The sequence below is a fragment of the Notolepis coatsorum genome, assembly GCF_963971535.1.
Source record: "Notolepis coatsorum genome assembly, chromosome: 14".
In the NCBI taxonomy this organism is placed as follows: domain Eukaryota; kingdom Metazoa; phylum Chordata; class Actinopteri; order Aulopiformes; family Paralepididae; genus Notolepis; species Notolepis coatsorum.
In genome coordinates, this window is record NC_140178.1 from 98,438,368 (window position 1) to 98,568,583 (window position 130,216).

At 44.3% G+C, this 130,216-nt stretch overlaps 3 protein-coding genes across 3 annotated transcripts in view; 2 read left to right on the forward strand and 1 right to left on the reverse strand.

Moving 5' to 3' along the window:
- The window catches only part of LOC311241118 (uncharacterized protein), a 20,221-nt gene extending 4,049 nt beyond the window's left edge, over positions 1–16,172 (reverse strand). Inside the window, exons 1-8 of the mRNA XM_084329820.1 lie at positions 16,136–16,172; positions 15,755–15,848; positions 14,879–15,002; positions 13,793–13,950; positions 6,097–6,239; positions 5,352–5,526; positions 4,993–5,132; positions 4,467–4,629 (exon numbers count right to left, since the gene is read on the reverse strand). Of these exons, the coding sequence (XP_084185946.1) occupies positions 4,467–4,629; positions 4,993–5,132; positions 5,352–5,526; positions 6,097–6,239; positions 13,793–13,950; positions 14,879–15,002; positions 15,755–15,848; positions 16,136–16,152 (1,014 nt within the window). The 5' untranslated portion in view covers positions 16,153–16,172. The remainder of the gene's footprint in view (positions 1–4,466; positions 4,630–4,992; positions 5,133–5,351; positions 5,527–6,096; positions 6,240–13,792; positions 13,951–14,878; positions 15,003–15,754; positions 15,849–16,135) is intronic.
- A 5,647-nt stretch (positions 16,173–21,819) lies between these two features.
- Positions 21,820–61,968, forward strand: LOC311240329 (WAS/WASL-interacting protein family member 2-like). The gene is made up of 8 exons (XM_084328908.1): positions 21,820–21,954; positions 23,281–23,396; positions 43,447–43,579; positions 50,218–50,343; positions 51,384–52,052; positions 54,236–54,448; positions 60,445–60,546; positions 61,543–61,968. Exons 2-8 carry the CDS (start codon positions 23,337–23,339, stop codon positions 61,581–61,583), a joined length of 1,344 nt encoding a protein of 447 aa, XP_084185034.1. The 5' UTR covers positions 21,820–21,954; positions 23,281–23,336; the 3' UTR covers positions 61,584–61,968.
- Positions 61,969–69,951: 7,983 nt separating this feature from the next.
- utp18 (UTP18 small subunit processome component) lies at positions 69,952–106,324 on the forward strand. The gene is made up of 13 exons (XM_084329407.1): positions 69,952–70,292; positions 73,874–74,016; positions 74,198–74,293; positions 76,476–76,546; positions 76,641–76,750; positions 81,654–81,779; positions 85,003–85,177; positions 92,802–92,902; positions 93,019–93,109; positions 94,009–94,132; positions 98,024–98,198; positions 103,847–103,989; positions 105,461–106,324. The coding sequence occupies exons 1-13, from the start codon at positions 70,068–70,070 to the stop codon at positions 105,483–105,485; spliced, it is 1,605 nt and encodes a 534-aa protein (XP_084185533.1). The 5' UTR covers positions 69,952–70,067; the 3' UTR covers positions 105,486–106,324.
- Positions 106,325–130,216: the final 23,892 nt, after the last annotated feature.

The window sequence follows — 130,216 nt, forward strand, 5'->3', positions numbered from 1 at the left end:
TCATTTTATTAGCCCCCCCCCCCCCCCCCCCACTGACAAATATCGTTTTATTAGCGATCTGAAATCATATTTCATCAACAAAGTCTCCCGTTGGTACAGCAGCCCCTACAGGAGCTCAGAATGGAAAAAAGCACCCCCCATCGTCTATCCCTGTGTAACTGCAGGTCAGTCGCTTAGACTGACCTGGGATCTGTAGGGGCGGAGCCAGCTGGTTCCTTGTGCTGGCAAGAAGTCTGATCAACATGGAAGTCATCACGGGACGGGAATCAGCCTGGAATATATATTTACAGCAGCCAATACTCAATCAATAAGCGTGATCGATATTTGGAATGGCGATCAGGAATTGGAATGATCTTTTTGGAGAACATCTGATCTGAGGTAAGGAATCTATTTTACCAGTCTTGGGAGAATCAGAGTTGTATTCGCTGAGATCTCAGCGTTTGCCCTATGTGTGATGCGTCTCTGTGTGCGCGATCGCTGATGAGGAAATAAGATAATCGATTTTTCAGATCGCCTCTATAGCGTGCATACGTACACATATACTATCGATAATCTAGCGTTTATTTGAAAACTATTCATAAATAGGCCGAAAAATGACAGTTTGTGTATTCTAGAATATTCCAGTAAATGTCATTTATCATGGAATCTTTATATTTTCCTTGAAAATGAGGACTTTTCAAAATGCTATAAAACGAAAATGAACCGATAAAAAACAATCCGCTTCGACAATGTTGACTGGAAAACGAGTCATTGATAAGCGACGGGCAGATTAGACACAGCCATAATTTAAAACATAGATTAGGCGTTTTTAACACTAACATTGAAGTGGATGGTGGGCATTAAACGGGATACATCTAGGTTAAGCAAGGGCTCTGAAAGTGTTAAAACAGAACAAAAAAAATATTTCTTGATTTCAGAACAATTTTATCATGGATGAACAAAACATTCAATGCGAATGGTTGATTTGAATTTCAATGACTTTAAGCACATTGTTAAAAAAATTGATCGTTTAACACTTCTGAGTGCCAGCCACAAGAAATCTTGTTAGTTCATGCCATGTGTTGAGTGCCAAGAACGAGAAATCTCGTTATTTAATAGTTATTTTTTTTATTATCGATTTCACCACATACATGAGTGCATGCTTACCAACTGTCCGTCTGCAACACTACTATCACCAACATCTAAGAAGGGAGATCCCCCCTTGAATGGCCCTTCTAAGGTTTCTCTCCTCCACACCGCCTGTGGAGCTTTTTTCCCTATCGTTAGGTTTTAGTGAGTTTTTCCTTACCTTCGCGTGGGGTATGTCTGGGAGTGCTTGCATTCTTTCATTTATTTGCATTCATCTAAAAAATGTTTGGACCCTATTGTGTTCTTGTTCTGTTCTTGACTTATTGTTATGTTGTCTTCTTGACTTGTTTAAAGAAGACCTGTTGTGAAGGATCAGATTAAACCGAATATATATATTTATTTATGGATATATATTTAATAGTATTTGTATATCGTTTGATATCCCTTGTATATTCGTTGTACATATACACTGAATATCCCTTTAGTCTACTAACAGCCCATAATAGTTTCATTCTCTCATTGGACAAGAACTTGGCGCCAGCAGCCAAGCCCCTTGGTTCAAGTTCAATCGTGCCGACGAACATGTCGTTGCTAGCCCGGTTCCGCGTAGGAATACGTCTGGCGAAATACGAATGGTACTATTTGTTCACAGCGCATATATATATGGCGCAAGTAAAGTAGAACTTTCTTTTAGTCCCTTAGCCCTTAGTTCTTTACCCTCCAACCTAGTGGCAAGACGTTAAGCCTCACCCACGATACACGTGTGGTGCAGTATGGTCAACTTGGCCTCAGAATGGCATTGAGACATTGTGTGGATTAATAGCTGAATTGTCATAGTTTGGCACTATACTGTCGAGTGGGACGTATTTCTATTAAGTTAATAATAGTCTATTATGTATGGTGCATCGTTCGGTTAGAGTTATACAGTGAGTAGTACCTAGAGCTGCCGCGATAACCGCATTACCGCGGTATCGCTGTTGCATCACGCTCACCGCAGAGTTAGGTTGAATACCGCGTCACCGCTGTTTTTTATCATAATAATAAAGTTGGCTTGCGGCTCTGCAGATATACCCTACTCGGTTCCAAGCGACCCTATTGGTCCAGCCTGGCTCTGCGGCTCTGCAGATACCCCCTACTCGACGCGTCACACTTTGTAGCCTCTGAACGAAAACAGAACGCCGCGCCGCCATCTTTACTGCCTCGCTAAGGATGCATTTCATTCAGGATTTGTTTGCGACAGAACCAAGTGCAATAAACAAAAAGGAATGGATTCACTGTGTATTCTACCTTATTTATTGATGAAACAAAACCGACATCAACCCAATTTACCACCGAGCGGAGAGTTTAGTGTCACAACAAGATCGCTGATGTGTTAAGTTTGTTGTTGTTAATACTAACGTCAGCCGATATGTACACGAGAGGTAACGTTAAACCCGGGTTTGCTTGGTAGAATACACAATGAGAGGTAACGTTAGCTTTGGCAGAATAGACGCAACGAGAGTCTGGTTAATGTTGTTATTGATTGATTGATTGAAACTGTGTTAAACTCTGGCTTGCTGCAAGCCCTCGGACATCTATGCCCACGGAGCTTTCAGTGTACACAAGCGGCGCCGCCTGCGTCCCCACACGGAGACAAACGGAGTAGTATCTGGCTGCAGTGGAAAAGGAACGAAGTACCAGGTGCCTAAAGCGGGTCGAGTCGAGTAGGTACTATGCAGTGGAAAAGCGCCATTAGACTAGAGGCAGGCTATAAGAGTAGACTACTAAAAAAAAAAAAATGCATTCAAACTTTTTTTTTTTTTGTGCGCACTGTGCGGTAATACCGCGGCGGTAGAAAATATTTCGCAAATTCGTGCGGTAAGGAAAATATCAATACCGCGGCAGCTCTAGTAGTACCCCCATCGTTTCCTCGCGTTATCTAGAGTCTTAACCAGGCTGGGCAGACCACGTGTGGTGCTTTCATCCGAGGAGTTCTGGGCTAGGACGAGTGGACCTGCACATTGGATTACCTTACCCGGACGACGGCGAGCCCTACACGGCTTGGATTATCTACTTGCTTTGGGTGCTTTGATTTATGCCATGGATAACAGCCAACACTGGTGAGTGTTGGAACTACCCCCCGAGAGGAGTCCAGGTGAGACGGCGCTCTACCCCGAGTGAGGTCGCCTCACGTCTCTTCGTTGTGGACCGGCAGCTACAGTCTACAAGAGGGCCCAACTGTATTCATCTGTGGACCAAGGTTCTGTGGGCACCGTGTTCAGCACTCTGAATTCTCCCAAGAAATCGTTGGCCAGATGGGATATCGCCGGCGGCTCTCCTAACCCCCCCCCCCCTACTGACTTACAACCAGCAGGACCCCCCTTTAGTATATCCAGCTATAATCATTAAGTACCATCGCTATAGTTCCCTAAAGAACCAGGTTGTATACTTGCTTCCTGCGTAACCAGAGATTGGACATTCAATGTTGATTTGCCTACGAATACTCATTTGCCTTACAAGTGCATTCAAATCATGAATGTCATTAAGTGAACGTTGTATATACCCTTTGCTATATATTAAATATTCGACTTATACATTTGTGTGGACTTGGTTTCATGGTGGGAAAGTGTTCATCATATCTATATCATGTACTGTGTGGCCAGTAGTTAAAGTACATAAAGCGGTAGTGGTTTAATGATACCATACTTATCAATACAGTCAGGGAATTGTACCCCTCAGTTACACTATCGATAATCTAGCGTTTATTTGAAAACGATTCATAAATAGGCCGAAAAATGACAGTGTTTTGTGTATTCCTGTAAAGCGTGATTCCTGCAGAATCTTTTTTCTTTTCCTTCTGGAAGTTTAAAAAAAAAACGAGCGTTTTTCTAAATGGTATCAAACAGAAATTAACCGATTAAAAAACAATCCGTTTCGACAATGTTGACTGCAAACAAGTCATTGATAAGCGACGGGCGTATTAGACACATAATTTAAGATAAGTTTATGCGTTTGCAAATGTGATCACCCTCCCATCGACTACAGCTCTGGCGCTCAAGCGCTATTTCTGGCGCCCCCTGCTGGCACTCAAAGTGTTAAGGAATTCCAGGCCTGGACTTTGTTTTGTAAAAAATCAAGCACTTCAAGGACCTTGTGCGAACCCTGAGACATGGTTCATTTTTGGTTATTAATGATACTTTGTATAACACCCAGTTTAAACTAATTTGGTCGCCAATGTCCCGATTTGGTACAAAGTTGCCCTCTTGGGCAGAGCTGTTTCAGAGGCTGTGACGTACAGGTGTAGAGGGGAGAGCTCTGCGTGGGAGTGTGGAAATGACCTGGGACTAAAGCTGTTTATCAGATAAACTCAATCAATAAATCAATCAATCAAATCCCTGTCCCATCACACACAGTGTTACCTGTAGCAGAGCCACGTCCACAGGCTGGGAGTCCTTGCGGATGGTGAGGAGCTTAGCCTGCCCTGTGACAGGATAGCCTTCCTCCACAGACAGGAAACACACCACATCGGCCGACTTCAAATACAACAGCAACCTCTGGGTGGGACGCCAGTCTATGGCAAACCTGGAGAGAGAGAGAGGTAGAGGGAAGAGAGGAGAGATAGCGATAAGAGAGGTATATATATAGAGGGAGAAGGAGAAAGAGAGACACTGTACGTTGGAGGCAGAGGTGCTACACTGAGGTTAAAAAACCATTGAATGTTTTATTGTAATGTAAAAACATAGCTGATGTTTTAGTCTAGTACAGATAATAGAGGAAGCCTCAGAATTATCAATTTCATGGTCATTATCTTCACGAGCATATCGCTCATCAATGACGCTGCTCTTTGTGTGTGTATATTGTATAATGTTTGTGTGTACTGTATATATATATGTATGCATGTGTGTATTGTATAGGTTGTGTGTGTGTAGACAGTGTGTGTTTTACCTAGAGTGCATACTCTGTATTTCTGCCAGCATCTCTCCCTGACTGGTGTAACGGTGCATCACCTCCACCAGGGCGGCGCTCAACTCAGACGGACGACCATCAAAACACTCTTCAGTCATACCCGTTGTACCCTGGTTTACCTAGAGAGAAAAAAAGGGGGGCTCCATTGAAATCCATAGATTTCAGTGACCAGCAGAATTCTAGAATCATGAACTCTATAGATTTCATTGACCAGTAGAATTCTCAGTTCTAAATCACACCAGTCGCTGTGCTCAAAATATCTGAAAGGATTAACCAAGGATGGTCAGTGCGATTGCTCACCTCAGATGGTTAAACAGGGGTCGTAGGGATTTATTTACCTGCAGCCGGAAGCGGTCGTGCTCATTCCAGGTGGTTGACAGCTGCAGTGGCTTCAGTTGGTTGGAGGAGGCGCTTTCACAGAGACGGGGGCGGGGCCTCAGCTCAATGGACATATCTGAAGACAGCAGCTTGCACTGCATCACTTCCTGTGTGGCAGACGCATGGCCCTGTAGCCTGGTGGGAAGGATGTCACAAGACTGGTTAATGACAGATACACACACACACAGACACACACCGTGTAAGCATTAGGGGTGGGGGGGGGGGTTAGGGTTAGGGTTAGGGTGAATCTATACATAGTAGTATCGCGATACTTTGCGTGGCGATACTGTATCGATACAGGGACGCAGAGTATCGATATTTAATTATTCATTTTTTTTTTAATGTATAAGGAAGTTGCATTGTTCATTTCAATACCTGTAATAGTACAGTAGTCCACACACACATGTGCATTCAGTTAAGTTGGAATATGACTAATACAAACAGTTCAGTTTGTAAGGTACATGCAACACAGATTACAGTGTTTACATCTGTCTGCTTGAGAAAATACCATGTTCTGCAATAAAAATGATTGAAGTGAGATGAACAGACTGAACTTTATTTTATTAGAAACATGGACAGTTTTACTTTGCAGTTGAAAAAAGGTAATAAATGAAATTTGATCGTATCGTGACGCAAGTATCGCGATAGTATCATATCGTGAGGTCTCTGGCGATTCCCACCCCTAGTAAGCATTCAGTCACTCACTCATCTTTGAGGAGCTGCCAGTTGCCTAGGTGACCAAGGACTGCTTCAGACTTGACCATCAGCTGGGTCAGCTGGCCCTCACACACATGCAATGCATTTTGGGCCTTCTGCAGGGACTTCTCCAGCTGCTCACTCTTTTCTTTCTGTGGAGGAGGAGAGGATAGGAGGAGAGGAGAGGGGAAAGGAGAGAAGAGAAGAACCAAGAGTTTGTTGATGTGATCTCATACATGAGTGTGTTGAGTTCCATATCTTCCAACATATATATATTATATATATATTAGGGGTGTAACGATGCATTGATTCTAATGTGACGATTCTTGAAAATGTTAGAATGTTGTGTATTGTTTTTATTGACCTATAGTCCATTCATGCTGAGTGAATCAGTTCCCCCAGCCACATTTGTGTATTCAAAATTTTTTGGAGAATAAACTGATATTGAATCGTGGTCAAATGAAGAGATTTCATGATGCATTGAATCATTGAGTCAAGAATCGTAATCGAGGACTTCCGGTATGAGAGCGGAAGGGTAGCACGCATGCGGTGAGGCTCCTGGTCAAAAGAGTGAAAAACGGAGAAATAAAGACCCGAAAAGTGATTAAAAATGAAGATGCAAACGAGAAGGAAGGAGGAGAAAACAATTATGAAGGAAAGAGAAATCGAGGACTCACAGGAAGAGGAGAGTTCGATGGAGCAGAACCCCCGAGGAGAGACCGAGAAGGGGCAGGCGGAGGAAGGGGGAGTTTCGGCTGAGACGGACAAGGGAATGCCAGGATGGGCCGTGCTCATGCAGGCCGGGATATTGGCGACCATAAAATTGAACTCTGACACGATGCAGGCAACCATAAAACTTAACTCGGACACGATAAGAAATTATATTGGGAAGTTACGGGAGGAATTGAGGAAGGAACAGGAGGACTTCAGAGGTGAAATGAATACAGAACTCAAAAGGGTGGATGAGAAGATGGCGGAACAGGACAGAAACGTAACAGAGGTACAGACTAGAACGGCGCAAACGGAGGAATGGAACACAGAGATACACGAGGTGTTAACGTGTGCGATTCAAAAACAAGAACAGATGGAGACAAAGATATCAGACATGGAGGAGAGGTCACGGAGAAATAACATCAGAATATGGGGATTGAGTCGAAGGGGAATCGGTGACCCAATATGTGGAAAAGCTTATCAAGGAACAACTGGAGGAGACGGGACTGGAAAAAATGGAGATACAGAGGGCCCACAGGGCGTTGGCTCCAAGACCGAAACCGGACAGACCTCCGAGGGCGGTGATTATTAACTTTCTGAGATTTGAGATTAAGGAATTGATACTCAGAACCGCGTGGACCAAGAAGATAGAAATCGAGGGGAAAAGACTGTCGTTTGATCACGATTACTCGACAGCGGTAGCAATAACACGCAGGTCCTACGCGGGACTGTAGAGAATTCTGAAAGAAAACGGAATGAAATTCCAATCACCCATGACCTCGCTAAGGATTCACTGGAAGGAAGGGACGGTGACGTACGCAACGGCGCGGCGGAGGAGATGAGGCGACGGGGGATGCAGATGGCGGAGGACGGAGAAGGAAGGGGACAGGAGGGCCAGACGCTGAGCCTGCGGCAGAGATTGGAGAAAGCACGCAGATGGACCAGAGTAGGAGATCGAAACCCGGGAGAGGAGGTAGGAGAGAGGAGAAGGCCGAGGTGAGACGTGACAGACCGAAGGCGGAGACGGACGAGGAGGCCAGAGACGGAGAAGGAGGGGAGAGGAGGCGGGAGGAGACAAACGGATGAGTACACGCACAAGAGATTGAAAAAACTATCCAAATAGAGACAAAATATAGAAACTGAAATAACATATACATAAACACACATTCCCAGGTAGAGGCAGGATATAGGAACGAACATAACGTATACATGGACACATAATACACATGCTGATGGAGGAAATAAATGGAAATATAATTAGGTATGATAGACGGAACACAGAACATATTGAAACAAATACATAGACACACGCTGCGAGTAACACAGTTGGAAGGGATTAAGGGGATAAATGGACATCACATGAAAATAGAGGGGAGGAAAAGAAAGTAAGAAGGGGTACACAGAAGACACCACACACGGGTTTGGGAGGAAGGAGGGACATTGGAACATATGAGCCACATTGAGAGGGACCTAGGAAATGGGGGTCTTTGATCAGAATGAAGGACAGAGCGCTTTTGACCAGGAGCTCGACAGCAATAAAAACAGTAAGAAGGCTGGACAAATATGACGAGCGGTTGGGGGTAAAGGTTTCAAACCACCAAGCCGTCAGGAGGAGGCCTCTCACTAGGAGAGCAATTTGCAATTACTCCTCACCCACCAGCAGGGGACAGGGGGGGGGGGACAGGGACCCCCCCGAACGCCTTGGGAGCACTTTATGTAAAGTTTATGTTTTTTATTTATGTTAATCATTATATGTATTCGGTGAAGAGAGCGGAGGCTACAACCGGAGCAGGGAATGAATGTGACATGGGGGGGACTGACAGACGAAAGAAGAAGAAAGATGACAATGGTTAAAGGTATAAAAATGATATCGTTAAACGTTAATGGAATGAATAATGCGATAAAGAGGGGCAAAGTGATGTTGAAATGTAAAAAAAGTGAGATGGAAGTGATTTTTCTGCAGGAGACACATTTGGTAGCACAGGATCATGAGAAACTGAAGAGATTTGGATATGAAAATGCATACTATAGTTCCTTTAAACGGAACCTGAGGAGAGGAGTAATCATGTTAATCAAAAACAGTCAAATTTGAATTGATCAAGGAAGTAAGAGACAAGGAGGGAAGGTTTGTTCTGGTGAAGGGAAAAATGGAGGGTCAAATGATTACGTTAGTGAATGTTTATGCACCCCCAGAGAGTGAGAGGGATTTATATGAGACAATTTTTTATATGATAGTGATGGAACTAGAAGGGATATTGATATGCGCGGGAGATTTTAATGTAGTACTGAATCACGACCTAGACACCACGAGTACTAGAAAAGGACGGGCACCAATCAGTAGATATATGAATATTCAGATGACGGAAATGGGAATTACAGATGTTTGGAGGGGGATGCACGCCATGGACAGGGAATACACACATTACTCACACCCGCACGTGACATATGCGAGAATAGACTACTTTTTGATGACGACGGGGGACAGTTACAGGGTACGGGAGAGCAGAATAGGAGTAGCGGACATATCGGATCACAGTGCCATATATCTGACAGTAGATCTAGAAGGGAGACGGAGGAACACGATCTGGAGACTAAATGTAGGAATATTAAATAACAAGGGGGTGGTGAGTCAGATCAAGGAGGAGATAGCCAGGTATAAGGAAGAAAATGACAACGGGGCGGTAGATCCGAACATTCTATGGGACACACTGAAGGTGGTGATAAGGGGGAAATTGATGGAGAAGACAGCAATGCTGAAGAAGGCCAGAACGGAGACATATCACAATCTGATAGGGAAGCTGAAGAAGCTAGAGGGGAGACACCAGATATCAAAAGAACAGGAAACGCTCGGAGAAATCAAAGAAGTAAAGGCCAGGATAAATAGGGAATTATTGATGGAAATAGAAAAGAAAGCGAGGTTCATGAAACAAACGTACTATGAAGGGGGACCAAAAGCGACCAGACTGTTGGCTAGGAGAATTAGGACGCAACAGAAGTTGAACACAATACGGGATACAAAGACTAATGAAATATTGAGAGACCCAGCTGAAATAGAGAGGGCATTTAGAGAATACTATGAGAAACTATACACACAGCCAAAAGCAGCGGGAGAAGAGGAAATAGAAGCATATCTGGAGAAGCTAGAGTTACCATCGATAGGGAAAGAACAGAATGAAGAATTAAATAAAATAATTACGGAACGAGAACTGGAAGAGGCAATTAGTAGAGCTAAAAACAACAAATCTCCGGGGAGCGACGGATTCCCATCGGAATTCTACAAGACATTTAGAACGGAATTAGCACCCATGTTAGGGGCGGCGTTCAGACACACGATGGAAGAGGGCAAAATGCCCCCCTCGTGGAAGGAAGCCATAATCACCACGATACCGAAGGAAGGGATAGAGAATTATGTAGTAGTTTCAGACCTGTGTCCACACTCAACGTGGATTACAAGCTGTATACATCGATAATATCAAAGAGATTTGAGACGTTTATGCCAGACATTATAGATGAAGATCAAACTGGATTTATTAAAGGGAGAACGACACAGGACAACGTGAGAAAGACATTACACATAGTAGAGGAGATACAAAAACAAGGTGGTAGTGCGGTACTGATTAGCCTAGATGCAGAAAAAGCATTAGACAGTGTGAGCTGGACATTTTTATATAAAACATTGATGAGGTTCGGACTGAACGGGAGGGCGATGAAGATGATCAAGGCGCTATATCAAGAACCGACAGCGAGGGTTAAGGTGAATGGCAGCCTGACGGATAGAATCAGATTAGAGAGGGCTACCAGACAGGGATGTTGTCTCTCACCAACGCTCTTCGCCGTTTTCATAGAACCACTGGCACAACTGATCAGACAGACCGAGGACATTAAGGGAGTAAGGATAAAGGGAACGGAATATAAACTAGGCCTATTTGCGGACGACGTGATAGTATACATGAGGCAACCAGACAAGAGCTTCCCGGCACTGATGGATCTACTGAAGGAATATGGCCACTACTCAGGATACAAACTAAACGTGACAAAGACACAGACCTTAGCATGGAACTATACCCCAACGACGGAAATTAGGGAACAGTACGGGATAAGATGGGACATGGACAAGATTAAATACTTAGGGGTGAACATCACGAGAGGGGTGGGGAAACTGTTTGAGGCGAACTATACACAGATAAATCAGAACATCAAGAGAGACTTAGAGAGATGGACAGTAATGCCCTTGGACTTCAATTCAAGAATAGAGGTCATTAAAATGAACATACTGTCAAGGTTACTGTACCTATTCCAGTCACTACCGATACAAATACCACAGAATCAATTCAGGGAGTGGGACAGACTGATATCGAGGTTCATATGGGCGGGGAGAAGACCACGGGGTCAGATATAAAACACTACAACTACCAAAGGAAGAGGGAGGGATGGCAGTACCCAGCCTACAAGATTATTACTATGCAGCACAACTGAGAGCAGTGACGTGCTGGTGTAACGACAGATATGAGGCAAGATGGAAAGACATTGAAAAAGAAGGGGAGGGATACAAGGTACAAGCTCTGGTGGGAGATAGGCAACTATTCAAAGAAAAAGAGGGACTATTAGATCCAATCACCAAATGCACCTTGACCATATGGAACAGAGTAGTAAAAACACACAAATTGGAGAAGCAGTCAGGGGTTCTGAGATGGGTAGCACATGACAAGAGATTCAAACCAGGGAGGTTAGACCATGGATTCAGAAGGTGGGAGAGGGGGGGGCAACAGCGATATGCAAAATGATAAAGTGGGAAATGCAGACACTACAAAAATTAAAGGAGAAATTTGGACTAGAAAACAGGGACCACTTCAGATATCTACAGGTTAGAGACTACTACAACAAAGAAATAAGGGGGGCCAAAGACGAAGAACAGAATGGAATAATCAAGATGATAGTATGGGCATACGAAGGGGGGCAAGGAAGAGTAATATCAGCAATATACCGGGCTATAATGAACAGCAAGGGACACACGACCGATTACATAAGGGAGAAATGGGAGAGAGAACTAGAGATAGAAATAACAGGGAAGGAATGGGGGAACATATGCGAGGTGCAACATTCAACAACAGGATCGAGGATATGGAAAGAGTTTGGATGGAAAAACATAATCAGATTCTTTATAACCCCAGAGCTGAAGGGAAAATATGCACCAACACAAAGAGCATGCTGGAGGATGTGTGGGAAGGAGGGGGCAAATTACACGCACATATTCTGGGGATGTCAGAAGCTGAAGGGGTATTGGGAGGAGATAGGGGAGGCAATGATCAGAATATTAGGATACGGGTTACCACAAACAGGACTGGTGCTTTACTTAGGAGACCTGACACACGAGGGAATACAAGGGGAGGGACAAATATTTAATAAAGATAATGTTGATAGCGGCCAGAAAAGCAATAACAAGACTGTGGTACAAAGAAGACCCACCGACAATAGCACAATGGGTAGGAATAGTGGAAGAGATACAGGATATGGAGAGGATAACACACATGCTGAGGTTACAGGAAGAGAAATTTGGAGAAAGATGGGGAAAGTGGGAGGATTACAAGGGGAACGAAAACGACATCACAGAGGAGGGACCAAATGCAACACAAGAGGGTGAAGGGTAAAGGAGGAAAGAGGTTCAAGGAGGGTCTCTGATAGAGCCATATGGAATCCGCGATCACGGAATCGAGCAATAAAAATGGAATCCACTATAAAATTTTTTTTTTTTTTTTTTTTTTATGTTGTGGGACTTGTACAGCACTTTGTTCAACTTTGTCAGTGCTGTAAAGTTTAAACCTTTTAAAATCTTAGACAAACAAAACACTTTGCTTTCATGAAATATTGTAAGCCGTCATTTGAGGCTTTATAAAAGCAGCACAATGAACACAAATCTGTCAGTGCCGAGTCCGACCTTATCTTAAATAACAAACAGCATTGCTTGTTGTAGTTAACAAAGAGAGGCAGAGTTGATTTTGCAAAAATATATATATATTTTTTTAATAATCAAATTTTATTTTCATATTCGAATCCCATGCCCATCGAACGAAGCTTCGAAGCTTCAAAGTATTTAAGACAGCCCTATTAAATGGACTGTTATATCTTATTAAATTGTGGACATTTATTCATTCCCACTTATTAGACACTATTTCTGATGGTAAAATGAGCGTACAAAGCAAAATACAGAATTCTGAAATATTAAAATGGAAAAAACGGAATTTGGGAAAAAATAAAATGGAATTTGGAAAAAAATAAAACGGATTTCATATGGCTCTAGTCTCTGAACCCATGTCACACACCTTTGCTTTAGTTAGTTTTTTCTATTTTTATTTCTGTTGGGTATGACAATTGTTTTATGTACTTTATTATTTAGGTCTGTTTAACAGTGTTGTTTTATGATGTGTTTAGTTTTAATTTCATGAATGTACCCATATATGTATGTCGTTATGTTATGGATGTCAATATAAATGTTATGTTGTATGTCCATAAATGTTGAATACAAATTTAAGTTAAAAAAAAAAAGAATCGCAATCGAATTAAATCGTTGCGAGGTCGCATCGTTACACCCCTAATATATATTTTAGACACCGAACACACTTTATATTTATTGGTAAAGAATTTGCACTACAACTCATACCTCATCACACCTTACTGTAAATTGTACCTCATCCCATTTCTGCATTGTACTGTATATTGTAACTCAGTTACTTTTCTACTCTGCATTGTATATTGTATATATGTACATTGAACACTTTTGTCTACGTACTGACTTCTATTTTATACGTATCTATTTTTATCTAGCACAATCTCTGGAGCAAAACAGAAAGAAGCATTTTTATATAAAAGTACTCTGTATTTTTGTATGACAACTAATAAAAGAAACTTGAACTATATATATATATAAATATCTTCTACAGGTCCTGGACCAGCGTTTTGAATGTGTGAAGTTGGCGTGTGTGTGCATTTCTCCTACCGTATTCTGCAGTTTGTGGACGAGCTGAGTGAGGGTGTGTCGTTTGGTTTTTATCTGCTCGATGCGACTCTGCAGTGTATTGACTAGAGTCTCCATCACCTCCGTGCTCTGCCTGGTCTGCTCCTTCAGAGCCTTCCACCTGCTACAAGCCTTGCCATCTACACACACACACACTTACTTCTTTACATGGTAAAGCACATGGACCCATGAAGTCACTTTGTGGATAAAAACAACAATACCCATAATCGATAAATAAATACAACACAGAAAAATAATGTGTGTTCATTACCAGGGTTGTGAGGGCAGGATTGAATCAGAAGTTGAATCACTTTATATTTATTGGTAAAGAGATTTGCACTACAACTCATACCTCATTGCACATTACCTCATCCCATTTCTGCATTGTACTGTATATTGTAACTCAGTTACTCATTTGTTCTACTCTGTATTGTATATTGAACACTTTTGTTGACTTGTTTACGTACTTTTGACTTTCTATTTTATACGCATCTATTTTTATCTAGCACACTCTCAGGAGCAAAACAGGAAAAGGCATTTCATATAAAAGTATTCTGTATTTTTGTATGACAACTAAGTCATAGTTGTGGTGTGCGTGTGTGTGTATGCATGTATTACCAGGGTTGTGAGTGCAGGATTGAGTCAGTAGTTGTTGTGGGGTGTGCGTGTGTGTGTTAAGAGGGTTGTGAGTGCAGGATGGAGTCAGTAGTTGTTGTGGTGTGTGTGTGTGTTAAGAGGGTTGTGAGTGCAGGATGGAGTCAGTAGTTGTTGTGGTGTGTGTGTGTGTTAAGAGGGTTGTGAGTGCAGGATGGAGTCAGTAGTTGTTGTGGTGTGTGTGTGTGTTAAGAGGGTTGTGAGTGCAGGATGGAGTCAGTAGTTCTTGTGGTGTGTATGTATTAAGAGGGTTGTGAGTGCAGGATGGAGTCAGTAGTTCTTGTGGTGTGTATGTATTAAGAGGGTTGTGAGTGCAGGATGGAGTCAGTAGTTCTTGTGGTGTGTATGTATTAAGAGGGTTGTGAGTGCAGGATGGAGTCAGTAGTTCTTGTGGTGTGTGTGTGTGTGTATTACCAGGGTTGCGAGTGCAGGATGGAGTCAGTAGTTGTTGTGGAGCCTCCAGACCTTCTAACAGACTTATCATAGCATCCAGAACAGACAGCTGACGGTACTCCACCTTCTGGATATGACGCTTGTCCTACACACACACACTTAGTTATGTACATATCAATATACATATAAATCACTATATAAAACCTAATTCAGTTTGGAAGACTGGGTGGCTGCCGTCATCCTACAACTATAGACGGTGAGCGTTGTCATAGAAATGTTAAAAACATTTCTTCCCTCATAACCAGTAACCACTGGGAGATTAATTGTATTTTAAGAAGTAGTGTTGTCTCAGACTCCAGTCCTTCATACCAGCGGCCATCAGGCTCCACAACAGTGGGCAGGGACTGCTGCCAGACATCCAACTACAACTAGGAACGAACCTAAAAAAGGAGAATAACACTACCTTATGTATACTGCACCCGAGCACCGTATGTGAATACTGTATATTTCAGTGAGTTAGTTAGTTAATTAATTATATTGACTTGTTGTTTACACCGCTTGTTTTTACTACCTGTACCTCCCCTCACCCATGCTGCCATGATGCCTGAATTTCCCCAAGGGGACCAATAAAGGAATATCTTATATTCAATGAGAACGTTGGGGCAGTGAACCGTCCAATTATTATTTCTAGCATCCAAATGTTGGCATGTTCTACTGTATCTGTATGTGGCTGGAGTTTGTCTACTCTACTACTAGATACAGTACTTCAGACAGAGATTGTTATTAGCCAGAGAGAGACAAACAAGAGACACACAAACAGTAAGAAAGAGAGACCGACATACAGAGATATGGGCCATTCTGGCGGTGAGAGAGAGCGAGAGAGAGAGAGAGACATACTATGAGGTAGGGACCCATTCTGGCAGCCTCCACACGTTCCGTCCTGTCGGTCTCGCCATACACGTCGAGAGCTGGGTTGCATTTCTCCAACGCCCTTACAAACAAAACAACACCCGTTACATACATACACATTACAGCGACATTTAAAGTTACACCCGGCAGGACGGGTAGGGCTGAACATACATTTAGATAACTAGCTTCTGCTATGCCTATCATCAGATGTTGCGGCTAACAACTCCATCCAAGAGGAATCATCTGACGTTCGCAAGCCAAAGAAACAATAATCAGCACCAAAAATAGAAAACACGGTACGTCATATATTATCACATTACAATATTTGATGTATGAAATTGAAAATAGCTAACGTTTAAAGAGACTTACGCTTGAACCGCAGCCATTTTGACTCGGGTCCTCCTGGTTCTCCTTCTGTTTTCAAATATAGGCGGTATGACGTGCATTCTGATTGGACGGTTCGTGGCGACGTGCCGTATGCGTCAAGGCATAAAACCAATGACGCCCTCTGCTGGCCGTTTGGCCAAATCACAGATAATGACATCTTGTGAAAAACATTTACATCTCTAAACATTGTTCACGTAGTTACGCGGAAGAGCTGTTTTTGCAAGGTTGATAATATGATATATGTATTCCCCCCGTAGATGATGATTTTTTTTAATGAATTTTGAGATTGTGGTGATGCAATGCCCGGTGCATTTTGTTCTCATACACACACAGACACCCTCCTGCTTCGTTCGGTCGGTCCTCGTAAAGTTGGACATTTCTGAGTTTACCACCATGAAGTTGCATTCGAACGGCCGACCAAATGGTAAATAAATACCAGTGGTAAACGCGGGCAGCTTCCATGATACCCGAGTTTACGAGTTGTGACGTTTCGCTGACCCTTCACCTTCAATGTGAATGAGAATGTGAATCCCTACCCACATTCAAAACCGCTCTTAAAGAGCACCTACGGGAGGCTGCAATTCGAAATTGGCCACCGTAAAATGCCCAAACCCCCACCACCTCCTAATAGACAGTCTACTCCCCACCGCATGTATATATTCTCTCCCCGCCGTATGTATATTTCTCTCCCACCCACCCACCCCCTCAAAAAGTACAGTCTCCTCCCCACCGTATGTATATTTCTTTCCCACCCCCTCCTAATGTACAGTCCCCTCCCCATCATATCTATGGGTAACAGTGCTGTTTATTTGAATACCGTTTATGTCACAAATGTATCAGACATCAGTACTAAATACCTGTATGTCCCTATGCCATAATTGTCATGTATGTTGTGTATGTCATAAATGTTGATATGTTCACAGCTCCGGCGTTGTCACCAGCTTGGCTGGCCGTTCACACTAATACAATTGGCAGTATTAGAGGGTGGGAAAGCTGGCGGGGTGGGTCCGGGTTGTTGTAAACAGCGACTCCTACAGTTCGGTCGGGGCGCCTGCTCAGCGCGGATAGGATCTAAGGTGGGTAGTGTGATCCTTCCACACGTTACACCCTCTCAGTGAGAGTCCGCGCTGCCAGGTGAAAAGAAGCGGTTGATTGGCTAGACGTGTGTCAGAGGAAGCACGTGATAGCCTCCACTCTCCCAGACCGACTGTGGGGGGTAAATGCGCAGCGACCAGGAAGGGGATTGGGAATTGGCATAACGACTAACATTGGGATGGGAGAAAATCGGAGGAAAAAGGAGGGGGAAAAAGATTAAAAAAAAATTAAAATTAAAAATGTCGATATGAATTGAAAATGGGGGACCCTGATATAAACAAGACAAACGTCTTTCTCTGGTCTGCATCCCCTTAACAATTGTGTGTATTGAGCCGTACTGTATTGTACCCATTCTGCATCAGTCAGGCAGCCATGTCCCGCCTCAAAATGGTCCAGCATTCTGCAGCTAGGTTCCTTACCGGCACCAGAAAGAACCCACCTCACCCCTGCCCACTTTGACAACCTAGGATGGCTTAGAGTAGACGACAGAGTACAGCAACTTGCAATGGGTCTGGTCTACAAGATACCTAAAATGTATATACTCTCTTTTTAGACTATTTTTGTACTTATAAACAGTACTGTATATTTGTAGATCTGGTATGTCATAAATGTCTAGATGTAACAGTACTGTCTATCTGTATGTCATGTATGTCATATTTGTTATGATGAATTTATGCAAATGACATGTCGTCAGCTTGTGACTGTCAACATAGGGGCCCCCCAGGGCTGTGTTCTGAGTCCCCTCCTCTACTCCCTGTACACACATGACTGTGTGGCTCAGCGGAACAACAACACAATCATCAAATTTGCTGACGACACAGTAGTGGTGGGCCTGATCTCTGCAAACGACGAGAGGGCCTACCTGGAAGAGGTCAAGGTCCTGGCGGGATGGTGCCAGGAGAACAGCCTCTCACTGAACGTCAGCAAAACAAAGGAGATGATTGTGGACTTTAGGAGGTCGGGGGTCAGGGACTACAGCCCCCTCAGCATCGACGGGGCACCGGTTGAGAGAGTGAACAGTTTTAAGTACCTCGGAGCCCACATATCCGAGGACCTGACATGGACCACACACATTGACAGTGTTGTGAAGAAGGCACGACAACGCCTCTACTTCCTCAGGCGCCTAAGGAAGTTCCAAGTCAGTCAGAAGATCCTTAAGAACTTCTACTCATGTACAATAGAGAGCATCCTGACTGGCAATATCACCTCCTGGTTTGGGAATAGCACAGCACAAGACCGAAGCAGACTACAGAGAGTGGCACGTTCAGCTGAACGCACAATTGGAGGGGGGCTTCCCACTCTCCAGAACATTTACAAGCGGTGCAGGGGTAAGGCTAAGATAATTATTAAGGACTCCAGCCACCCAAACAACTGCCTCTTTGAACTGCTGCGGTCAGGCAAGCGATACCGGAGTCTCATGGCAAGCACAGAAAGACTCAGAAGAAGCTTCTATCCCCAGGCCATCAGGTTGCTCAACGAACAATAACACTATGCAACAACCATCAAATGCACTCACAACACACACTCACTTTAAACAAACAACACACTGCAGCACCCACTCTCCACACTTTAGAACACCTAAACACACTTTATATTTATTGGTAAAGGATTTGCACTACAACCCATACCTCAGTACACCTTACTGTAAATTGTACCTAAATTGTACCTCATCCCATTTCTGCTTTGCACTATATAGTATTCTATATTAGTATATTGCATAGTATATTGTATATTGTATGGTAACTCAGTTACACTATTCTGCATCGAACATTGTACATATGTATATACTGAAAACTGTGTCTACGTATGTGACTTCTATTTTCACATGCTATACTATTTTATTTTATTTCATACTTATCTTGTCTAGCACAGTCTGGAGCGTAACAGAAAGAAGCATTTTGTATAAAAGTATTCTGTACTTCTGTATGACAACTATTAAAGAAACTTGAAACTTGTTCCTGTTTGCGGACGACTCAGCCCTGCTGGTCTCTGACAAGAACAAGTTACAGGTTGAAAAAACCCTCAGCTCGGAACTAGGCAAAATCTGTATAATATACAGATTTTGCCTAGTTCCGAGCTGAGGGTTTTTTCAACCTGGCTCGCGGATAACAAACTATCATTACACATGGGCAAAACAGAGTCCATTCTCTTTGGTTCAAATAACAAACTCAGCAAGACCGACGGCTTCTCAGTTACCTACCTGGGTTCCATCCTAGAGGCTAATCTTTCCTGTGACAAAATGGCATCCAATGTAATAAAAAAAAGTCAACCAACGAACTCAATTCTTGTACCGGATCTCCTCTCTGGTAAACAAGAATACCCTGAAGACTCTGGCAGGAGCACTCATTCAAGGGTACTACGACTATGCTTGCACCTCATGGTACCAAAGCACTTAAAGTTGTGCATGACTGGGCAGTATGTAATAGACTTGTCCTTAATATCTCCAAGACTAAATGTATTGTGCTGGGAACAAGGCACAGGTTATCTACAAATCCAAAGCTTAATTTAAACTTGTGTAATTCGGCAGTTCAACAAGTTGAAAGTACTAAACTCCTTGGAGTGATGCTGGATTGCACTCTGTCTTGGTCTCAGCATATTAATTATATTGTTTTAAAAATGGGAAGAGCAATTGGTATTTCCAGGAAATGTGCTTCTTTTGTTGCCCGTCCCCTTTTATGTCTGATAGTGCAAAGTTTAGTTTTATGTCATCTTGACTATTGCTCTGCGATGTGGTCATCTGCTGCCAGTGGTGACCTCAGGAAGCTCCAGGTGGTCCAGAACAGGGCAGCACGGTTGGTACTGGGCTGCTCACTAAGGTCTAATGTGAGCCGGATGCATGCCCGCCTCTCTTGGCTTAACGTTGAAAATAGATTGTCTTTTAATATACTTGTGCTGTTCAAGTTGGTCATGAGCAGTAAAACTCCTGTTTTTATACATAATCAGATTGTTTTTAGTAATACTGTGCACGAGCATTACACTAGAGTTTCCAGTAGTGGGCAGCTTGAATTGCCAGGTCCTAGAACCAGCGCTTTGGGGAGATCTTTTATTTTTAGAGCATTAACTCTGTGGAATGGCCTGCCTCGGAACCTCTGCTGCATTTACAGTAGATTCACTTTTAAAAAGAATCTTAAATTGTTTTTAAATTGTTTTTAACACTGTAAAGTAATTTTTTGTTTTTGTTTTACACTAATGTAATTTTAGCTATATTAATTGTTACAGTAGGTTCATTATGCATTGTGTGTACTGACTTTTAATAATTTAGTTTTTTGCAATAGTGATTGTTTTTGTATGTTTTTTTGTGTGTGGACCCCAGGAAGACTAGCTGGTTGCAAACCTCAAAGGCTCTAAAAACTAAATTACAAACATCTCAAAACAAACTGGTCAGACTACTGCTTGACCTTACTCCTAGAACCCACCTCACCCCTGCCCACTTTGACAACCTAGGATGGCTTAGAGTAGACGACAGAGTACAGCAACTTGCAATGGGCCTGGTCTACAAGATACACTACACGACCAAGGTACCCATGTACATGTCAAAATACTTCCCAAAGGTCAGTGAATACCACGATCACAACACCAGAGGGAGCTCCACAAATCATGTTAAACCCAGATTCGGCTCAAACAAGGGACTAAACACATTTTGCAATTATGCCACATCAATGTGGAACGCCCTACCTAAAGCTGTAAAGGAATGTGAATCACTACCCACTTTCAAAACCACTCTCAAAGAACACCTACGGGAGACTGCAATTCGAAACTGGCCCCTGTAAATGTCATAACCAGTAAATTACCTAGTATGGTTTTGTCAATATTCCAATGTACAGTTTTGCTTGTTTGTACAGTGTTCCCCCCCCCCAACCCCCTCCAATGTACAGTAAATTACCTAGTATGGTTGTCAATATTCCAATGTACAGTTTTGCTTGTACAGTTATACAGTGTTCCCCCCCCCCCAACCCCTCCTACCCAACCTCCTCCAATGTACAGTTTTTACGTCAAATGTATATACTCTCTTTTCTGGACTATTTTTGTATCACAAACAGTACTGTATTTGCAAATCTGGTATGTCATAAATGTATAGATGTAGCAGTACTGTCTATCTGTATGTCATGTATGTCATATATGTCCTGATGAATTGAAAATGGGAGACCCTGATGTAAACAAGACGAAAGTCTTTCTCTGGTCTGCATCCCCTTAACAATTGTGTGTATTGAGCTGTATTGTATTGTACCCATTCTGCAATCTGTTAATAACGTTTTCAATCAATCAATTCAATCATAATCAATCAATCAATCAATCAATCAATCAATCAATCAATTGAAAATGGGGGACCCTGATGTAAACTAGACGAAAGTCTTTCTCTGGTCTGCAACCCCTTAACAGTTGTGTGTATTGATGAGCCGTACTGTATTGTACCCATTCTGCAATCTGTTAATAACATTTTCAATCAATCAATCAAACCATTTTGTCACACGAATCACGATACATTTCCGATTGGACGAGGATCGCCTGAACGCATCGTCACGTCGGTTGGACACAATCACAGCGACGACACGAATCAGTGCAGAATAATAAGCACAACACAGACAGAATGTAAGCGAACGGCCCACAGTCATTATTATGAAGTAAACACGAGAGAGAGAGCGAAGAGAAGCAAATATGAGTTGAATCTACCAAAAAAGGTTGAACTAATGGCCCGCTAACATCAGGTAAATGACGTGTTTCTGATGTGCAGACTCTGTATGTTTTGATGATGTCTTCGCTTTGCCAGCCCGCTGCTGCTGCCAACGTTAGCTGCACGGGCTGCTAATGCTGTTAGCAACTAGCTACCTTAGCTAGTTATTCCAAATGTTGACAGTTTTCAGTCACATTAACGTGCATCGAGATAACATATATTTTGTCATGTTGACTCTTAACTTAACTGCCCGGTTAACTAGGACCTGGACCGGGTACGACTAGACTAGAGAGACTGCGTTTATAGGTACCGTTATGTTGTTCAACATCCATAACGTTCTGCAGGAAGTAACGGTAATTGAAAGGCCACCGTCGGCAGTGTGTAGCATTATAGGCAGAGATTATTAGTGATAATCTTGGTTTCCTTTTTTGAACGCATGTTAATAACGTCATTAGACAACATTTAGGATAATTTACTAGCAGCCATGATGTGGTAACTGTCATGAGGAGGAATACTGTTCTCCAAACTACTTTGTTACTATTACAGCAGTGTTGGCTTTGTTTTGGTTTATTTGTTATTGCTGCTTAATTACATGGTTATTAGATCTGACTAAATAAAAGGTAGCCTACTGCCTTTTAGTGTTAACTGTCAGAACAACCAATGAACCAAGTCTGTTTTCAGTGTGTACGTTTTGTGTTTCAGTATAAGGCCATGCCAGCTAAGGGCTACGCAGGGAATAGGGATTGAACATATATTACTGTTTACATACCTGTATGATAGCCATATGTGTATATATAATATATATATACAGTATATAATTAATATATTTACTGTTGGATATATCTGCATATATCCCTGTCCACATACATGTATACATACCTGTGTATATTGTATATATATATATATCTATATCTATCCAATACCAACTATTACATATGTACCACTACCCTGGAGGGCTTACTACCATAATATATTTACTGTATCATTCACTATACATTAGACTGTACATATATCAGTTTAGCGTATATTACTCAGTAGCTTGTTATATACATCACATTTAATCACTTGTATTGTTAATGCACTTTACTGTTATATTTTCACTCTGGCTAGATGACTACTGTAGACCTCAGTATATCTTTACTGTATTTATTTACTGTATATTTTATTCCATTTTTATTCTATTCTTATCTTAGGCAATTTGTTTTGTTATTCTTATTCGTGACCTGTTCTGTCTAAATGTTTAATGTTGAGCGATTTTCAGTGTCAAATTTCCCTCTGCATAATAAAAGTATTTCTATTATATGACAACTTATTTTTGTTGTACTGTAAATGTGTGTGTGTGTGTGTGTGTGTGTTGTAGGGTCACCCAGGTGTGTATCGAAGCCAACAGACTTGGCAGATAGTTAAAGCAGTAGGATGCCCATTCCTCCCCCTCCTCCCCCGGGGGGGCCCCCTCCTCCCCCAACCTTCAGCCAGGTAAACACACGACGCACGCAACCCATTTTATTATGTCTCACTCCGTGGACATAGCAATGCACAGCAAGGCCTAACAAAATTAATAGTTGGTTTCAGGTTGGTTGTCAGTTTGGCCATGGGTAGGTAGGGAATTTATTTTATTTTATTTTTTTATTTTATTCTTTCCCACGGCGACTATGGATAGGGAATTTCTTTATTTAATTAAAATGTTCACAACAACATGGATGCATGTACTCTGCCAGCATGTTTAATATCCATAATACTAAATGTTTGACTAAGATTTCTATGAAACTGTATTCTTAAAAAAAAAAAAAAAAAAAAAATTGGATTTTTTTTTTTTTTTTATTTTTTTTTTTAAAACTCATAAAATATATCTGGTCGCACATAAATCGGCAGGGTCGGTCGGCAACCTGAAACCAACAATTATTTTTGTTAGGCCCAATGTTTATACTCGATGCTTAATGCTATTGTCATTCAAAACAGTCCGTTACCATTTGTAATAATTACATTACCTCCACTCTGTCTGCATAATGCTAAGCTAGCTTCCTCTTTTCATTCATCTCCTCCTTCCCCCATCTCCCCCCTACCTCTTCCTCCTCACTGTATCCTTTTCTGTCTCTTCCTCCTCCCGCTCCGCTTCACCCCCTCCTCCTCTCTCTTCTCTCCGTGTATTCTTCCTAGATGGTCTTGACAGCTTACTGGAGCCTCAGGGCAAATGTCATGGCTCTGCAGTATCAAAGACTTGTATTAACCCCTGTGTGGTTGTGGTGTTAGTTACTCACCCAGTGGTCACAGGTCTGGTGGACCCACACCATTATTGGGGTTTTAAAACAATAAAGCCATAACAATTATCAATTATCTCAATTACAAGCAATCTAGATGCCAGGGCCCTGTTCCCCGTACCTGGCTAACTGAGTTAGCCGGATAATTTTCAGCATAGCTTGACTTAAGCCAGACATTTCCGTTCCCCGACGTCGGATTTTCTAAATCGCCATGGTAACAGATCAGAAAGTTTGAACCTGGTCGAGGGCAGAGTTTAGTTCAGTTAGCTGGATAACCTGCATGGCCACACCCTCGCAAAGAAATCCCAGCTTGCTTCCTGAAATAATTCTCACAGTCTAGATCCCATTATACCATTCTGAATTATGTTTTTGTGCTTCGTTTGAAATGTAAAATAATAGGTCTACCTAAAATGCTGATAATAAATCATTCAGCCTATGAATTTACTTTGTCCTATATAATGCACGTCATATTTATACGGATACGGCGATCGCGACACACAGTTATTTTAATAACGGACTAAACGGATCATTGCAAATGTGAATCCCGCAGGGATATTTTTAATGAATGAAACCTATCGGGCGATTTGGCTCTGATTAGTTTAATATTCTTCGCTGTGTATTTGCTTAACGGAGCGCCCGGATTGTGTTTCATTCAAGCTGAAGCGTCTATGCGTGGATTGTGGATATGAATTATGAGGAATCTGAATCTGTGGATTGTTTAATTGTATCACTGTCACTGTGACAGTGTCACATGTTATTGTGATATTGTAACTAGAGCTGCCGCGGTTACTGCATTACCGCGGTATCGCTGTTACGTCACGCCCACCGCAGAGTTAAACTGAATACCGCATCACCGCTGTTTTTTTTTTTTTTTTTTATGTTTATAATAATTATTATTATTATATAATTATTATTATAATTATTATTATAATATATTATTATAATTGTGTATAGCCTATTTTCTTCACGCCATGTGGTCGGAAGTTTCCACTCGCAGTTGCGCAGTTAACATTCTGATCGAACCCCATGTGCGTTGCTGCTATACTGAAATCGACTCAAAAGTAAACATGGATCTTGTAGCTAAACCGAATGTAACTTCACCTGTTTGGGAACACTTTGGCTTTGAGCCTGATGAAGAGGGAAAGCCTAAGAATGTAGATGAGGCAGTGTGCCGCATTTGCAGCAAGAAAATAAATGTGATGCGAGGAAACACGACAAATCTGGCATCGCATCTCAGGACCACTCATCGCCCTGTACACGATGAAATGAAAGGCACCGCATCTACCTCGGGAGGTACCGGCTCGGCACTGCGCCAGTTAGGAGTTGCCGACGCATTTGCCAGAGTAACAAAATATAATCGAGACAGCAACAAGTGGCGAGCCCTTACAAAAACTGTAACAGAGTATTTGGTTGCGGAGATGGTGCCCTTCCGGACTGTAGATAAGCCGTCATTCAGAGCTATGCTTCAGTCCTTCGACAAACAGTATGAACTGCCAGGCAGAACATATTTTTCGGAAACAGCCATACCAGAAATGTACTTTAAAGTAAGAAACGAAGTCGAAGCACAGATAAAAGAAGCGGACCATTTCTCTGTCACAATGGACATGTGGTCCAGTGTAAATATGATGCCCTACATGAGCCTCACGGTGCACTACCTCACTTCCAACTGGGAACTGAAAGCCCAGTGCTTGGAGACCGTTTTCACACCAGAAAGCCATACAAAAGAATATCTGGCCGAAACCCTTCGCTGCTCATTCCGAGAGTGGTCTCTGGATGAGAGCAAACTGACTTGTATTACTACAGATAATGGGGCAAATATTATTGCAGCAGTGGGGGAATTGGGCTGGCAATGGCTAAACTGTCTTGGCCACAATCTTCACCTGGCTGTCACCAATGCGATGACATCAGAGAAGGAGCGCACTGCACGAGCCATGGGTCTGTGCCGAACATTGGTCACCACGTTTTCTCAGAGCTGGCAGAAGAAAAGAAAACTACGGAGAGAACAGGATGAACTCAAAATGCCCCGAAAAAGCTTAGTTCTGGTGAGTTAAATAGCCTATATAGCCATTTAAATTTCTATATTAAATGCTTCAGTTTAATTAAATATATATTTGTACGTTAATAATAATATTTACATTTATATATTTATAATTACCGCATAAATCCTCATCTTGCACCATGACCTTTTTACATACACTGAGGCATCAAGAGGCAATACTTGCCCAGATGCTTAACAAAATAAATAGTTACTGTATGAATTTTCATCTCAAAGAACGTATTTGAAATAAGTGGCATTGTCTGCGGCTATAACGTTTACAGCGTATTTTACGTCTATTGGCAATAATTATTATTAGAGGCTCCATCCAGTCTATAGATATCAATTAATTGTCATCTCAGAATAAATATAAATGGCGTTATCTGTGTTTTTAGCTTATCTTTTACAGCTCTTTTACACCTTGGGCAATAATATTACTCGTTTTACGACAACATCCTTAGCCTACTCTTGTGTTTTTTTTCTTCTATTAAACAGGATTGCCCTACCAGGTGGGGTACGAAGCAAAAGATGGTAGAGCGAGTTTTGGAGCAAGCTCCTGCCATTCGTAGAGTGTTAGTGGATGACCGACGCAGCCAACATTTGATACCAACTTGGCAGGACATAGCGGTCCTTGAATCTGTCAATGCGGCACTCAAACCGGTGCAAGACTTCACAGATGCACTGTCAGCAGAGAAAACGGTCACTGCGTCTGCTGTCAAACCGGTCTTGGACCTTTTAACAACAGATCTGCTGCTGCCAGCCCAGGAAGACACGGAACTGACTTGCCTTATTAAACGGAAAATGGCCGAGATCTTAAAGAAGAAATACAGTCTACCCGCAACACAGAAGCTACTGGAAAAGGCCTCGTTTCTTGATCCCCGGTACAAGAACAGCACACCCAGTGAGGAACTGACCGATGCGCTCTTGGAGGAGATGATGGAAATCCCCGAACAGGATGATGCGGCTGCGCAGCCAAGACCCAGTACGCCAACAGGCGGAGGAGACAGAAAAAGGAAACTGGCAGACCTCCTCGGCAAAAAAATAAACCAGACGCACTCAACGCCTATTCCCAAGAGACTGCGTGCTGACACAGAGTTGACCAAGTATGTACAAGAGGAAGCCATGGACTCTCATTCAGATCCTCTTGCATGGTGGCGCGACAACCAGTCCAGATACCCACTACTTGCAAAGATTGCCAGAAAATACATGGCAGTATGCGCCACCAGCACTGCATCTGAGCGGGTGTTCAGTGCAGCGGGGAATATTGTCACTCCATTGAGAGCATCTCTCAAACCCGACAATGTTAATATGTTGGTTTTTCTTGCGAGGAATTCCAAGTCGCAATAGGATGAGTCACTTCAAAGGCCTTTGGAGAGAGCTGGGGAGAGAGTAGGCTAAACTAAAGCGGAAACATGGCCTTTAATTTATTATGCCTTTTATTATTTCATTATTGTTTTGTTTTATTGTCCAAGCAATTGCCGAAATAACGTGCGCTTTAGAATTTTTTATTTATTTCTTAACTTTGCAATGCAAATAAGTGGCCTTATGTTCATTTAAAAGCTACCGGTATGTTCAAGGCATTGTTTATTCCATATATAGCGGCTAAAATTGAGACAATAAATGCGAAAATGGCTTTTCATTTAATTTATTAGACCTTGTATTATTTCATTATTGTTTTTTGTTTTTTAAACGAGTGGGCCGGCCTTTACAATGAATGTGCACTTTATGTTTTATTTGTATTTTATAACTGTTTCTGTTATATGCACATTTAGTTTCAAGAACAATTTGTTCTGTGTTCTTGCCAGTTGCAAGTGTCAATAAACAGTGTTCAGTAGCCTATGTTGTCTGTGTTTCACTTTCAATAACGAATGCGTGCTTGCCGAATCCCAAACAATATTCATGCTGCAAAGTCATCCTCTAAAGATAGACATTTAGCCTAGAGGCAGGCTATATGCTATAAAGAGTAGACTACTACTACTACTACTACAAAAAAAGAAAAAATGCATTCAAACTTTTTTTTGTGGTTACCGCGGCGGTTGGAAATATTTCGCAAATTTGTGTGGTAAGGAAAAAATCAATACTGCGGCAGCTCTAATTGTAACTGGGTTTAAAATATATGAGGAGATGCGCTGTTTGATGGATTTGATGACGTGACGTGACTTGATCAATTGAATGAGCCTTTGACGTTTTGATTAATGAATTTGAGAAAATGCATTTATCTTTTCAAGCACTGTTATCTGATGATGAACATGAGGTGTCACTGGTATAAACCAAAGGTTAATCAATTCAATGCATGTATGGATGAACAGATTAAAACCTGATTAATAGTGTAACTGCAAGCCTCCCTCCAAGCCTCTCTTTGGGAACCATGTATTTATATAGTACATAATACCTAAGCACATACAGTACAGATATCCTCATAATATAATTATTATCAATTAGATATACTATTTGGGCTTGTTTTTATCCTTATTCTGAAAGAGTTGAACAAATTATTTTTGCTAGCAAGATCTCATTTGATTATTCATTCCATTAAGCCTACATGCCAGCAGTCACATTTAAAGAAATATAATCTGATTTATTGGGGTAATGAGGGACTTAAAATTTGCCTATAGATATGCATTTAACTTGTCGGCGAGGCTATTGAGCCGTACTATATTGTACCCATTCTGCAATCTGTTAATAAAGTTTTAAATCAATCAATCAATGCCGTTAGAAAATCAGGATTTCTGCGATCGACACCTGTTGTCTTTTCAACTGAGGCGGCCGGGCGCAATTATCCTGAGTATCAAGTCTGGTTTGAATTAACGAGACTGAATCAGCGTTCGAGGAACAGGGAAAGCGCGGATTCAAACATCGGGTTAATTGAATCTGGATAATGGGACTTTTGATCGACTTAGTTGAACCAGGTACGGGGAATAGGGCCCTGATAGTATATTTTTGCCATTGACCTCTGCTAGATCACATTTATCATTAAAAGTGCTATTTGTTATTTTTGTGATAATATGTGATATGTGTTTGTAAAGAGAAAAAACATAATCAAGACATGAATGGAATAAATAATGTTTAACTTGAACAATATAAATGAAACAAGGTGGAGGCAGACAGTGGACGGACACAGTGAACCCTTTTGTTGAATTTTTACCATATTTACTTGTTTTCACCTACAATTTCCACACTTTCTGGTCCAGTGGACCTGAACACCATGTGTGTATGTATGTAATATGAATGTGTAGGGGGGGCGCACAGTGTGCACTCAATGAAAATGTGTTCTTTTATATGGTCTTCACATAAAATGAACCAAGGCCATTGAGTCTCAGGTTAAAAAATAATTGTATCATTTCTCTGTTAGTAAACATTGAACACGGGTTCCACAGACCTGGGCCCTCATTCATCAACGTGTCTTACGCACAGATTTGTGCTTAACCTGTGCGTACGACCATTTCTAAGCAAAGAGTGGGATTCATCAATTTCAACTTGAACTTGACTTCGTGCTTATGTGTACGCACAGCTCGGAGCACACTTAGCTGACGCCCAGTGGTAGAATATATTATTACAACAAGGAAATGAGCTTCTGTGCATTAGTTTCAACACTGGCATGTTCTGTATGAACCGTAATTCATTATAGTTCATTGTAAAATAGCAACAGTAGTGTAATTATGGTCAAAACCCTATAAATAGCATTTGGAATAATAGATATTTCTCTCAGAATGAATGCAGCATGGTTTATATAGCGTTATCGGAATATACGGGGCGTAGCTCAACTCGTTATTATTTTGCGCACAGACCGCAGAAACACGGGAACGTTTTGATTATATTTAAAAGGCTTTACGTTAAACGAAACAAGTGGAATTTCGAAGCTGTAAGCAGAATACAAGTCATATGAACACCCACGATATAGTGTTCTTCCCCCTTTTTACTGTATAAGAAAGAATAAAAAACGCATTGCAATGACACCAGATAGTGGACAGACTATGTAAATATGATGATGGGATTCAAGTTCGCGTTTTTGTTGATCATAGGCATGCTGTCAGAGTATGATATCTTAATCAAACATTCTAGAACATTTGTCTCACAGATCATGTCATAATAGAACATAGGCTATGGCATGGTCCATCGTGATATTGTGTAGACTGTTATTACTGTACCGGTACCACCCATTGTGACAACAGCCTTGTGAGTCCCGCACACAAACATGATGGAATTCAAGTTCATGTATTGAAAGGCAGGCTACATCATACATGCAGTGAGATTCATTGTTCTTGTATATGCTCTCGTATTATTGTTTATATAGGCTACCCAATACTGACATCAAAATAGATTGTAGTATGCCTCTAGAAATCATATGCAGCAGGTAGAAAATTGACGGAAGATCCATCGCGATTTGGAATAAAATTGAGGAGAACTTTAATCCCTGGGTATTAATCAAACAACATGGGAAAAGGCAGTCATATTCCAGCACGGTCTTTATTAGTGTTTGCGCTGCCCAGGCAGCAATGGTTAATAGATATCATATCCGACATCACCGTTCTCATAACACGCTTCCCTCGGCTTAGTCCATTTTTCCACATTTCATGGGGGTATTCCATTACCGTATATGGTTAATCGGGGCGGTTCTGGTATGCAAATACTTAAAACAGTGCACGAGCTCAAACGTAGGATCAAAGTCATATTTATCAAGACAGGTGTGCGTAGAACCTGTGTACGCACGTGTGATGAATCCCGTTTTTTTCGTGCGTGCACTGATTCTAGATTCTGTGCTTACGTGTGGAAATAGAACATATTCTACGCCACGTTGATGAATGAGGGCCCAGGACCCTATTCCCCGTACCTGGTTCAACTAAGTCGATCAAAAGTCCCATTATCCAGATTCAATTAACCCGATGTTTGAATCCAGGCTTTCCCTGCTCCTCGAACGCTGCCTGATTCAGTCTCGTTAATTCGAACCAGACTTGTTACTCAGGATAATTGCTTGCGGCCGCCTCACCTGAAAAGACAGCAGGTGTCGATCGCAGAAATCCTGATTTTCTAACGGCATTGATTGATTGATTGAAAACTTTATTAACAGATTGCAGAATGGGTACAATACAGTAGGGCTGGGCGATATGGCCAAAAATGATATCGCGATAACGATATCGATAACAATAAAAAAAAAATCGATAAAAGAAAAATCGAATATATAACATATATATATATTTTTTTTTAAACAACAGATGTATGTTTATTTTGCAGCAATTATTTGTCGTTGCCGCCATCTTTAGTGTTACATCCCCTCACACTCCAGTTCTCAGGCTGCAGCTTGTTTGAAAGCGAAAGTAAACCGGCTTTTCTGCTGGCTGTAGCTCCAGGGGAGTTGAACAGTTCTGGCTCTGCTAGTTTCTTTTCTATCTTTTGGCGCTTTTTTGGTGGACAAACCACCGCACATGTGCACCGTGACTCATGACTGGAGACTAGCTCTGCTAGCACACATAGCCTACTGTGTACAGACGGTTTCAAACTGTATTTTAAATTAGAAAGCAAACAAAATAAAAGAGAAAAATAAATCTCAATTTGGTCAGTATTGTCATTTGGACAAGCAAAGCCATTACTTTAAGTTGCAGGCAAGAAAGACAAGTCTGTCCACTGTCTCTGGTTTTAAAACTGCCCTGTTGCAGGTCCAAAAAAAATTATCGTTATATCGCCCAGCCCTACAATACAGTACGGCTCAATAGCCTCGCCGACAAGTTAAATGCATAATCTATAGGCTAATGTTAAGTCCCTCATTACACCAATCAATCAGATTATATTTCTTTAAATGTGCCTGCTGGCAGTAGGCTTAATGTAATGAATAATCGAATGAGATCTTGCTAGCAAAAATAATTAGTTCAACTCTTTCAGAATAAGTAGATACAAACAAGCCCAAAGAGTATCGAATTGATACGAATGAATAGATACTTATGAGGATATCTGTACTGTATGTGCTCGACTTAGGTATCATGTACTTTATATATAAACAACGTTTTCAAGGCGCGACCCCCGAAATAACGGTGTCAGAGAGGCTTGGAGGGAGGCTATACAGTTTCACTATTAATAATTTTTTTTTTTTTTTGATCCACTTTTTCTACCATTTACCTTTTTTTCTCCCATCCCAATTTCGTATCATCCAATTCAACCCTCCCCTGTCACGAACGCTGTTTCTTGCCTCCCACAAGCCGGCTGCAATGTGGACTAAGTCATACATAGCACAAGTCCCCTCCGGTACTTGAGGTAACAGCAGTCGCATCTTTTCACCTGCGCAGCTCGATCTCTCAGTGTCGAGGAGTAACGCGTGGGAGGCTCACGCTGCCCCCGACACTTCCTGATTCTACTGCGCAGGCGCACCAACCGACTTGTAGGAGTCGCTTGTTCACAACGTTCGATCACTCATTCAATTTCTCAAATCCGTCAAACAGCGCATCTCATCAGACATTTTAATCCCAGTTACAATATCACAATAACGTGTGAGTGACAGTGATACAATTCAACAATCCACAGATTCAGATTCCTCGTAATTAATATCCACAGTCCACGCATAAAGACGCTTCAATTTATGCTTGAATGAAACACAATCCGGGCGCTCCGTTAAGCAAATACATCCACAGCGGAGAATATGAAACTAATCAGAGCCAAACGCCCTTGTGGCGCGTACCATAGTGCCACGCGCATCTACGCGGCCGACCCGGGTTCGATCCCAGCACCCGACGTTATTTGTCGCATGTCCTCCCCACCTCTCCTCCCGTTCGCCCTCTCCTCTGTCGGTCCTGCGTGACCATGAAAAAGCTGTAAAAATGCTAAAATATATATATAAAAAAAAGAAAAAAAATCCCAGCGGGATTCACATTTACAATGCTCCGCGTTATTAAAATAACCACATAGTGTGTGTATCGCACCTCGCGAGCGCCGTATATATGACGTGCATTATTTAGGACAAAGTAAATTTATTATCAGCATTTTAGGTCTATTATTTTACATTTCAAAAGCCCCCTCTAGAAGAACGAAGCACAAAAACATAATTCAGAATGGTATAATGGGATCTAGACTGTGAGGATTATTTCAGGAAGCGAGCTGCATTTCTTTGCGAGGGTGTGGCCATGGTTTATCCAGCTAACTGAACTAAACCTTGCCCTCGACCAGGTTCAAACTTTTTGATCTGTTGCCATAGCGATTTAGACAATCCGACGTCAGGGAACGGAAAGTTCTGGCTTAAGTCAAGCTATCCTGAAAATTATCCGGCTAACTCAGTTAGCCAGGTATGAGGAACAGGGGAACACAAAGCAAGGGGTTAATAGAACTGTCTATAAAACTGTCTCAGTCAGGGCCCACTCTGCGCTCTCTATCATGGATGATGCTCTCTCTCATGGATGATGCACTCTGCTCTCTCTCATGGATGATGATGCACTCTGCTCTCTCTCATGGATGATGCACTCTGCTCTCTCTCATGGATGATGCACTCTGCTCTCTCTCATGGATGATGCACTCTGCTCTCTCTCATGGATGATGCACTCTGCTCTCTCTCATGGATAATGCACTCTGCTCTCTCTCATGGATGATGCACTCTGCTCTCTAACAGGGATGATGCACTCAAGTTTCAAGTTTCTTTATTATTTGTCATACAGAAATACAGAATACTTTGCATGAAATGTTCTGTTTCACTCCTGAGAGTGTGCTAGATAATAATAAGATAGTATAAATAAGTAAAAAATAGAAAGTCAAGAAGTCAAGTAAACACAAGTGTAAACAACAATTGTTCAGTATACCTCTATATACAGTATGTACATCTGGTACAAAAATGGTGAGGTATAGCTTAGCTTGTGGTGCCACCGTTGTGGTGGTGAGGTGCAATAAGGAATGAGATATGTGCAATCCCCTTACCAATAATATAAATATAAAGTGTAATGTGTGATAAAGTGGGTGCTACAGTGTGTTGTTTATTTAAAGTGAGTGTGTGTGCTGTGGGTGTGTTGCTGGCCTGTTATTGTTCAATCATTGTTCATTGAGCAGTCATTGTTCATTGAGCATCCTGATGGCCTGGGGATAGAATCTCCTTCTCAGTCTCTCTGTGCTTGCCATGAGACTCCGGTATCGCTTGCCTGTCCACAGCAGTTCAAAGAGGCAGTTGTTTGGGTGGCTGGAGTCTTTGATTATTCTCTTAGCCTTGCCCATGCACCGCTTGTTGTAAATGCCTTGGAGAGTGGGAAGCCCCCCTCCAATTGTGCGTTCGACTGAACGGGCCACTCTCTGTAGTCTGCTGCGGTCTTGTGCAGTGCTATTCCCAAACCAGGAGGTAATATTGCCAGTCAGGATGCTCTCTATTGTGCATGAGTAGAAGTTCTTGAGGATCTACTGACTCACGTTGAACTTCCTTAAGCGCCTAAGGAAGTAGAGGCGTTGTCGTGCCTTCTTGATAACACTGTCAATGTGTGTGGTCCATGTCAAGTCCTCGGATATGTGGACTCCGAGGTACTTAAAACTGTTCACTCTCTCAACCGGTGCCCCGTCGATGCTGAGGGGGCTGTAGTCCCTGACCCCCGACCACCTAAAGTCCACAATCATCTCCTTTGTTTTGCTGACGTTCAGGGAGAGGCAGTTCTCTTGACACCATCCCGCTAGAACCTTAACCTCCTCCAGGTAGGCCCTCTCGTCGTTTGCAGAGATCAGGCCCACCACTACTGTGTCGTCAGCTAATTTGATGATTGTGTTGTTGTTCCGCTGTGCCACACAGTCATGTGTGTACAGACACAGCCCTGGGGGGCCCCTATGTTGAGAGTGATGGATGAGGAGGTGCAGTTGCCTGCTCTCACCACCTGGGGTCTGCCCGTCAGGAAGTCCAAGACCCACTGGCAGAGGTCATAGTTCAAGCCCAGGTCCCTGAGCTTGGCTATGAGTTTGGAGGGGACTATGGTATTGAATGCTGAGCTGTAGTCGATGAATAGCATTCTCACATAGTTCCCCTGCCTCTTGTCAATGTCCAGGTGTGATGCTGCTGTGTGCAGCACATGGGCTATGGCATCCTCCGTGGACCTGTTGGGGCGGTATGCAAATTGCAGGGGGTCCAGGTTGATGGGGAGGGAGGAGCAGATGTAGCCCTTCTCTAGCGTCTCAAAGCACTTCATGGCTATGGAGGTGAGAGCTACAGGGCGGTAGTCGTTGAGGGAAGCAGGCTTGGATTTTTTGGGTACAGGGATAATGGTGGACTTCTTCAGACAGGTGGGGAAATATGTCAGTGAATACAGGGGCCAGTTGGTTGGCACAGACTTTTAGGACGCGGCCGGGGATACCGTCCGGTCCTGCTGCCTTACTGATATTCACTTTCTTAACACATCCACCACCATCCACGCTGTAAAGCGTTATTGCCCGCCATGCTTTGACCGCCAGATCTCGCTGTACAGCGTTATTGAGATCAATATTTAATTTTTTCGCCATGGCATTCATAATTCATATATACACCTCCGATGCTGCAGCTGGACCCTACGGCTCAATACAACGACGGCTCAATACCGCCGCCTGGTAGATGGTCGGGCGAGTTACACTCGAACAACAGGAAGTGGGAGGTGTGCGTCGATTAAATTCATCCGGCCGTCAGACATTGTTGCAAGGCTCCCGACAGACACTATAGTACATATCGATCGCTTTATAAACTTAATAATCAATATGATTTCGGCGTTTATTGCGACATACAAACCGGAAATGGACCTAGGCGATCGACGTCCTATACTTGGGATATTTCACCGCCAGTCTCTTTGACGCACGGTAAGAGGATGCTAACGTTATTTTCAGCCCAATTGTTTATTAATTTCACTGCAAACCATCTGATCAATATACTACATACTACATAAAGCATTTACTGACTATCACGGAATTATAAACGACCCCCCCCTCCCCTTTCCTCCGCGCATGATGACGGATAACGTATACGATCATATACAGTTGAATTTTTTAATATAGCGTGTCTAGGGAATAAACGGCAATCGATAATCTATATATGCGTTTAGGCCTATAACTCACGTTCTAGGAATTACTGCAGAAAACGATAAAAACATACTTATATTCTAGACGGTATTAACACAACAATGTATGAATGAAAAAGTATAACGTTCCTACATCCTGAACGATAGATAATCGATGTTGAATGGGCCATAGTAATGTAAATTTAGCAATACAATTTAAAAAGTTATAGCCCTGCAAAGAAGGTAAACATCTCCATAGGCTTAGAGTGGTGGCAGACTGGCTATATTGATGGATATAACCAATGGCAGGGAATGTGTTAATGGTCCTCCTCACCTCATGTTCTGTTATCCTGAACACTGAGTCTCCATCAGCAGCGCCCCCCCCCCCCCCCCCCCCCCCCCCTCTATTGCAGTGGTTTGTAGGCTGGTGTTGTTATTCCCAGCCTCAAACCTCGCATAGAAGGTATTGAGATCATTTGCTAAGGAGATGTCACTGTTCAGTTTGAGGGAGGTGCCTTTGTAATCTGTCATCGTTCTGAGGCCCTGCCACATAGCTCTAGAGTCAGCCTGTTCATATTGAAGTTCAATTTTATCCCTGTAGCGCCTTTTTGCTTCTATTACTGCCCTCCTAACGTTGTATCTCGCCACCTTGTGGTCATTCATGTTACCTGCCACAAGCCCGGCGTTGTAGGCTGAGGTGCGCGCCTTCAGAGCTTCGCGGACGGACACTCTGCTCTCTATCAGAAATGATGCTCTCTGCTCTCTATCATGGATGATGCACTCTGCTCTCTATCAAGGATGATGCACTCTGCTCTCTATCAGGGATGATGCACTCTGCTCTATCATGGATGATGCACTCTGCTCTCTATCAGGGATGATGCACTCTGCTTAGGGCTGGGGGCGATATGGAAAAAAATCATATCGCGATAACGATATGATAATTTTATTTTATTTCTCGATATCGATAATTATCGAATTGTTATAAGTATAAAAAAAAAACATTTTATTTTTTTTATTTTTTTTTTAACAACAGATGTATGTTTATTTTGCAGCAATTCTTTGTCATTGCCGCCATCTTTAGTGTTACATCCCCTCACACTCCAGTTCTCAGGCTGCAGCTGGTTTAAAAGCTAAAGTAAACCGGCTTCTCTGCTGGCTGTGGTTCCAGAGGAGTTGAACAGTTCTGGCTCTGCTAGTTTATTTTCGATCTTTTGGCGCTTTTTTGGTGGACAAACCACCGCACATGTGCACTGTGACTCGTGACTGGAGTCTAGTTCTGCTAGCACACATAGCCTACTGTGTACAGACGGTTTCAAAATGTATTTTAAATTAGAAAAATAGGCGGTTAGGTGGTCGAGCGGAGATTGCGTTCGTCACCAGCCCCGGAGCTGTGAGCTTGGTTCGCCTGTTCGAATCCAGCTCACAGCTCCGGGGTTGTCACCAGCTTGGCTGGCCGTCTGCACTGATACAATTGGCTGTATCAGAGGGTGGGAGAAGCTGGCGGGGTGGGTCCGGGTCGTTGTAAACAGCGACTCCTACAGTTCGGTCGGGGCGCCTGCTAAGCGCGGATTGGACGTGAGGGGGATAGTGTGGTCCTCCCACACGCTACGCCCTCTCAATGAGAATCCGCGCTGCCAGGTGAAAAGAAGCGGTGATTGGCTGGACGTGTGTCGGAGGAAGCACGTGGTAGCCTCCACTCTCCCAAATGATCTGACTGTGGGGGGTAAAGCGCAGCGACCAGGAAGGGACTGGGAATTGGCATACGACTAACATTGGGATGGGAGAAAATCGGAGGAAAATGGAGGGGGAAAAAGACCAAAAAAAAAGAAAGCAAACAAAATAAATGGACAAGAGAAAAAGAAATCTGAATTTGGTCAGTATTGTCATTTGGACAAGCAAAGCCATTACTTTAAGTTGCAGGCAAGAAAGACAAGTCTGTCCACTGTCTCTGGTTTTAAAACTGCCCTGTTGCAGGTAAAAAAAAAATATATATAAAAAAAAGAAAACGATTCGATATCGATTATTAAAATATATCGCGATATTTATCGTTATATCGCCCAGCCCTAACTCTGCTCTATCATGGATGATGCACTCTGCTCTCTCTCATGGATGATGCTCTCTGCTCTCTATCAGGGATGATGCACTCTGCTCTATCATGGATGATGCTCTCTGCTCTCTATCAGAGATGATGCACTCTGCTCTATCAGGGATGATGCTCTCTGCTCTCTATCAGAGATGATGCTCTCTGCTCTCTATCAGGGATGATGCTCTGCTCTCTATCAGAGATGATGCTCTCTGCTCTATCATGGATGATGCTCTCTGCTCTCTATCAGAGATGATGCTCTGCTCTCTATCATGGATGATGCACTCTGCTCTATCATGGATGATGCACTCTGCTCTATCATGGATGATGCTCTCTGCTCTCTCTCATGGATGATGCACTCTGCTCTATCATGGATGATGATGCACTCTGCTCTATCATGGATGATGCTCTCTGCTCTCTCTCATGGATGATGCACTCTGCTCTCTCTCATGGATGATGCACTCTGCTCTCTCTCATGGATGATGCACTCTGCTCTATCATGGATGATGATGCACTCTGCTCTCTCTCATGGATGATGCACTCTGCTCTCTATCGGGGATGATGCACTCTGCTTAGGGCTGGGTGATTAATCCCTGATCTCGATTCATAGACCTATGCAATCTCATTTCTAAATTATGACTTCTTTTTATTAAAAACCTTTATTTATTTCTTTTACTTTTTTCTTTTACTTTATTTTGTATGTTACAACTAGAGACTTTTAAGTTTAAGTCAAGCACTTTCATATATGTTATGTTTAAGTTTAAGTCAAGCACTTTGATATTATGTTATGTTGTCTGTTTAACACATTGACGGCCACGGGTATTAGACGGACCCACTCTATAAGGCCAGCATATCATAATAAGGTTTCATTGTGCGTGAGGCTGTTTGTAGAGCTAAATCTATACTTTATATTATTGCTATCTGTCCATTCTCTTTTTTTTTGATCCACTTTTTCTCCCATTTTCTATATTTTCTCCCATCCCAATTTCGTATCATCCAATTCAACCCTCCCCTGTCACGAACGCTGTTTCTTGCCTCCCACAAGCCGGCTGCAATGTGGACTAAGTCATACATAGCACAAGTCCCCTCCGGTACTTGAGGTAACAGCAGTTGCATCTTTTCACCTGCGCAGCTCGATCTCTCAGTGGCGAGGAGTAACGCGTGGGAGGCTCACGCTGCCCCCGACACTTCCTGATTCTACTGCGCAGGCGCACCAACCGACCTGTAGGAGTCGCTGTCCACAACGCCCGATCCCCACCCATCAGTTTTCCACCCCCTAATACGGCCAATGTGTATTAGTATGAACGACCAGCTAAACTGAAAGCAATGTGGAGCGCTGGGCTCGAACAGGCGAGCCCAGCGTCTCCGCATTCGTGGCGAGCGCCTTGCCCACTACGCCACGTAGCCGCCCCTCTATCTGTCCATTCTCATTGTCAATTGACACTATAAACCGTCCCTTCAAAATGGCTTAAAGAAATAATTTTGTCATCAATATGTTCCCATTTTATAGCGTCTTGAATATGAACGTTATATGGGATTGGTCTGGTATATTTCCTGCAAAACGAGATACAGGGCTAATAGCTAATAACGTTAAATCGAATTCGTTTCGGCCCTACAGAAGCTAGAGCTAAAACGCAAAATGCACATTGTCTGTATTTATGGTCCACCATGAATGCATGAAGGGGGGCGGGGGACGTCGTTTCTGATTATTGATTACCAATAACCGCGTTGGCCTCAGTAGCCACATTCGCTGACCGGGTGGTTGGCTATGATAACAAGGCCTGATCAGCGTGTAATTTATGTGAAAAAGATCTTACCGGTTGGATCCCCAAAAGGATTTCCCAGTTATCGATCGCCATCTGGTAGATCGATATGTCCATTGGCTGATCATATATTCCTTTACTGCATACTGAAATCCGCGTCCCAAAACGTATTCCGTGCTACATGCTACAGGCATAGCTTCAGGTTAGCAGAAAACTACATTGGAGATCCAGAAAAAATAAGACAACTTCTGCCACAGGGAACAGCGCCCCTACGAGGATCTGGCCGGTAATGCACTTTTTCGAATTCAAAGAGTAGGGTACTTCTGCAGTGCCACTCGGTGACATTGAGTAGGTTATTAAAATGGAATAAAAGCCAAAACAACCTTGCCACGGACATGTCCCTGGCTGGCCCTTTAACACAATCGGGACGGGCCACGTATATATCCGTGTTTCGAATCCATGCTTTAAGGACCGAAGGATGGATATATCCGTGGCAAGTTGTTTTGGCTTTTATTCCATTTTAATAACCTATTCAAGGTCGCCGAGCTGCACTGCAGATGTACCCTACTCTTTGAATTCGACAAAGTGCATTACCGGCCAGATCCTCTTAGGGGCGCTGTCGCGATAATGCAGTGTGCCCTGTGGCTGAACGGTGCATTATTTTTTTTTACTTTCAATGGAGTTTTCAGTTAGCTGGATTCTGGATGTGCAGTCTGTAGCTTGGAATACGTTTTGGATCGCGGATTTCACTATGCAATAAGGGGATTTATCATCAGCCAATGGACATATCGATCTACCAGATGGCGATCGATAACGGGGAAATGCTCGGGGGGATCCAACCGGCTCATGGTAAGATCTTTTTCACGTCAATTACAGCCCGATCGGGCCTTGTTATGATACTCAACCAGGCGACCAGCGTATGTGGCTACTTAGACGAACACGGTTATTGGTAATCAATAATAAGAAACGACGTCCCCCGCCCCCCCCCCCCCCCCCCTTCATGCATACATGCTTGAGGATTGTGCCGATCATATGCAGTTTGAGTTTTAACTGTAGCTTATGTATAACGGAAATGCCATTGGATATAACGTTAGTAGCTATTAGCCCTTTATCTCGCCTTCCAGGAAATATCCTAGCCGGAATCCTGTATAACGCTTATATTCACGGCGCTATAAAATGAGAACGTATTGATGATTTTTTTTTCTTTAAGCCATTTTGAAGGGATGGTTTATGGTCTCAATTGACAATGAGAATGGACAGATAGCAATACTATAAAGTATAGATTTGTTTCTACAAACAGCCCCAAGTCTGTTTACATATGCTGGTCGTCTAGAGTGATATTAGACGCATCCCAGTGGCCGCCAATGTGTTAAGCATGGCGCCGAAATACAGACATGTCCGTGGTTGGCCGGGAGTGTGTTAAGAAAAAGTGCAATAAATGATTTTATTGAAAAAATAAGAATTGCGTGAGAGAATCGTGATCTAAATTCTTAGAGAGAAAAATCGTGATTCACATTTTAGCAAGAATCGCCCAGCCCTAACTCTGCTCTCTATCAGGGATGATGCACCAATGCTACTTTTAGCTCATTCTGAATTGTAAACATTAGGTATTTGCTTATGTTTCATCCAATCTTTTTTTTTTTATCCACTTTTTCTCCCATTTTCTATATTTTCTCCCATCCCAATTTCGTATCATCCAATTCAACCCTCCCCTGTCACGAACGCTGTTTCTTGCCTCCCACAAGCCGGCTGCAATGTGGACTAAGTCATACATAGCACAAGTCCCCTCCGGTACTTGAGGTAACAGCAGTCGCATCTTTTCACCTGCGCAGCTCGATCTCTCAGGGGGACCCTGATGTAAACAAGTCGAAAGTCTTTCTCTGGTCTGCATCCCCTTAACAATTGTATGTATTGAGCTGTACTGTACTGTACCCATTCTGCAATCTGTTAATAAACTTTTCAATCAATCAATCAATCAATCAGTGTCGAGGAGTAACGCGTGGGAGGCTCACGCTGCCCCCGACACTTCCTGATTCTACTGCGCAGGCGCACCAACCGACCTGTAGGAGTCGCTGTCCACAACGCCCGATCCCCACCCATCAGTTTCCCACCCCCTAATACGGCCAATGTGTATTAGTATGAACGACCAGCTAAACTGAAAGCAATGTGGAGCGCTGGGCTCGAACAGGCGAGCCCAGCGTCTCCGCATTCGTGGCGAGCGCCTTGCCCACTACGCTACGTAGCCGCCCCATGTTTCATCCAATCTATTGATTTTACTGATATAGTAGCTACGGTCGGTCACTGTTTAGAATGACTAGATGACTAATTTACAAGGTTAAAACAAACAATAAAATAGGGCTGTCTGTCCCGATTACCAATTTTCTGGGCTTCAAAGCTTCTTCTGTATTAACACTTTGACTGCCAGGGGGCGTCTTTAGACGTCTTTGCTGGCCATGCTAAAGTTGCCGGGGGACGCTGTACGTCGTCTTTATATCAATATTTCAAAAATCTGCGATCGGATTCATAATGTCCCTCCGCTGGCCTGAGATTCACCAGCAGGACCCACTGAGCTCTCTGGCGGTTCAGGAGCGCCATCTGGTGGCCGATCGGCGCAATCGCTTAACAGGAAGCGCAGTAGAGGTTGTGCTAGATGTCCGTATTGCTTCCGGCCACTCGGGATAGGTTCCGGCACTCTAGCTCGTCACTCTACATAGCGATCGATTGCCAATAACTCGATAAACAACATGATTTGGACGTATATACCATTATACAAGCTGGAGATGGACCGGGTAATAATATATCCCATAATGATAAAATTTCTACTCGACGATGATCGCCCAACGGCGCGCGGAGACTGGGGTGAGTTTCAGCGTGTAACGTTACCGTCTTCGATAATAACTGATATTATCAACATTTGACCCACATTAGATGATTGGTATAACGCTGCCCACGGAATTATAAACGCCCCCTCGCCCATCCGGTCAACATCAGATGACGTGTAGTAACTTCTAGAAGTACGTCTAGTTGGAATTTTTTATATCGCGCTGATTGCCATCAAACTGTATTTCATCATCAATATAATGCATTTGGGGCTATATATCACGTTCTGGAGAAAGCTGCAGAAAGAGATGAAAACATACTTATACATTAGACCATACTTTACTATGAATATGTGAATGAAAAAGTTTAACGTTGCTACACAATGAACAATACATATAGGACTTTGAATGGGCCCTAATAATGGCAATGTAGCAATAGAATTTAAAAAGTTATAGCCCTGCAAAGAAGGGGACTTTCTCCATAGACAAATAGCGCTGGCAATCTATGGTATATCATTAATTTAACCTTAGGCAACCAAAGTGTTAATGATCAGACAGTAATCAACCCTATGTCTCTCTCTCTCCTCTACCCCCACCCCTCAGGCCAACACCACCCCCCCCAAGCTGAACCGAGAGGAGGCCAAAGGGCGTGGTTCCCTGCTGTCTGACATCAGTAAAGGTGCCCAGCTGCGCAAAGTGGCGCTAGTCAACGACCGCAGCGCCCCGCTGCTAGAGAGTAAGACCCAAACACCAAAGCCCCAAACACCATCAACAGATCACCCATACATTCGGTTATACCAATACTTAAGTCAACAACAACAACAGCAACAACAACAACAACAGCCATTTGAAGAGCAGAAGAAGGTGGCAGCCAGCAGTAGGAGCGCTCCTTTTTCACTAGAGAGTAAGACTAAACATCCTCTTACCTCAACCTGTACGCTGTATGCAGAGATGCCACGTTTAGCCAACTCTCCCCTTCTGTCCAAATTTCACACGAGGTATTTAAATGTTGTGATTTTGTAATCGCCAGTAGTCAAATCACTCATATTTGAGTTAACCTCTTGAGCCCTAGCCCTATTTTCTGAAAATCCGCCTAAAATACATACCTAAGTAAATGGAAGATTGCTCCACTTCTACAAGGTCCATTAGCATGTTCTTGGTATCGAGGGACATCTATGGATCTCGGGGAATATATTCCCAGTGTCAGAAATATTGTGTCTGTTACTAGGCTTGAGTAAATTGTAATGAACCAAAGGAGAATATACATTTAAAAGTTTTATTTAAATTTTTATAAAATCTTTGACAGTGAATAACACTGAGCTCATTCAGCACCTTCAAAATCTAAGCAAATGAATAAAGGGAAGATGATTAAACAGAAGGTTTTGTAGATACAGTACTGAATTCTGCCATCCGGACACATGCAATTTGAAATATGATTATAGACTATAGAATATATATAATAAATTACCTTATTATAGCCAAGTCGCACATCTATGGATCACGACTTCCCTTTCCAATGGCAGAGTTCAATCTGGATTTAGTATCGCCAGGCATGCAGCAAAAAACCGTGAATGAAATCTACTGTAAGTACAGTTACTTGTTTAATAATCGACGTTTCTCCGCCATTTTTCAGAGAGAAAACGAACTGCGTTCTAATTTATGCCAATAACGTTCAGGTTTGTGGGAGATAATCGCGAAAAATGTGATAAATAAAAAGGTTAATCCACAAGTCAGATGATTGACAGGAGCTGGCTTGAGCTGGGTAGTGTCGTTTTTCGAAATTCCAAAGGCCATCGAAAGCCCTGGGTCTCCTCTCCTCATATGACTACAAACAAAATGGCGGCCCGCATTTCCTGGCGTCAATAATCGCCTGTATCCGACTAGATTTCTAATAACACTTTAACCTATTGATAAACAAATGTATTGCTGAAAATATACACTTTGACTGCTGTTTTGACAGGGTTAGGGTCTTTACTCTTGGCTACATAAAAAACAAACAAAAAAACATTAATTCATATTCTGTAGATGGATTTATGGCGTGATGTCATTTGCGGTCCACCACCAGACCGCTCGGGCTTAAGAGGTTAATACTGGTGCCTCATATGCCCGTGTGGACTAAGCATTTTTTAATGCACTGTACTGAGGGATAGCATTAAATTAAATATATAATCAAGGCAATTGGACATAGTTTGAATACGGTTCTAATGCAGAAGCTAGCTAAAGAAAATAACTTAAATCCGTGTTTTCTAATTAATGATGGTGAATGAGCTAACATGCTAACTAACTGACGGAAGACAGGAATTAAGTTGAGGGAAATCTTATGGTCATGCTATACTATGAGAACATAATTGTATAAAAAAAAGACTGCACGTATCATTACATTTGTATTTATTTATTATTATTATTATTATTATTATATTTTTTAAACCTCCCAAAGCACCCCCTCACAGCACCCTCTAATTGATCACATATGATAGTTTTCACAATTATATAAGACAAGCAAACACTTATTTATATGTCAAGCACTACAACTGAAATTACCACACAATCTTGCATCTCTTTTAACAATACAACAGCACCACTTTTCCCGCTTTTCCAAAGCATACGTAGGCTAGTCCTAGATAGGTCAACCACAGGACACTATCTAGGGGAAATTGTGGCACGTTTCTTTTTTATGCATGAATACAAATCAAACAACAGTAACATTAGATGTGTTTAGATCATTGGTTCATATCATGTTCAGCAGGTCATTGGTCCTGTTTGGTCAGTGTTTTGTTTTTTGTAATGCTTCAAATGTCTGTCTGTCACTGAGCTTTCTGCTGTCCTTTATATCCACAGTGCTCTGCTCTTCTTGTCCTTAATATTATTATTATTAAATACTTCACCCACAAACATAATACTGTTCTGACGGCACAATATTTACGTAATTAAGAGATTTGCTGAACATAAAAAAAAATATGCATAGCATGGGCCATGTTTTGTTAACAAAGAAAATTAATGATGGAATAACAACAGACTGGTGGCGTAGGGTTGTTTGAGTCTGACACCATGACTCAATGATACCTTCTGATAGCAGGGTTGTTTGAGTCTGACACCATGACTCAATGATACCTTCTGATAGCAGGGTTGTTTGAGTCTGACACCATGACTCAATGAGACCTTCTGATAGCAGGGAAGTTTGAGTAGGACACCATGACTCAATGAGACCTTCTGATAGCAGGGAAGTTTGAGTAGGACACCATAACCTTCTGATGGTCATAAAACGTTTTGAAAATGTAAAGAATACTGTCAAAAAATATAAAAAAAATATATAAAAGTTATTGCAGCTTTAAAATGAATGAATATGGAATTAATTAATTAATGGCCAAGTAATGAATGAATTAATAGAGTATTAATCAATAAGTATGCCTGAATAGGTATGACTGAATGAATAGGTAATGAATGAATTAATAGGTGTGACTGAATTAATAGATTATGAATGAATAAATGAATAGGCAATTAATTAATTCATCAGTGAATAGGGAATGAATGAATGGGCAATGAATGAATAAATAAATGAATTGGTAATTGATGTTAAGTGAATAGGTCTGGGCTAATATTGGTTAACTACAACTGATGAATTTCCATCCAAAATGCGGATTTAAGTGCTTTCATTTTCTAATCTAGTTGGTGCACTATGACACTATTCAAACTGTGAGTATTATTTGATCAGATCTTAACAATTTAACAGGAGGAATAAAATGTTTTCTGCTGTAGTGTCCAGAACTACAGTATGAGGCCACTGAACCAAACTGTAGAACTGTGAGCATCCTGCATAGAAGCTATTTCTGTTGTTCTGACTGTGCTTGTGCCTGTATGTGTTGATTGTGCTTGTGGATAAGATGAATGATAAGGGGAATGCACAATGGACCTGGTGCTTAGAAATGTCTGCCACTGTGATTGACATCGCCGTCCACACTAGTTCCGTAGTGGAATATGAATGAGGCGCAGAACTAACCAGGCTCCAAGCCTGTCAAAGCAAAGCCAGTGATGGAAGTGAAACACTGTCATAACAATAGCAACAAACTAGTCAAGCTAGCTCTGAGCTTACAGTATGAGGCCACTGAGCTAGCTACATGATGAAGCCATTGAGCTAGCTACAGGTTGAGACCACTGAGCTAGCTACAGGTTGAGACTAGGGATGTCCCGATCACGTTTTTTTTGCTCCCGATCCGATCCCGATCATGTGATTTTGAGTATCTACCGATACCGATATTTCCCGATCCGATAAATCTTTTATTTTTTTATTTTTATTTTTTTTTAACTTTATTTTTTTATTCAACAAACATGACCATGTTCACGTCTTAAACTCATACTGAGGCCTTAGTTTTGGTTTTAAATTGCATATCATCATTCATTTATTTATTGTCACACAGAGCAGAAGAATTTTGCCAAAACAAACCAATAGTATCCAGCTGCAGAACGGCAGACCAGCCACACTCTCAGACTCAAACGCATTTCCTTTGATTTAATTATACATCAAATTATTTATGTCACGGATTGCAATGCCTCGCTTGAATGAAGTTAACTTTTCACCTGGATAACGTCAACATTCAGGGTGAATGTAATGTGAGAAATTGGGATTAAAAAAATAAAAAAATATTTATTTGGGTCTGAGAGTGTGGCTGGTCTGCCGTTCTGCAGCTGGATACTATTGGTTTGTTTTGGCAAAATTAAGGCCTCAGTATGAGTTTAAGACGTGAACATGGTCATGTTTGTTGAAAAAATATATATAATAATAATAATAAAAAAGAAATCCTGATATATATATATTTTTTTTGCCGATCCCGATCTTCGGAAAATCACATGATCGGCCCTGATCACGTGATCGGATCGGGACATCCCTAGTTGAGACCACTGAGCTAGCTACAGTATGAGGCCACTGAGCTAGTTATAGTATGAAGCCACTGAGCTAGCTACAGTATGAGGCCACTGAGCTAGCTACAGTATGAAGCCACTGAGCTAGCTCAGTGGAGTATGAGACCACTGAGCTAGCTACAGTATGAGACCACTGAGCTAGCTACAGTATGAGACCACTGAGCTAGCTACAGTATGAGGCCACTGAGCTAGCTACAGTATGAGGCCACTGAGCTAGCTACAGTATGAGGCCACTGAGCTAGCTACAGTATGAGACCACTGAGCTAGCTACAGTATGAGACCACTGAGCTAGCTACAGTATGAGACCACTGAGCTAGCTACAGTACGAGACCACTGAGCTAGCTACAGTATGAGACCACTGAGCTAGCTACAGTACGAGACCACTGAGCTAGCTACAGTATGAGACCACTGAGCTAGCTATAGTATGAAGCCACTGAGCTAGCTACAGTACGAGACCACTGAGCTAGCTACAGTATGAGGCCACTGAGCTAGCTACAGTATGAGGCCACTGAGCTAGCTATAGTATGAAGCCACTGAGCTAGCTACAGTATGAGGCCACTGAGCTAGCTACAGTATGAGGCCACTGAGCTAGCTACAGTATGAGGCCACTGAGCTAGCTACAGTATGAGACCACTGAGCTAGCTACAGTATGAAGCCACTGAGCTTGCTTGTTTGCTAGCACGCTTTCTTCAGAGTTCTGATTCTCCTTGTTCCACTCCGGAACTGGCATGGGGTATCGTGTGATTTCAAATCAGGTGGCAGATATTTTTATAATTATTGGTCCATTATGGGGACTGTATATCTTTTAGGGAATATATATACAGTATAGGGCTGGGTATCGTTCAAAGATGTTCAATACTGATACCCTGACTTCGATAACAGTTCCTGAATGATTCAATACCATTTTTATTAAATCCATTTTAACAAAAATAAAACTGCATCACACATTACAGTCAGGGTTTATGCTAGCTGGTATTTACCAGCCATTAGCCAACTACAATTTAAATTGGCCGGTAAATACAAATACAAAAACATACACATGGCTGAGACATGACATTAGGCTTGTTTGAGATGAGCTAGGCCTGCACCGCTTTGACTACCGCCTTGCCAAGCGCGTTGCATGACAGTTATAATGTCGTCCGACTTGCTCTGGATATCTGACTGCGCGAGCCGCGGAAATCTCACGGGAGCAAGGCGCTTGCAGTTTTCAGGGCTAGGCGACGCAGTTGCTCTCCACTGACTGCGCAACCTCATGCATGATGGGAAACGACTTGCTCTGGTTTGCGCAAAGCGCCAATTGGCTCAGAAAAGTTGTCACCACCTACAAGGAATTATGAGACGTCTATCTTATCCATCATTATTCCAGGATAAACTTCATGAACTGTCTCATAAATGCTGTCTTAATAAACATCTCTGCAATGGAGTTTATATCGAAATAACAGTATCAACCCCCCTGAACAAAATATAATGAGAAGAAAGTTATTTGAAGAAGCTCTTGGTACACAAACTGTATCCAATAATAATAATAATAATAATAAATAAAGACTTGATTCACATCAAATTGTGTGAATGAGTGAGTGTTATAGTATTTCTACCTGTTCTCATTATACCCCCACATAAAATCCAAAGGATAATTACCTGGCCAAACATTATCAGTGCTCTCGAAATTATAATTAGCTGAAATTATAATATATAGGCCTATATCTCGTTGCACACATCTTGCATGATAAAGCGTCTGCTGAATAATTCTGTTTTGCCTCAATATATATATATATATCACCAGCATTATTAGACCTTGGTACAAGCATGCTGCATGCTCATTGGCTCACTGACGCTGATGAGATTTACTCCTTAGGTATCGAAATTTGGTACCGAATGATATTTTTCAATACTCGATAGTATCGAAGCAATTTGCTCAGTATGGACGTTCGGTACCCAGCTCTATATATATATTAGAGCTGCACAATTTTGATAAAGACAAACAAAAAATCGTTGATTGCACTAGAAAAATGTTGATTATTTTGGTAAAACAATCCTCCTAACACTTTTGTCTGTCTTTTCCATAATTTTACATTTTGTCATTGATTGTGCAGCCCTAATCTTCTTGCAATGTTATTGATGTTAATCGCTGTGTTTTTCTATAACTGTTTGTCTATTGCATATCATTCTGCTACCCTTTTGAAATGGAGCAGCTTGGAACCGTAAAGAACTCATTCAATTTTACAGTTTTGTCTAATTGCACCTTATCTCATCTCATCACATTTCACCAAACGTACAAAAATATCCCTGTTGCCATAGAAACCTACTACCACGCTAACATCCCATCAACCCTGTTCAAAAACATTAACCCAGTAGTGAGAAAACAGTGATAGCATTAGTATAGCATAGCAGTAGTATACCCACCTGACACAGCACCTTGACTGACGTGTCCAATTGTCCAATGGTTGTGGTTCTCAGAGCCTAAAGGAGGTGGGTCTGGTGCAGCAGGAGTCAATGGCAGTGGAGCAGGAAGCCCTTCGGGGTCTGTTCCACCAATCGGAGGACTGTTCCAGGCGGGTGTTCCCAAACTGCGGCCAGTAGGGGGTGAGTAGTATTTTCATTGGTGAACGTGAGGAAGGCGGGTGTTATTACACTATTGGTGCGTTTGGTTGGAACTCTTAAAGTCATAAATCTTGTCATGTGACCAAGTCGTATACAAGGAGATGGTGTTTGGGCGCACTAGTTAGATCAGAAAGTCGGGACCAATTGGATCCTTTCTTTCTTGATGCAGGTGGTTTGATACATTTTCAATCCTAGTATGTCAACATCATATTTTTGATGTTGTCTCATGATACTCCCATGTTCATAATAAAGTATCATTGTAGCACAAAAGGTGAAAGGTCACTGATGCGTCACAACTCATAAAATTCTGTGTCATGGGACTTGAGTTTTAACACTGGTATTTACCACTTGGTCAACCATTCGAGTGCAACATCCTGGTGAAAGATCTGACTTTACGAGGACCGGACAAACTACTACTTGCATGCTATATGGAGGTAGGGACAACCTGGGCTGGACTCTCTGAGTAACACTTTTATACTTGAGAATTGCACTTTCTCTCTGGATAAGGGCATCTGCTAAATTCCTAGAATGTAAATGTTATATACTGTATAAATGTTGGCGCCAAACTTAGAATACCAGACTTTCTTTCAGTGGTTCTATTAGTTCTATTGTTCTACCATTGTGTTGCTAGGCAATATTCATTAATTGTTCTACTATTGTGTTGCTGTGCAATATTAGTTATATTGTTCTACCATTGTGTTGCTAGGCAATATTACTTATATTCTTCTACCATTGTGTTGCTAGGCAATATTACTTATATTCTTCTACTATTGTGTTGCTAGGCAATATTAGCTCTATTCTTCTACTATTGTGTTGCTAGGCAATATTAGTTATATTCTTCTACCATTGTGTTGCTAGGCAATATTAGTTATATTAATCTACTATTGTGTTGCTAGGCAATATTATATTATATTATAATGTCATTTAGCGTACTGAACATTCTATGGGGAAGCATTGGTCACATATTGGTACCTTGCAGATAGAAAGTTGTGGTTATTGGTTGTATTGTATGTTTGTTCCAGATGGTTCTGTGGGTCGCTCCCCATGCACCCGTGCCGCTGCGCCACGCCCCCCCAGTCATCGTCATGACGATATAGACAGCCCCTCCCCTCAGGCCTCTTCACCCACAGAGACGGCCCGTTGCCAGCGTCCATCTCTCCCCAACCTGACCTCTTCATCCACCTCCTCGCCCTCCTCCGCAGCCACCTCCCCCTCCTCTGGCATGAAGCACTCCTCCTCAGCCCCCCCTCCCCCGCCCCCGCTCTCTCGCCGTGGCAACGCCCCCTCCCCTCCCTCCTCCTCATCCTATAACAGAGAGAAACCGCTCCCACCCACCCCCCCCAACAACACCCCGCCCCTCCCTGCCAAACCTCCCCCGTCGCCCAACAACAGCAGACGACCTCCGACCTCTGGAGGAAACCCCTCCTCTACGTCCTCTTCCTCCTCTTTGGCCCCTCCCCCTCCTCCCTACCGCGTGGCTAACGGTCCGTCTAGCCCCGTCGGCACCGAGCTGGCGCCGGATTTACCACAAAGACACAACTCCCTTAGCAACAAGAGGCCAGCCCCCTCACCAGGAGGCCACACCCCCACCAGAGGCCCCGCCCCTCCTCCACCTCCCGCCTCCCCAACCCCATCCCAAGGAGGTATCAGACCCCCTCCGCCTGTTAGAGAGCCACCGGGCAGAGGAGCAGGTAAGACAACACACGCACATGGAGAACATTTCATTGTTAAAGGAGAATTCTTGTTATTTTTAAAGGGGACATGCATTATAAATATCTTTTTTCAGTGTCTAGCATTGTATTATAGTAATAGGCGTCAGTATCAATGTGTCTGTGTCTCTAAATACCATATTGGCGGATTGCCGTCATTCAGTTCCGACCATTTCCTGCTCGATTTAATTAGGTCATTCTGATTTGACTCGCATCGTGACGTCACGTGGCGAGGATGGAGCGGATAATGATCCGATTGGCTCTGTGGTTGTAGCGCACCAAACGGGGTTTGACAGAGAGCGAGCGAGAGAGAGAGGGAGAAACAGATAGACCCTCGCGACAGAGCACACATACACACACGCGCGTCGCGCTCTCGTCTCTCGGTCTGTCTCTCTCTCTCCCCCTCTCTATCTCTCTCTCTCTCTCGATTCGGGAGCATAACTAACGCCCCGTCTATAGCTGTAGTGCACAGTGGAAGACTTCCTCAAACGGGAGAGGGAGAGAGAGAAAGAGAAGGGGACCTGCGTATCTCACACAGGCAGCTGTGTTTACACAGTGCTCCGTGTCTCTCTCTCTCTCTCTCTCTCTCTCTCTGTCTGCCACTCGCAGACTGTGTGGATGACTGTCACTGAAAGCGCTTATGGGCGGAGCCCAGCCAATAACAGGCTGAATTCCTGAGGCTGGAAAATGATGCTTTTGAGTACTCCATTAGAAATATAAAACAATGATTTAAAAAAAATAAAATAAACCTTACAGATGTCTTCCATAGACTCACAGGAATTGTGTAAAGTTGCCCAAATAGTGCTAGGAATAGCAATGCATGTCCCCTTTAATATTGACCTTTTATTCTATCATCTGATATCATGTGGATTGATTGTCAATTGGATAACCTTTGAGCAAGTTGTATTTTTTTGGGCTCTCTGGTTGGCTGTAGCTCTCTGGTTGGCTGTAGCTCTCGTGGCTGTAGCTCTCTGGTTGGCTGTAGCTCTCCTGGCTGTAGCTTAGGGCTGCACGATTTTGGGAAATAACAGACGGATATTGCGATTGCGATTATAATTTAGAAAAAATTAAGCAGCCCCACAGAGGTTTATTGTAAAATGCGGCTTGCATCTGGCCTACACGGTGGGTCTGTTTGGGACACCGACCCTGACATTTTTTCTTTTTACCTGGGAATCGATACCGGTACCCAACGGTACCTTTTTTTTCTGTACTTTACTCTCCCTCTCTGAAGTCTAAACTTCACAACACACAATCTAAAACCCCTTACCTCCCTCTCCCAAACCGTTCCTACAACAACTTGCAAAGGCGGCTGAGTGGCGCAGTGGGCTAGGCGCTCGCCACTAACACAGGAGATGCTGGTATCGAGCCCAGCTCTCAGCGTTGCTACCGGCTTGGCCGGCCGTCATACTAACACAATTGGCAGTGTTGGAGGGTGGGAAAGCCGGTGGGTGGGGATTGGACGTTGTGGACAGCGACTCCTACAGGTCGGTTGGGTGACGCCGCTGTGGCGGAATCAGGAAGCATCGGGGGCAGCGTGAGCCTCCCACGCGTTACTCCTCGCCACTGAGAGTTCGAGCTGCTGCGGTGAAAAGATGCGACAGGCTGCCTCCTCGTGTACCGGAGGGGACACGTGATGCAAGGCTTCTATCCTCACTACAGCTGACCAGTGGGAGGCAACGTTCAAGACAGGGGAGGGAAGAATTGGAAATACGAAATTGGGACGGGAGAAAAATAGAAAATAAGGAGAAAAAGTGGATACAAATAAAAAAAAAAATTGCAAAGGAGATCTTGTATCTCAATGGGACTTCCTGGTTAAATAAATTGTAAAAAAGAAAAAGAAAGTAATAATAATTTGCGATATTTTTTTTTGTGCAATTTGATAATTGCATCATTTCAAATTTCGATTTAAAATCGATTAATCGTTCAGCCCTACTGTAGCTCTCTGGTTGGCTGTAGCTCTCTGGTTGGCTGTAGCTCTCTGGTTGGCTGTAGCTCTCCTGGCTGGAGCTCTCTGGTTGGCTGGTTAGACACCACACACACAGACGGAGAGAGAGAGAGAGAGCACTCTTTTTTCTCTCTAATTCATTAACTGAGACAACCAGCCAACACAGACATCACATCTACAAAATCATGTACTAACATCTCTCCCCCCCCCCCCCCCCAAGCCCCTCCAGTTCCAGGACAGCAGTCATCGAGGTCGGCTGGCCGAGAAGCCCCGCCCCCCCCTCCATATAGGACACACGGTAGCCCCTCCCTCTCTGACCCGCCCACCCGGGGCAAACCCCCCCCCCCACCTACCCGTACCCCTGCCGGACCTCCCCCACCTCCCCCTCCGCTCCGCAACGGACACTCCTCCTCCATCCCTCGTTCCTTCGTGGGTGAGTTTGTCTGTCACTCCATCTCTCCGTCTCTCTTTCTCTGAACGGGAACTGTATAAGATAAGACATGTCATGACGACCTCATCATCTCTGGGATGTTACTGTGTGGGATGTAGGACTGACCTTCGAATTTCATTTTGGAATTCGAAGCTTCGGGGCCGAGATTTGATTTTAATTCGAAGCTTTGAGATAAATTTATTTTTTTATTTTTTATTAAAAATAAATTTATGTTGTGGGACTTGTACAGCACTTTGTTCAACTTTGTCAGTGCTGTAAAGTTTAAACCTTTTAAAATCTTAGACAAACGAAACACTTTGCTTTCATGAAATATTGTAAGCCGTCATTTGAGGCTTTATAAAAGCAGCACAATGAACACAAATCTGTCAGTGCCGAGTCCGACCTCATCTTAAATAACAAACGGCATTGCTTGTTGTAGTTAACAAAGAGAGGCAGAGTTGATTTAGATTTTTTTTTTTAAATACATTTACATTTTTTCTTTTTTTTAATATATTCGAATTTTATTTTCATGCCCATCGAACGAAGCTTCGAAGTATTTAAGACAGCCCTAGAGACGACCTCATCATCCCTGCTTACTGTGGTTTATCATCCAAACAGTAAAGTGGGGTCCAGACCATGTCCTTGATCTTGTTTGAAGGAGAACTTGGGACACTATCACTTCATTCTCTCTCCTAGCCTGCTGTCCTCTCTTCTCCGTCCTCTCTTCTCCATCCTCTTCTCCGTCCTCTCTTCTCCGTCCTCTCTTCTCTGTCCTCTCTTCTCCATCCTCTTCTCCGTCCTCTCTTCTCCATCCTCTTCTCCGTCCTCTCTTCTCCGTCCTCTCTTCTCTGTCCTCTCTTCTCACTCCTCTTCTCCATCCTCTCTTCTCTGTCCTCTCTTCTCCGTCCTCTCTTCTCCGTCCTCTTCTCCATCCTCTCTTCTCCATCCTCTTCTCCGTCCTCTCTTCTCCGTCCTCTCTTCTCCGTCCTCTCTTCTCCGTCCTCTCTTCTCCGTCCTCTCTTCTCTGTCCTCTCTTCTCACTCCTCACTTCTCACTCCTCTCTTCGCCATCCTCTCTTCTCCGTCCTCTCTTCTCACTCCTCTCTTCTCCATCCTCTCTTCTTTGTCCTCTCTTCTCCGTCCTCTCTTCTCTGTCCTCTCTTCTCCGTCCTCTCTTCTCCCATCCTCTCTTCTCCATCCTCTCTTCTCTGTCCTCTCTTCTCTGTCCTCTCTTCTCCGTCCTCTCTTCTCTGTCCTCTCTTCTCCATCCTCTCTTCTCTCTCCTCTCTTCTCCGTCCTCTCTTCTCTGTCCTCTCTTCTCCATCCTCTCTTCTCCGTCCTCTTCTCCATCCTCTCTTCTCCGTCCTCTTCTCCATCCTCTCTTCTCCATCCTCTCTTCTCTGTCCTCTCTTCTCCGTCCTCTCTTCTCCATCCTCTCTTCTCCGTCCTCTCTTCTCTCTCCTCTCTTCTCCATCCTCTCTTCTCCATCCTCTCTTCTCCGTCCTCTCTTCTCCATCCTCTCTTCTCCATCCTCTCTTCTCCGTCCTCTCTTCTCCCTCTTCTCCATCCTCTCTTCTCCATCCACTCTTCTCTGTCCTCTCTTCTCCATCCTCTCTTCTCCATCCTCTCTTCTCTGTCCTCTCTTCTCCATCCTCTCTTCTCCATCCTCTCTTCTCCGTCCTCTCTTCTCCGTCCTCTCTTCTCCGTCCTCTCTTCTCCATCCTCTCTTCTCTGTCCTCTCTTCTCTCTCCTCTCTTCTCCATCCTCTCTTCTCCGTCCTCTCTTCTCCATCCTCTCTTCTCCGTCCTCTCTTCTCTGTCCTCTCTTCTCCATCCTCTCTTCTCCATCCTCTCTTCTCCCATCCTCTCTTCTCCATCCTCTCTTCTCCGTCCTCTCTTCTCCATCCTCTTCTCCATCCTCTCTTCTCTGTCCTCTCTTCTCCATCCTCTCTTCTCCATCCTCTCTTCTCCGTCCTCTCTTCTCTGTCCTCTCTTCTCCATCCTCTCTTCTCCATCCTCTCTTCTCCATCCTCTCTTCTCCATCCTCTCTTCTCCATCCTCTCTTCTCCATCCTCTCTTCTCCATCCTCTCTTCTCCATCCTCTCTTCTCCGTCCTCTCTTCTCCATCCTCTCTTCTCCATCCTCTCTTCTCCGTCCTCTCTTCTCCATCCTCTCTTCTCCGTCCTCTCTTCTCCGTCCTCTCTTCTCTGTCCTCTCTTCTCCATCCTCTCTTCTCCATCCTCTCTTCTCCATCCTCTCTTCTCTGTCCTCTCTTCTCCATCCTCTCTTCTCCATCCTCTCTTCTCCATCCTCTCTTCTCCGTCCTCTCTTCTCCATCCTCTCTTCTCCATCCTCTCTTCTCCATCCTCTCTTCTCCATCCTCTCTTCTCCATCCTCTCTTCTCCGTCCTCTCTTCTCCATCCTCTCTTCTCCATCCTCTCTTCTCCGTCCTCTCTTCTCCATCCTCTCTTCTCCATCCTCTCTTCTCCATCCTCTCTTCTCCGTCCTCTCTTCTCCATCCTCTCTTCTCCATCCTCTCTTCTCCATCCTCTCTTCTCCGTCCTCTCTTCTCTGTCCTCTCTTCTCCATCCTCTCTTCTCCATCCTCTCTTCTCCGTCCTCTCTTCTCTGTCCTCTCTTCTCCATCCTCTCTTCTCCATCCTCTCTTCTCCGTCCTCTCTTCTCCATCCTCTCTTCTCCGTCCTCTCTTCTCTGTCCTCTCTTCTCCATCCTCTCTTCTCTCTCCTCTCTTCTCCATCCTCTCTTCTCCATCCTCTCTTCTCCATCCTCTCTTCTCCGTCCTCTCTTCTCCGTCCTCTCTTCTCTGTCCTCTCTTCTCCATCCTCTCTTCTCCATCCTCTCTTCTCCATCCTCTCTTCTCCGTCCTCTCTTCTCCATCCTCTCTTCTCCATCCTCTCTTCTCCATCCTCTTCTCCATCCTCTCTTCTCCATCCTCTCTTCTCCGTCCTCTCTTCTCTGTCCTCTCTTCTCCATCCTCTCTTCTCCATCCTCTCTTCTCTGTCCTCTCTTCTCCATCCTCTCTTCTCCGTCCACTCTTCTCTGTCCTCTCTTCTCCATCCTCTCTTCTCCATCCTCTCTTCTCTGTCCTCTCTTCTCCATCCTCTCTTCTCCGTCCTCTCTTCTCCGTCCTCTCTTCTCCATCCTCTCTTCTCCGTCCTCTCTTCTCCATCCTCTCTTCTCCATCCTCTCTTCTCCGTCCTCTCTTCTCCGTCCTCTCTTCTCTGTCCTCTCTTCTCCATCCTCTCTTCTCCATCCTCTCTTCTCCATCCTCTCTTCTCCGTCCTCTCTTCTCCATCCTCTCTTCTCCATCCTCTCTTCTCCATCCTCTTCTCCATCCTCTCTTCTCCATCCTCTCTTCTCCGTCCTCTCTTCTCTGTCCTCTCTTCTCCATCCTCTCTTCTCCATCCTCTCTTCTCTGTCCTCTCTTCTCCATCCTCTCTTCTCCGTCCACTCTTCTCTGTCCTCTCTTCTCCATCCTCTCTTCTCCATCCTCTCTTCTCTGTCCTCTCTTCTCCATCCTCTCTTCTCCGTCCTCTCTTCTCCGTCCTCTCTTCTCCATCCTCTCTTCTCCGTCCTCTCTTCTCCGTCCTCTCTTCTCCATCCTCTCTTCTCCGTCCTCTCTTCTCCATCCTCTCTTCTCTGTCCTCTCTTCTCCATCCTCTCTTCTCCATCCTCTCTTCTCTGTCCTCTCTTCTCCGTCCTCTCTTCTCCATCCTCTCTTCTCTGTCCTCTCTTCTCCATCCTCTCTTCTCCGTCCTCTCTTCTCTGTCCTCTCTTCTCCATCCTCTCTTCTCCATCCTCTCTTCTCCGTCCTCTCTTCTCCGTCCTCTCTTCTCCGTCCTCTCTTCTCTGTCCTCTCTTCTCCATCCTCTCTTCTCCATCCTCTCTTCTCCATCCTCTCTTCTCCGTCCTCTCTTCTCCATCCTCTCTTCTCCATCCTCTCTTCTCCGTCCTCTCTTCTCCGTCCTCTCTTCTCTGTCCTCTCTTCTCCGTCCTCTCTTCTCTGTCCTCTCTTCTCCATCCTCTCTTCTCCATCCTCTCTTCTCCATCCTCTCTTCTCCGTCCTCTCTTCTCCATCCTCTCTTCTCCGTCCTCTCTTCTCCATCCTCTCTTCTCTGTCCTCTCTTCTCCATCCTCTCTTCTCCATCCTCTCTTCTCCATCCTCTCTTCTCCGTCCTCTCTTCTCCATCCTCTCTTCTCCATCCTCTCTTCTCCGTCCTCTCTTCTCCATCCTCTCTTCTCCGTCCTCTCTTCTCCATCCTCTCTTCTCTGTCCTCTCTTCTCCATCCTCTCTTCTCCATCCTCTCTTCTCCATCCTCTCTTCTCCGTCCTCTCTTCTCCATCCTCTCTTCTCCATCCTCTTCTCCATCCTCTCTTCTCCATCCTCTCTTCTCCATCCTCTCTTCTCCGTCCTCTCTTCTCCATCCTCTCTTCTCCATCCTCTCTTCTCTGTCCTCTCTTCTCTGTCCTCTTCTCCATCCTCTCTTCTCTCTCCTCTCTTCTCCATCCTCTCTTCTCTCTCCTCTCTTCTCCATCCTCTCTTCTCCATCCTCTCTTCTCCGTCCTCTCTTCTCCATCCTCTCTTCTCCATCCTCTCTTCTCCGTCCTCTCTTCTCCCTTCTCTCTTCTCCGTCCTCTCTTCAAGTTCAAGTTCTTTAATAGTTGTCATACAGAAGTACAGAATACTTTCATACAAAATGCTTCTTACTGTTACGCTCCAGAGACTGTGCTAGACAAGATAGTATCAAATAACATAGTATAGCATGTAAATTAGAAGAAGAAAATGAGGTCACAGTGTTCGGTATAGACATATGTACAATGTTCTGAGTTACCATATAATATACAATACTATGCAGTGTACTAATGTACAGTACTATATAGTGCAAAGCAGATATAGTACTCTCTTCTCTGTCCTCTCTTCTCTGTCCTCTCTTCTCCGTCCTCTCTTCTCCGTCCTCTCTTCTCCGTCCTCTCTTCTCCGTCCTCTCTTCTCCGTCCTCTCTTCTCCATCCTCTCTTCTCCGTCCTCTCTTTCCTTATCTTGTCCTTCTTTGCTCTGTTATAGAAATGTACCCCACTGTACAGCGAGTCTCGCACTAACCAAGCATCATGAATTACAGTCGCACCATTATTATTTTTTCAGCTGCAACCAAGAAGATAGTGCGTGTGTCGTTCTGTTGTGAGGAGGACATTTGACGATCAGACAATAATGAACCTTGCCAACGTGTTCTGTGTCTCGAGAGCTCAGCTGGATGACGCCACCTGGTGGAGAGAGCAGACCTCTAGTGAACTGCAGAAGCTATTTCCTCAATTATCAATCCTCAAACTGTAGTAGGTCCAACGGTACTTTCGGTACTAATATGCTGTGCTTGACCAGGTGTTTCCTCAAGTTACTTGTGTTACCCTGCCCAGCTTTGCATTTTGCGCTACAAATATTGCAGCGAGCGTTGTCTGCATCTAGCTTTGTAAAGTGTAACCACACTTGCGACCGTTTTTTCGGCTTGCCATTGCCCCGACTGCTTAAAGCTTTGTTGTTGTTGAATCAAGTCAAATCCTAGATAAGTGTGTATTGTGCGCTGTAAACGAAACGTTGATGTCATCGGATGAAAAAATTTATAATAATAATAATATACGTTTATAAAAAAAAAGAAAAAAAAAGAAAAACGGATTCGGTACCCATCCCTAGGTCCAACCCAAGGACAGCTGAAGAAATAGTTGAGCAAATAGTGTCTGCAGTTCACGAGAGGTCTGCTCTCTCCACCAGGTGGCGCTCGCTGCTGTGGGCGTCGTCATCCGGCAGAGTCTCTCGTCGGTCGGTATCTCAGTTCTGTTGAGATGCACAACGCATTGATACGTTTGACTGTCACTCGTACTCACAACAAAATGATTAGCAAAATGTCCCTTTAACGTCTTCCAGAGGGTCTCTGAGGCCTTTTACTGCTGCCATCACTAGAACAATGCCTTCGTCCACTTCTCCTCTAGATGACTTTGAGTCCAAGTATTCCTTCCATGCTCTGGATGACTTCCCTCTTCCAGACGAGTACCGACACTTTACCAAGATCTACCCTAGCAAAGCTAACAGAGGTAAACACACTTTACCAAGATCTACCCTAGCAAAGCTAACAGAGGTAAACACACTTTACCAAGATCTACCCTAGCAAAGCTAACAGAGGTAAACACACTAACAAGATCTACCCTAGCAAAGCTAACAGAGGTAAACACACTTTAACAAGATCTACCCTAGCAAAGCTAACAGAGGTAAACACACTTTACCAAGATCTACCCTAGCAAAGCTAACAGAGGTAAACACACTTTACCAAGATCTACCCTAGCAAAGCTAACAGAGGTAAACACACTTTAACAAGATCTACCCTAGCAAAGCTAACAGAGGTATACACACTTTACCCAGATCTACCCTAGCAAAGCTAACAGAGGTAAACACACTTTACCCAGATCTACCCTAGCAAAGCTAACAGAGGTAAACACACTTTACCCAGATCTACCCTAGCAAAGCTAACAGAGGTAAACACACTTTAACAAGATCTACCCTAGCAAAGCTAACAGAGGTAAACACACTTTAACAAGATCTACCCTAGCAAAGCTAACAGAGGTATACACACTTTAACAAGATCTACCCTAGCAAAGCTAACAGAGGTAAACACACTTTAACAAGATCTACCCTAGCAAAGCTAACAGAGGTATACACACTTTAACAAGATCTACCCTAGCAAAGCTAACAGAGGTATACACACTTTAACAAGATCTACCCTAGCAAAGCTAACAGAGGTAAACACACTTTAACAAGATCTACCCTAGCAAAGCTAACAGAGGTAAACACACTTTAACAAGATCTACCCTAGCAAAGCTAACAGAGGTATACACACTTTAACAAGATCTACCCTAGCAAAGCATACGGATTACAGATTGGGACTTTTTCTTATATTTTTTTATTAAATTGACCTAAATGCTGAAACACTTCTACTGATTCAACTGACCTCTATGTTTGTGTGTACGTTTGTGTGTTTGTTTGTTTGTTTGTTTGTGTGTTTGTTTGTTTGTTTGTTTGTTTGTGTGTTTAAGTTATGAGGGGAGCGCCTCCTCTGCCACCTGTCGGGAGGTGAACCAGCCAATGCCAGGACAGCAACACCTGGACAGGAAACCACACTGGGGCTTATGCACACACACACACACACACACATACACATACACAGAGGCACGTATGTACGCAAACATACAGTGTATACAATTACATAAACACACTCACAGACACAGTGCAACTATAGGGACACATGTCAACTGTACATGCTCTAACACACAGATGGATAAACACACAGATGCAGATACAGGAAACCCTCGTTCTCCAGTCATTCTTACTGATTCAGACACGCACTCCGACACACACACACACACACACACTTCTTTTGTTGACCCTACAGCAGCCAGCTTCAAGCCATCATCATTAACCATCTCCATTCCATCTCCACTTCATCGACACTCACCCCCTGTCTGCCGGTGGGGGGGGGGGGGGGGGGGGGCATGATGGACAGCTGGTGTTCCCTCAACCGTCCACGTCTGCAGAACTGCAGAGCAAGAGACCCGGAACAGAGGAAGAAGAACTGTCTGGGAGGAAAAGAGGAATTCTAGAACTGATGACTTTAAAAAGAACAGAAGACTGAGTGATTTCAAAAGATGGGAACTGTTTATAATTTTTTTAAAGGAATGGTTATTTTTAAAAAGGATGGAACATTGACATTTCAGAGGAAAGGTGACTTTTAACAGACCCTTGGTCCTGCGCTGGCCCGGGACGGTATAGCCGTGGCTCCAAAATGGCAACTTTAAAGCATGTTTAAAACCCTTGGAAACTGTACACACTGTGTCGCCTTTTTCCCCCTCATCTCGCTCGCGTTTGCTTATTCGATCATGCGTGATGTTATCGCCACGGACACCGGAGGTCCAAAGTTCCTCACCCCCGGAGCGTTGACTCTGCCGTTGCTACGGTAATCTTCATGGTAACCCATGGTAGCCCTACATATCGGGAAGCTAGCTGAACATATTGGGGGGGGGGGGGGGGGGGGAATAATTTGATTCACAACGAAAAAGCCTCCTGAATGCTGCCTCCGCTGTTCTCTCGTCCACTTTCCTGAACTGATCCAAGACCACTTCTAGTCTCAACTGTACGTTTTTCCTGGAATTAGACCCTATTTTCACTTTTGAAATGCGACACACATTCGTATCTGGCTTTTTGAAGAGCGCTCTAGCTGAAGAGAACTGTTAGGCGCCAGGCGTGGGAAGAGTCTACCTCTCTGGCCTGCCAGCTCGTTTGGGGGGGAGTTAGAGCCCCAAGTTCTAGATTGGAAAAGCCATATTTACCTTTTGCCAGGCCGTCGTTATATGATTAAATATGAGTAAATATGATTTAGCTCTTAATCAACCTGCCCTGGTTAGATGCAAATATATAAAAAAAAAACATACTAGTTGTTTAGGATCTTAGTTCTGGAGAGGGGAGTAAATGAGGGCTCTTCATAATGGGAGGCAACCTCCTTGAAGGTAGATGGTGAAGCCACCATGTTAGACGCTGTTAACACTGTAAGCCAGAGGTCAAAGGTGATCTAAATGCAGAGATTGTTTTTGGAAAGCAGGGATATCTTTGCTGGAGGGTTACAAAACTGAGCTTAAATATTCTCCTGCTTTGGGGCAGACGTTCTTTTTCTTTGCGTGTGCAGTTCTCTCACTGTGTGCAGAAATGATCTTGTCCTCCTAATACATATTGGGCGACACGTGAACCAATATGACTAACCAAGTGCACACTTATTCGGACATTGGGCGGTTTCAAGACTTTGCGCCTTTCACTGACGGAGGTCAAATAGTGAATAATCTTCTTGACTGATGCCTCATCCCTAAACCGCAATCCTGTGGTTGCCACAGCGACCAGACGACAGGCGTACCGCATCCGGGAACATTAACACTCTACCCGTCGCTATGGTAACTACTATGACGGTATCCACTGGAACCCATTTTGTCAACCGAAGCAGAGCCCTTCAAAGACCAGGATGGGACGACATCGCCATGAAGCTGTTCCAGAACGGCCTCCGCTGGGAGAGAAGCCATGCTGTGGACGTGTCACTGCCTACAGCTGGACCTCGTCCTCGTGTCATTCTGGCTTCCTATCTGACGCCACTGTCTCAGAGATACAGCTCTGGTTGAAGACACACCCACAGGAGGTGGGATCTGGCTATTGGCATCGCTCTCCTGTATATACATTTTTTTTAAGGGATATTCTATTGGGAACAATCTGAATGGGACTTCTTTAAGGAGGTCGTCTCCGTAAGTGCCAAGAGAGGCAGAACTGAACTTTGAAAACTCTCCCCGAGCTAACTTCACCAACCCACCCTCCCTGCGTGCTGAGACCCTGGTGGTCTCTCCCTGGGTGTGGTGGAGTGACGGGACCCGGGGTGTACCATGTTTGTGGAATAGGGGTGGTGGAAGGGAAGGATGTGAGCGAGACAATCGCGGGTTAATGATCAAGTCTTCCGTCTGTGTGATGATGATGATGATGATGTGTTGGTGTGTGGGATCCTGCAGCAAGGGGACCTTCCCTCCCTCCCTCCCCCCCTCCCTCCCTCTTCTCTGAGAAAAGACTGATGCATGTTATCTTTCTTTGCTCAGTCTCAACTGTGTTAAAAGCATGACAGTTGTCCTCATGCCATGTTTTATGATGGATGAATGAATGAATGACTTTTATTTATATAGCACCCTTCACAGCACGAATGCACAGGGTGCTTTACACTACAGCTTAGTATATAAAAACAAAATCAGAACTAAAGGACAACAACAACAGACGGCAGTTAAAAAAAAAATTTAGATAAAATCATCAGTCACTAATTAAAAACAAAACTATAGGAACAGTGAGGACAAGAAAGAGTGCCTATGTATGACCAAAGGCCTGTCTAAACAAGTGTGTTTTTTTTTCATAATTTTTTTTATGATTATGACCAAGAGCCAAGGTGTTCGCTGCATGTTTCACAAGTGACGGGTAGTTTATTTTTCTCCCAGGAAAATCCACCCTGAAGTACAACTCACGCATTATGTCTATGATATTGTACACCGTGGTTTTGACGAAGTATCTCCCTAAGCTAAATACCAGAGAGATGAGACTCTAGTGACGTTGTCATCAAGAGATGAATATTCTGGAGACACTGGGACACTATGACGGTAACCCTGGTGATTTTACTGTGATATGGGTGCGTCTTTTCTGATTCTGTGCTGTAAGCACTACATTTAACATCATTAAACTGCTTTGGATGTGATGACTCAAACAAAGATTCTGTGAGCAACACAAAGTCGGTCACTAATTCATTCATGTCACTGGACCAAGTCCAACAAATTCAAAGTCCTGATGCTCTGGTCTCCAGCGTAGGGAGACTGTTGTCTGTGTTCATAGATATTGATATTTCTGTCTTAGGGTGGAATTTCCCTTTAAAGCCCCCCCGCCCCAGTGACCTCACCAACACTGTTGTAAACAGGCTTTGAGATGAAATCATGGGGTTTAATCATTGGCCAAATGGCAGTAAAAAGGAATTCCTGCTAATTGAAATGGGTACAGTTGCACACTCCCTCTCCTCATCTCTGTCTAGCTGAAACACATTTTAAAGGTGCTGTAAGGGGTATTTATTTTAGTTTTTGTTAAATAAGTGGTATACATGTTAAAATAATGGCTCAGACAGCCATCACTTATATATATAGTGTTGGGTCTCCCAGTCACTCTGCTCTGCAGTAAAGGGAAAATACATTTTCTGGTATCCCTTCCCACTTTATCCAATCAGAGGAGAGAACTCCACACTGCAAAAATGGTCTGACAAAAATAAGAAATAAAAACTAGTTTTAAGAAAATGTGTCCTTAAAACAAGTATAATAATCTACCAGTGCAGTAAGCAAATTTGTCTTGGCAAGATTTCTTCTTGGTCTTCTTTCAAAATATTTAGGGTTCTCTCCTGATTGGATAAAGTGGGAAGGGATACCAGAAAATGTGTTTTAAACCTTTTTGTTTACTGTAGAGTGGAGGGACTGGGAGACCCAAACACTATATATATCAGAATGTAGAGCTACTTAACACATATTTTAACAAATAAATACCATTTACAGCCACTTTAACATAGCTAATGGAGACACAACCCCAACCATACCATGCTTGACCATGGCTAGCCCCAGCCAGGCTGAACAGAGCTAATAAGGCATAAAATGCATAGGATTTGTCGACTAATTGATTTGTTGATTATTGACAAATCTGTAAAATGTAGAATTATCCACATGCAATAATGCACGAGGTACCTCTCTCCAAATCAGGAAATAATAACTTGTTAAACATAAGAATAGAATAATCGACTAACAAAGTCTAAGACCAACCTGACTGATCAGTCGACTAATCGACTGCTTGGGGCCCTAATTGTACATCACATCATGTCCTGTGAGAGTAACCTGACCATTTTCAGAGAAGAGTCTGAACTGGGTGATGAGGTCGGTGTAGGTGGGCTTTATTCTGAGAAATCTGTTAAACGATGTGGATCCAATGTCGTTTAATGCACGATGATGTTGGTTACGACGCTAATCGATAGTACAGCTATGTGGCAGCGCCGGGGAGTAAAGTACTACTAGTGAACTATTATGGAAATCTATGGTCATACTTATAGCTGCTCATAGTAAACATGGCCAGAAATACTGATCACAATCAAGATTGTTTTTTTATCAGGTTCTATTGGGAGCACATCATTTTGTCATGTTGATTTTTCATGAAAACAAATTGTCTTGTGACCCTGGTTCTTAAAGTAATGGGTTGGGGACCTAAGATGGATGACTGGGCTACTTGTGTTGATTTCCTGCAGGGTAGCCTGTCATGTCAGGGGGATCATTTAATGTCTTCACCACCTGATCTAAAGGCCCTTCTTAAACAACCCAACAACCCATCATCCAGGCTGGGCCCTGAGATTCCTCCCTACCCTGAATTTGGCGAGGTGACTTTACACTCCAGGTCTCATTCCTCAGCTTGTCTCCAAGTTCATACTACTAAATCCTTACTACTAAGCCTGGGCTCCAAGTTCACACTACTAAATCCTTACTACTAAGCCTTGGCTCCAAGTTCACACTACTAAATCCTTACTACTAAGCCTTGGCTCCAAGTCCATACTACTAAATCCTTACTACTAAGCCTTGGCTCCAAGTCCATACTACTAAATCCTTACTACTAAGCCTTGGCTCCAAGTCCATACTACTAAATCCATACTACTAAGCCTTGGCTCCAAGTTCATACTACTAAATCCATACTACTAAGCCTTGGCTCCAAGTGCACACTACTAAATCCATACTTACTAGATACTACCAAGTCTTGGCTATTTTTGCCATGCATTTATTTGATGACGGACCAGGCAGAAAGTGACAAGCAGAGGCTTGGGGTTTGGTTTGGGACCAGGCAGAAAGTGACAAGCAGAGGCTTGGGGTTTGGTTTGGGACCAGGCAGAAAGTGACAAGCAGAGGCTTGGGGTTTGGTTTGGGACCAGGCTCTTGCCCCTGGGTTGATGTAAAAGACAGCTTCTGTCTGGATGGTTCACCAAGCCACATCTAAACACAAACACACTCAGTCGAGGATGTTTTACTTAATCCTTTAATCCTCTGCTATATTTGCACCTTTTACTTAGACTATGGCGTGATGTATTATCTAGACAGAATCTCTACATTATCTATCTGCACTGTGATATTAGACCTATGTTAAATGTTTTATTTTTTGTATCTAAATCAGGAGGCTTGGTAGTACCGTAATACTACTGATAAAACATCCATTTTGATCTGAAGACTAAATGAAGTGAAAACGTCAATGTTGTTTCAGTGTTATCGAGATTATTTTCCTACTGGCTGTAGCCATGGCAACAGCAACCCTCCCTTAACGGTCTCTTAACCCCCCTCTTCCTCTCCTACTCCTCCTCTCCCTCCTTCCATCGCTGGTATTTTGCCTTATTACACATTTGCTGTAAGAAATGTTGATTCAGGACTTGTATAAAAAAGAAAATAAGATGATGAAAATGTGTTAATTGTTGAAAAGCTTTCTATTTCTCCTAGATAACAATACAGTTAGCGCTTACAATGAGTGTGTTTACATTTGTGTCAATATTGAGTCATATTTGGGATGTTTGAGTGCTGGCGCATGTAAACATTAATATAACAATTATTTTGGTTAATATTGAGATGATTATTTAACACGATTTCTCATTGACTTTGGAAACATGCATTCATTGAATATGACCTGACCATAACCTGGCTAAAAGTCAATTATCGTGTTTTCATAATCGTTGGAAGCCAAATTCATAATAAAATGTGCTTAATTGCACAGGTGTAAAACATAAACAAACTGTTTATGATGACACAAATCCAGATTATGAGGGACCTAAATACGATATGCCACATCTTATATCGCAGGTTTCTGCAGTGTATTTCTTAGGGACGCACCGATATGTCATTTTTTAGGCCACTACCAATATCCGATTTTGTGGTGATATTGACGGTGATACACTGTTGGAAACACGTCTGATAATAATGTGGTATTTTTCATTTATTCACAAATAAAGCCCACAACCATGTAAATGAAAGGAGAAATTAAGTCAAATCAATTTGTTCTTTAAACAAAGTTATTATTTTTTTCACTTGACATGATGCAAAACTACCTGTGATGCCAAATAGCGGCTGACATTTTTTTAACCGTCTGTAGTGTGGCAGTGAAAGGGTTAACCTGTAGTGTGGTAGTGAAAGGGTTAACCCTTTGTCATGTGGCAGTGAAATGGTTAACCTTCTGTATTGTCACCGTGAAAGGGTTCAATATTAAGCTATTAGCATCTTATCCCAAATAAGACCTTAACTTGGCATACAAGGTAGTATCCAGAATACCGTTAGCATGTAAACACACTCTGTTAGTCTGCAGTCAGTCCTCCAGGTGATAGTGCTTACAATTAGTCTAATATAGATTCATGTTTAAGGCTTGTTGGGACTAAATAACAAGTGTTCAGGCTATGAGGAGACTGTCCTTCTCTTTTTACACTTTCTTTCCCTGTATTTCTCATTTGAGGTTCTACGGTGGACTTCACAGGGAGCTGTATTAACAGAGATAACACTCTCCATGGTTCTTTCTCTCTCTCTCTCTCTCTGTCTCTCACACATGTATCTCTTTCGTATTTAGAGTATGTGGTCCTTCGAAGCAAAAACTTTTTTGATGTTATTCCTCTCTCTTATTAGACTCTTGAGCACATGGGTAATACTACACTGAAATATACACTCTTTGGATTCTCTCTAATCCCAGGAGCTTAACCCCGTCAGTCCTTTCATTTCCAGCTGTTGTACCAATTCAGCTAAAACATCAGAGATTAAAAACTCAATGTGTAAATAACTGATGTGCGGTGTGTGTTTAAAGTGTCAACCTTGTTCACAGTGGTGTGTCAGTCAGACAGCTTCAAAAGTGTACTTTCACCAGCCCTATAACCCACAGTATACAGTATAGGAACCTATAGGCCAGTGGTTTTCAATGTGGGGGTAGTTCTTCTTGAGGTAGTTCTGGGGGTAGTTGCTCTTGAGGTAGTGGAAAATGGGGAATAGTTAGATCTCACTGACATTTTAGTCAGCAATGGAGTGCCCCACTCAAATCTCCTAACAAAGAATCTTCTAAGGGGCCCAGGGGGCCCTGAAACAAAACCTTATCAAATGGGGGGGTCCTTCACATGAAAAAGGTTGAGAACCTCTGACCAAGGCTATGCAATTCATCAGTTTATCCAGACATGAAGACAAGAAGTTCATTTATTATAATAATTTCCTCTCTGTGCGTTCAGTAGAAAGCTATCCGGATGCAAGCTAGCCCAGCTTAGCATGAATGAATGGAAGCGGATATGGACCACTAGCTGTAGAAAACTTCAGGAGATGTGACCAACGGCTAGGCTAGCTGGTCCATATTTGCTTCCATTCAAATAAACCCAACCCTTACCTTCCCCCCATAGAATTATGTCCAATAATTGACTGGACCCCCAACCTAAAAATACGGATGGACCTCATGCCCATCTTGGTTAACTATTTTATATTTTTATCTTGTCTTATTTTATTTCATTATATATATATTTTTTTAATATATTTTATTTCAGTTACCTTTTCAGATATGAGTTTTTGGGGGAATGTGAATGAATACAACCATTCATTGTATCTTTCTCCTTATTTTAATTGTATTACTAATTACATTCTGTGTTTGTATTCTATATTATTTGTGTGTGAGGTGTGGACGCCAGGAAGACTAGGGGTCATTCATCAAAAATAAAACAAAAAACACAACATAACATTGGACACGGTACACAGGATACCCATGCATTTCTTTCCTCGGACGCTTGATGGCGCTCTCAAAAAGAACGAATTATTTCCGGGTTCAGATGTCACAGAACCCGGATGCTTGTGATGTCATCTGCAAAAACACACATGCGGCAAGTTGGATGCAAAAACGTTGACATCGTCACACCGTACTAGTGACTGTATTTTCGTCCCGTTTGACAACTGTTTTCTTTCGGGGTTTTGAAAAAGAAAAAGAAAGAATGGAGGAATCCTTAATAAAGTTATCGGTCACCGTGGAGGAGGAGAAGAGAAATGCACCAAAGAAGAGAGAAGCTGAGGCACCGTTTGATCCGGTAACGGAGGACCAAAAACGGCAGAGAAACGTGAAGAAACTGGCTGTCCTGGGAGAAAGGGACGCGCAAATCAAACTGTTAGAAGATCTGGTGTTTGGAGCTGAAGACGAGCTGCTCGACAGGCTGGTGGAGGTAACAGACTTGTTATTAGCCAAGTGGAGTGTTTGCCAGCCAGTGGTGGAAGTACACTCAAGTGACTTTATCTAAAATAAAAGTAGAAATACCCAGATGAAATAGTACTCTGATACAAGTCCGCCAGTCAAAGTTCTACATGGCTATATAGATAACGTAAACAAATTGAATCAATGCATTATAATTAAAGGTGCTATAGATAACATTCGGCCACTAGATGTCACTAGAGCACCTTCATGTCATTTGTCCAACCAGGTGCATTCCACATAACATGGGGAAATGGGAACTAGGGTCGGGAGGGGATACTTAAGCATTACATCACACGCAGGAGTGGTTTGTGACCAATAAACCATGCCTAGGGGTGGTTGTTAGGCCCGAGGCGCAGCCGAGGGTCGTTAGACCCCCCTAGGCATGGTTTATTGGTCACAAATCACGACTGCACGTGGTGTAAAGCTTTTATACAACTGCCAGATTCATCCAACCTTATTTCTATACAATAAACACACATTAATCGAAGATTTATTGAAAAAACCATCCGCCAGAAAAAGTAGTTCCCACAACTCCATGTGGAAGCAGCTTGAAGTGCATCCAACCAAACTAACACATCCAACTGTGTATTATTGGAATGATTGAGAGAAGTTGCCTCATGTGGAAGCAGCTTGAAGTGCATCCAACCAACTAACACATCCAACTGTGTATTATTGGAATGATTGATTGAAAATTTATTAAAACGTTTTCTTTGCCCTATAGGAAAAAAACGTTTTCTTCGCCCTATTTTTTTATTTATTTCTTTTAGCCTAAACTTAACCAGTTGGAAACCAGGGGTACAGTAATAAAATTAGCAATCAACCAATCAATCAATTCAATAGACCATGCTCACTTAAAACAGCGCTGCTTCTCTCTCAGTCTGACTCCCCTGCTGTTGCAGACAGGAGTGTGTGTGTGTGTGTGTGCGTGTGTGTGTGTGTGTGTGTGTGTGTCACAGTGTGTGTGTGTGTATGTGTGTGTGTGTGTGTGTGTGTGTGTGTATGTGTGTGTGTGTGTTTGTGGGTACGCCAGCGTCGGACAGTGTGAGAGAGAACGCTGCAAGAAAGTAGGAAGGAAGAAATTTAAATCAATCAATTAATCTATCAATCAATCCGCGATTTTTCTTTTGTTCTAGATTGAGTCAAGACCCATCAATTACATCATCCAACATTGTTTAAAATACTAACACGTTCCCCTTGACAGAATCGCTTTATATTTAGTCGTTATGACGCTATCAACATATCCATTTGTTAAAGATTATTGTCCGCCATCTTGTTTTTTCCGACGGAGTGATCCGGCGGAGTGATGTGATTCGGTGGTGGGCGGGTCCTGGGACCAGGAGCGTGGATTATGAAGGATACATACGTGTAAATGGACTGTTTCAGCCAATCAGAATAGAGAAATTTGCATGCCGTTGTATAAATGCATGTAAATAACAACATTAATTTAGGACTCGCCAACATCAATAATCTTTTTTGAAGGAAAAGCAATACTTTTATTCTAAACCTTTCTAAAAGCTTTGTTGGTGTATTGTAAAAAAACAAAACAAAAAAAACGACTACATAAAATTGTATCTATAGCACAAAATTTGTAGGTCCAACATAAATGGTGAAATAAAATTAACAATAGGGTAGATTATGATACAGACGGTTAGTAGCAGCTCTTGTCACATAAATTGGCAGTTTGCGTCTGTTTTGATCTTTGATTGTAGATATAATGTATGTTTGTAATGTTTGCTGGAGCCACTTTATCCAGAACGGCACACCCCGGTCAGAGAGCGGACACAGACACAGAGAACAGTCCTTTGTAGTTCAATTAGGATCGAATGATTGAATGAGAATTCATCATGAATTGAAAATGGGGGACCCTGATGTAAACAAGACGAAAGTCTTTCTCTGGTCTGCATCCCTTTAACAATTGTGTGTATTGAGCCGTACTGTTTGTACCCATTCTACAATCTGTTAATAAAGTTTTCAATCGGGGCGCCCAAGTGGCGAACCATGTAACGCGCTGCTTTGCGATGCGGCTGACCCGGATTCGATTCCCAGACCCGGCGTCCTTTGCAGAATGTATTCCCCCCCCCCGCTCTGTCTGTCTGTCTCTCTCTCTCTCTCTCTCTCTCTCTCTCTCTCTCTCTCTCTCTCTCTCTCTCTCTCGATAACATTTGTCTAAACATTTTTACTTTCCCTTGTTTTTACCAGCACATACATATAGATTTGCAAAATATTTCCTACAGCCGCGGTTATTACCGCATGCACACAAAAAATAAAAAAATAAAGTTTGAATGCATTTTTTTTTTTAGTAGTAGTCTACTCTTTATAGCATATAGCCTGCCTCTAGTCTAAATGTCTATCTTTAGAGGATGACTTTGCAGCATGAATATTGTTTGGGATTCGGCAAGCACGCATTAGTTATTGAAAGTGAAACACGGATTCGAAGTTTCCCCTCTGGTCGTGCGCAGTTCACTCAGTGTCGCGGGCAGGGGTGGTTACCCCTAACCCCCCCGACCCTTTCTTATTATTATTACTATAAAGTTACTACTTTATAATAAAGGCATTCGTTTTGTGGCATTATTAACATTATATAGTTATACGTTCAATAACATCAGCGTATTTACCGGACCATAGCAAGGCAAGCAATACTCTATTCATATCTCAGTTCCTTTCTTTGCTCAGAGCGTGCTGAGTTGTCCCATTCTGCGGTCTGTTAATAAAGTTTTCAATCAGACAAGTGTATAGAACGAAGGGCTTTTATTATAACATTCGTTGCAGACAGTAAAATCATTATGTCTCGTTTAGTACTCCTGAGGAGCGATGGTAGTCCACTCCGGCGGAGAGTTAAAGCTAACGTTATTAGCCGTGTTGTGATGAGCTGACATTCAGGACGTAAAAAACTAATACGCGCTTGCCGATTGGTGGTAACACACTGCATGACGCTACAACGTGTGACGCGTCTCTCTTCTGACCAATCAGTGGTCTGCAATGTTTCACGTGACTTTTCTGGTACCCAATAGGGTCGCTTGGAACCTCGATAGAGGAGTAGGGTATATCTGCAGAGCCGCAAGCCCAACGAGAGGAGGGTAATTTATTATTATTATTATAAAAAACAGCGGTGACGCGGTATTCAGCCTACTCTGCGGTGGCCGTGATGTAACAGCGATACCGCGGTAATGCGGTAATCGCGGCAGCTCTACATACATACACTGTAGTGTTAGGTGACCCTATTAACTGTTACACCGCTGAACGGCATGCTGGGTACAGCTCGCTAGCTAGCCAGGTAGCACAACAGTCAACAGCTGGGAGAACAGAAAAGAAAGATGAAGAAAGAGAGACAGGATATGTTACATTTACATTTAGTCATTTATTTAGCTGACGCTTTTATCCAAGATGTTACATGGTAGCAACGTTTTGTGTGTTTTGCCCATCCCTGCTCAGAATCAGATGATAGTTAAATACATCTGGAGGGGTCTTTAAACTCTACACAGCATCTCTGGGCATCTACAGTATATATCTGTTTTAACCCCGCCTCTATCCTTCTCTCCTGCCAATCACCAGGACGGAGGCAAGCAGAGTGGAACGCTATTGGCTGATGATGACGACGATGATCCCAGCGAACCAAAAAAAAATAAGAAGAAAAGGAAAAAAAATGTGATCAGAAAAGCTGCATGGGAGGATGAGGATGATGCACAAGAGGAAGAGTAAGAAAGGCTTTGTGTGTGAATGTGAATATTGTATGTTTGATGTGTGTAATAAGCATTACATTTCTCAGCAGTGAGAGAGAATATTCGTTTTTCCTGAGAGGAAGAGCAGTTGACACTTTACATTATTGTAAATTACTCTCTCTCTCCCACTCTCTCTTTCCCACTCTCCCATCTCCAGAGTGGACATGAGTCGACGTTTCCGTAAAGACCTGACCAAAGGAACGGCGGAGTCAACCATGACTAAACGCAAACTACAGCAGAGGATGAAGGAGCAGTGAGTAGATACAGAAACACACACACCACACACACACACACACACACTAGGGCTGAGCCAGAACGTTCGGACGTTCGTTTGTTATGTTGCCGTTCGAATCTTAATTACCGTAATGGGTTCGAACCTCCGCTTTTTTATTTGTTTTAAATTTTTAAATGTCTGTTTAATTTTTTTAAATGTATTTTACATGAAAATTGTATATCAGAATGTGATATATATCAGAATATCACACTACTGTGTTGTGTTTACAATCATTTGAAAGTCACGCGCGAACACAGGACAACAACAGTTTAGTCGGGATGAGGAGGTGTCACCTTATCAGGAAATGAATCAATCACCCGTCTTATTTCATAATGCAACGTTTCCGAATGGAAAACATTACACAGGTATGTTATGCACGTTAATTAACACTTTGTGCACCAACAACGAGTATACTCGTTATTGGCTGCCATGCGTTGAGCGCCAGGAACGAGTAATCTCGTTTTTGGGATCAATATTTCATTTTTTCGCCATGGCATTCATAATTCATCCAGCCTCCCTCCCGGATGCAGCCGGACTCTGGTCTGATATTGCAACGCCTCAATACCGCCCCCGGTGGATTTCGGGCGAGTTACACTCCAAGCCAAACCGGAAGTGGCGCTCGGTGCATCTGGGAGAATCCTCCGGCAGTAATATCTTGTAGTGTGGGTCTAGATACACACTCGAGTACATTGGGATCGCTTTCGAAACGCAATAATCAATATGATTTCGGCGTTTATTGCGTCATACAAACGGGAAATTGATCTAGCAGATCGACATCAAATAATTGGAATATTTTTCCTCCAGTCTCATCGGTGAACGGTAAGAGGAATCTAACGTTATTTTCAGCTCGATTGTCCATTTCTTTGTTTGCAATCAGTCTGATCAACGTATCATATGTGTCGGGCCTATAACTCGCGTTTTAGGAATTACTGCAGAAAACTCTAAAAACATACTTATATTCACGACGGTATTAACACGTCAATGTATGAATGAAAAAATATAACGTTCCCACATCCGGAACGATAGATACCTGATGTTGAATGGGCCATAGTAATGTTGATATAGCTATAATATTTAAAAAGTTATAGCCCTGCAAAGAAGGTAAACATCTCCATAAGCTTACAGCGCTGGCAGACGGGGCCCAAAGATGGGTTCAATGGCTGGCGGCCAATGTGTTAAGCTATGCAGAGCGCAGCCCTTTAGCTTGCTAACGTTAAGATAGCAGGAGCCGTCGGCCAACAAAGATGTTGTTTCAACAAATGTATTCACTGAGGGCGGCTAGGTGGTGTAGTGGGCAAGGCGCTCGCCATCAACGCTGGAGACGCTGGGTTCGAATCCAGCTCTCGGCGTTGCTATCAGCTCGGCTGGTCGTTCATACTAACACAATTGGAAGTGTTAGGGGTGGGAAAGCTGATGGGTGGGTCCTGGGCGTTGTGGACAGCGACCCCTACAGTTCGGTCGGGGCGCCTGCTCAGCGAGGGAAGGATCTGGAGGGAGGTAGTGTGACCTTCCACACGTTACACTCTCCCGGTGAGAATCTGCGCTGCCAGGCTGGCTGCCGGCTGGCTGCACATGCGTCGGAGGAAAGCATGTGACAGTCTCCGGCCTCCCGGACCAACAGTAGGGGGGAGTGCGCAACAACCAGGAAGGGGGTTGGGAATTGGCATAACGACTAAACAGTGGCATGGGAGAAATATCGGAAAAAGGAGGGGGGGGGGGGGGGGGGGGGGAGATAATAAAAAAAAAATAAATAAAAAATGTATTCACAAAATGGATTACCATCCAAATGATATTGAAGCCTCCTGTGACTAGTAACTAACCGCAGCAATATGTGCATATGCGCTACGTTATGCGTAAATGTGCGCTATGTGCCTAAAGTCAAGACTCGACAGTACTGAACCAGAATAATTATTTAGGAGCACATTTTTAGCATGATTTAAAAACTAATGTTCGAACGTCCGTTCGAAAAACCCTGGCGAAGTTCGAAGCCCAAAAACAGGCTTCGGGGACAGCTCTAACACACACACACACACACACACACACACACAAACTACAGCAGAGGATGAAGGAGCAGTAAGTAGATACACACACACAAACTAAAACAAATTTGTGAATTTGTATCTTTCTTTCTCTCCCTCTTTCTTTCTCTCCCACCTCTCAGGTTTCAGAAGTCTATGGGTGGAAATCCATCCTGGGCGGAGACCAAAGTCAAGAAAAAGAGCAAGAAGAAAGGTAGAAAAAAGGCCACATTTGTCTGTGGAGTAAAGAGTTGTCGTTTTAGAGTTGAGTTCATATGACGAATGATCTGTCTGTCTCTGTTTGTCAGCTAAGGATGACGACGATGATGATGACGAAGAGGAGGAGGATGACGACCTGCTGAGGAAGACGGGAAACTTTGTAGCTTCCTCTGACAGTCTGCCTGCTGCAATCCTACGGGTTTGTAGACCCGTCTGTTTTACATAGAGGCTAAAGCAATGCTGCCTCGTCTGTTTCACATGGAGGCTAGAGCAGGGCTGTCTCTGTCATCATGTCTGTTTCACATGGAGGCTAGAGCAGGGCTGTCTCTGTCATCATGTCTGTTTCACATGGAGGCTAGAGCAGGGCTGTCTCTGTCATCATGTCTGTTTCACATGGAGGCTAGAGCAGGGCTGTCTCTCATGTCTGTTTCACATGGAGGCTACGCTAACCTAATAAAAAAAAATTAGGCGCACACAAAGAAATTTAGGAGCACAGTGAAACATTTTCAAGTAACCGAGTTTATAAACAAACAATTTATTACATGCATATGATATTATACTGTGTGTGTGAGTGTGCATACTAAGGGACAAACATCTGTGCAATAGCACATACCACCAAAATCACACATTGGGCCATGCCTACTAGACTCAAAGGATATAGGTTGTCCAGCTGCTTTTGTATGTTGTAGTGTTGTCACGATACCAACATTTTGACTTTGTTACCGATAGGAAAGGTAATGGAATATATTATTAGATGACAGACATGGAAAGTTCTTTATACAATTCTTTAATTCATTATAATTTAAATTAATATTTTGACGCTGTTGAAACGTAAATAATAGAATTATTCTGTTACAGCTGCTGAGCTATATACTATAGCTAATGTCCATCAATATCTTCCTTTTGAATGAAGAATCAAGAGAGAGAGAGGATGCAAAGCTTTTCCTTACACATAGAAACAGCGTGACGACAGAGAGGAGAGAGAGAGGGAGAGGGAGAGAGAGAGATTTTTACCGCAACAAGGATGTAAAGCATTTTAGACCATTGGCCCTGTTGCTCGTTAGGGATGCCCCCCGGACCCCGGTTTTAAACGGGAACCGGTACTATATTAGAAAATACCCGAGTATTTATAAGCTCTGACGTCCTCGGTACTGCTATCGATACTCTAGAGAAATTATTATTATTATTATTATTATTATTATTTAAAAGTTGCGAACGATCCTCTCTGTCTCTGCACGAGAAGCGAGCCGCAGCCAGCGAGTCAATTATTACACACACTCCTCGCGAGTCGCTCGCTAGTGCTACACATAGACATCCGGGTACTACATACGGGTACTCCTTAATGAAAGTCCCCGACGCCCCGTGCTATAGCGCTCTGCACACAGACAGCAGCTCTGCATGCACTGAGTCGTGATCATGGCGGATAGAGCGAAGCGTTCTAAAGTATGGATATACTTTACAAGGGTCAATGCCGACAATGCACGTTGCCACAAGTGCAACAAAACATTTGCCAGTAAGGGTGGCAATACGAGCAAATCAATTTATCAAAACATCTGTTGGCAAAACATGATATTAGTGTGCAGAAATGCGCGTATTCGACTGCCTTGCGCGCAGTGTTCCATCTGCATCCACTGCAGCCGTAACCGTAAGCCAAGATACGGAGTTGCCTAGGCTAATAACGAATTATTACAAATAGGCTAATAAACAAAACAATTGTTTAGCTACAAATACTACAATCTAAACTTTTTATAGATCGTCAAGCTGAGGCGTCAGCCACTATGTCCCAGGCCAGTGAGCCCAGGGCCACCACACATCCTCCCTCCACCTCCCTCCACCACCCAAAGTCCTTTCTCCCTAGCAGCTAGAGGAAGGATGACAGAGGATAGGGTGAACCAGTGTCACAGTTCTGTTAGCCTTTTGCATTTGTTGTTTATTATAAAAAGTCTATAATTCAGAGTCAGACACATTTAAAACATTGTTGCTGCTGTTGCTGAAGAAATTATATTAATTTATTATATTTATTTATAAAGTTATATAAAAGAACATTGCTGCTGCTGTTGCTGAAGAAATTATATTTATTTATAATACTTATTTATAAAGTTGTATTTATAAATAATAAAGCAATGTTGATTCTGTTCTTAATTAATTGTCTTTTTTTCTTGCAAAAAAAGAACCAAAAAGAACCGATAAGAGTATCGATAAAGTACCGAACCGTTAAGCAGTATCGATAAGAGTAGTAGTATCGATAAAATCCTAACGATACCCATCCCTATTGCTCGTGGAGTTTTCCTTACACATAGAAACAGCGTGACTCGTGAGATAAGTTGTCACAGAGCTGTTAAATGCAGGGCTGAATAGCTAGATGTCATGTCATAAAATAGAAGGTCTGCGCAGCTCTGTGTATATTATGAAATGACAATTGCGTGTTGACACGCCCACTACGCAAAACCATTACTCGCACACTGTGCTCTTAACACTTTGGGTGCCGCGTTGTTTCCGGGGCCCATCTATTCAGTGCCACGCTGTAAACGATAGGAGTCCTTCACCTTGTTTGTAGAGCTATAACTATATTCTATATTATAGCTATGGATACAATACTATGGTCATTTGACACTGAGTTTCTTCTGGTCAAGATGCAAAAAAGAAAGAATTGTTCCATCCATACGTTCCCGTTTTATACCGTGGTGAATATAAGTATGGTTTTAGAGCGGTCTAGGGTAATTCATGGGAGGCCGGTAATAGCATGCAACGTGTATTATACTAAATGCATTGGCATTTCGTCCCTACACACGCTACAATAAAAAAAATCAAATTCATATGATAGGTATTACGTTTTTTGATGCTCTGAGCGCCACCAACGGCATACGTTGTGGAGTAACGTTACAGTAACACTTTCAGATCGCAATGAAGGCATGCTCGGATCAAACGCAAGATTGATATCGTATAGCCCTTACCTTGACTAGGATGTGCCCCAAAAAGAATATTCCAATTATCTGATCGCCATTCCAAGTAATTATGTCCATCGTGTCACCAACATAATCCATCACAAAACACGGATCGGGAGTACTTGATTCTTCTCAATCCGATCGGGACAACCGCTCCACTTGCCCGACAAAGAAAAGTCCGCCCGGACCCATATAATCGATGCGCAGCCCAAGACACAATGTTTCAAAGGGTGCTCGATACTGCCGTCTTGTAGGATGCGGCCGGTACTGCACCTTCGGAGTCCCAGTATGTAGGGGTGGACGGTATAAACGGTATACGGTATAAACGGTATTAATTTGCTCTACGGTATGGATTTTGACTATACCGTGTAACCGGTAGAGCAGCTCTAAAATAGCAATGACATCATGTAACCACAGCGCGACTATTTCAATCGTATTTGCCCCTAAAAATAGATAGAATTAGTCATAGATAATAGATATGTGCAAACTGGAAAAAGTTATTTAGGAGGCTTCGCGCAGTGGGCGTGTCAACACGCAATTGTCATTTCATAATAAACACATATCACCGCGGCGCACAGCAAGTTTCAATTTCAGTTCCTGGCATTTTTAACCAGTGGAGAAAGGTAAGAGATGTCCCTATCGTTTTTCTTATATGAATTATTCTACGTTAATAAAACATACCTGGTGATCAACTACAGTTTGCTGTAAACATTATGATATGCGTGTAGTGTTATGATAACGACGGCTGCAGCGGGAGCCGGGAGGACGGCGGCAGCAGTGGATTTGCGAATAGCATGCAGCTGCAGAGCCGCAGAGCCAGCGGCGCTTTCAGGTCAGGTCCGCTCAACAGCGCCCCCCCCACCCAACGGCTGAAAGCTGTGACCAGACCTGAAAGCGCTGCTGGCTCTGCGGCTCTGCAGCTACATATGCTTCTAGCAAAATCCAGCATCCAGCCCGGCTGTTTGCAATGGGAGCAGCACGGACTCTGGACTTATTTTATTTGGAATATAATGACTTTATACGCAAAAGTAGCCTAGTTTTAAGTTAAAATATTATAAATCTACATGCCTTGAGGATGTCATTCTTTATATAGCCTGCCTATCAGGCAAAAAAAATTATTCGAACGGAAACACTGATACCGTGATATATACCGTTACCGTCTATGCTTCAAATTATACCGTGATATACATTTTAGACCATACCGTCCACCCCAACCAGTATGTCTTTTATAGGAAACATACATTGAATAGGCCATTAAAATCGAAAAAAAAAAATCGGCCCAGAAACGTGTTAACACATGAATGGCACTGAATGTGTTAAATAATTTTTCCGGTTCACACAAATCTATTTTTAGGGGCAAATGCTAGTGAAATGTCTGCCTCAGTCATCATGTCTGTTTCATTTGGAGGTTAGAGCAGGGCTTCCTCTGTCATCATGTCTGTTTCATTTGGAGGCTAGAGCAGGGCTTCCTCTGTCATCATGTCTGTTTCATTTGGAGGCTAGAGCAGGGCTGCCTCAGTCATCATGTCTGTTTCATTTGGAGGCTAGAGCAGGGCTTCCTCTGTCATCATGTCTGTTTCATTTGGAGGTCAGAGCAGGGCTTCCTCTGTCATCATGTCTGTTTCATTTGGAGGTTAGAGCAGGGCTGCCTCTGTCATCATGTCCGTTTCATTTGGAGGTTAGAGCAGGGCTTCCTCTGTCATCATGTCTGTTTCATTTGGAGGTTAGAGCAGGGCTTCCTCAGTCATCATGTCTGTTTTACATGGAGGCTAGAGCACGGCTTCCTCTGTCATCATGTGTGTTTCATTTGGAGGCTAGAGCAGGGCTGCCTCAGTCATCATGTCTGTTTCATTTGGAGGTTAGAGCAGGGCTGCCTCAGTCATCATGTCTGTTTCATTTGGAGGCTAGAGCAGGGCTTCCTCAGTCATCATGTCTGTTTCATTTGGAGGTTAGAGCAGGGCTGCCTCTGTCATCATGTCTGTTTTATATGGAGGCTAGAGCAGGGCTGCCTCTGTCATCATGTCTGTCTGGGTGTACATGTGTGCGTGTGTGTGTGTGTGTCTCCATCTGTCTGTGTATGTGTGTGTAGTGTGTGTGTGTCTCCATCTGTCTGTGAGTACATACGTGTGTGTATTCATCTTTGTGTATCTCCCTCAGATGAAGAGGTGTCTCCATGCCAACAATGCCCGCCCCTCAGAAGACCGACTCACCACAGTCCAGTTCCACCCGTCGGCACAGGTCGTCATGACAGCAGGCCTCGACCAATCAATCTCTCTCTTCCAGGTACATTGAGGTTTCACTGTACCAGTGTGTTCGGAGCATAGACTGTTGACTGACGGCCACGAGGCAGTTTGACAGCTTGACTTGGAATGATTGGGGTTGGGTACCGTTCACATTTGAACCGATACCGGTTCCTGGAATTTGGTATCGGTATCCAATGGTTTTTAACTCTGTAATAACAAAAGAAAATTATTTCAGTTGTAAAAAGTTTCAACATTGTTATTTTTAAAAACAAAATAAATTGCATAATTATGTATTATGTTTTGAAATGTTTAAATATCAACATCATCTGGCCATCCTCGGTAAATATTATCAAACTCCTCTGACCTCGTCTGGTCTTTCCAAAGACCCAAGAGACGGGACTGTAATATATATATTTATTTCTGGAAAAGGCTCCCTCTTGTCTAGTATACTACACTTTTTTTTTTCTTCTTTTTTTTTGATCTTTTTCCCCCTCCTCTTTCCTCCGATTTTCTCCCATCCCAATGTTAGTCGTTATGCCAATTCCCAATCCCCTTTCCTGGTCGCTGCGCACTTACCCCCCACAGTCGGTCTGGGAGAGTGGAGGCTATCACATGCTTCCTCCGACACACGTCTAGCCAATCAACCACTTCTTTTCACCTGGCAGCGCGGACTCTCACTGAGAGGGTGTAACGTGTGGAAGGATCACACTACCCCCCTTAGATCCTAGCCACGCTGAGCAGGCGCCCCGACCGAACTGTAGGAGTCGCTGTTTACAACAACCCGGACCCACCCCGCCAGCTTTCCCACCCTCTAATACTGCCAATTGTATTAGGCGGCGGTTACACCTTTCGTATCATCTTCGTATTGTTTTCATATGCGTATCGCCGCGACGTCGTGCGCCTCGAGTCACACTTTCGTTTTTTTTTCTCGTTTTTGTCACCCGAGCACACTGATGTAGTACACTGCCAAAGCAGTAGGTGGCAGTAGGTGACAAACATGAAGGCAATTTCAACCAATCAGAACGAATGTGCCAATACACTTCCTGGAAGCTCCAGCAAAGAAAATGTCAATAAGGCAGGCGCCTATGCCGCGCCACCATCTTGCCTATTTACTCAATGCAGCAATTATTTTTCAGCAAAGCCTAATAAAAGTGCAATAAACAAAACAGATACATTCACTGTGTGTTCTGCCTGTCATTTGTTGATGAAACAAAACTAACATCAACACAAGTGACCACCAAGAGCGGATAGTTTAGTCTAAAAAACGATCGGTAGCATTGTTAGCTGCATGCTAACGTCAATGGAGTATGCCATTATAACAATATAGCATTGTGGCTAGAAGCTAACGTTAGCTCACGCTACTTAGCCAGCACCAAAACTGATGATATCGCGAGCTATCAGTAGTTAGATAACATTAGAGACAACGCTGTGTGTATTAAACAAAGGTGAATAGATGACTGGGCCATTTTGTTTAATGCTTGTTAAGTTGAAAGAGGAGCTCTGAGTTAACAGGGTCTGAATCCTGATAGCTCACGTTAGCCAGCTGCTCATGCAATCGGTAATGCTAGCAGAATGAATGGATGTAAACTTTATTTAACATATTGCATATGGGTACAATACAATACGGCTCAATACAAACAATTGTTAAGGGAATGCAGACTGTTGTAGCTTGGACTGGGGTCCTTCTAACAATAACTTGACAACACATGGTAGCTGAAGCTATTTGGGACACGGAGCTATGTCCCAAACACACACACTGTTGTCACCGGAAGGGCACGCAGATGGTATCTACTGCGCATGGGCGTTTTCGCAACAACGGCTAGCGTGCTGACTACACGCTGTTGTCGATTCGTTTTTTTTGCGTATCTCCAAACGCAAACACAATTTTGCGTTTCAGCCGTATCCACAAAAAAACACCAAAAAACGCATTTCTGTGTAATAGGGACATCAAACGTCGTCAAAAACGTATAAAAAAACGCCAGGAATACACTAGTCTAACCATGGCCTTAGTGTGAACGGCCAGCCAAGCTGGTGACAACGCCGGAGCTGTGAGCTGGATTCGAACAGGCGAATCCAGCGTCTCCGGCGTTTGGTGACGAACGCAATCTCCGCTACGCCACCTGACCGCCCAGTATACTACACTCTTGTACTTTATACTAAACATGTAAAGGTACTGAATAGTCGAATAGTTCCCAGTGACTATTGAATAGTAATTTTGTGAGTTTTCGCCCATCCCTAGTATGATATTGGATACAATGTCGTTCTATTGGATTCTATTATATGTTATTACTATTGTATTATGCACATCGTTGCGGGCAAGACCACCCGCATTTCATTGTATACTCGTATGCCGTGACAAATAAAACTCTTGACTTGAGGCATGTATACACCTTTACTGTTGGGGTTTTCAAGACTGAATTCTGTTTCCAAGATAATACTCCCCATAATATTCCATTTATACAGGCATATTGGTAATCAGGAATTCAAATTAGTATAAAGTCCTTATTCATTCATTCATTCATTCATTCATATCGTATAGGACAGTGGTTCCCAAAGTCAGGGTCGCGACCCAAAGGTGGGCCGCGAGCAGCCACGGGTGGGCTGCGAGATGATTTCCAAAAAAAAATAAAAAAAATAAATCACTTTTGTTTTTCTTTTTTTCTTTGTTTTTTGTCAGGCCACTGAACGTAGAAGCAGGCCAGGACAGTGTTTCTAGTTGTATTCTAAAATTCTATTCTATTGTATTCTAAAATGTGACTATAAATAAACAAAAACGAAAAATCTACTTATTTCAACGAACATTTCAAACTAAATAACAGATTATGCACATAAAACGCTGAAAACAACCGAAGCAACAATAGTATTTTAATGAGGCTATTATTATTATCATTATTATTTTGCAACAAGTTAGCCCTCTCATAAATAGCACATATAAATGAATAACTAACTTGAACTAACTTAATAGGATTGAAGTGATATTTGGCTTAAAAAATCGGTCGCCTGGCAAAAAAAAAGAAAAAAAAAGCCTGACGATGTGCATTGGGCCGCGGCTCTCTGATGCCTTATTTTCTGGGTCCTGGCCTGAAAAGTTTGGGAACCCCTGGTCTAGGATATCAGCTAGTATGTGAAATATTTGTGTGCATGTAAACACACGCATAGCCCATCCCTGTTGCTTAAAACTCTTTCTCTCATGCTCTCTCCCTCTCTCTCTCCCTCCCTCCCTCTCTGTCTCTGTCTCTCTCTCTCTCTCACTCTCTCCCCAGGTGGATGGTAAGACCAACCCTAAGATCCAGAGCATCCACTTGGAGCGATTCCCGATTCACAAAGCCCAGTTCAGTGTGGATGGAGAGATGGTGGTGGCCACCAGTCTGAAGAACAAGATGTTCTACCTCTATGACATGATGGAGGGGAAGGTGATGTCTGTCCCCACAGTCAGAGGTGAGGGGGGGGGGGGGGGGGGTCTGTCCTCACAGTCAGAGGTGAGGGGGGGGGGGGTGGTGGTGTCTGTCCTCACAGTCAGAGGTGGGGGGGGGGGGGGGTGGTGTCTGTCCTCACAGTCAGAGGGGGGGGGGGGGTGTCTGTCCTCACAGTCAGAGGGGGGGGGGGGTGTCTGTCCTCAGTCAGAGGTGAGGGGGGGGGGTGGTGGTGTCTGTCCTCACAGTCAGAGGTGGGGGGGGTGGTGTCTGTCCTCACAGTCAGAGGGGGGGGGGGGTGTCTGTCCTCAGTCAGAGGTGAGGGGGGGGGTGGGGTCTGTCCTCACAGTCAGAGGTGAGGGGGGGGTGGTGGTGTCTGTCCTCACAGTCAGAGGTGGGGGGGGGTGGTGTCTGTCCTCACAGTCAGAGGGGGGGGGGGGGGGTGGGGTCTGTCCTCACAGTCAGAGGTGAGGGGGGGGGTGGTGGTGTCTGTCCTCACAGTCAGAGGTGGGGGGGGTGGTGTCTGTCCTCACAGTCAGAGGGGGGGGGGTGGTGTCTGTCCTCACAGTCAGAGGGGGGGGGGGGTGTCTGTCCTCAGTCAGAGGTGAGGGGGGGGGGTGGTGTCTGTCCTCACAGTCAGAGGGGGGGGGGGGTGTCTGTCCTCAGTCAGAGGTGAGGGGGGGGGTGGTGGTGTCTGTCCTCACAGTCAGAGGGGGGGGGGGGGTGTCTGTCCTCAGTCAGAGGTGAGGGGGGGGTGGTGTAGGGGTGGGCGATATATCGAGTATACTCGATGTATCGCGGATTGTTCTACCCGAGATGTAGTACTGTACTATATCGCGAACATCGAGTATTAGTTTATATGGCGGCGCCCGCGGCCGAGAGACACTCAAGTTCAAGTTCTTTAATAGTTGTCATACAGAAGTACAGAATACTTTCATACAAAATGCTTCTTACTGTTACGCTCCAGAGACTGTGCTAGACAAGATAGTATCAAATAACATAATAACATAATATAGCATGAATTTAGAAGAAGAAAATGAGGTCACAGTTGTTCGGTATAGACATATGTACAATGTTCTGAGTTACCATATAATATACAATACACAATACTATGCAGTGTACTAATGTACAGTACTATCTAGTGCAAAGCAGAATGGGATGAGGTACAATTTTAGGTACAATTTACAGTAAGGTGGTGTCTCGCAGTGCTTTCCTCAAGAAGCGCTGCAGAGTGCAGACTCCTGCTTTCCTCTCTCTCACACACCCGCGGCCCTCCCACTCTACGTCACACACACACACAGAGACAGAGAGGCGGTGCCAAGTCAGCGGCTCAGCGCACATGTTGTTTGGAGGAGACGGGGAATGAGGAAAGTCGAGAGCGTGAAAGAAGAGTTTAGCGAGTTATTTATTTTATTTATTCCGAAACGGCAATGGAAGATGGAGGTGCCACTGCCGGGGCGGATGAACTGGTTCCAAAAAAGAACAGTACTGGATCCGTCGTCTGGCGGTGGTTTGGTTACCGCAAGGAAGATGTTGAACAAACAACCCGTTGCCACAAAAGGTAGCAGTACCACCAATTTGTTCCACCATTTAAAAATACACCCACTACAAAATGAAGAGTGCGTGAAACTCTGCATGTCCACATCTCCTGGCCCCACACTAAAGTCAAAGCAACCAGCCCAGATGCAAATTACTCTGGCTTCTTCATTTTCAAAAGCGATCCCGTATGACAAAAAAAGTAAACAATGGAGAGAAATCCATATCCAATCAAAAGGGCAACGGCGCCCTCTGCTGCCACATCACAGAGAGAGCAGGTTGAAACAGAGTTGTCTGCCTACTTGCAGTCTGTCGATGCTGACAGTGAATCAGATCCCCTACAGTGGTGGAAGATTTACCCCTTTTGCAAAATAAAATGTTCTAATAGAAACCACTAATGACTACAGTACAGTATAAATAAAGAATGGTTTAATGCAGACATATGTTGCAGGGACTACTAGAATCATCATGTTGGCGTGACTATTTTTTTAGAGTGCTTTAGAGGAAATGTAAAAATATCGCGATATATATCGCGATATAGCCAAAATATATCGCCCAGCCCTAGGGTGGTGGTGTCTGTCCTCACAGTCAGAGGTGAGGGGGGGGGGGGGGGGGGGGGCGGTGGTGTTGTCTGTCCTCAGTCAGAGGTGAGGGGGGGGGGGGGGGGGGGGTTGTCTGTCCTCAGTCAGAGGTGAGGGGGGGGGGGGGGGGGCGGTGGTGTTGTCTGTCCTCAGTCAGAGGTGAGGGGGGGGGGGGGGGCGGTGGTGGTGTCTGTCCTCACAGTCAGAGGTGAGGGGGGGGGGGCGGTGGTGTTGTCTGTCCTCAGTCAGAGGTGAGGGGGGGGGGGGGGGTGTTGTCTGTCCTCAGTCAGAGGTGAGGGGGGGGGGGGTGTCTGTCCTCAGTCTGAGGGGGGGGGGGGGGTGTCTGTCCTCAGTCAGAGGTGAGGGGGGGGGGTGTCTGTCCTCAGTCAGAGGTGAGGGGGGGGGGTGTCTGTCCTCAGTCAGAGGTGAGGGGGGGGGGTGTCTGTCCTCAGTCAGAGGTGAGGGGGGGGGGTGTCTGTCCTCAGTCAGAGGTGAGGGGGGGGGGTGTCTGTCCTCAGTCAGAGGTGAGGGGGGGGGGGGGGTCTGTCCTCAGTCAGAGGTGGGGGGGGGGGGGGTCTGTCCTCAGTGAGGGGGGGGGGGGTGTCTGTCCTCAGTCAGAGGTGAGGGGGGGGGGGGGGGGGTGGTGTTGTCTGTCCTCAGTCAGAGGTGAGGGGGGGGGGGGGGGCGGTGGTGTTGTCTGTCCTCAGTCAGAGGTGGGGGGGGGGGGGGGGTGTCTGTCCTCAGTCTGAGGGGGGGGGGGGGGGGGGGCGGTGGTGTTGTCTGTCCTCAGTCAGAGGTGGGGGGGGGGGGGGGGTGTCTGTCCTCAGTCAGAGGTGAGGGTGGGGGGTCTGTCCTCAGTCAGAGGTGAGGGGGGGGGGTGGTGTCTGTCCTCAGTCAGAGGTGAGGGGGGGGGGTGGTGTCTGTCCTCAGTCAGAGGTGAGGGGGGGGGGTCTGTCCTCAGTCAGAGGTGAGGGGGGGGGGGGGGTGGTGTCTGTCCTCAGTCAGAGGTGAGGGGGGGGGGGGGTGTCTGTCCTCAGTCAGAGGTGAGGGGGGGGGGGTGTCTGTCCTCAGTCAGAGGTGAGGGGGGGGGGTGTCTGTCCTCAGTCAGAGGTGAGGGGGGGGGGTGGTGTCTGTCCTCAGTCAGAGGTGAGGGGGGGGGGGTGGGTGTCTGTCCTCAGTCAGAGGTGAGGGGGGGGGGTGTCTGTCCTCAGTCAGAGGTGAGGGGGGGGTGGTGTCTGTCCTCAGTCAGAGGTGAGGGGGGGGGGGGGTCTGTCCTCAGTCAGAGGTGAGGGGGGGGGGGGTGTCTGTCCTCAGTCAGAGGTGAGGGGGGGGGGGGTGTCTGTCCTCAGTCAGAGGTGAGGGGGGGGGGGGGGGTGGTGTCTGTCCTCAGTCAGAGGTGAGGGGGGGGGGGTGGTGTCTGTCCTCAGTCAGAGGTGAGGGGGGGGGGGGGTGGTGTCTGTCCTCAGTCAGAGGTGAGGGGGGGGGGGGGGTGGTGTCTGTCCTCAGTCAGAGGTGAGGGGGGGGGGGGGGGCGGTGGTGGTGTCTGTCCTCACAGTCAGAGGTGAGGGGGGGGGGCGGTGGTGTTGTCTGTCCTCAGTCAGAGGTGAGGGGGGGGGGGGGGGGGGTGTTGTCTGTCCTCAGTCAGAGGTGAGGGGGGGGGGGGGTGTCTGTCCTCAGTCTGAGGGGGGGGGGGGGGTGTCTGTCCTCAGTCAGAGGTGAGGGGGGGGGGTGTCTGTCCTCAGTCAGAGGTGAGGGGGGGGGGGTGTCTGTCCTCAGTCAGAGGTGAGGGGGGGGGGTGTCTGTCCTCAGTCAGAGGTGAGGGGGGGGGGTGTCTGTCCTCAGTCAGAGGTGAGGGGGGGGGGTGTCTGTCCTCAGTCAGAGGTGAGGGGGGGGGGGGGGTCTGTCCTCAGTCAGAGGTGGGGGGGGGGGGGGTCTGTCCTCAGTGAGGGGGGGGGGGTGTCTGTCCTCAGTCAGAGGTGAGGGGGGGGGGGGGGGGTGGTGTTGTCTGTCCTCAGTCAGAGGTGAGGGGGGGGGGGGGGGCGGGTGGTGTTGTCTGTCCTCAGTCAGAGGTGGGGGGGGGGGGGGGGGGTGTCTGTCCTCAGTCAGAGGTGAGGGGGGGGGGGGGGGCGGTGGTGTTGTCTGTCCTCAGTCAGAGGTGGGGGGGGGGGGGGGGGTGTCTGTCCTCAGTCAGAGGTGAGGGGGGGGGGTCTGTCCTCAGTCAGAGGTGAGGGGGGGGGGGTGGTGTCTGTCCTCAGTCAGAGGTGAGGGGGGGGGGTGGTGTCTGTCCTCAGTCAGAGGTGAGGGGGGGGGGTCTGTCCTCAGTCAGAGGTGAGGGGGGGGGGGGGGGTGGTGTCTGTCCTCAGTCAGAGGTGAGGGGGGGGGGGGGTGTCTGTCCTCAGTCAGAGGTGAGGGGGGGGGGGGTGTCTGTCCTCAGTCAGAGGTGAGGGGGGGGGGGTGTCTGTCCTCAGTCAGAGGTGAGGGGGGGGGGTGGTGTCTGTCCTCAGTCAGAGGTGAGGGGGGGGGGGGTGTCTGTCCTCAGTCAGAGGTGAGGGGGGGGGGTGTCTGTCCTCAGTCAGAGGTGAGGGGGGGGTGGTGTCTGTCCTCAGTCAGAGGTGAGGGGGGGGGGGGTCTGTCCTCAGTCAGAGGTGAGGGGGGGGGGGGGTGTCTGTCCTCAGTCAGAGGTGAGGGGGGGGGGGGTGTCTGTCCTCAGTCAGAGGTGAGGGGGGGGGGGGGGTGGTGTCTGTCCTCAGTCAGAGGTGAGGGGGGGGGGGTGGTGTCTGTCCTCAGTCAGAGGTGAGGGGGGGGGGGGGTGTCTGTCCTCAGTCAGAGGTGAGGGGGGGGGGTGTCTGTCCTCAGTCAGAGGTGAGGGGGGGGGTGTGTCTGTCCTCAGTCAGAGGTGAGGGGGGGGGGTGTCTGTCCTCAGTCAGAGGTGAGGGGGGGGGGTGTCTGTCCTCAGTCAGAGGTGAGGGGGGGGGGGGGGGTGGTGTCTGTCCTCAGTCAGAGGTGAGGGGGGGGGGGGGTGTCTGTCCTCAGTCAGAGGTGAGGGGGGGGGGGGTGGTGTCTGTCCTCAGTCAGAGGTGAGGGGGGGGGGGGGGGGGTGGTGTCTGTCCTCAGTCAGAGGTGAGGGGGGGGGGGGGTGTCTGTCCTCAGTCAGAGGTGAGGGGGGGGGGGGTGTCTGTCCTCAGTCAGAGGTGAGGGGGGGGGGGGGTCTGTCCTCAGTCAGAGGTGAGGGGGGGGGGGGGTGTCTGTCCTCAGTCAGAGGTGAGGGGGGGGGGGGGTGGTGTCTGTCCTCAGTCAGAGGTGAGGGGGGGGGGGGTGGTGTCTGTCCTCAGTCAGAGGTGAGGGGGGGGGGGGTGGTGTCTGTCCTCAGTCAGAGGTGAGGGGGGGGGGGGGGGTGGTGTCTGTCCTCAGTCAGAGGTGAGGGGGGGGGGGGGGTGTCTGTCCTCAGTCAGAGGTGAGGGGGGGGTGGTGTCTGTCCTCAGTCAGAGGTGAGGGGGGGGGGGTGGTGTCTGTCCTCAGTCAGAGGTGAGGGGGGGGGGTGGTGTCTGTCCTCAGTCAGAGGTGAGGGGGGGGGGGGGTGGTGTCTGTCCTCAGTCAGAGGTGAGGGGGGGGGTGGGGGGTGTCTGTCCTCAGTCAGAGGTGAGGGGGGGGGGTGGTGTCTGTCCTCAGTCAGAGGTGAGGGGGGGGGGGGGTGTCTGCATGCTGCTAAGCTAACAAATGCCACCACTCCTAGTCTGTGACAAATGGGCCCTTTTCTTGGCAGCCATTTTGACACACATCTCGGTGTGAACACAGGTGTAATCACAGCTGTAATTGATAACATTATTTCTGGGCCCGGTTCCATTCAGCGTTCCAGTGAGTCGGCACAATAGAACGGCCCGGCACACCTACCATTGATTGATTGATTGAAAACTTTGCAGAATGGGTACAGTACAGTACAGCTCAATACATACAATTGTTAAGGGGATGCAGACCAGAGAAGGACTTTCGTCTTGTTTACATCAGGGTCCCCCATTTTCAATTCATCATAATCCATCATTAAATGTGTGTTTACCCTGCGATTTGTCAGACTAGGAGTGGTAGCATGATTTGGTAGCGTCATGCTAAGCATGCTAGTATACATGTTCATGGGCATGAAGTGGTCTACATTCAATTGCTAAGCAGCCTTTGCTAACAAATCCTGAAATTCTTTACTTCCAATATCTAAAAAAACAGAACATTAGTGCAGGTGCTTTCTAGACCGACACAAGTATGTATTAACCAGGTTACAATGCGTTTTAACTAGGTTAGACTGTGTACTAACCAGGTTAGAATGTGTATTAACCAGGTTATAATAACCAGGTTAGACTGTGTACTAACCAGGTTAGAATGTGTATTAACCAGGTTATAATAACCAGGTTAGAATGTGTATTAACCAGGTTATAATAACCAGGTTAGAATGTGTATTAACCAGGTTATAATAACCAGGTTAGAATGTGTATTAACCAGGGTAGATTGTGTATTAACCAGGTTAGAATTGGCGATGCACCGATCCGACTTTTTCAGTCCCAATACCGATACCTGGGTTTGGGTATCGGCCGATACCGATCCGATACCCATTGTCCAATATTTTTTCTCCAAAAAAGTAAAAAAAGAAAGAAAATTATCCAATCTTTTTTTTTATATTAAAATATATTTTGTTTTTAAGAATTGTAAAGGATCACAAGTGTGTTTTTGATTTGTTGTAAACAAAGACAGAAAATAAACTTCATTCAATTAATAAACTGTATGCCTCACTGTCACTGTGTGGAAGAGACTGGGATCATTATTTTGTGCAAGGCAACATCAGGCTTGACTTAAAACATTACTTTCCTAACTTAGTGAAACTAAATGTAACAAATTAACACATAGATATAAATGTACTGAATGGTTATCTTATTTTATTTATATAAAAAAAAAAAAAAAAAAATCCTATATATATATATATATTTTTTTTTTTTACCGAAACCCGATCCAGCTATTTTACTGATATCGGCGGCCGATACCAATATCGGATCGGTGCATCCCTAGTTAGAATGTGTATTAACCAGGTTAGAATGTGTATTAACCAGGTTAGAATGTGTATTAAACCAGGTTGTGTCTCTGTAGGTCTTAACGAGGCCAGAGTATTAATGTGTTTGTCCAGGTCTTAACGAGGCCAGAGTATTAACCAGGTGTTTGTCCAGGTCTTAACGAGGCCAGAGTATTAACCAGGTGTTTGTCCAGGTCTTAACGAGGTCAGAGTATTAACCAGGTGTTTGTACTGTGTCCCAGGTCTTAACGAGGCCACAGTATTAACCAGGTGTTTGTACTGTGTCCCGGGTCTTAACGAGGCCAGAGTATTAACCAGGTGTTTGTAATCTGTCCCAGGTCTTAACGAGGTCAGAGTATTAACCAGCTGTTTGTAATGTGTCCCAGGTCTTAACGAGGCCAGAGTATTAACCAGGTGTTTGTACTGTGTCCCAGGTCTTAACGAGGCCAGAGTATTAACCAGGTGTTTGTACTGTGTCCCAGGTCTTAACGAGGCCAGAGTGAAGGAATTCTCAGTTTCTCCTGAAGGAGACTCTCTTCTCCTCACAGGAACCAATGGATATTTACATGTCCTAACGCTGAAGGTAGGTTGGTTATGTATATATATCGACTTGACATTCGGCGCGTGTGTTGCTGAGGACCCAGTAGGGCTGCCTGTTTGTAATAATGTGTACATGAATGAATGGTGTGTGTGTTTCAGAGCAGGGAGGTGGTGCGTAGCATGAAGATCAACGGTGACATCAGTGGGGTCGCCTTTTCTCACGATGGCAGCAAAATCTACACCAGCTCAGGTTAGTCACCACAACTAAGTCTGTCTCTCTCTTACCTGTCGGCCTATCTTTATCTACCCGTCTGTCTGACTGTCTATCCACCTGGTTGTGGGTCCTGAAGTGACCAGTATGTAGAGTAGTGGTGGACTGATATGGGTTTTTCAATGGCTGATATTTAGAGAACAAAGCAGCCGATGTAATGATAATTTTTTGCATCTGGTCAAATACAACAATTTAATAATAACAAATGCTGTATGAAATACTTGCCAATAGTGTCGTCTATGCAAAGCTATTAGCTCACTTACCGAGTCCGGTCCAGGGTTCGATTCCCGCTTGGGGACCAGGTTTCCATGATGCCAGGTACCCAAGTGGGGTATCTCCCAGGCCTTTCTGTGTGGAGTTTGCATGTTCTCCCCCCGTGCTTGCAAGGGTTTCCCCCCGATAAGATAAACCCAATGGAAAAACATGCACAACAACAGATCGCTAACACTGGCGTCCTTGACGAAGACGGACAGGAGCACGTGGATTGGTCCCCGGGGCGCGGCTCACGTTGACGCCCTATCTGCTCCCGGCTGCCCATGGGGGGAAGGACGACGGGATGGGTTAGGCGCAGAGACTATCGCATCGGCGACTGAGAAAAAGACAATGCATGTGTGTGTGTGTGTGTGTGTGTGTGTGTGTGTGTGTGTGTGTGTGTGTGTGTGTGTGTGTGTGTGTACACAGAGGAAGGAGAGGTGTATGTCTGGGACGCTCCAATTGCATGTCCAGTTCGTTGCATGCCGATTAATGACCCCCTAAAGAGGTCCTGCATTATTATTATTATTATTACCCCCGAAATCACTAAACCCTCTCTTTCTGAAAGAAGTTATGTGGCATGCTAAATATTGTGTGTGTGTGTGCGCGTGTGTGTGTGTACACAGAGGAAGGAGAGGTGTACGTCTGGGACGCTCGGAGCAACAGGTGTGTCAACAGGTTTACAGATGAAGGCTGCGTGAAGGGAACCTCCATCGCTGCCTCTAGAGACGGACGCTACCTGGCCTGCGGGTGAGAAACATTATACTAGGGCTGTCCCCGACTAAGGATTTGGATGGTCGACTATGATTGGCCAAAATTTGCCGTTAGTCGACTGTTGGTAGACAAAAAATATATAAAATAATAATATATATATATATATATATTTTTTATCATTACATTTGGGCTGTGGGGGGTGCTTAATGTCTGAAGGAGTCGACTGAAGGCTTCTTGTCCTCTGCAAAATCATGCAATTGGTCCACTGATGGATACATCTTGATATTTGTCTAGTCTAGTGTGTTCATTAGATGGGTGAAATCCTCTTTCAGTGCCTCTGTGCCTGTTTTCGTAGGCAGTTAGCCTCTGGTATGCGTGCCATTAGCGTTAGCCACGCTTCTAGGCCTCTTTTCTTTTGGAAAGAATGATAAAAAAATTATACTATTTTATATATATATATATATATATATATATATATATATATATATTCGACTAAGAGGTTGTCCAGTCGACTACGGCTCCTTTCGACCGATTATGATCAGCCCTACATTATACTATACCTGGCCTGCAGGTGAGACACATTATACTATACCTGGCCTGCAGGTGAGAAACATTATACTATACCTGGCCTGCAGGTGAGAAACATTATACTATACCTGGCCTGCAGGTGAGAAACATTATACTAGGGCTGGCCTGCAGGCAGGGCTGTACACTGCGACGAGATGATCGCAAATTGCCCCTTAATTTGGCCGTTGCGAGTTGGAAATATTATTTGGGAGCAACGTTGCGAGTTGTGATTTCAACCCTTCATTCGCATTTCACTCCTAAATTAATCCATACAAATTGAATAAATTTAAAAAAAAACATTAGCCTACAACCAAGGCTGTACAGTGCGACACAATGTCGTGGTGCTATGAAATAATCTGTCGGCAATGAATGAACTTACTGCGATCACCGATAGCCTGAGTGAAAAAAAAGATTTGCGTGGAGTGAATCTGGGTCACGCTATATACTTGGTACTTGTAGTCTATCGTGCGATTAAAGACCATGTCCCTATCTGCGTAGTCTATACATCCAACACCAAATCCCATAATTCCTAGCGAAACGAAACTGAATGTGGCCTCTCTTCCTTTCAATATGGGCTATTGCATCGTCAAAGAAGCACCTCCTTTCAATAAATTTATGACGCTAATTTTGCTCTGCAAGAACAACGGAGTGGATATCAGTCCATCTTATGACAACCACGTCCGATGTGGAGAGATGTCATATAATAATATTGGTCCCGCAGCGAGGAATACCATCCGCCATTGTTCTAGCCAGCCAGCTAGCGTTGAACTTGATGCTATTCAATGCTCTATCATACCCAACTAACGTTAATGCCATTCAGAATTTATTAACATAGCTACAACAACACACAGTAACGTTAATATAATTACATGCATCATTGTTTACAATGAACGGACGGTGGGGCAGTTCGAAAGGACTGGACACGGACAAGTTGTTAAACAGCAATCAATTAATTTAATATAACGGGTAGTTCGAGCTGCATTTTCGTGCCTACAACCACAGCCACAGGGATATATCCAGCTTTGACGAGCTCTCTCTCCTCCTGCCGATTAAATTCAGCAGCTCTTCCTCGACCTCGAGTGCCTGTAGCTGCCAGCTAACGTTAAAACTAACCTAAAGTTACACAAGCAGAATACATCACAAATACTTCCGGTCGGGGGATTTCAAAATAAAAGAGCGACGTCTAAAAGCACCGGAAATACGTTTATTTTGTACATTATCTAACGTTAACACGAACCTAAACTAACTTTAGTTAAACTAACTTTGCGCGTCGATGTTGCAGAAGCATAAATGCAGAGTGTCTACAACACCGTTGCTTTGTCAATGTTGTGGTGCAGTTGCTTTGAAGTTGCTGTAGCATGTAGAGGCCTTTAGGTGAGTACTAGTAGCCCACTATTAGGACGTGAAATACTGTCTACTTAAATTTATAAAGTATCAACCTATCTATCTATCTAATAATGAGACAATATGCAAATAAGATAATACTAATAATTGTCACGGTTCCCCGTATATGAAATGAAAGTGGCTTGCAACTTTACTGCTGGTAAAATCACTGTTTATTTCTCGTTTAGCATAGTATTACATTCCACTTCTATAAACAATCAAAGTCCTACCGTAAGAGCCTCATACGGGTCAATTAAACCTTTTTGATTAGTCTTTCCTTCGAGCTAAGTTGGACTGAACATTTCACTGTCAAAAGCGCAAATGTAAATAAGGTTGCGTCGCAACACGGTTTTCAAAATAAAGGTCACATATACAAATACCTCTCAATTCTTATTAAAAAAAGTCCCGGATATACATAAACATTAATTGGCATAGATCTCTATAAACGGCCCAACACATTGATCACTTTAGGCACACACTGAAACCAGTAACATCACAAATATGAAGAAGGTAATTACCCATACAAATAATAAACCTTTCATGGGGTTATTTACAATAATAATTCATTTGATTTCTAAAGCACTTTTCATTGTGAAACAAATGTATGCAGAGTTTCTTGTCCTCCTGATTAATGCAATGGTGTGTGTGTGTTGTGGTGATCTCATTCAAGGAGCACTACACAAGCGTGCGCACACACACACACACACACACACACACACACACACACACACACACACACACAGTTTGTTGTTTTTGTTCCATTAGTGATTTACACACTTTCTCAGTTGGTTCATTATAAAAGATACAAACCTGAAAACAAACGCACTTAAATGTTAAATAAAAGGACCACAGTAATGAGGCAGGAGGAACATATTTTTTTAATAATGGTAAAATTGTTATTTAAAAATGTGCCCCTAAAAAATATTGTTTGCCCCTAAATTTCTCATTTAGGGGCAAGTGTGCCCCTAGTGAAAAAGCTTAGCGTACAGCCCTGCCTGCAGGTGAGAAACATTATACTATACCTGGCCTGCAGGTGAGAAACATTATACTATACCTGGCCTGCAGGTGAGAAACAGTATACTATACCTGGCCTGCAGGTGAGAAACATTATACTATACCTGGCCTGCAGGTGAGAAACATTATACTATACCTGGCCTGCAGGTGAGAAACATTATACTGTACCTGGCCTGCAGGTGAGAAACATTATACTACACCTGGCCTGCAGGTGAGAAACATTATACTGTACCTGGCCTGCAGGTGAGAAACATTATACTATACCTGGCCTGCAGGTGAGAAACATACTGTACCTGGCCTGCAGGTGAGAAACATTATACTGTACCTGGCCTGCAGGTGAGAAACATACTGTACCTGGCCTGCAGGTGAGAAACATTATACTGTACCTGGCCTGCAGGTGAGAAACATACTGTACCTGGCCTGCAGGTGAGAAACATTATACTATACCTGGCCTGCAGGTGAGAAACATTATACTGTACCTGGCCTGCAGGTGAGAAACATTATACTATACCTGGCCTGCAGGTGAGAAACATTATACTGTACCTGGCCTGCAGGTGAGAAACATTATACTATACCTGGCCTGCAGGTGAGAAACATTATACTGTACCTGGCCTGCAGGTGAGAAACATTATACTATACCTGGCCTGCAGGTGAGAAACATTATACTATACCTGGCCTGCAGGTGAGACACATTATACTATACCTGGCCTGCAGGTGAGAAACATATACCGGTACTATACCTGGCCTGAACGATACACACACACTCTTAGGAAACTCATGCATTCAAATGTCTCCTTTTTTAATAATTAAAAGAAAAATAAGTGATCCATGAACACTTTTACAGGTATGTTTTTTTTCTCCATTGTATCACAGCTTTATTTGACTCTCTCTTTCTCTATTTCTCTCTCTCTCTCTCTCTCTCTCTCTCTCTCTCTCTCTCTCTCTCTCTCTCTGTCCCTCCAGCTCCCAGTCGGGTGTGGTCAACATATACTCCCAGGAGGCATGTCTGAGCTCGTCCAATCCCAGGCCTCTGAAGGCGGTGATGAACCTGCTGACACCAGCCACCTCGCTGGCCTTTAACCCCGCCTCCGAGATCCTGGCCATCGCCTCCCGCACAGACGACGAGGCCGTACGATTGGTCAGTGACATGATTGACGAGTTATAATAATAATAATTATTATTTATTTAATTTATAGAGCGCTTCTCAGTAACCCGAAGTCGCTGACAGTAGGCAGAGAGAAGAAAAGAAACATAGAACCACAGGGGGAACGGGGAACAATATGAAATACAGGAACATAGAGCCACAGTAACAAACGACAACAACAGGTTGGAGGAGGGAGGTTATGGGTAGGGACGGTTAAATGCTAGGGAAAACAGGTAGGTTTTGAGACGGGATTTGAAGGTGGAGAGTGAGGGAGAGTCTCTGATGGTCTGAGGGAGGGTGTTCCAGAGTCGGGGTGCAGCACGTGAGAAGGCCCGATCACCAAAACTTTTTAGTTTGGATGACGGGACAGTGAGGGAAGCAGTGGAAGAGGACCGGAGGGAACGGGTGGGGCGGTAGGGGAGAAGGAGGTCAGTCAGGTAGGGGCGGGCGGGCGGAGGGGGGGAGGGATAAGGCTATGGAGGGCTTTCAATCAATCAATCAATCAATCAATCAATCAATCAATCAATCAATCAATAAAATCCTTTATTTAACCAGATAAGCATCATTGAGATTAAAACTCTTTTTCAAGAGCGATCTGGCCGGGCAAGGCAGCAGAAAGTTTCAACATAAAAAAGAACATCACAATAAAATACAGATAAAACATTCACAGCAAGCTCCAATTTCAAGTTAAGTTTCAAGGCAAGTTATCAAACAGGCAAATGATCAAACACAGTTGCACTGTCCGGGGGAACTGAGTTCGTAGGATTTTAAAATGGCTTTGAATTCTCAAGAGGGTGACCAGTCCTGGTAATTTTAGGTCCTCCTGTATCTTGTTCCAGGATGAAGGAGCAGCATATTTAAAAGCCCTTTTTCCCAATTCAGTTCTCATATGGGGAACTTCCAGTGTTAGAGCAGCTTGAGAACGAAGGGCATACTTATATTGCTTCGTGCACAGAAGCACACTTGGGTACGAGGGAACCAGTTTAAGCAGAGCTTTGTGCACAAGAGAGAGCCATCGAGAAAATCGCCGTATTTGTAGAGATGGGTAACTTGCAATGGTATATAGGGTGCAATGGTGCACTCGATTTCCACATCCCGTGACAAAGTGTAAGGCAGAATGGTACACAGTATCCAGCTTTCTAAGGTACTGATCAGGTGCATACTGTACATGTAGAGTAAGTCACCATAATCGAGTAGTGGTAAGAAGGTAATCGAGATCAGGTGACTTCTCACTTTAAGTGAAAAACAGGACTTGTTTCTGAAAAAGAAGCAGAGTTTAAGCTTCAGCTTTGACACAAGTTTGTCTATGTGAGATTTAAACGTAAGGTTCTCGTCCACTGTATGTAATGCCTAGATATTTGTAGGAAGCAAACCTTTGGATGTCAGTCCCTCCAGCAGTAACAAGTGTGGGAAGATCAGTTGGGAGTCTCTTCCCATTTGAGAAGAGCATAAACTTTGATTTGCCAGCATTTAACACAAGCTTAAGCTGGGTAAGATGTGACTGAACAATGTCAAAGGCAGATTGCAAGAACTCCATCGTTTGCACAACACTGGGAGATGAGCAATACATTACTGTGTCATCAGCATAGAAATGGTAAGCAGCATTAGACAGGTTGATACAAAGATAATTTACATATATGGAGAACAGTAGAGGTCCCAGTACGGAACCTTGTGGCACACCCTTAACACATGAACTGCCACAGAGTTTGCCAGTCTCATACCACTCTCTGCCACCACTCTAAGCCTATGGAGATGTTTACCTTCTTTGCAGGGCTATAACTTTTTAAATTGTATTGCTAAATTGACATTACTATGGCCCATTCAACATTGATTATCTATCGTTCATATGTTCGGTCGGATGTAGGAACGTTATACTTTTTCATTCATAGATTCATACGAAAATACCGTCTAGATAGAATATAAATGTTTTTATCGTTTTCTGCAGTAATTCCTAGAACGTGAGTTATAGGCATAAACACATATATAGATGATCAACTGCCGTTTGTTGCCAATACACGCTATATTAAAAATGTCAACTGTACATGATCCTAAACGTTATGACTGATCATGCACGGATGAACGGGGGGGGGGGGTCGTTTATAATTCCGTGATCGTCAGTAAATGCTTTATGTAGTATGGGTGATATATTGATCAGACCAGTTTGCATTAATAATAATAAACAATCACGCTGAAAATGACGTCAGCGTCCTCTTACCGTTCGCCGATGAGACTGGAGGAAAAAGATCCCACTTATTTGACGTGGGTCGACTAGATCCATTTCCGGTTTGTATAATAATAATAAACGCCCAAATCATATCGATTATTGAGTTATGGCAGCGATCCATATGTACGGCTGTGTGTCTAGAGTCCCGCAACAATATGTGAGTGCCGGACGCATTTCCCCGGTAAACGGAGATCACCAGAGATCCATTTCCGGTTGTAACTCGCCCGATCACCACCAGGCGGCAGTATTGAAGCGTTGCAGAGTTGTGCAGGCTCCCACTGTATCAGCCGAGGCTGGGTGAGGGCATTATGAATACCATGGCGAAAAAATGAAATATGATCTCAATAACGTTGTACGCCGTGGAATGGCAGAATTAGCATGACCTTGAAACACGTTGTACAACGTTTTTGGCGCAGGATGTGTTAAGTACAGGGAGGAAAGAGGATGATAAACCAGCAGACTGTACACACTGCGATCTACCCGTCAGGTCATTTGAAAACCACTCTACAGCCTGTCTAGATAAACCAGTTTTATGTAGACACTTTGATAAAATGGCATGGTCAACCGTATCAAAGGCTTTGGATAAGTCTAGGAACAGAGCTGCACAGTATTTATTGGAATCCAGTGATTCAATGACATCATTGACTACTTTAAACGAAAACTCCAACTTTTTGGGAAATTAGCTTATTTGGCATCTACCCTGGAGTTAGACAAGAAGATGCATACCCTTTTTCTTCTCTGCATGTAGTAGGAGTAGGAAGACACGCACCGTTAGCCTAGCTTAGCATCAGTCACTGGAAGTAGGTTCCTCCAACAGCCTAGTTCCAAAACGTCTTCCTACTCCTACTGCTCAAATGTTGGGAGTTTTCCTTTAAGAGTAGCAGTGATTGTGCTGTGCTTCTTTCTGAAACCTGACTGGTTCTTGGAAAGCAGGCCATGTGAGTCTAAAATCTTTTAGCTGCTCACTTATTAGTTTCTCAAGGACTTTGGCTAAAACACACAACTTTGAGATTGGTCTGTAATTGTTAAGGGATGAGGGATCACCCCCTTTCAACAGGGGGAGGACGTGGGCAGATTTCCAGACTAATGGAATCTCATTGCTTTCGATGGTGAGATTAAAAATGTAAGTTAAAGGTTCTGCAATAAATTTGCGGACTGGCACATGTTTGTCTATGATGTTAAGAAAAGTATCATAGAATGATTTCCAGGCTAACTCCACATCATTAATTAGGGAGATTCTGGACCAGTCAAACTGCCATAAATCATGATGAAATGCTTGTTCACAAAAGTGCTTAACAGGTTGAGTGCCAGCCGTGTTTTCCTATTTACCCCCTTGAGTGCCACCACCCACTTCAATGATAGCGCTCTCATATTTGTGAACGCATAAACTATGTCTTAAATTATGGCTATGTGTCTAATCTGGCCGTCGCTTATCAATGACTTGTTTGCAGTCAACATTGTCGAAACGGATTGTTTTTTTAATCGGTTCATTTCCGTTTTATACCATTTTGGAAAAACTCGTTTTTTGAAAGTTTCAGGAAAATAAAGATTCTGTGATAAACGCCATTTACTGGAATATTCTGGAATACACAAAAAACATTGAAATTTTTCGGCCTATTTATGAATAGTTTTCAAATAAACGCTAGATTATCGATAGTATATATGTACTTATGCACGCTATATATGCGGGCTGAAAATCGAATCTCTTATCAGCACACACACACACATATGGCACACGCTGATATTTCTGTGAAAAAAGTCCTGATTATCCTAAAACTGGTCAAATAGATTCCTTACCTCAGATCAGATGTTCTCCAAAAAGATTATTCCAATTCCTGATCGCCATTCCAAATATCGATTTTATATCGGTTTATTGATCCAATGCTGGATACTGGAAATATGTATTCCACGCTGTTTTGGGGCTCGTAAATGACTTGGATCCTCTCTGGGTGGCTTGCCCGAGAAGTAAAATGAGGAAGCTGGATTTCCCCCTCCCCATGTGTTTCATTCAGTCTAATCCAATGGGGTGCAGTACAACAGGGAGAGACGATAGGGGGTGGTATTTTCCCAATGGAGCTCAGAGAGTTTGCAGCACTAACGTGAGACAAGATTGATGAAATATGAATTCAAATCGATAATTAAAAAAAATAACGATTAAAAACGAGATCTCTCGTCGGCTGGCACTCAACGGTTGGCATGAACAATGATAAATCTTGTCGCTGGCACTCAAAGTGTTAAGATCCCGTTTCTGTACAATCCTTGGCCTTGTTTTTCGGGAGCCTGACTGTGGTGATGACACAATGGTCACTCAGGTCATTAGCAAAAACACCAATTTCAGAAAATTTGTGTGGAGCATTTGTTAAAAATAAATCAAGAAGGGAAGATTTATCTGGGCATTTACACTCCAGGGTAGATAAGATGTTGCTCAGAGATGTTAGAGCATCACTACTTGCTGAGGGAGGTCTGTAACAGCCAACCAGCGTGATGAACTGACCCTTAAGAAGTTCTAACTTCAGAGCGAGCAATTCAAATAGTTTACTGAGGGATCATACAGAAGAGAGGAGGGTGACTTGAAATCTGGTTTTAATGTATATAGCAAGGCCCCCACCTTTCCTGGGCCGATCACATCGAAACACATTGTAACCCTTGATTGAAATGACTTTGTTAGTAATGGACTTTTTCAGCCAGGTCTCTGACAAAATAAGAAGGTGAGCAGCAGTATTTAGAAGTTAATGCATTCCTTGATCGGGAGCCAGTGGAGGACAGGAGTGATGTGGTCACGGGACCGGGTGTTCTATTCCATTATACCACGAATACGTTTGAGCTCAATTGTTTTCGCGGCCCCACTTCCCCTCTCCGTCTTATTCATGTTATTTCATCGAACAACAGGTGATTGTTATCAAATAGCAGGTGATTATCATTAAAGGGACACTTCACTATTTATTTTGCACATAATCTCACACACATCTCAAGACTCTAAACTGTTTTGCACACATTCATTTAGTTTGACAGTTATTGAGAGTTAATGAGTTTGAATATGGCCACCACCGGTGATGTCATCAGAGGACAGTGAAACCTTGTGTTGTGTTAAAAACAGCTCAATGAAATGATGTAAATGGGCAAGGGGGCCTTGCACTGAATGTTGGTGTAGTTCTCTTTCTTCCAACATGGCTGCCTGTAACATAGCAACCATTGTTTTGTACATGGCAATGGAAGAGACAACGGTTGCTATGTGTATATATCAACAAAAACACAATCATTTGGTGTCTTATTACTGGATCTTGGAGTCACAGTAGGACAGTATATTATGCTTTCCCAGTGTTTACCTACTCTACTACTGGACTGGAAATGTGTCATTTTCTTTTGAAAGTGGTTACCAGTGGTCCTGTCATCCATCGTCTACTGGTTCTGTCTCCAGGTCCACCTGTCCAGTCTGACGGTGTTCTCCAACTTCCCCATCGCCAAGAGGAAGAGCCTCCACCGCGTCAGTTGCCTCGCTTTCTCCCCACACAGCGGCTTCTTCTCATTGGCTAACAACAAGGGACACGCCCCACTCTACAGGTCAGTCACTCACCGGTGTTTGGCCCAGTCCAGCTCTGTGCAATTCAGTTCTGTCGGTTGACCTCTTAAGCCCGAGCGGTCCGGTACCGGTACGAGATTGATGGCACGCGATGAATCCATCAATACAGAACGTATTAATTAATGTTGCGTTTCTTTTTCAAATGTAGCCAAGAGTAAATACCCTAACCCTGTCAAAACAGCAGTCAAAGTGTATATTTTCAGCACTAAGTTTGTTTACCAATGATTGTAAGTGTTATTAGTGAAATATGAGTTTATAGAAATCTCAGCGCATCGAGTTGGAAAAAGGCGCTTATTAGGGATGGGTACCTTTCACATTTGAACCGGTACCGGTACCTGTGAATCGATACCGGTACCCAACGGTACCTTTTTCGGTACTTTAGTCTCAAGAAATTTAATTTACCTACCTCAGTCGTAAAAAAAAATCCAAACTTCAAATAACTACAATTTCGACAGTTTTCGGCTTGTCATTGCTCCGACTGCTTTGTTGTTGAATCAAGTCAAATCCTAGGTAAGCATATATTGTGCGTGTGAACGTTGACATGAAAAGAAAAAAGTAAAAAAAACTACACTTCCCAGCTCACGCCAGCCCCTGTCAATCATCTGACTTTTAGCGTGAAGCTTTTTTCTCTCTCGTTATTTTCATGATCATATCTCATGGGTAGAACAAACCTGAACGTTATTGCCAGAAAATAGAACGCAGTTAGTTTCTCTACCTTTCTGTGAACGTCTAGCAAAAAACCGCGTTGCAATCTGATACATTTAGTTTTTTGCTGCCCTGTCAGGCGCGCCTGGTGGTACAAATCCAGATTGAACTCTGCCATTGGAAAGGGGAGATTTGGCCCGATCCATAGATGTGTGACTTGGCCATAATAAGGTCATTTATAGGCCTGATGTTCTATAATCATATTTCAAATTGCATGTGTCCGGATGGCAGAATTCAGTACTGTATCTACAAAACCTTCTGTTTAATCATCTTCCCTTTATTCATTTGCTTAGATTTTTTAGTACATGTGATCTCAAGAAGGTGCTGAATGTCATTTCTTGTCTGGTACATTTTTGCATGGTGTTATTCACCGTCAAAGATGAAAAAAGAAAATGTATATTCTCCTTTGGTTCATTACAATTTACTCAAACCTGCGGTAAACTAACTAACTACCAGCCGTAAACTCCAGCAAATTCCACGATACCAGAGTTTACAAGCTGTGACAAATCTGTGACTTTTCACCTTTTTGTGGTGCAAAAATACTTTAGCATCATGAGACATCGTCGGAAACATATAATGCTGGGACACAAATGTACTATTGTGAATGCTATCACTTCGTATATAGAGTATATACATACGGTTTGGTCACATGATACACGAACGGACGAGGACTGACCGAACGTGCCATCACCATGTGTTTTAATGTAATTAACCCTTAACCCGTATGTCTCCTTGTTTATCTCCCAGGCTGCTGCATTACAAGGACTTCTGAAGAGGAGCGGCCAACGAGGCTTTTACACAAACCTAAAGATTAAAGAAAAAAAATATTCTTTTAACACTTTGTGGAACAGATCTGATCCTCACATGGCTTTCTGAACAACGGCTCTCTGGCTATACCTGGCGTTTCAATGACATTTGTATCATCCCATCACGCCAGGACACATTCACCATCTCGCCGAAAGATGTCGGTGGTTAACCAATTAACCGTTAACCGCCAGTAAACATGGTTTATAAGTGAACTGCCCTATTTCATAATGACATGACTTATGTAAACGGAACGCAATTTCTGTTGCACTGTCTGACTTTTGACATGTAATAATAATGGCTTGGATTTATATAGCGCTCTGCATGACACCCAGAGCGCTTCACAGAGTCCATTATTCGTTCATACACAGTCATACCGGTGGTGGTAAGCTACAATTGCAGCCAGAGCTGCCCTGAGGCAGACTCACGGAATGTATTGCATTGTACCTCAAAAAAGGAAATAAATTGTGTTTTTTTTTTCTTTTAATCTACAATAGTATTTCTCAACTGAGGTGGTACCATCCCCCAGGGGGGGCGTTTGGAGAGTGTGTGTGGGGGGGGGCATTGTGCATGCAGTGACTACAATCAACATCCAAAATCCCACTTCAGAATCAGGCAAAGTGTCACTTTTTTGCAAAGAAAATGTTAACTTTTTGTAATGTTTAGTTTATACACACTTGTTAGTAAAAAGTTAAATTTGGAAACATTTGAATCCAAGAAAGATATTATAATAATAAAGATTTTATTTGGTTAGAAGCCTTCATTTGACACAACACTGATGGACTAAGTTGCCCACTACCTGTGCGAGCTTCTCCGCAAAAAGAAAGTACAACAGGGCTCTATGGGGAAACCATGACACTCCCCTGACTAAAAGTTGTTTCAAACGAAAAAGGCTGGATGTCATTTTGTCAAATCGGCAGCATGGCTCTGCTTTGTGAGTATTTCACCTTTTACATATCTAGCTTTGGCATGGATTGATTGTTTAGATCGCTAGCATGGCTAACAAATGCAAATATATTGTAGTCTGCCCCGTTGTTCTGACCAGGATTGTGTTCCTTTTGCCCCACTGATGCGTGCGCACACTGAGTCTGACGTATACAGCGAACAGGACTATTGGGTGTAGGGGGTTAATGGGCACGTTATGGATTCAGATATGTGGGTGTTATGGAACATGGACATCAGATAAGGGGGCGTTGACCCAGAAAAGGTTGAGAACCACTGATTGATTGATTGAAAACTTTATTAACAGATTGCAGAATGGGTACAATACAGTACGGCTCAATACAAATAACTGCTAAGAGGATGCAGACCAGAAAAAGACTTTCGTCTTATTTACATCAGGGTCCTCCATTTTCAATTCATCGGGACATTTATGACATACAAGATATACAAATATACAGTAGTGTGTAAGAAAGAAAGAAAAGATAAGAAAAATATATACATCCGAAGGGGAAGAAACTACATTGGAGGAGGTTGGGTGGGGAGGAGGGGATTTGGACATTTACCGGTGCCAGTTTCTAATTGCAGCCACCTGTAGGTGCTCTTTGAGAGCGTTTTTTTTTTTTTTGAACAAATGTTTTTTATTTTCCCTTTTTTAACATGAAACAAGACAAACAATACAGTAACAGTAATAATCAATGATAAATCACAGGACAATAACAGAAATAATAATAACAGTCCAGTAATTAAATCAGAATGAATGTAGATTAAAAGACATAAAAATTATAAATACAATACATGGGCTCTTGCTCGCTCTCCCCCCCTCAGGACCCCCACTTGGATTATACATCCACTACTTCATTTAACATCAGAAAATTTCAAATTTATATGCATTCCTTTATCTTCTCCACCACAGCTACCCAGACTGCTATGCTGGCTTCATTAACACCTAAAATCTGTGCAGTGGATATCTAGATAAATCACATCGAGATAGGTAAGAACCCATACCTTCCGGCACATTTTATCCGGTTGAATCCAGCGTGACGCTATCAACTTTTTGGCAGCCGTAAGACCCGCCAAAATGAGTCTTTACATGTGCAGAGGTCGATAACTGAGAAACATCATTTAACAACAATACAGAAGGCAGTGTAGGTATGGTCAGAGACAAAAATTCTGATAATTGAGTGGTGACATTTTCCCAGAAAGTCTTGACAGGAGGGCATTCCCAATACATATGCATATATGTACCAATAGCATCGTTTGAACACAAGGAGCATCGAGAGTCCGGTCTGAGACCCATTAGGTGCAATCGTCTAGGGGTCAGGTAAGTCCTATGAACAAAATTAAGATTAATCTGTTGGTGATCTGGTTTGTGTGATGATAGCCGAACATTTTCCCAGACTGCATCCCAATCAAAATCTACTTCCAGCTCTGGGATATCCTTCCTCCAAACCGAGTCTAGGGGAAGGACCTTATATGAGGACGTAATGAGTGGCGATAAAAGTCAGAGACGAAGCCTCTCGACGTCTCCTTGTCATAAAAGAATTTGTGAAATCTGTGGTGCTCAAGTGGAATATCTAATGGCACTCCGTGAGCCCTCAAAGCTGCTCTTATTTGTAGATAGAAGAGATAAGTGGAACTGGTGAGGTTACATTTGTTGAATATATCTCGATAACTACGGAGACCATGGTCATCGAAGATATCCCCCAATGTGTGTATGCCTTTCTTTTCCCATCCAGGATATCTGATAGTGATAGGTTGTTGTGCAATAAGGATTAAATTGTTATTAAATAGGGGAGAATGCCTGTGCCATTTATGGTGGTTAGTACACTTTTTCTTTTCTTTTTTGATCCACTTTTTCTCCCATTTTTCTATTTTTCTCCCATCCCAATTTTCGTATCATCCAATTCAACCCTCCCCTGTCTCGAACGCTGTTTCTTGCCTCCCACAAGCCGGCTGCAATGTGGACTAAGTCATACATAGCACGAGTCCCCTCCGATACTCGAGGTAACAGCAGTCGCATCTTTTCACCTGCGCTGCGCAATCTTTCAGTGTCGGGGGTCTGCGCTTTGGAGGGGCCCCGCCCCCAGCGCTTCCTGATTCTACTGCGCAGGCGCACCAACCGACCTGTAGGAGTCGCTGTCCACAACGCCCGATCCCCACCCATCAGTTTCCCACCCCCTAATACTGCCAATGTGTATTAGTACGGCAACATCGAGCTGATGAAGTTAATTCTGGGCAAAACATTCATCTTAACTATTGACGCTCGGGCCTGTAATGAGTTTTTTAATTTTGACCACCTGCCGAAGTAATTTGTGATCCTGTCTAGCAATCCGGAGTAATTATACTTCACCGTTTGGCTTATAGTAGGGAATATTTCAACTCCAAGACATCTAAAGTGTTCTACCATGGGTATATTTGCTGGGAGGGTGGTAGCCTTCGCAGTCACATTGAGTGGAAGGAAGGCCGATTTTGGCCAGTTTATCTTAAATCCCGATAGATTGCCAAAATCATCTATTACTTTGAGAAGATGAGGTAGGGAGGTGGCAGGGTTTTGCATGAACAAGATTACATTGTCTGCATATAAGCTAATGTGATGCTGTGTGCCCTTAATTGAGATCGGTGCTATGGACTGGGATTGTCTTATGTACTGTGCTAAAGGTTCTAGGGATAGAGTAGAGCAAATAGTCCGGGACTAAGAGGACAACCCTGTCTGGACAACCGCGGCACAGGGAAGAGCAGAATCATGGCCGATGGATCTGTATATAGTACTTTGATCATATGAATGAACCCATCACCTAACCCCATCCTTCTAAGTACTGCCCATAAATAAGACCATTCCAACCTGTCAAAGGCTTTCATCGCGTCTAAGGATAATACAGCCGTAGGAGGCGCGGCATCCTTGCTGGCATCTATCACATGCAGTAACCGTCTAATATTATCCGTGATCAGGTGGCCTCTTATGAAGCCTGTCTGATCAGGGTGAACTAAAGATGTCATATGCTTTTGAAGTCTGATGGCTAGTACCTTAGCGTACAGCTTGAGATCGGTTCCAAGGAGGCTTAAGGGTCTATAACTGCCGCATTCGGTGGGGTCCTTATCTTTCTTAAGTAGGACAGATATGAGTGCCATATTGACATCCCTGGAGAATTTTCCCTCTTTGACTGAGTGTAAAATCATATCAAGTAATAGGGGTCCAATTACATCACAGCAGGGTTCGAAATTAACGGGGGCTCGGGGGAAAATGCCCTTGAAAATGGACAAAATGCCCCCGAATATCAGTTAAGGGGGGCAGAAAATGCCCCCGACAGTTTACTAATTATATATATAATTATATATATGATCTACAGTGCGAGCATTTCCCTTGTATTTGGCCCTAATAATATGTGTGTGTGCGCCACCCGGAAAAATCATTTACTCGAGACGAGTGACGATTACAAAACAGCTCCGCTGTTATAATAGTCCCACATTACACAAGGCGCATAAACGTCCAATCACAGTAGCGCCCGAAAACAAAGTCACGGTACCGGCTTAGGCAAGTTATACATTCAGAATCAGACAACGCAAAAAAATCAGCCAGCCATGAAGCCCATTCATTTTTATTTTGAGCAAAAGAGAGACGAGGAGAAAGAGAGGAATCCGGCTGACATGGCTTTTGAAGTGATATTCGCACGTGTTTTTGCGGGTCCAGTCCCCACGGTATGTTGACAGAATTCGCAAAACACCTTATCGACTGAAGCATAAAAGTCATTAGGATACTGCTCTGCTCTGAATTTAGGGCTTAGTGGGGAATTTCTTCCGACGTTAACGTTAACGACGCACCGAAGCAGCTAGACCATTTCTCCGTGTTGTGTGTAACACGCAGCGGTCCCCGCCTCCTCCCTCCTTGCAACAAACGTTCCACCCAAAAACGGAATTTCTATTTCATAATGAATTAAATAATTGTATAAAGAATTTTCAATGTTCTGTCATCTAATAATATATTCCATTACCTTTCCTATCTGTATCAAAGTCAAAATGTTGGTATCATAACAACACTACAACATACAAAAGCAGCTTGACAACCGATATCCTTTGCGTTTGATTGATTGAAAACTTTATTAACAGATTGCAGAATGGGTACAATACAGTACAGCTCAATACACACAAGTTAAGGGGATGCAGACCAGAGAAAGACTTTCGTCTTGTTTACATCAGGGTCCCCCATTTTCAATTCATAGTGTGCACACGCACAGTATAATAATGCATGAGATAAATAGTTAATAAACTCTGTTACTTGAACAATTTTCACTGTGCTCCTAAATTTCTTTGTGTGCTCCTAAATTTTTATTTAGATTTTATTTATTAACATTTTATTTAGGAGCACATGTGCTCCTTGGGAAAAAGGTTAGCGTAGAGCCCTATATATGGAGACATTAACATTACATTATCAAACATAGGGACGAAGACTGTAAAAAAAAGTGTCAACAATGTTTTATAATCCTTATGTTAATTTTCATCATAAAAATTCAGTGCCCCCGAAATACAAAAAAAAGCCCCCAAAAATCAATTAAGGGGGGCAAAAAAAGCCCTTGAATTTTTTTTTTTAATTTCTAACCCTGCATCACAGCATGAGAGGTACAGTTCGGGTGGAATGCTGTCCCAGCCAGGGGCCTTACCACTTTGCAAGTCAGAAATAGCCTCCCTAAGTTCCTCTAGTGTAATAGGTGCATCTAACCGTTTAGCGTCTTCCTCTGAGAGTTGAGGTAAGTTCATTTGATCAAGGAATTTCTCCAGTTTATTATGATCGAAGATCACTTCTGACTCGTACAGGTTAGAGTAAAACGTACGAAAAGTCACGTTAATTTCTTTGGGGTCGGTGGTAACTATTCCCTGTTGGTCCTTGATGGCAGGGATATCCGCAAATTGTTCACTGGATCGTATCTTCATAGCTAGTAGGTGACTAGGTTTAGAGCCATGAAAGTAATAATGTTGTCTTGTTCTGTGTATTTGAAATTCAGATTGTTGTCTTAAGATGGAGTTAATCTCCTTTTTCAACATTTAAATTTGAAACTCCAGTCGACACGAGTAGTTGCGTTGTAAAGAGGAGAACAACGAAGAGTGAAGTACTTCCAGTTCTACCAATTTTGAGAGCGGTTTTGAAGGAGGGTTGTCGTAGAAATATTATCATGTCTTTATACGTCTGTTACAATGTGTATTCTATCATAACGGCCCAGACTACTAGGTCACAGGGTGTGTGTCTCTTTAGAGATCCCAAGGTTATGGGAACTGTTAGACGAAGCTGTTTTTCTTCTATGCCAGAGCCATAACATAGTTGTTATTAATTTCCCTAACGGAGCCCATTTTGTTTACCTCTTTATCATAGGTTACTGCCGCTCACTTTTTGCTCTTATAATATAATAATATTATAATAATATAATAACAGGGTAGGGATTCACATTTGTTTACGGCTGTGGGTAGGGCATTCCACATTATTGTGGCATAATTGCTAAACTTGTTTAGTCCCTTGTTTGAGCTGAATCTGGGTTGAACATGATTTGTGGAACTCCCTCTGGTGTTGTCATGTATGTCATATATGTTATGATGAATTGAAAATGGGGGACCCTGATGTAAACAAGACGAAAGTCTTTCTCTGGTCTGCATCCCCTTAACAATTGTATGTATTGAGCTGTACTGTACTGTACCCATTCTGCAATCTGTTAATAAACTTTTCAATCAATCAATCAATTGTGGGCGTGGAATTCACTGACCTTTGGGAAGTATTTCGACATGTACATGGGTATCTTAGTGGTGTAGTGTATCTTGTAGACCAGGCCCATTGCAAGTTGCTGTACTCTGTTGTCTACTCTAAGCCATCCTAGGTAGTCAAAGTGGGCAGGAGTGAGGTGGGTTTTAGGAGTAAGGCCAAGCAGTAGTCTGACCAGTTTGTTTTGTGATGTTTGTAGCCTTGTTTTTTGGGCCTTTGAGGTGCTTTGGTACCATGAGGTGCAAGCATAGTCGTAGTACCCTTGAATGAGTGCTCCTGTTAGAGTCTTCAGGGTATTCTTGTTTACAAGAGAGGAGATCCGGTACAAGAATCTTGTTCGTTAGTTGACTTTTTTTATTACATTGGTTGCCATTTTGTCACAGGAAAGATTTGCCTTTAGGATGGAACCCAGGTAGGTAATTTCATCTTTCCTTGTTGTCACCCACTGTAACAGAGAAGCCGTTGGCCTTGCTGAGTTTGCTATTTGATCCAAAGAGAATGGATTCTGTTTTAACCGTGTAATGATAGTTTGTTATCGGCGAGCCAGGTGCAGATTCTGCCGAGTTCAGAGCTGAGGGCTTTTTCAACCTGCAACTTGTCCCTGTCAGAGACCAGCAGGGTTGAGTCATCTGCGAACAGGAACAAGTTGCAGTCACAAGCTGATGACATGTCATTTGCATAAATTAGAAACAGTAAAGGTCCTATTATGCTTCCTTGTGGAACACCACAGCTCACTGGGAGGTGGGGGGGGGGGGGGGGGGGGGTACCGTTTACCTCCACCATCTGTTCTCTCCACTCCAGGTAGGATTGCATCCAGCTCACTGATGAACTATCAAAACCAATTGCTTTTAGCTTATCAATCGGAATGGAGTGATTGACAGTGTCGAAAGCCTTTTGGAGGGGAGAGAACAGATGGTGGAGGTAAACGGTACACTGTCTGCCCCCTCCCAGTGAGCTGTGGTGTTCCACAAGGAAGCATACTGTTCCTAATTCATGCAAATGTCATGTCATCAGCTTGTGACTGCAACTTGTTCCTGTTCTCCAGTTCTTGGTCACAGTAACCAATAACAATAACAGTTATTGTAACATGTGACAGGCCTCTACACGCCTGGCTGTGTCCATTTCAGCTGCAGGTGTTGATGGTTTCAGTGGATGAGAAACATGGTTTTAAGAAATGTGATGTGACGCTGCAGAGTTGAGATCAGTGACCTTTGACCTTTTGTGGTGCGAACATACTGTATTATGAACATGGATCATGAGACAGAAATATGATGTTGACATGCTGGGATTCCTTGATCATGTCACCCGCAACATGAAATAAGTGTTGAAAAATCTGGCTGAATCTGCTGCCTTGGATCTGATTGGTCCTGAATCTGCTGCCTGGGATCCGATTGGTGCTGACTTTCTGATCTAACTAGCTGGTGCCTGAATGCTATCGCCTTGTGAATACGATTTGGTCACATGATAAATGTACCACTTGACGAGGACCAAACTTATGATTAGCCTTTCTGACATCCTGGACATTGTTACCAACCAATCACAGAAGAATGGAAGGTTAAAAAAACACACTAAAGTACCAAGAGGAGTACTGTTTCTCAGCACACACACACACCTCTCACACACATCACACACAAACATCACATCACACCAGGGGTGCGTTGGTGATTTCAAAGCTCGTTGCACTGTGTTTTAATGACTCCACGTGCATGCGTGCTCCCGGGCACGTGCGCGTGCTCCCGCGCATGCACATAAATGTTCCCTTGCGTGCGCACAGACTAAAGACAATGCCTAATTGCCTCTAGGAATGGAATGTAACACACTTCATTCACAAGTTTTGTGCAAGTTGGTGCGTCAGTCGAGTGCAGCGCATTCCTTGCATGTGCGTGCGTGTGCTCACAGAGCCGGTTGCTCAGCGTGCAACCCCGTCCCATGAGCAACGCACCCCGGCATCACACACTTCTTACACACAATCACAAACATCACACTACCCAACATCCCCCCACCCCCACCCCACCCAACCACCTCCAATGTACAGTCCCCCCACCCACCCACCCAACCCCACTCCACCTACCCAACCTCCTCCAATGTACAGTTTCTACGTCAAATGTATATACTCTTTTCTGGACTCTTTTTGTATCACAAACAGTACTGTATTTGCAAATCTGGTATGTCATAAATGTATAGATGTAGCAGTACTGTCTATCTGTATGTCGTGTATGTCATATATGTTATGATGAATTGAAAATGGGGGACCCTGATGTGAACAAGACGAAAGTCTTTCTCTGGTCTGCATCCCCTTAACAATTGTATGTATTGAGCTGTACTGTCTGTACTGTACCCATTCTGCAATCTGTTAATAAAGTTTTCAATCAATCAATCAATCAAACCTCTTACACACACATTACACACCTCACATCACACATCTCTTACACATCACACACAAACACATCACACACACCTCACACATCACACACCTCTTACATGCACACATTACACCGCACATCACACATCTCTTACACATCACACAAACACATTGCACACACATCACAAACACCCAGAGGTGTAAAGTACTTGAGTAATTGTACTTCTTTACAATACTTAAGTACTGTTTTGGGGGATTTGTACTTTACTCGAGTCGAGTATTATTAGGTTTGTATACTTGTACTTTTACTCAATTACATTTCAGAGAAGAAGAAAAAACGTTTTACTCCTTACATTTCAAATGCAGACCTACAAAGTACAAATCTTGCAGGTCCAACTATTTTAATTAGTATATTTGTTTCTCTGGCCGAACTAACATTAACGTTATTAATCCTGCGGCCACACTTTATTTAAAAACAGCCAATCAAATCCCCATCATGGAAAATTAACCCGCCCACCAATGCTGATTGGTCCGTGTGCAAGACTAGAAAGCAGGGATATTTTATTAAACACCTGCTATCAGAAGAATAGACAGTCAGAAAAAAAGTTTTTACTTTTACTTTTTAGTACTTAAGTATATTTAAAATTAGAAACTTTTTTTTACTTTTACTCAAGTGTGTTTTTAGCCAGATACTCTGACTTTTACTTGAGTACGATTTTGAGACGGTACCCATACTTTATATACTTACACTTAAGTATAATTTCTGGGTACTTTTTACACCCCTGCACACACCTCACATCACACACCTATTACACACACACTCACATCACACACACACATCACATATCACATCACACACCTCTTACACACACCTCACACACACACATCACACATTTCTTACACAAACATCACACACATTACACACACACTCACATCACACACACACATCACATATCACACATATCACATCACACACCTCTTACACACACCTCACACACACACATCACACATTTCTTACACAAACATCACACACATTACACACAGCACACATCATATCTCACACACACATCACACACATCACATATCACACACATCACATCTCACACAAACATCACATCACACACACCTCTCACACACATCACACATTTCTTACTCACATCACAGACAAACATCACCACACAGACCTCACACACATCACATCACACACATCACACACCTCACATTGTGAGAGACAGACTCTCTCCTCTTTAATGAGACCAAAAGGTCCCTTTCACTCTCCTTGATGTAAATCACATATCCTGAGTTCATATTGTGTTCCTTCCCCTCCCAAACACCTCACCCCACTCATCTTTCCATATCAACCGATCCCAACCCCCCTCCCCTCTCGGACCCCCTCTCTCCCCCACGGAATCCCCTCTCGCCCCCACGGGAACTATTTCCATATCAACCGATCCCAACCCCCCTCCCCTCACAGACCCCCTCTCCCCCACGGAACCCCCTCTCGCCTCCACGGAGCTATTTCCATATCAACCGATCCCAACTTCCCCCCTCCCCTCATGGACCCCCCCCCCTCTCTCTCGCCCCCCATGGAACCATTTACATGTCAACCGATCGCAACCCCCCCCCCCCCCCTTCCCCTCACGGACCCTCTAACCTCAAACACTGGACACACCTACTTTCCCACACATCACACACACACACACACACACCTGCACACCTGCAGTAGGAATGCCACCGGTCCAGTCTGGTGTCTTTAACCATGTGACGCATCCTGTCCTGCCAAGACCGCTGCCTCTAGTGGAGCATTCATGTTGCCACTCTGGGGGAATATATATATATTTATACATGTTGCTTTCATATAATATTCACACAATATAGATGACTACATTAGCATTACATTATAGATAATAAACCACACATACTAATAACAGACACTAATACCCAAGCACACACACGCACACACAACATAGTCCTCAGGAAGATGAATGGTTATCCCATAATTCATTGCTGTCCAAGGAGTAAGTAACCTGAAGTTCCAGTCATTGTACTCTTTCCTCTAACTGGAGACGTTTTTGGTTTACGTTCTGGAGACACACCTGGCTTTCATCCAATGGCAGCGATTGTTGTAAAATAACATCATAACCTGATCTCCAACCTACCAAAGTCAGCCCATGTCACCCCACTTCTCAGGGACCTGCACTGGCTCCCCATTGCGGCACGAATCGCAGCGCCTGAGTGGAATAAAATCCCACAGAACATTAGAGAGTCCATTTCATTCAAAGGCCTTCAAGTATAATCTTATGAATTGGTTGATAGATAATCAAAGATGTGAACACTGATGTGTATACTATGTGGGGATTGAACTGTGTATATTTCAAGGGTTAAATGATGTATGTTATTGCTAATGTGTTTGTACTTGTACTTGTACTTTTTTGTACTAGGTACTAGCCCATTATTTCTGGCAGGGGGACTGCCAATGTAAACTAGCCTTTTGGCTACAATTGGGTACATTTACATTCTATTTTATGAAATGTTCCTTAATGTATTGGGTACTCAATGTTGGTGTATAGTTGGGTCATCATCTGTGGCACTTCTGTGACTTCCGTGATTTTATTGTTTGTTTTGAGTTGACCTTTAAATTCAGCTCAAGCAACTAACCTTGCTAGCTTTGCATACAGAATACTATTTTATGTTATTTTTGGTTCATTATGAAAATGTGATGGGATGGACTGGGCACCATATTCCCAGTAGCCTACCCCTATTTGGAAAATCGCAAATCAGCAACTGTTTACACACAAACATTGACTTTATTGACCTAATATGAAGGCTCTGTGATGATTTTGAAAAAAATCCCGTTTGGAGTTCAAGATTTGCAGCTATCTTGCATTTGAAGTTCAAAAATAGGACAAATCATTATATAAACACCAAATATGTATTCCTTGACCAAAATAAGGTCTGAAACCATGTATTGCATCATTGTAGGTCAAACCATGAAGTACATTTCCACGGCAGCCATTTTGGATTTTGGTCTCTCACAAAATATTCCCGGCTTTTAAAAAAATACACCCTGGCTAAATTAGTTTATTAACCCTCCTAGATGACAAATCCATTGAGAAACAGACCTTCGCTCTCCGCGGTCATGGAAGTGCCACAGATGACCCAACTGCGTCTATACTTCCCGCAAGCAAGTTGTCCTTTTGCGCGATCTGATTTGCCACTGACGTTTCTGGTCATGTGACATGTGCGCCCAATCGTGTGACGGCAAGTTCTTTGGACGGTTAAGCTTAGGCGCTCTTTCGAAGTTGGTTAAGGTTAGAGTTTGTCTTAGAGCATGGCGATAGAACGCCAGCCCTGATTCCAAACTCTAACCTTAACCAACTGCGAAAGAGTTGCCAACTGCGAAAGCTTAACCAGTGATGAACTAGGCGTTAGGTCGTTTGCAGGCTGTTTGAAGCGGAAATGGGCTAAGACACTGCTCGTCATGCGATTGGCGCACATGTCACATGACCAGAAACGTCAGTGGCCAATCAGAGCAACGCGGAAGGACAACTTGCTTGTGGGAAGTATAGACGCGACCCAACTAGTCCTTTTCCTTCCAGCATGGCTGCCTGTAACATACTGTAGCAACCATAGTTTGGTTCATGGCAATGGAAGAGACAATGGTTGCTACTATGTGTGTAACTGAGGGGTACAATTCCCTGACTGTATTACTAGATATGATACTTACTACCACTACCTTTGTACTTAATATTCGGCCACCCAGTACTCGGCATAAATATATTATGATGAACACTGTCACGTAGATGAAACGGATCCAACACAAATGTACGAATTAGAAATAGGTCTTTATTTCTACACAGCGATGGTGTGTAGAGCAAGCACTTAATCAAATCAATCACATTTATGAATGGGAATTAGTATGCACTTTTATGGCAAGAGTATTCGTCTGTATATCAATAGAGAATGTCCAATCTCTGAAGGCGCAGGTGGTACATATACGACCTGGAATAGTTAAGGAATAATAGCAATGATACTTTAATGATTATAAGACTGGATACACTAAGGGGGGTAATCCGGTCGCTTGTAAGACAACAGGAGTAGGAGGGGGGGGGGGGGTAGAGTCTGGCTGCCTCGTCCGGCCAAGGGTATCCTGGGTGAACCCACAGTTGTGCAGCTCGGTGCGCCAGCGATCCTTGGACCACAGATGAAAGCAGGTGGACTCTCTGTGAGCCGGCTCTCTCCGGTCCACGGGGGAGAGACGTGAAGCGACCTCGTCTTGCAGAGCGTCTCCTCACCTTGCGTCCTCTCCAGGGGGGGGGTTCCAACACACGGCAGTGTCGGGGGTCTTTATCCATGGAATAATCACTGTACACAAAGCATAATCCGTGCCTGGGAAGGCGGGCTGTCGTCGGTAGAATAATCCGGTATGCAGGTCCACTCGCTCGTCGGCTCTGGGGCTCCTCGGATGCAGTCTCACATGGGGTCGACCATCCTGGATAAGCAGCCAGTTCTCTGCCCGAAACGATGGGGTACTGACTACGATAGTATTCTCACCGCACGAAGCACTATATATTAACAGACTATTATTAGCTTAATAGACTACGTCCAACTCGACGATATAGTGCCAAATATGACTATTCAAATATTAATATACACGATGTCTCAATACCGATGGTAGGCCGAACTTGGCCTTACTCCCACACGTGGCGTCGCGGGGAGGCTTTACGTCTGTCACTCTATTGGAGGGTAAGAAACTGGACTGAAAAGGAAGTCCTACTTTAGTAGCGCAGTATATATACGCACTATGAACAAATAGTACCGTTAGTGGTGCGGTAGCCAGATTCCTACGCGGAACTAGGACTTGTTCGTACATGTTGAGCGGTACGTTTGAACTGGGTCTGGGGGGTATGGCAGCCTGGCACCAAGGTCTCGACCAATAGTAGAATGGAGACTATTATGGGATGTTCAGTAGGCTAGAATGGATATTCAATGCATATTGTACAAGGAATATACAAGGGATATCAGGGAATATTAGAGAATATACAAAGACAATTAAATATATATATATAATAAATATATATATTCGGTTTAATCTGGCCCTTCACAACAATGTGCAAAACCATCAGCTGATGCTGTTATCCAAAGCAACTTACAAATTGTGTACAACCAGTCAGCAGGAGGGGTACAACTCTGGCGGCTAAGGGTAGCTGGTGTTGTTCGTCTAGCAGTGCCGAACTTGAGTGCTACAGTCTTGAGTGCATAGTAGTATAGACATATTAGCATAGTATAGTAGTATATAGATGTAGTAGCATAGTACATAATAGTAAAATACAGTAAGGTGGTTATTTATTTATTTAATTATTATTTCACATATTGATTGAAGAAGTGTGTTTTTAGTCGATGGCGGGAAATTAGGCAGGTTTCAGCTGTCCTGACTGTGGTGAGAAGTTCATTCCACCATTGTGGAGCGAGGACAGAGAATAGCCTGTCCAGAAGGTGCAGAGAGTAGGGGTCTTGAGGGTGTGTGCATGGCGAGTGTGAGTGGCGCGCAAGCCGCTTGTGTTTTCCTTCGGTCATGACGTGCTTTATTGGATGGGGATGTGGTGGGCATTGATGTGTGGGGTATTTTGGGACTGGCTGCTCCGGGGGGGGGGGGGGGGGTTCACATGCCTTTCATACGACATTGTACTTATTTTATGCCTATTCTTAAGTCTGCACGTTTACGTTGCACTACTTTTATGTTTTTTTTTTTTTTTTTAATCCACTTTTTCTCCCATTTTCTATATTTTCTCCCATCCCAATTTTTGTATCATCCAATTCAACCCTCCCCTGTCACGAACGCTGTTTCTTGCCTCCCACAAGCCGGCTGCAATGTGGACTAAGTCATACATAGCACAAGTCCCCTCCGGTACTTGAGGTAACAGCAGTCGCATCTTTTCACCTGCGCAGCTCGATCTCTCAGTGGCGAGGAGTAACGCGTGGGAGGCTCACGCTGCCCCAGACACTTCCTGATTCTACTGCGCAGGCGCACCAACCGACCTGTAGGAGTCGCTGTCCACAACGCCCGATCCCCACCCATCAGTTTCCCACCCCCTAATACGGCCAATGTGTATTAGAATGAACGACCAGCTAAACTGAAAGCAATGTGGAGCGCTGGGATCGAACAGGCGATCCCAGCGTCTCCGCATTCGTGGCGAGCGCCTTGCCCACTACGCCACGTAGCCGCCCTTACTTTTATGGTCTTTTATACCTATTTTTATGTCTGCAATTTATGCATTGTTTTTTATTCTGTCAATTGTGTGCTGATTTTATGCCTATGTTCATTTTATACTAATTGCTGTGGGGCACTCTGGACTGCTGGACCCATGTGTGAAAAGTGCTATATAGATAGTTATTCATATTTATTATTATTATATTGTAAAAATGTATGTATTGAAATGTCTGTATAGTCTCGATGACATTGAAAATGAGGGTGCACCTCAATTGTCTTTTCGAGAATAAATAAAGGTTTGAGGAAGTGAAGTGAAGAGACAATTTACCAGAGGTAGGAGGGAGCCGTTCCCTCGCTGCATGGTATGCCAGGTCAAGAAACTTGAAGCGGATTCAAGATTCAAGATTCAAGAGGTTTATTTGTCACATACATACCAGGGAATACAGTGAAATGCGGGTGGCCATGGCCGCTTCGATTGTGCAATAATACAATAGTAAATAAAATAAGTAGAAGATAATAAAATATACATAAAATAGACATGATAAAATAGACATGTTAAAAGTCCTGAGATAAATGCAATATAATGTTAGCTACGAATTAAAGGCACTGGGTCCTATGCACACTACTATATAATATACAGTTTTACTCTATATATCCCTATGCTATACGTGCTATTACTAACTATACTATACAAGAACCACAACAGTTATTTCCTTAAAGTGACCTTTTTTCCCCTCCTTCCTTTAAATTGTCCTTTTCTTGTGTGTTAAGCCTTAAAGTCCCCCTATAGGGGGACCCTGCTTTTCTTTATCATAAATCGATCAATAGAGACCATATTAGATCCCCAATTATCATATCATGGGGTATCCTTGGAAAGCCACACCATTGGCTACAACCCTGTGCAAAGATTTTCGAGATCGCCAAATGATTGACGGAGCTAGAGCCCCGGGAGTCGGGGGTGGTAATGTGTACTTTTGCATACTTTGGGGCACGCCTCACATACCGGCATGTAACTCGAGAACCGCTGAACGGATTTTGTCACCTGACAACAAATAGAGCTTTAATTCTATCTATATATTGTATTAAAATAAATGCACACCGAGCCACTAGAGGTCGGCAAAGAATCGTCCACATGTGGGCCCTTGGATGTTAAGAGGTTAATGTGTTTAAATATTTTTTTTGTAGCCAAGAGTAAAGACCATAACCCTATCAAAAACAGTAGTCAAAGTGTATATTTTCATTTTTACCGATGTTTTATACGATTTATCGGAAATACGAATTTATCTGAAAATGCTAATTATCGTAAAACCGCAAGGAAATGACTAAATCCAGATTCAACCCTGCCATTGGAAAGAGGAGCATTTTCCCTATCCATAGATGTATGATTTGGCCATAATAAGGTCAAGTTCAAGGTCAAATATGAATTTATAATTAAAATCGATTATCATTAATTACTGTATCTACAAATCCTTCTGTTTAATCATCTTCCCTTTATTCATTTGCTTAGATTTCTTGTACACATGATCTCAATAAGGTGGTGAATGAGCTCAGTGAGCATTTTCTCGTACCCCGCAGATTTAACATGGTATTATTCACCATCAAAGATGCAAAAATAAATCATAATTTATATTCTCCTTTTCTTGATTACAATTTACTCAGCCTAGTAACAGACACAATATTTCTGACACTGGAAATACATACCCCCAGGCAGTGGCGGTTGGAATGCCCCACGGGCCCTGAGGCGAGATTGACAGCTCTTGACAGAATAAAACAGGAAAAAACATTTCAGCACCACGGAGAGTGTTCTCTGCACTGACTCGGTTCGGGCAGGATTTCAAAGATAGCCACTTTTATAGATAATTAATTTGTATCGCAACGGAGTCACGGATCTAGTCGACAAAATTCAAATAGAATAAACAAGTGTAAAACAAATAATTTTAAACGAAGTTTAGCCTATTAAATCAGTTTATAAGCGTTCGTTTATTTGCGGTCTGTGTGAGAACTGAGAAGCCTCCATCTGCAGAACAACAGCCAGCCCAGCTCTCTCTGTCCCCACGCTGGCCGTGAGGCCGCGGAGGTATATAAAGCAGACAGATAATAAATACTATTATAGACTAGAGTAAGAAAAGGGCAGTTTACTCACCTATTTGAATGGCATACGACGAGCCTTCCTTGCGTTGTGCAAAATCCTCGACAATGTCTTTAATGTCCAACGGGCTCTGGTGTTTTCAATGGACAGGATTGCAAGCCCACTCAGTCTCTCCTGACCCATGGCGCTCCGCAGGTAGGTCTTAATAAGTTTTAACTTGGAGAAGGATCGCTCGGCGGTCGCCACAGTCACAGAATAACAGCATGGCAGTACACACCTCAGTGAACGAGGAAGTTACGGACTGATGATCCACAAACAGCATTTTTGCAAGTTGGAACACTGACGACTCCTTAGCGATCTCTTGTTTAAAACAGACCCTGAATGACAGGAGTTGAGTGGCAAAGCATGGTTGCGGAATATGGATCATTCACTCACTGATGATTTCACTCACTGTAGACGTCTGCTGTTCGTTTTAATTTCCGCACCAGGTAAATTGTCTCATGACGCAATGACGCATTGATTGCTGGGTAATGTTGTTGTCCTCCAGTAACAAGTCAGATTTTGCACTGGAGGCACAACAGGATAGACAACATTTCCCAGCAATCATCATTCTTTAATTTATTTTAGGCTACAATCGGGAAGAATAGGAGGGCCTGACAGCGTGGGGACAGAGAGAGTTGGGCTGTTCTGCTGCAGATGGATGCTTCAGTTCTCACACAGACCGCAAATAAACAAACGCTTATAAAATGATTTAATAGGCTAAACTTTGTTTAAAATTCTTTGTTTTAGACTTGTTTATTCTATTAGAATTATGTCGACATAATGCTACGTGGCCCGACTAGATCCATGACTCCGTTGCGATACAAATGAATTATCTATAAAAGTGGCTATCTTTGAAACCACTGCTGTGGCGAGCCTGGGGCGAGCCTTTATCGCTACCGGGGAAACATAGGGGGAACATAGGACCCGGGGAACATAGAACCCTTTTGGAACATGGGAAACATAGGGGGAACATAGGACCCGGGGCATGGCGCAATGCAGTCTGTCGATGATGATCCAGTCCCACGAACGGCAACTCCATTCAGGCCCGGGCCCCAGACCCCCGCGGGCCCTAAGGCGGCTGCCTCGGCAGCCTCGCCTATATCGCCGCCTCTGCCCCCAGGTCCCTAGATGTTCCTAGATACCAAGAACATGCAAATTGACCTTGCAGAAGTGGAGCAATCTTCCATTTACTTAGGCATGTACCTTTAGGCGAAATATTCCTACAGTTTAACAGGTTAAAGTGACCGTTTGTGTGTGAGCGAGTGCAGAATGTGTGTTGTGTGTGTATGTGTGTGCTCATGTGTACTTGTGTGTGGAGAGATCAGTGTTCAATGTTCTGATGGCCTGGGGGAAGAAGCTGAGCCTTAGGGGCTGTCTACACGAGCGCTGGGTTTAATGTAACCGTGACCAGTCTCTCTGTTCTTGCTGCCTGTGCGCTTGCCTGAGCACAGCAGATTGAACAGGCTGTTGTTGGGGTGGTGGGGGTCTTTCATTATTCTGCAGGCTCTGGATTTGCACCTCCTGTTATATAAGTCCTGCAGGGGTGGTAGTGCAATACCCATAATACGCTCTGCTGAGCGCACCACTCTCTGTAGGGCCTTTCTGTCCTGGGCCGTGCTGTTTCCAAACCAGGCAGTGATGTTCCCAGTCAGAATGCTCTCTACAGCCCCGGAATAGAAGGAGTGAAGTATCTTCCCCCGATACTCTGAACTTCCTTAATTGTCTCAGGTGATAGAGGCGCTGTTTCGCCTTTTTTACCACAGTGTCTATGCGTGTTGTCCATGTCAGGTCCTCTGTGATGTGGACTCCCAGGTACTTAAAACGATAGGTTATGACTATAACCAAGTTCTGTTAGTAATGGTGACGCTCGGCGTCACTTCCGCACTGTACCTCGCTTGTGCACGCGCACTGAATAAAAATTCCACAATGTACCTTTACATCCCAATATTCGTCTGACCACACCCCTATCAGCTTACCTTCATAAGCAGGTGTGTGGCCACCTACTCGCCTCCTTCCCAAGCTTTCACCTCAAGGTGAGATCAAGGGCTGCAGCGGCATCGGACGCCGAGCGTCACCATTACTAACAGAACTTGGTTATAGTCATAACCTATCGTTCTGTATCGTAACGGATCTCGCTCGGCGTCACTTCCGCACAAGGGAGGCCGAGCGAGAGCCATCGGCCGACAAATACACCCCGCTGAGGCCCCCCACAACTGCCCCCAGAAATCACGGGGTCAAGAGCAAACCCAACCCCGTGGCAAGGCCGTAGCAGCGGAGCGCGAAGGAAGACCCAGACCCACCAAAGGGACTGGATCCCCTGGAAAACGGGGGCCCGGAGAGGTCCATGATGCCAGCATCAAGACCCCACCAGGTGGTCACTTAGTGACACCGCCCCCCACATCGCCAGCGTATTCGGACAAGGCCCCTCACAAGAGCGGGCCCTTTCCCCCCAATAGCACACCGCCTGGCACACTGCCCCTGCAGCACAGGCAGTCAGCATGGCCGTAAGCACCAAAAAAGGCTTACCAACGGAAGCAGGCAGCGCACCGGGGAAACCAGGCAACAGGCTGTAACCCGAGCCTGGAGCACTGCGGACGAGACAGGCGCCAGAGGGGTCAGCTGAAAACAGCCGCCCGGCGGAAGGGGCATATGCTGGCGTTGTTGATCACCATGCCACAAAGCCTCCCTTAAAAAAAAAACCCCAGCGGGTATGAGGCAGCGAAGGCTGACACGATTGGCAGACGTCATGAACGTGCAGGGGCACACTCGACCGGGCAACCCGGGAGTTGACTCTGCTCCAACACACCAGAGAACCAACCACCCAGTCGTTACCCTATGCAGTGGTTGGTCCCATAACCCCTCAAGAAAAAACTCCAAAACGTACCTGCGGGCACTACCGCAGGACAAGTGTTTCAGTTTCCAACAGGGTTATCCCAGGCCTACGGGTCGACGAAACATTACTTCGGACCGGGCCCGGCGATACGGGAAGCACAGGGTCCCCCGAGGAGGTCAAAGACCACCCCAACAGGCCCCTCTTCGCCATGCGTAAGAGAAGAGCGAAAAGAATGGAGAACCAGCCCCAAGCACCCCGTACTTGGTATTCCCAGGCGGTCTCCCAACCAAGTACTAACCAGGACCAACCTGCGTAGCGGCCGAGATCTGACGAGATCGGGCGTGTACAGGTTGGCACGGCCGTAAGCCATTATGACAGTGCAGAGTACAACGTACCCAACAAGGGTCTCCATAGCGCCTAACCCTGTGACACCCGGACCGACCTGGCATTTTTCCCCCTGAAAAAAGCCCAAGTCTCTCAGGGTACCAGAACAGCAGATCTGCATCCCCGGCGGACAACGGGTTTAACTGATCCGGACCAGCGTGACCAGAACCAGTCCCGTGCCCTAACCACGCCGACATGCCTACTCCAAGAGAAGGGGCAGATATGCGTGTTGATCTTAAAACATGAAAAGAAGGCGCCACCCAGCCGTTCAGTGCGAACCGCGCCCGGTTGCCCACCCCCAGGGCGTGAGACCCCTCTGCATATGTTCAGATCCATTCCGTCATCATCCCCCAGATATGAACGAGAATCCGTCGACAACCAACATAGGTCGTCGGAAGAGGAAAAAAAACCCATCCCAGTTGCTTTATAAAAACGCTGTTTTAACCCCAAGCAACCAAGGCGCGCCAGTCAGTCGCCTGATGTTCAACAGAACACCCCGAGCTAGCACTATGTGTGCATCGGGACATATCCACATCAATAAACAGGCTATTTAGACCTTTCATTGAATCCCCAAGGCGCCCAGGGGAACGACAAGAGGGGTGTGATGCTCCCTAACCCCAACTCTTTAATAAAAAAGAAGGAAGCATCAACAGCATAAAACCCAGTCTGCACAGCCGGGAGTAAAAACTGTTTATATTTTTACATTCAGTCACCCCTTATTTAGAGGGTTTAGACCGAAATTCCCCAGAAAGCCTTCCCACATGAGTCGTAGTATGAAAAAGACATGGCAACTGTGAGTCACGTGACCAACTGACTCAAGTTTACACATAAAATCGAGCGTAGCAGACCCGTAAGCCCTACGCTCTAACCCGACACTTTGACACCACAGACCTTGCGTAAAGATCTAACTCACGGAAGCCGTCGTCATAGCAACGTATATGCTATGACGGGGGGAAACCCCGCACACAACTCCTGTTTGTAATAGGAGCCGCGTCTATGACTGAGTGTATGCTGCAGACCTTGCTTAATCTCATAACACGAACGTAACTCATCCCTCAATGTATACAATGCAAATTCACATTTCGCAACCTCATCATATGTATTTAAGGGGACTTTTTATTTAGGCACAATATATGAGAGGGCCGGGGAGGGGTATAGAGGGGACCACAGGGGGAAATAGTCACTAATCAGCGGCGTCTGCTGCCTCGAGCCGCTCGGGCTTTGCCACCCCGAGAAGCCCCGGAGGGACGGTAGACAATCGGCTGCTGGTCTCGTCGATCCCTACCGTCTCCTCCGGTCGTAGATGGGCCGGCGGCAGCAGAAGCACCGTCTCTCCTCCTGGCCTTCTTTGATGGGCCAGCAGTGGCGGCGAAGGCAGTGGTAGGCACGGCGGAGGTAGCTCGACGTCGTGGAAGCCTTTTGACTCCACCGGCGAGGACAGGAGGCGGAAAATGGGGTTGGAGAACGGATCTCTCCTCTGCCATCTCTCTGCACATTGAGGTCATCAGCTGCAGGGCCTTCCCGAATAGTCCAGCATCGGAGAGGTTGGCCGTCAGAAGAGGGGCTCTCTTCTTCTCTGGCACACAGGCCTGCTCCAGCCAAAGCTGGCGCTGGATCAGAGTAGCCAGGGCGCGCACTTTCCCAGCGGCTATGGCCTGCACCTGGGTCAGATGCAGGACAGCTCCTGCCGCCTGGGTGAGCTGATCGTGTTGTACCTCGGTCAGCTCTGTGCCGCCCGTCATTATCCCCGATACAAATCTAGCCAGCTGTGCGATGTTAGATGCAGCAGCCAGCGACTGTGTACCAGCGACAAATGACTGGTCACCCCAATATGCCAATCGCCTAGCCGATTTTCCCTGGAGAACCGGCTTGCATAACGGTTCCCACACCACATCCGGACAGAGGAGAGCGGCCATCGGCCTATCAAGCCGTGGCACACCCTCTCTCATACCTTCAACCAACCCCGCCACCCGCGTAACTGGTACGTAGGCGGGAGTAAGGCCCATGATGTGAGACACCACCTGGCCCCGACTAACATAAGCCCCCATTGAGGGGAAAAATGGGTAGACAACGTCCACCCCTCTCACCGGGCGACGCTGCCAGAGATGACCTATGAGATCATCGGGGGCAGGAGCAGGCAATGGCTGCGGCAGGGGCACGTCGTTTGCAGCGGCCGCTACTGCCATGAGCTCGGGGAACAAAGCCTGCAGTTCCCCCTGCTGACCTTCCTCCACCGAACCCGCATCCCTCACATGCAGCAGGCTTCGACCGGTTGAGGAGCCACAGTCTGATGTGGCTGATAGCAGGGCATCCTGCCGATGAGGCCGAGGTGGTTCCCCGACATCCTCGAACAAGGCGCCCCAAGGAGACATTTCACCCCCCTCCAGTGTTACCTGGACGGGTGGGATACTCGCCTCCACTGGGCCTTCAAACAAAAATCCGTCCGACTCTACCATGTAATCCTCAGTTTCCATAGGGCATGCAGAGACCGACGCATCCTCGCTGGTCTCCAGCAATTCCCCAAACCCAGGCCGTTTGCGTCTGCAGGACACCATCTTGCGACGTGAACGGGCAGACACGAAAAGTTTGCGTCGCCAATCCTCCGGGACCAAAGGAACCGGCCGCTCAAGAACGGACGATTCCCCGGAACCAGAGGAACCAGAGTCGGGATCAGGCCACCGCCGGAGCGACGGCACCGATGCACCGGCTCCTCGGAGAGGCAAACTACCCATCGGCTGTCTCCCGGGCTTGGCTGGCAACCACGAAAGTGGCAACAGCCCCGCACCAGAACGCACGACGGAGGCGGGAATGGAGAACCGCTGGTGAAGAGTGGGTCTACTCTCCGAGGTAGACATTATGACTTAGATTTTTCTTTTGAATATTTATGAGAGAAGAAAAAAATAAGCACAATGTAAACACGTCTCAACTTTCTTCAACTAGCAACCTCGTCAAGTGGGGATCTACCGAAGGCACTTCCTTGTGGTGAAAGCGAAGAAGGAGGCGAGTAGGTGGCCACACACCTGCTTATGAAGGTAAGCTGATAGGGGTGTGGTCAGACGAATATTGGGATGTAAAGGTACATTGTGGAATTTGTATTCAGTGCGCGTGCACAAGCGAGGTACAGTGCGGAAGTGACGCCGAGCGAGAGCCGTTACGATACAGAACTGCTCATCCTGTCCACGATAGCCCCATTTATCCACAGTGGCGTGTGTGTCCCCTGCTGTATTCTCCTAAAATCCATGATCAGCTCCTTGGTTTTACCAATATTCAGGAGTAGGCTGCTATACCCCGGCACCAGAGTGCCAGGACATCAACCTCCTCCCGATAGGCCTTCTCGTCGTTGTTAGAGATCAGCCCCACCACCACTGTGTCGTCCGCAAACTTCACTATGGAGTTGGAGCTGAACCTGGCCACACAGTCATGTGTGTACAGTGAATACAGCAGGGGGCTGAGAACACAGCCCTGGGGGGACCCGATACTCAGGGTGATAGGGTTGGAGGTATGTCCCCCCACTCTGACCGCCTGGGGCCTGTCACTCAGAAAGTCCAGGATCCAGGCGCTCAGGGTGGAGTTCAGACCCAGATCGATCAACTTGTCAACCAGTCTGGTGGGGACTATGGTGTTGAAAGCTAAACTATAGTCGATGAACAGCAATCTCACATAGCCCCCCTTCTGACTATCAAGGTGAGAAAGGGTGTTGTGCAGTACCTTGGAGACCACGTCGTCAGTGGACCTGTTTGTCCTGTATGCAAACCAGTGGTGTCATTTCAGTAAAAGCCAAGGTATCTATTCTCCGGAACGTTCACTCTTCCTCAATATGTGCCAGACATGGGCTCATACAGTTTAAGGTGTTACACCGTCTGCATTTCTCAAAGGAGAAGTTGGCTAAGATTTAGCCAGGGACAGATCCTTTGTGCAATAGGTGCAAGACGATGATGGGTTCTCTCGTTCATACATTCTGGACTTGTCCAAATTTATATAACTATTGGACATCTATATTTGATACTTTTTCTGTAATATTTGGAACCAAAATTGACCCTTCCCCTATAATCGCAATCTTTGTAGTGGCACCAGAGGATATGCCTATTCACAT

Bases quoted from the DNA above. Each gene is read 5' to 3' on its own strand.
- LOC311240329 (XM_084328908.1), top strand. From the start codon at position 23,337: ATGCCCATTCCTCCCCCTCCTCCCCCGGGGGGGCCCCCTCCTCCCCCA. The intron at 23,397-43,446 runs GTAAACACACGA...CCCACCCCTCAG, and splicing joins CTCCCCCAACCTTCAGCCAG to GCCAACACCACCCCCCCCAA. The intron at 60,547-61,542 runs GTAAACACACTT...TGTGTGTTTAAG, and splicing joins CCCTAGCAAAGCTAACAGAG to TTATGAGGGGAGCGCCTCCT.
- utp18 (XM_084329407.1), top strand. From the start codon at position 70,068: ATGGAGGAATCCTTAATAAAGTTATCGGTCACCGTGGAGGAGGAGAAG. The intron at 81,780-85,002 runs GTACATTGAGGT...CTCTCTCCCCAG, and splicing joins AATCAATCTCTCTCTTCCAG to GTGGATGGTAAGACCAACCC. The intron at 98,199-103,846 runs GTCAGTGACATG...TTCTGTCTCCAG, and splicing joins ACGACGAGGCCGTACGATTG to GTCCACCTGTCCAGTCTGAC.